General features: G+C 40.2%; 2 protein-coding genes and 1 long non-coding RNA gene across 4 annotated transcripts; 1 reads left to right on the top strand and 2 right to left on the bottom strand.

Moving 5' to 3' along the window:
- Positions 1-3,545: 3,545 nt before the first annotated feature.
- LOC124162209 (glycine-rich protein 1-like) lies at positions 3,546-87,346 on the bottom strand. 2 transcript variants are annotated; one of them, XM_046538656.1, is made up of 7 exons: positions 87,212-87,346; positions 86,166-86,332; positions 26,942-27,046; positions 20,792-21,010; positions 14,864-15,154; positions 6,372-6,635; positions 3,546-4,320 (listed from the first exon to the last, which is right to left on the bottom strand). In XM_046538656.1, the coding sequence occupies exons 2-7, from the start codon at positions 86,274-86,276 to the stop codon at positions 4,255-4,257; spliced, it is 1,056 nt and encodes a 351-aa protein (XP_046394612.1). In that variant the 5' UTR covers positions 86,277-86,332; positions 87,212-87,346; the 3' UTR covers positions 3,546-4,254. The 2 variants fall into 2 exon arrangements, with proteins under 2 accessions (XP_046394612.1, XP_046394613.1); XM_046538657.1 differs by lacking the exon at positions 20,792-21,010.
- A 27,389-nt stretch (positions 87,347-114,735) lies between these two features.
- On the top strand, positions 114,736-116,213 carry LOC124162906. The gene is made up of 3 exons (XR_006865702.1): positions 114,736-114,785; positions 114,873-114,954; positions 115,928-116,213. It is a non-coding gene; the product is annotated as an uncharacterized LOC124162906 (long non-coding RNA).
- A 4,043-nt stretch (positions 116,214-120,256) lies between these two features.
- On the bottom strand, positions 120,257-120,770 carry LOC124163071 (craniofacial development protein 2-like). Its single transcript, XM_046539857.1, has 2 exons — positions 120,372-120,770; positions 120,257-120,274 (listed from the first exon to the last, which is right to left on the bottom strand). The coding sequence occupies exons 1-2, from the start codon at positions 120,768-120,770 to the stop codon at positions 120,257-120,259; spliced, it is 417 nt and encodes a 138-aa protein (XP_046395813.1).
- Positions 120,771-144,179: the final 23,409 nt, after the last annotated feature.

Consider the following 144,179-nt stretch of genomic DNA (forward strand, 5'->3'; position numbering starts at 1 on the left):
GAGTGCCCTCGAAAGCGAAGTTACGAAGGGCGAGGGAGCGGAGCATAGCATGGTCTCCGGTTGGCGACCTGCACTCCGCTGCTGCTGTGCAGAGGGAAAGGGAAGAAACCGCGGATTATATTTCATGAGCGATTTCTGCAACATGAAAGCGCTCTTCTCTCGGGCGACCGACTCGAGGTGCGTGATCGTACTTCTGAGGACGGCGTGCGCGGCCACATCCTCGCGGGGACGAGCACGCCTCCGTCTCTCTTGGTGACGTTTCACTCACGCTTTCCGACTCGTTGGACGTCTCATTGATGATGACAGTTTTTCGAATGCCTTTAGTTCAGAGGTGGGTTTGATGCAAAACGGGCAGTGGTGGTATTTGCGGCTGTATTTTATTCAGGTCTAGTCTTGAAGTAAACTTTTATCGGGTTTTGCACCGGGTCAGGTCCTCCGTGTCGAGCAAACAAGAGGTGCAGCCATGGGTTCGCCCTTATCAACAGCAATTGCAAAGTTTTAAAATGAGAATTTTGAACAAAAAGCTTTCAATTATGAATGGACAGCACCGAAACATACAATTTACGATGGAGAAGGAAAGTGACGGTCAAATTTCATTTCAAGACATATTAATTCACCGGAAACGTGACGGAACCCTGGGCAACAGTGTGTATAGAAAAAGAACCCACACCCACCTTTACCTGAATGAGAAGAGCCACCATCATCCCTCCCAGAAGATGTCAGTGCTTTCAACCCTCATACACACGGCCATCTCTATCGCTGACAAGGATAACCCCTGCAAATAAATAGGACACCTGAAGAAAACGTTTACTCAGAACGGCTTCGGCAGATGTCAGATAGACATGGCCCTAAAAAGGCCCTTAACCCCTAATAAGACTTCTCCAAAGGAAGAGTCGACTTCGACGACCAAGGCCTATCTCCCATATATATCCACCATATCAGGGGAGATCTCTAGAATCCTGAAGAGGTTTGATATCCACGTCATCCTCCTGTCCTCACCATTATTACGAGATCAACTTGTGAAGGCAAAGGACCCAAGCAGGTTAAAAACTGCTGGAGTGTACGCAATACCATGTGAATGCGGAAAAACGTACATTGGAAAGACTGGCCGCACAATAGAGACCAGAGTAAAAGAACATCGCAGACACCTACGATTAGGAAAACAGGAAAAATCGGCATTGGCAGAGCACTGCATCTTTGAAAACCACATGGTTTACTGGGGAGAAACGAAGCCCCTGCGTCGATCCCATGGATGCTGGGACCGCTTATTAAAGGAATTCATTCAGATTCAACAGTGCGATCACTGTGGCTACGACATAATCTATGTATGGGAGGAGCACTTCCTGAAAGTGCGAGGCAGCCAATTAGGAGACGATGAACCGCTCTCAACCACGGATTTTTGTATACTCTACACCCGGAGGCAAGGACGGAACGCTATTGGATTCCTGAATCCCTGAAGGCGATGGACGTGTTGCTCATCGAAACATTGGAAGGAGGACCTTACCCGGTGTGAAACCCGAGAAATATTTACTTCGGGAAAGAAGCGAACATTATTTCAGGTGCGCTCTCATTGGCCGAAGTGGTGCTTGGGTGCGGCCTCCGTGAAAAACTCTATTCCAAGCGTTGGGGTAACTACCATCCTCATCGACATACCTAGGACCGCTTCGATGAGTTCTCTAGCCTAGCATTCGGACAAGCCTAGGGGTATCTTTATCTTGGCTACCATTCTCGGGTCTTCAAATTCGATCTCATATCCCGGCATGCTCAGCGGTTGTCGAGAGAGAAATACTTTTTTTCCGGTGGCCGTATCGTCGTCATCAGACGTGAGACAAGCGGAATCTATGAGAGCATTCACGACTCCTCGCGGAAGCCATCGCAAGACCATTTTACCCAAAGCAACTCACGGAGATAATTGGTTAAATAAAAATCTGTGGTAATTTTCCACGAATGGTTTAATTCACGATCGACTTTCATGCATTTTTGCATTATCTGAAAATAATGGAATAAGTATTAAATGTGGTCGTGAAGGGTAATCGGGTTGGTGTGGTGGCTTTCAACGCCGTGGGCCCGGGTTCACATCTAGGGGGAAAATTTTCAGGCACATCCCGAACGCTCCCTACTAGATGTTTTATTCGAGGGCATATAAAGTGCCGTCCGTTTTATGGGACGATAAGCCATGGCCCGTTCCGTTCAGATCAGGCGAATGAGTTCCCCTCCACCTTTCTTACTCACCCCTGTGGCGAAAATGGCCTTCCCTCATGAGCCAACCAAACAACTGATCGTGAAATTAAACAAAATGCCATCGATATTTTAAATTTGGTAATATGTTACATTTCCATGAGATTTAATCCGAAAACGCTCTCAAAAGTACGGTATTATCTTGGAGTTTTCAAATTGAATGGAGTAGAATTTGACCAGCATTTGTCTGATTCCAAAGCTCAAAATTTTACCTGCCATAGTTTTGAGGTAAAATATTGAAATTGGATTCACATGTCAAATTTGAGCAGGGTCTACTTTATATGCCATGAATATTTCAAGTTGATGCGTTTCAAATAAATAATACGTAACGAGGAGTGAGAGGGATAGATAGAGAGAGAGAATGAGATAGTGATGAGGACGGTGAGCCTCGTGATGCTTCTGTTTCATATCATGTTTTATTTCCTATTTTCAGATCAATTTCCTCTCTTATTGAGCCCCGTGTACTTGACCATCCTTACGTAATTCCATTTGTGCCAAGCGCCTTCTTCACTGCTTCCGATGTCTCATCCTGCACTATCTCCTCTTTTTAACGGAATGGGGATATTTTTATTTCCTAGTCGGTAGAGGGTCTGGCTTTTGATCTGAGGGTCGCGGATAGATATCCAGGTTCTTTCGTTGAATTCTTTTCGCCGATGGCCAATTCATTTTTATGCCAAAACCGTTGTCACTCACTAATATACTTTTCCTTAACATTATGGGGAGTCAAAAAAACCAGTTTCATTCCGTTCCAAACGATTAATTGTTCCCTCGTGAATCTCAACTCTTATAGTGACATAACTCAAATATTCTATCTTGGGGACACATGAAATGGTTGATGACGTTCCCTTGAGCTGACTGACTTGGTCTCCACTGGTAATATGAATACTTAAATGGGTTTATCTCTCTGAATTCCTTTGTACGCCCTTCGCTCTGTAATCCTGAAAATTCTCCGCTCGGACACGAAAAATAAAATATATTAATAAAATTCGTGAAAATCGGTCCCTGCATTAATTTCTTAAGGGCAGGTAGCTCTTATGATGCTCTCGCTTTGGCTAATATCTCACTGAAAAGTCTTTGATTTGTATTTAAAAACATTAAGTTACCAGTTTTTTTTAAAACTATTGCTTCATTTGAAAAGATTAAAAATTTTGGATTATTAACTTATTGTGAAACTTAAGGGGTTAATATAAATGAATGAGGTACTTACGTGGTGTTATTCAATTCTAAGCCTGTTTATCCTATGTTAGATTTAGCTCTTATTTCACGCTGCAGCCTGTGTTCAGTACTAGGAGTAATAAAGACTCAGGTTTTTAGGGAAATATTTATTTTGGAGCTTATTTTACAACATATAAAACAATAGGTGAAGTTTTAGTCGTGGGTAGTGACCCTTCCACGTGAGCGGCACTGGGGTTTATAATTACAAAAGGGAATTTCATTGAAGAATGGTGGTCTCATAAATACAACATTGTTGACTATAAGGAATAAGTTAGAGCTCCCAAAGAATGAATGTTTACGAAGTTCCGTATTCCTCTCAGGAATAGCACTACATTTTGGGAAGGCCGAAAATCATTGAGTTGAAATTTGACTTTCAGGTCACCAACGGCGGTCTTGAACATCTTGTCTCGAACCTCCGAAGTGATGACGCACAATTGTGGTCACGAAACAGCCACGCATCCACGCGTGAATTTCGCCTCTTCTTTGTTATTTTCCGAAAAAAAATTACTCTCTTCGATCATGGCCCGATCGATATTGTTCCCTGATTGGCCACACCTAGGTGATGGCGTTGGCATCTCCGTCTTCTTCTATTTTCTTCTTGTCAAGCACGCTACTGCCGATTCCAGCAAACAAAACACTCGTGATTGTATGTTTAATGCGCCTTCGCTTTCCTGCTCTTTTCCTTCTGCTTCGACTTCCGCCAAAAAAATGATGAGATGGGATGTTGAATTTCACGCAGTTGAAAGCGATATACGAGCTGTGCCACGTTGAATGGAAGTTATGTTGGGTCGAAACGTTTTCTTAGATGAGAGCGGTGATGAGGCGAGCCTTGAAGTTCACTATCCTCTCGCTGGTCTGGGATAGACGCTGTATAAATAGAAAGAAACAAGGCATATTAGCAACGCTACGTTGAGTGCATTGGCGCGCATACATCCTCTTTACATTTAAGCGGAGTGTAGAAGCGGGTGCTTGCACCCATTCCTGGATATCCATTCCCTCGTGGGAACTCTACCGCGAGCAATTCAAAAGTATTGTTTCTTCCGCAACGCAGATCCTCGTTGACTGGAGGCGATCTTGCTTATCAGGAAGCTTCAGAAATGTTTTTTTTTAATCCGAGGTGAATGATGCCATTCAGGATCGGAGGACCTGGGAGGCATTTTTATTTTGTGAATTTTTATAATATTATTTTTTGTGCGTAGGCGCAAAAGCAGGGCCATCAATTTTTATTACTTTGCATGGAAATATTATCAAATTTACCTTAAAGGGGTTGATCCCAAGATTGTAAGAAAGTTTGTTTTTTGAAGAATGTAAGGTTGTAATATCACGTGATTTCTGTTACAGATTACTGTGTGGGGATAATAATAAATGCGGATTCAGGTAAATTTATTACGTACAAGGACACCCCATGATAGTTTTTGCTAAAAGATGCACGGCGAAGTGCGGCCCGGTTCAATGTCAATGGATTCAAGTTAAATCTAGCGAAAGGCGCCCCTCTATCAAAACATACGTAAGCACTTTTGCTCTGATGTGGAACGCACAGAACCTGTTAAATGTCCCGATGTACATGGAAGGGTTATATTTCCCACTTACGGTGCTGGGGATATATTCCTTACAGGTAATGATGACTTTATGAGTTACGACGCCGAGGTTTATAAATGTTTGAGGTAATAAGCTTCAAGTGATTGAATCGTTCAATAATTAGCATATGCTGTTTTATTTCAACTTGGTAATTTCACTGTAGTTGTTTATTTCGGGTTATAATTCTTGCATTTAAGGTGCATTTTTTCGGCTATGTTCCCATCAAATAGACATTAATTTGCATTGTGGGCCTGTAGTCGTCCGATGCGTTCTGGATTCGTGATGGACCGATTCCATCTTCCGGGTTTTCGCTTTCGATTCCGTTTGGCATTGGGGATCCTTATTGCAGTTAAATTGTAATAATTACGCAACAGGTTTTGTCTAACAATAAGTTGAAAAAATAAATGAACGAAAATATGCATGCATAATACGACTAAAATGCAGTAATTTCATTCGTAGCTGCCAATTATGTCCTTGCAAAAGCATCCGTTGTTTCCAATTTTGTGACTCTTTACAGTCCTTTTTTTGCAAATTTTACTCCACATGGCGGCATGAAATGCATTGAAAAATATAATATATTATTTCGGAAAATTGAATATTTATTTTCCTCAGCTTTTGCTCTTCATGCTTGTTACCTGTTGCGTCAAACAGCAATTACCTTGCGAAGTTAAATCAGCGATCTTTTGTAATAAATTTAATTTTGATGGTAGAATTGTGCGTGAATGCATTTGCTTTAGTGAAAGGGGAGGCAGCTGCTCTTTTCCAGAATCATTTAACGTGCATGACGCGTTTCGTATTATCAACTGGTACAATACTTCATTTTGGTCTTGTGCCAAATGATTGCTCTCTGAGCCGAAAAGTTACGAACCAATTACCTTTCATTTCTGTACGTCTAAAGTCCACCATGTCACGCGTGATTCAATTTAGCACATTTGCTTTAATTCTGCCAATACTTTCTAATTTTTTCTTTCAATACTATTTGTAAATTATGCTCATGTAAATGAAGAAAATCGGCAGTATACATTGCTTAGGATGACGAATCAATTCTGCTCATTTTCCAGGCGTGTTCCTTGTTGAAACCTGTTTTTATATAGAAAATGTCAGTGTGTTTCAATAAGAACCTTTTCAGAAGTTACCTCTAGCTCAAGTACTCTAAAATTTCCTCTACACTTCCTTTGAGACAAAATTTTCGGCGAAGTGCAATTTGGCGAGACTGCGCCCGGCCATGGAATAGACACCTTTTCCTTCTCTGGAATTCCGAGCATAAAAATAACACATGTTTAAGGGGACGGGGCGTGAAGGAGAGGATTCAGCCAGTCCCGCGATGAGAGCGTGCTTACCAAGATGAGGTCCTGCAGCAGATTGGAAATTCCTCGGTTGGCGATTATGAAGAGACGAGTGAGGGGACCTGGGATGCCGGACGTGTAGCCGTCGTTGGGGTCGGAGGGGGAGGGGGCGCTCGCTCCTGCACCCGCTGCCGCTCCTGCCGCGCCGCCGTCCGCACCCACCGAGGCCGTGAAACCGGCGTACGCACCCCCGTCACCGCCGGAAGAGGACGACGAGTCGGAGGAGCCTCCCTCAGCGGATCCGCTGCCCGTGATCAGCTGCATTGTTTTAAGGGATAAGAAAGAGAGAGGGGGGGAGAGTGTGGGGGTGGAGGGGAAGGGAGCGGAGGGGACAGTGAGAGAGAGAGAGAGAAAGTAGAGAGAGAAAGAGAGAGTGAGAGAGAAAGAGTTTGAGGAATTGTGAGTTGGAGGGTGTTGGTTAGGGGAGGATGTTGAGGTTGCACAAAGGAGGAGAGGTGGGTGGGAGGACAAAGCAGGAATTTTAACATCTTTTGAGTGCTCGATTCTTTATATCCTTGATAATTTTTGATTTCGTGCAATTCTCAGTTTGGTGCATTCGAAAAGTGCGAACTCGATTTGATGCGAGTCCTTGCATGAATGTCGTGGAGAAAACAGATGGTAATGAATATTGGAGAGAGATATCATGATTAAATTTGGAAAATATATCATACTCTTTGTACCCTTCGCTTTTTTATGGGATTTACCTTGCTTGAATTTTTCTGAAGTTGAAATCATTATTCACGCACGCTTCATTTAACTTGCCGAAAGTAAGCATGCACTTCAGTGAGGCTAGCATAAACATTCTAACCTGCACTTGTTATGTATTCTTATTTGAATAAAAAATTGAACTTGTCACACCTTAGCCAAAAACCCCGTTGAATAATGTAGAATAAAATGTTTATGCCCCTTTAATATATCTTAGTCTCAGGTTTTATGACAGCAATGAATGCCTTTTGGAAATAAAAACATTTTCAAAGCAACCTTTTTTTTAAAGTTGACATGTTTTGTATAGATTTGCATAGCAGTTAATAGTTAACGCTAACATGCAAAAGAAATTACTACATGATACTAAAAGACTACTCACTCCACTCTATGATTTATAAGCCTATAATATTTAGGCGTGCAATTACTCAAGTCAGTACCAAATGTGCAAATATTACTCTAATTACCTATTTAAAATTAATACGCTAATGTATCCAAATTTACCTACCACAAACTGTTTACCAAATGACTACCATTTTTGCAGCAGTTGGGTTTTGTGCTATTGTCGTTCAATGATGGAATCAGCGAATTAGAAAAGAAAAGAGGAAAACTGAAAGAAGTTTGCAAGCTGTGATTGCATTGATTAATGCGTAGCGATGACGAAGGATGACCAATGATCGGTGAATAATTGAATATAGTATGTGTGAAAGGCCTTCTGAAAAGTAGTGGTGGCGCCATGTGTTTCTCATGGTTATCGCGATTTCGCATTGTGCAGAAAGTAATTAGCACGACAGGTATATTGCGTATTAGAGCTTGCCAATTCTGCTGTTTTTGGCCCACTTGCATTTGATGGAGCAACTGCTCCTATTTGACTCCTCAATTTGCTTGTTCATAAACTAATTTATTCGGTGAGCAGTTTCGGGCAGTGTATTAGCAAGATGACTTTCTTCTGTCTCTTCCGCGGTAGAAGGAATATTTTTGAGCACGAGGAAATCGGTGGCTAACAGTGGGACTAATTGAGTTGTTTGGAGGGGTATTGATATCAATTGTAGCTGCATGATGCTGGGTCATACCACTCAGCTGCGTGAGGTGATCGGATCAAACAATTGAGGATCACCGAAACGTAATCTATTAGAGAATATGGCTGCTGGCCATCTTGGTTCGGAGATGTCGTTCGCGAAACAACATGTAAAATTAATTTAAGATTCTTCAAATATGCTACAAAAAGTTCAAACGAATGGCACTTGATTTATTACAAATTGAGCGGTGAAAGGTTGGCGTTCAAATTGAGGACCATTCACCGCATCGCCCCTCTCAGTTAAACAAGCGACTTGTGTCGCACAGAAGGATGAGCTGGCTGTTTTTCAACGTGCCACAGATGAGCCACAAATTTTCTAGCATAGTCTTGCGACAAAATGATGTCGCTGGTAGCAATGTAAGTATCTAAAACAGTTGCTTTTGACGATACAATGTGGATGGTTGAGGGTAGAGAAGATGACCGCCATCATCAAGCCGTGATGGGGATGGAATTTGGTCGCTTTTCAGGGGCCTTTCTTTGGAGAAGAGAGGATGATGATGGAGTGTGTTGGGAGTGGTTAGAGAAGCGAGCAAGCAGGAGGGAGGAAGGAAGGAATACCGTTGCTGCGCTCGTCTGGGCACCTGACCTGACCACGATCGTCGAGTTGCTCGGCGTGAGATCGGTGCCTGCAATCACCCGATACAGCCGGCCCACCGTCCGCGCCGACGTTGTGGCGGCGCTCTTAACGAGTCGTCGGACGAGAGAATAGTCGGGAAGAAGAAGTGCGGGAAGGAGAGAAAGAGAGAGAGAGAGAGAGAAAAGGCATGGCGTGAGCCGTGGAAACGTCAGAATGGATAGAGACATACACAAGAGACATATCGTATGAACAAACACAGAGGGAGGGGTGGACGTATGTTGTGTGGTGAAGGGGAGGGGGTGAGGGGGTGGAATGGGGAGAGGGAGTATCGAACACGGCGATTAGTCAAATGGGGCGAAGCCATATTGCGAATTTTAAATGGGAAGAAGGTGAAGGAGTATCGTCTTAATTGGACTTTAGAACGCTAGAATTGATTAATCGCCGTGATGGCTTTTATTCGATTGTGAGATGATAAAATATAAGTAATCGTTATGTTTTCATGAGGTGATGTTACAATGGACTTTAGGGCATTAATTGATGTGTTACTTGTAGGTATTTGCACCTGCGAATGATGTGTGGTAGGTTTTTTGCAAATTGATTTCGATGTTAAAGAGTATTAAAAGGATCCCGTTTGGTTCATGCTTCCTTTTTCGCATTTTTTGTTGCCAATGTGATTATGCTTCATGAATAGTGGAAAAAAGAAACTCTTTTGTGCAATAGATCGATAAGAAAAGTGAAAGTAATTGCAGACAGATTTTGAAAAAGAGGAGAGCTATTGTATCTCACAATGCAATGTAGATTTTGATTCCGGAGTCTCTAAGGCCTCAACTTGTTCTCCTTCATCAACTCGAAATTTGCACCCTGAAGTTTTATATCGCCGCGTCACATTGCGCTTTGGAATTGGAAAATGATGTCTGCGTTTCGGTCTCTTTTATTTCTTTTCTTGCACAATTGGCTTAAATTTCTTTCCTTCTGAACGTGGTAATCAATCAGTCATCGCTGCAAAAAGTGCTTATTTCACACTGTTAAGCTTAGTGTGCTCATACGTAATATGGGAGCAGTAACACTGTTCCTGACCCCACTGCTCTAATCTGATTTGCTGTAAGCTATCTGCAATCGCGAAGATATATGTATGTGCGCTGCCACTACCTTCGCTCTTGATTCAAATTCTATTATTACTTGTTTTACTATCTGGCACATGTTCGCTTTTTTTGCAGAACTCATAGGTTGATTGCTTAGTGGCCTAAATTGTAGGAATTGCCGGACGCTCTTATGAAATATGAAAATGAGTTATACTTTCAGTTTAAAGCATGCGTATCCTATTATTCGCGTGAACGTTTAATTAAAATTTTATTCGTGTTAATTTACCTTTCAGTAATTCCTCTCAGCTTTACAGATTGACATATTTATAAAGTTGATTCATCATTCGCGGTGTTTCACTTTCTGTAGAGGAATGTTGAATACTACGAATGCCGAGGAATGTCTAGCACCTGGCGGAGAATTAGCGCAGAAAGGAGGAAAAGCATTCGATTGCCGTGTTGAGAAAGCGAAAGTTGTGCCACTTAGAGGAAAGAAAGGCCAACGTAAATATCTAGCGAGAACCCGTTTTACATTCGCTCGGAAAGGAACGAGCGCACTTGAGATTGACGCCCACCGAGCTCAGCTGAGGAGCGATCGCTAACGCATCCCAAATCACTTTCTCCGTCGCTCGGCGTTCTCGCCACTTGTCCCCTGAGTTGCAGCTCACTGCACAGAATGTTCTGAGGTCTGATCTCGTTACGCAACTCGTGCGGTGTCCAATTCGGTCCACTGTCTTTGAAACGGGCAGCTGCCGGTTTCTTACGACTATCATGCTCTATGCGTAATCACTTTAAGAATACCGACTGCCGAAAATGCTTCTGCAGAATCATGGAATCAGTCATGTTGCTGGAGTGGCGTCATGCTACGAACGAAAATCAATCTTGATCAGATACGATAATTTCAGCCAGGGAAACCGTTTAGACTTCATTTGTGGATTTCACCAGTAGCTTATGTGAGAATAACTTAGAGGCGACCGCCCGTAAACCCACGGTACATTTTAATCTCCTTAATAGTTTCTTCAAGGAAAGCCTTCAAAATCGGGACCTATGCCATAATTAAGCGATGACGACAATTTTAGAGAACCCGATCGTATATTGTGAGAAAAATAGTGATCATTTAAGTTGAAGATCAGACATAAATTAGACATTATACGTCTCTGTAGAATAAGCAATGCGTAATTCTGAAAAAAGTTTCAATGTTTGAATGATATATATATATTCTTGTTTTTATGATACAGTAGTCTTAATTTTATCGCTATTTTATGTCGCCCATTATTTAAATCTTAAGAGTTTTTTGTTTTAATTTCTGCATTGTTCTTTATATTACTTTAATTTTTATTGCTTGCAAAATTTATGTTTACTCGACAGTATCAACGTGAAATTCAATAACAGTTAAAAAATATAAAAAAACAAGGTAAATATCATCAATTTTTCTTCGGAGATTGAGAATAAAATTGAATATTAACATCTGATTAAACTGAAATACTTAACAAACTGATTGATGAAACTGAATATTGAAGAGCTGATGATATTAATTTTCTTTCTGGTTACAACATATCGTGTAGTGAAAGATGATAATTATTTTGGTTCTTGGATACATTATATCTTGATTTAAATTGGCAATGGAGGTGTATTTCCGGAAAGTATTGTGTGTGAAGAACAATGGAGCTGTATATTTGCCAGACGTAAGCTCAATGTTTACATTGACTTTTATACCAATCATAAAAAATATATAGCTTTTCGGTGAGTTTTTGTGTGATTAGCTTCACGGGTTGTAAATCGGATTTCGGTGTTCATTGTACTTAACGTTTTAATGTTAAATCGAGCCTCTTCTTTAGGCCTCCCCTCAGCATTGAAGGCAATGACGTGTTAATGACATTATGCTAATTTCCTCTGTCCACTGTTTGAGAAGCTCCTGATTCACCCATTTAGACGGACTTACGCAGAGGATGGTCATAACAATTATGATTACCTACTCAGTATTAGTGATTGCGACAGTCCTAATCAAATCTCTCCTCATAAATAGCTATGGGTTGAGCGGTGGATAGTGTGTATGGCTTTCGTGAAAGGTAGAAAAAATTTTTCGATCGACCATTCAAATCCATACATTTTATGCTTACTTCCCAGCCTCGAAGACGGTGTAAAATATCGATTATATCATAAAATAGTTGCCCTGGTTTTTCAATGTTTGAACCCACATTATGGTTCAGGATTATGTTGCGTTGTAAAAACCCTCTTTAAATTTTCATCTAGTTGAGAAATGAACTCCCGCCACTGGGCTGTCCTCTAATTATCATATCCTTCAAAGTCGCAGAAGGCGCGTGGGGGCTGGCTTTCATACGGACAGCATTAAACTCTTGGTTGCTGTTGACTATTCCACTGGTCAAGGTTGGTTTCCATGGAGGAGGATTTGGTCGATCACTCTGGCTTGCCTCCCCTCCCAAACTGTGGGTACTCTTTTCAATTCATTATTTGGCCCACTCCCTTTCATCCTATCTAAAGGCCTGGTTACACGGTACATTAGAATGTACAAGAAAATGTGAGAATGTCTGAATCTCAGAATGAACGCGAAAATGCACCGTGTAACTACGCAAAATGTAAGAGTGTATGAATTTCTGAACGCCTGTTCTAATTTCGTTCAGACAGTCGTACAAGTTGGACTCATAACAGAGTCACCTGGTGGCAGACTACGAAAATGACACATTCAGCTCATCTGGCTTGTATTGGCGACTTCTTTGTTTACGCACGGCCCCGATAGTTATTTGGATTTTGACATCTTGCTTGACTTGTATATTTCACTGATCGGATATGGGTAGCGAAAGGATGGAACAGAAGAAAAGGGGATGGGTAGAAGGAAGGATCAGATGGAAAGGCGCTGAATGTGTGAACCGCGAGAATTGTCCAAGATTGAGATCCAATTGATCGTTAAAAGGTCATAAAAAAACATTTGATAGACAAAGAAATAAGTTTCAAGTACTATTTACGCTGTATTTACTCGAGTTCCTGTTTTTGAATCGAGACCGACTGCAAAATGAGTCGAAATTTTAGGTACTGCATTGACATACAGCAAACGTATTGGGCATCGCAGTAATAAGTATTGAATTTACCTTGCCAAAAGCCTCATATTTCTCGTATATTCCTGTAGCGTGAGCCAATTAACAGGAGAAGGATGGAAAGAAATCACGACGCACTCGCTTTCAGGTCCAAAATTCAACTGCCTTTATTATGTCCTGTTTATTATATCACAAGGCTTCAGGGCACGAGAAGTTTTGAAAATGTGCTTTTATTATGAAACACTACTATACAACAAAATTTGAACGTTATCGGCGAAAGACACTTCGTGAATATTCCTTGTTAGGGGCTCCTTGCGACGAGAGGCCGGCCGCCTTCCTTTCCTTTTACATTCCTTATTACATTCCTACATTACATTCCTTATTTTTCTCCGTGGTTTAATCATAATCAGTATTTAATCTCGTGAACAGCCACTCTCCTTATAATTTGATCCTTCAATGGGTAGAATGATAGGTACATTAATAGAGTTGTTTACAAAGTGAAATAAGTAACTTGATAAAATCCTGCGGTAACCCTGATTTAAGAGTGTACTTACGTTGAGAATATCCCGTTGACAATATAGATAAAGTATTTGACTCCATTCTGTGGATCATCAACCACTTATTCCTGTTATTTTTGTCCTTTCGAACACAAGCAAAAAACTTCTGCGGCGAGTAAATAGAGGTACTAGACGACGGGGCACTTTATATGGTTTTATGGGATACACGATTTTATGGTTTTCACAGGTTTTTCTATTGAAGGTCCATGCTGCAATACACTTACGGTATTAATCAAATGATGTAGGTGCGTAACGTAGATCACAATCTGCAGTCAACTTATTTTAATTTAATCTTTCCAAAGCTCCCCAAACAATCGCCTTTATTTATTTCAACAACGCCTTGGCAACCCAATATATTCACAATCCGAAGTTTGACGTTAAAACAGCAATTATATTCGCCAAATTTGCGTTTGAGTCCCTACATCGACACTTTTTCTATCCACTTCCTCAGTCTGTCATCAGTGGATACCGTGCCGTGATGTAACGCGCGCACGCTCCGTCACGCGTTTTCAAACAGTCGATGAAGATTATTTTTAAAGACTCATATCTCAGCTATAAAACATTATTCATCCGCGAAATTTTCGGCAAGTACATTTGAGGTAAGGGTCTTATTATTTTAGTACTCTTAAAAAGTTTGCATATTCCCCATTGGTTTATATTTGAAGCTGAAATAATTTGTTGCGCATTTAAAAATGTACGAAAAAATGTACCGTGTGACCACCTATTCGTGGATCTTGTCCATGTGAATGTACAAGAATCTGTTCAGAAAACCATTCATAAAAATGTACAGAATCTTGTACATTCTAATTTACCGTGTAACCAGGCCTTAACAATCGTATCATCTTTCTTCCTCTCCCTCGTTAACCCCAACATTCTACCCTCCAACACTGTTTTCAACATACTCTCACTACTCAGAAATCGCTCATTCCATACTTTCCATCTCCTCCGTATCTCATCAAGAAACCACCATGTCCAGCACATCGTCGTTCCTCTTCCCATTCGTCTACTCCATTCTTTATTACAGCCTCATCTCAATGGCCTCCAACCTCCCATGGCGATGTGCCCACACTGGGGTATTTTTTCTTTACCTTAAAAATGGAGAGTAAATTCAGGCGTAGTGCGGCGGAACTCTAACATATTGTAAATTAAAGCAAACTAGCGAATTTACACAAAATATTTTATTTATCCGACCGGTTTCCATGCATTTCGTGTTATCGTCGCCGACCATTCGAAGTGTATTCGAACCGGTTGGGTGAATACAATCGTTTGTGGAAGATAGCTAGTTTGCTTTCATTTACAATGATTTGCCTTTAGATTGTCGCTGCTGTTTAGCAGACGTTTTTTTTGTAAGTTTTGTGGGGGCGATCGTCGCTCCATTGTATTTCGGCGATAGACACTGACTGATTATACTGAACGCATGGAGTTCCCAGCGTGGCTCACCCGGATGATGTCGAAGAGGAAGTTGCCGGAGCCGCCGGCGCTGCCTCCGGACCCCCCGGACCCGTCTCCGTTGCCTCCGAAGAACAGGAACCTCTTGTCGCGGTCGGCGTTGTCGTCGCTCGCGGCTGCCGCGCTGTCCTCGGCCGCTGCGTTCTCGCTCTGCTCGTCGTCTCCGGTCGCGGCCGCCGCCTGATCCTCCTCCTCCTCCGTCTCGTACCTGCTCGACTCGAACGGCACGCGGACCTCGTTGACTCGCGACTCGGAGCCCGCGAAGTTTTCCTCGTCGCTCGGCTGTTGGTCGTAAAAAAAAGTCATCGCCAACATTAGCTGCTATTTTGCACTAATAAGCAGGATTTAGAAGAACATTTGCATTGCACGTGTTGTGCGCTAGGCGGGAACGAATTGTTTTGCTATAAATATAAATGAATGCAAGGCACCAAAGTCGGTCGTATTCAGCGCTAATTATTTTCAGAGTCATAGACGAGGAATGAGAGGATTCTTTGATTTTTCAGTGCGCTGTCACGCATTATACAGGCTTACAAAACTCGCCACTCAAGTTACTGACCGTTGAGTGATCCGAACCTCACGCGGAATAAGCAATCGTTTGAATTAAATAAGTAAATATTTTAGCAAAATCAATGACTGGTATCGCTATTCACGATACCTATTTGGGTTTTATGTTGAAATGTATGAATTAATGTACGTGTGAAATGGGAACAGAGCATACATTTGAGTTAGTTGCTGTGTGTGCCTTTCATTTATTTATCTTGATAACACGTGTAGTCGTATTAAGTACGGAATGAGGGTTACATGCAAATTGCATGCTGAGTGAGAGGAACGGTTTTAATGGCTCCAATTTGCCAATGATATCATCATCAGGTTTTTTATTATTATTTAACCGTATTCTTTTTGTTCAATTTTCAATATTTTATTTAAATTTTCTTTTGCCACAGTGTCTTAATACCTTTAAATTTTGACCGGAATACTAAGGCGCCATGGTAAGCTTTGGACGAACCCTAGTGATAGTTGCTGTCTATTTGGATTTTTTGAGATGAAATGATAAGGTTTAATAAGTTTACATTATAAATTCTCATGTGCTTATTACGACAAGAAAAAAGAATGAGAGCTTAAAACTTGAAAAAAAAGATCTGTTAACTTGATATTGCCATCAAAAATAGTTAATTCTCAGATGTTAATGATTTTGATGCCAAGCGTTACTCTGGGATGTATGGTTACATTTGACAGTTTAATATTTCATAACCTATTATGCCATAAAAATAAAATTTTTAAGTTATTATTTTCAAGCCGATAAATTAGTTTTACCTTTAAACCAGAACATCAAAATCATTGTTCATATTAACCAAAAACTTAAAGCCCCCCGCATAACAATTTTTAAGCGTAAGCTTTTCTGTAGAGTATTAAAAAAGATTATTTAAACGGGCTTTCGTTACAAGACTGAAACCATTCCTCTCAGCAAAGCAAAGCCATGAAGTCACCAAGGATACTCTTTGTAGGATAATGAAGTAAACACCTCATTCTGAGAAAATTGGCATGGTAAAAACCCCTTGTTCTCTGGGATCAATTCAAGTATTATAAAAGCAGGGAATTGACAAGTCATAAAATCTTCGTCTCAGCAATATTACTGAAAAAACAATTATTAGATTTTTACGTAAAGGTGATTGAAATTAATAAAGAATTAGTCCATTCTATCATGGCTGAGGTCTATGATTTTTTTTTTTGAAAAACTTTTCGTGCTGATGATGATAACAGGTTAAAGAAATGTGCATAAACCAAGAAGAATACAAGGAATCAAAACTTCTATTACTTCGGGCTGATTATTATGCTTTGAAATAATTTTTGTACTAAAAATTATATTCTTTTGTGAATGACGGCTATCAAATACATGAGATTGTGGCTAATCTTCAAATTTCAATCACATTAACGCATTCACTTCACTGGTAAAACAATACATGTAACGAGATGTGCCATGTGGAATATGGAAGTGGTTAAAACACATAAATGAAGATAAAATGAGATTAGTAGCTACACAATTATTTTCAGAACCAATTCACTTAGCATGCAAATAGCTAATGCATACACGTTTGCTTAAATAAATAAAACATAACAAACACTAAGAAAAGAAAAAGGGTTGCGATTTAAAAAAAAAACTTCGTGAGATAGACACATTTTGGTGTAAACATTTAAACACAGCTACAATGAACAGTACATGAAAGGGCACATTTAATCATGATTGACATGCATGCTGAGAAAGAAGTGGCCAGATTATGCTCGTTGAGTCTTCGAGTATCTCGGTCGTGGCGAGCAGCATCATTCTCTTGTGAAAAAAGCATTGCTGTTCTAACTCATCCGTATTGCTCAAAGAGGATCTTACTGCGGTCATGTATAGGCTCGACATTCGTATCATTGCGATTGCCGTTAGCTCATATTTTCCCCAAAATTAATGTCGAGTAACATTCTATCGCTTATGCTGATATTCCACGTCTGTAATTTACCGTTTTTGTCGTTCTTAAGCCATTTGGAATGCTAGAAGAAAATTAGCTTCCTGAGTTTTGAACTCGAACTTTGCTTTTATATATTCCTCTTTAAGTAACTCTCTCCTGAATTTAATTTGTTTTGATTTGACTTCACACTGAAATCCTTGTAACAGAAAATTTCTTCAATTTTAGTAAATGAAGCCGAGAGTATTATTACATAAGTAATTGACTTTTATTTAGAAATATTATTTAAAGTCGAGTCTTTTTAGGATCAGTGAGAATATTTTCAAAATTATGAACAATATAAAGGTCCGAAGAAATCGGTTGGTATTTTTCAAATACATCAGCCTATGAAAATAATTACCAATTGTAATACATGTTCCGTTTATTTCCAAATTGAAGGTCCCGCGCGATTCGACTCGTTTTCCTGCAAATGGAACTTAGGAATTTGGATGCAGAAGCGAGTGATAATCACATCTATTTCTGAAATCTTTTCTTTAAAATTTCATACCTAAGTGTGGGCATTGCGAAATATATACCGTGTTATGAGGTATAATCATTATTTTTTATATATTTTGCTCGTGTCGTTGTGTCAGTTTGCGCTTGTGTTCTTGAATGTATCGTGTTTTGAATTCAAGAAAAATGGGATCGTCAAATATGGAAAACAACAAAATATCATTCTCACAGGTAGTAATAGGAGAAAAATGGGTAGTAAACATCATAAAATTTACAAGTATACAAACTAAAAAAGAAACCATCGTGCATACACTAAATTCTGTTAATGAAGAGAAATGATCCACTGGAAAGGAAGGGTATTTAAGACATTGCATGGCTGGAATGCCAGAAGTTACATTGGAAGCTTCTTGTGAGTGCATCTCGTGCAGGAGATTGTTATTAGCACAAAGGTGAGAAGGGAGAGAGAAGCGGGGGAGGAGGAGGGCGGTGGCAAAAGACTAGGAGGAAGGGAATGGTGTCTGGGCAGATTTCAAGTCATTCGTGTCCACATTGCCCCTCTATTCCCACAAAGAATCCTCATGTCTTCGGATATTGTGCGGCTTTTGTGGTAAAACATATGCATCGGAGACCAATTGCTGGCTACAATAGTTTTAAAAAATTTATAAGAGCATTATAATTACATTGACGTCCTTGGTTAAAAAACGGATAGGCTATCATTTCTACTACGGATCCGCCTGGGAATCTGTTTGCATCTTGGTTTAAATGCAGCAGTATTTATTTTTTTGCCATGTTATAGTATTATGATCTCCTCCTAAGTGTATAAATGTGATAACTGCTAAGGAATTTAGTGTCTACTTTTTATTTTCATCATGACTAATTCCGTATCCTACCTGGGCGCCACAGAAATATAAACGGTTTTGGTCAGCATGATTTGCACACAATGGAAACCAGCTCTTCAGAAGGTCAACGATAAATGCCAATCTCATTTCATAGCTATCTTTCAACACTCATCATGAAAAACAGGATTGTTTTGCCTCAGGGTTTAGCACGGTTTCGGAAGGCCAACCAGTTCTACACAAGCTTCGAACTTGGATATTAATTTGTGTCCAACGTAAGACAAGAAGTTGCTTCTGAAGCTAGAAAAAAACTGGAGCCATTATCGCGACCGCAAGGATGTTGAGGATAGTTAACGTTCGGCTATGAAATACCAATGCTTGTAGAAAGCTTATTATTTGGGACGAAATGATGAAACTATAAAAGCCGTGAAGGATCGATACGCCTTTCATTCGTCATGACTTTGGTCAATGGTCCTACTAGGTGATTCCCATTGTTATCACCCTCCTCTACCGGTCGAAATGCTTCAAATAAAGAGGTAAAATACCCATTAGAGGGGAAAATTCAAGTGTTAAAAAATTAATACTACATCGGCTGTTGCAAACTTTTAGACTGCGAACTATCCTTCTCTGTTTCCATAACGTATATCAAATCGCGGATTTCTGAAACAAAATTTAAGTCTATAGAAAAATTGTTCAGGCCCCAGATGTTTGTTTCGATACAGCTCCATCCCTCTATAACCTCAGCTATACCGCTCACGACCACAACCATCGGCATCTCTCGAGTGCTCACTTACAGTACCCCAAACGGACGATTGGGATGAGGTGTTGTCCAATGTTGACTAGTTTTATAAACGCGATGACATGCACATGGTATAGGTATTTAGCATGCACAATCATGGTATTGAGGCAAGGTCACCAGGCCATTGAAATAGAATTCACCAGTTATTCACAATGAGAGATCCATGCGGAGCGAAGTTTGGCCCGTGCAGGCAATCCAATTTTATGGTAACAACAAAGAAGCAGCATTCCAAAACTGTGGAGTGTAGTGAGCGAAGTAGGAGGAACACATGAGGAAGCCAAGGCAAAACGTCGAACAAGGAGGAAGATAATAGAGATAGCAGATGCATTAGCCCTCGCATCACTTAGTATTTCGTGCTTGGATTAATCAATATGCAAGGACATAAATAATGAAAAGGTTTGAGTGAGTATGAATCGGGGAAGTTCAATGCATCCGATTAAGTTGTGAAAAGGAAATTCCTGACGGCGACGGGTCAGTCCCGAGTGAATTGTCTCTTCTCCGGATCTTTAAATTGCTTTGGACCCCCGCTACCATCTTCAAGTTTTAATGATGTGTAGGATAGACTCTTATGAACATTTAATCGTGCCTCGGGAGGAAAATGTTTTAAAGACGTCCCCGTGGCTAAAATTTTCAAACAAATGCAGGTAATTATTGACAAAGGTCTCTTTCATAAACTCTGAAAACTTCAACACTGTAGTGTGAGTTTGAAACGAGGAATATGTAAGGATAAAGAACACAATATGGCTGGCGTGATGTCTTTTCTCATGATCAACCGTCAGCCCCACTTCCGTGACCTGATTACCCCTTTTAAACCTACGCCATCGTGCTGAAGTTTTCAATGTATACAGAACAGACCTTTTTCAACATTTATTTTATCTAAAAAGATACAAATTCAATTTATGAAAAATATAGGGATATATTTTGATATTATCGATGCAGAGTATCTCCCGATCATGTAAAAGTATTTCTCTCATTATAAGAGAATGAGAATAAGCTCATCATTGACAAGGGTAAACACTATCAGTATAGAGAGTGTGTGTTGTTTTAGGTTCAATCTGGGGGATTCATAACATATAAATGAATTAAAAGTTACTGGCAACTCTCCACGCATAGTTTGATTTCTCTTCACTTCCGGTTTCAAGGTCCAGAAGAAGTATTTTGTGTCATTATTTGGGCCTGAATTTTATGCGTGATGGGCTTAAATCCATCGTTGAGCGAAGTTGACAGTAGCTTTTAATCGACCGACAGCAGTGTCAACCCCGAAGATGGCAGGGGGGGGGGGCTGGAGAAGTGAGTGATTTTGGGGGGGGGCGCGGGTGCTGCAGGGGGGGTGTTGAAGTACCGAGGTAGTGTCGGCCGGGGTGTCTGTCTGCTGCTGCTCGTCTTCCGCCTCGTCCTCGAGGTCTGGGGGGAAAGTCGGGAGCGTGATGCTGATTCTGCGGGAGCCGTCATCCCCCGTTGTGGAGGAGGAGGCGCGGGACCCCCCTCCCCCCCCAAGCACCAGGCGACCCACCAGCTGGAAGATCACCCTCGTCAGGCTCTGTATTTTCCTATCGATTATCTAGAATGGAGAGATCCCGGCTTCAGGCTCAAGAGGCTTCCGCAGCTACCTATGTACTCCCACATCCCCTCCAACGCATCGAAAAGAGGGGACGCGACCCGTCTTCCTGCATGACCGATTCCTAGATTGGTCGCTGACAAGTGTTTTCAGAAAATATTGAAAGGCTAAAATTCCACAGAGTCACTTTCCCTGACAAGGATTCGAAGGCTGAACTTGCTCTCGCATCTTCTTCCAGTGCCAGAACGAGATGACCCGGTTGTCCAATTGATAGAACAAGTGACGCGCATTCGGGTGATCCGGCTTCGAATCCCGGCCAAGGGAAATGATAATCCCTCTTTGGAATTTTCGCCCTATTCCATTGCACTTGGGTGTGACTACGTACCTAGCGGTAAAGAACACTGGCTAGTCCTAAAACTGATATTCCTTGATGTGTACAGTGTGGCAACATTTCTATGAACCCTAAGTGGATTGGCTGGAGAGAATTCGGTGAGACCGAATTTTTCAGGGGCCTTCCGATTCTTATGGTTCCGACCCTTACGAGCCAATCAACAACTCGCCGGACGGTCTCCAAAGAGCAGAGAAGCTGCCACCCCTTACCCCATCACCCTGCACTTTGCGGCCTCACCAAATTCCCTCCTCCCTAAAACACCTTAGGGAACATGCTGGGATATCATTTTCGATCTTTCCCTGGACCGCTGGGTATGATTTTTCCTTGACCACTCATTTGCTTGGGATGATATAACTTTTAATTTTGCTCGGGAAATAAACTTGATGAGCAAATCATTCCTAAGAATTTTATTGCCTATCGAGCGTACCTCTAGAAATGTAAGTATTGAAATCTAGCCATTATCTTTGGGAATGTTATGTTCATTGGTGCTGTTCTCCAGCATTACTCCTGAAATCGTCAGGTCATTCTGATGAGCCACCTAGGTTAACTCTTGTTCTTACTTATGCTTTGTTTTCCAAATTGAAAAATCCATTTCACGTAATTCAATCGCGACTGCAATCGTCCTCTAAGCTGATGATGGAACGTCTTTTGGCCTCTTTCGTCGCCTCATTCCAAGTCATCTCAGAAAAAACACCTTGAGTAACCTATGATATTAATGTTTCGTATTCAACGTTTAACTCACAATTTATTTGACGCCATTCGTAACTTGACCTTTGATGAAACAAATTCAATATCAAAAGATATCTGAAGTGTCCCGTGGTTAATAGGGAAATTGTGAACACACCGCTCAACGAAAATGAGGTAACAGTTGTAACGGTTGATTTGTAAGGATAATGTCAAACGAATTCATCATATTCAAATACCCATGGCTATGATAATAAAAATAAAAACAAAATTAAAATAAAGGATACACTTCAGATAACATGATAAACGCAATAATTTAGCCGAAAAGTTAGAACAATACTCAGAGTGATACCCGTAAATGGAACTTGGGTCCACCTTTGAATGATATTGCCTCTCCGACAAAAAAGGATAATTTTATTCTAAACGGCCAATGTTTATTTCTTTTCTTGCTTGAGAGTTGATTGTTTTTAATAATTATTTCTGGATTGTTTATTCTCAGTTCTACGCTCCTGATTATTCTTCAGATATTTTTTGGCTAGTCTCGCAACGTACGCATAGATCTAATTTTGGAGAAATGAGGAAAGTTCCAAAAGAAGAGGCAACAATTTTTTATCTCAAGCAATGTAAGAGAAAGCTTTTTTGATATCATTTAATATCTCTCGTAAAACATTGCTAAAGAACTGAGAGAAATGAGCAAATTGCACAAAAAAAAGAGTGCAGTGACGATAGTGATCATTTCATTGTACTTAGAAAGAGACTAATTGCGATTGCGTGTAAGTGGAATAAATAATTTAGATGCACCGCTTGATCCGGCTTAGCACTCATTCAATTTCCAAATTACCTTCTCGTATTTTCATTTGTGATACTCTCATATTATTTTATCTTCACAGTCTATTTTATCAAGGAAAATATCTACATTTTAGCTTTCTTATCTCTAATCCTGCATATGATGCGTGTCACTACTTGGGTTTAATACAAAGCAATTAAAAAAGATGAGGAAATTAGAGCCTCTGCTCATTGACTTCTTTATTCATTTATAGCAAAAAATCGTTTTTTCGGACTTGTTCAAAGTGTTATCCAATACACATGAAAAATGAATTGATGAATACCTGGCGCTTTTATTGCTTCTAGCCATTGGATATAAGTAACGGTTTTGAAATGCAGTAAAATGGGATAGACCATTTTGCATAGTACTTAAAATCATCAAAGCGAGGTTGAAAATTAATGAAAATACTGCCCCTGTCTACTTATTTTTTTCTGCAAGAGCTGAATATCATAATTGTTACTTTAAATTGCAGCAGTATCAGAGCACTAGGCAGGCAGGCACTACTCATTAATCGGTTTCCTTCGACGTGCCGTCTTGCAGTGTATGTGATTAAAATGGTAGCGAAAAATCTCTTAAACTTGTGCGTAATTGACATGAAAAGTAAATTATAGCTCTAGTGTCGTATTCTGCTTGTGTTTAGTTCTTAATATTGCGTTCGATTTTTTCCTGCTATTATTTAATAGCCCATTGACAACAGAAGTGGCTATATGGTGTATTCTTTCAGATTTATATTGGTCAGATTTCCTTTTGAAAACCAAAGCCTCTTTGGCGACTTCAGAATTTCATAATAAAATTCACTTCGCCAATCTTTCCCTCTCTAGTTCTTTTCGCGACTCGTCATCTTTCTATCTCCGAGCGATGCATCTTCCGCTCCTACGACGCTCAATTCTTCCCGAGGCAGCCGTGCCCCATTCGTCGTCTCCCGACCCGCTTTCGTGGCTGACCTTGCTCGCTCGCCCAAAACGGACACCGGCGCCGAGGAAAAACATTCGTTCGCTAGGGACCGCCCCTCTCCATTCACTTGTCTCCTTGACGCGAGCGGCCTTCCCTACTCGCGACCTTGCCACCCATCTCAGTCCACCTTTCTTCGAAGACGAAAAGTACCCGCTCCGTCCGCCGGAGGACACTCTCGTCAATGACGGGTGCACGTTTGATGGATTCATTCTTCACAGTCCCTTTGCGAGCTAGACTCACTGCTCCGCATACTTCCAGATACGAGAAATAGCCATCAAAGCATTCAAGACATCCTCAGTGGATCCTGCCAGCTTCGTGGTATCCTAAAACAGTCAATTATTAACTGCCTTAATTAATTATTTAACTTCCTTAAAGAGTGAGTGCGAGTTTGCGCAATCATTCCCTTCATACTGCTTCTCTTTTCGATTATTTCCTACTCCTGCCTACTCTCCTCCCCACCAACCCAAACCCACGGTGTACACACAAACACCCACCAAGAAAATGGGCATTCTCCTGGTGCTTCGCATCGACGAGCCGACCCGACAAATAGCGAACGTCACTGTTTCTGTTTATGCGTATAGTATTCACCTCTCTGTGTCTCAGAGTTGTAATTATCGCAGTTATCGCCAACAAACCTCTATGAAATCGGAGGCTGAGAATGGAAAGCCTATCTCCGTCGATGGGGCGCCATTAGGAGAGTTTTTTTCTAATTCTCGTGGAAACGGCATAAACGTAATCTATCGAGGCGTCCTCCTTCAGGAGGTTATTCCTGATTGCCTTTCTCTTCTGAGCCCACTGGAGGAAGCCCTTGGAGCACACTGCGCTGAAATCGGTCGAAGTTTTGATTGCTGTCTCAATTACGACATCTTTTTTTTTTTTTAGCTATAACGTGTGTTGGGCTTCGGATGACCGTAGAAAATAAAGAGAAGAAGAGTGGACGGGGGTGAGATCTATCCCGGTTATTACCGACCTTCGTAAGATCCGGGAGCAGTAGTTTGTAGAATATCGCCTCCCTTTTGAGAACATTGCCCTTAATTCTACGCGACATTCTTTAAGACCCCGAATGATGGGAGAAGGGTACCCCCTTTTATATGGCCAAGAGAATCCACATATCCAGCTATTGCGACCAAACTTCCGCTTTAATTGAAGCGTTATTATACATGGTTCACTCACTAACGTATCACTCAGGCAAGGAATGATTGAGAACCAAATTACGGTACATACCGTAAATATGCATGAATATCTTTTGGAATTCGGATTCAATTAGCAAAAATCCAGAGCTAAGCAGATACAATTACAGATAGATTCTAACATATAATTATGAAAATGAAATCTTTTTTATTCCACATATGTTCTATTCTATAAATCTCCAGCAATTCTGCGGTGTTCAATTTTTCTATCAAATGAAAATTTTCTATGTTTCGAATGACTTTGGTTGCCATACTAGCCGGCCACCCGGCGTTCCTCAGTGAGAAAGAGAAGAGGGAATCCTCCCCCAAAGTGTCCCACCATTGACTCCAAATTGAAGGAAGACGGCGAATAGAGGATGCAGAATAGTAAACAACGGAACAAACGATTCCCGTCTACCACGCATGGGACGAATGATCAGCTCCACAGCATTGACCCTTGTGTACACACGTGCGTAGTCCAGAAATGTCGTTTGCACCCCCATACCACAGTGGAAAGGTTTGCACCGAGAGGAGCAATAGTCAAGAGTAGAATGCTTTTGAGTATACCTTCTATTTAATCGTGTCAAGTGGTGTTAGGATCTCCAAAAGCATAAGTTGTATGACGTGACGTAACGAATGGTAATGAGAAAAAGATTCAAAGGACGCAATCGGAAGTAGCACTACGGGAGTATGAAATACACATATGTATTAACTTTGGTTGCAATCAGTTCAGCCGAATGGCATAGCGAACAGCTAAACAGACATCCTCTATTATATATGTATAGTTTCAAATCGGCCCCACAGGAATATCATGCTAAGCACTCTTGTGTTTCTTTCACAGGCAGGAAATTTCACAGCATATCCTGAGGAAGGAGACTGAAGTTCCTGGCGGGAGGCATGCATGCCCATGGCGACCGTGACCGTGAGTGAAAGTCCATTGTTTCATCCAATGCGTGCTTTTAATTGTGACACGGTTTTTCGAGAATGAGGCTTGCATTTCTATTCGAATAGAATTTATTTATTTTTTATGAAAAATGATTTATTTCATTTGTTTGTGTAATTTTACTTTATTAATCATAAAATTTCCTTTTTGATTTTACTTTGTGGTTATGGGCCATGCAATATCGCAATTTTGATGGATATTTATTGTATTTATTTTTTTCGTATGGGTAATAGTCTTCTTGAAAGAGGGTTATGTATTTCACAGGATATAATCAATATTGGCGCGAAACTCGTGTTATTTAGTTAGTCATTCTGTCACTGGAGTCAGTATTGTTACCAGAAACCTAGGAAAGTGCAGAAAATTATTATTATTATTACTATGCAAAGAATGTTAACCCACGTTTATTCATTTCCAACGCATCCATATTAAGCTGATTGATGTTCACAAGTAGAAGCCAATATTTACAGCTTAGCTTGGCTAGAGCGTATTGTAAACGCGATCATTATGCTAATTGCGTCGCTATCGCATGAATATTGAGGGTAAAATCGATATCATGTACGAAAAAATACAATTAAATAATAAGGTGAGTCATATTCCTTAATTGGAGCTGCGTTGAATGGAAGTTTTAACTTGAAGTTACATTTCTATAAAGAATGTTTAAGTTTTCCGTGGTTTTTTCTTCAGCTAACCAATATAATCCCAAGGAACAATAAATATCATACTATTCTGAAGATTTGATTGCTTTATACAATGTCTATGATAAAAAAATTCACAAATAAAAAGTACCCTGCTGTTCGGCAACTTTTCGGATATCGATTACCTAGCCACAAGGTACTTTTCGGGACAAATCGCGTCCTATCTTTTCGAGAGCCTTTCCCGAAGCCCGGCGCCTGCACGTCGCGCGAGTTGGTTGATTGAATGATAGGGGATTGATAGAGCCTCCTCCTCCCGCCTAGCCCTCCTATACCTCCGATATGCCCGGGAAGAGCGTCCTCAGGAAGCCGATCGTCCTCTTGTCCCGCTCGCCTCGGTCATGTGACGGCGTGTCCCACGCCAGCGTCTCCACGGTGTCCTAGAAAAAGTGTAACAAAGAAAGAAAACAGTTGAATGGAGGGAGGCGCCGTGATGGCTGCAGCAAAGGGCTCGATCGCTGAAAGGAAAGCACTCGTTAGATTCCGCCCGAGTCAGTTGGCCGTGGAGTCGCCATGGGGACAGACCTCCTGTGAAGACAAGCAGCGTCGTTTCCTTGCGTGGTCTTGTGTCACTCTACGGGGAGGAAATTAACGTCGATTGGGAAAAGTAGTGTTCGTAGTGTGACGGAATTAACCTTTATCTGTAACAATTGAAAATCGTGGCTAATGATGTGTGTTTCTCGCATTAGTGGTGGAAAATTATTTCTGTAAAATTAAACTATAGACTTATGAATCAGTAGGACGCGTATTTTAAATAATAACTTATACAGGGAGAAATATTTGGTGAGATAATAATTTGCTTGTAATCTTCATCTTCACCTTAGTAAACCTTTGTATGCCAAAACATTAAGTATTAAATAAGTGAAATGGTAACGAAATTGTAGTTGAGTAGGGAATAAATTATTTGAAATTCGTATGATTTAACCGTTTGTTTAATACGTTGATTTGATATGTATGCACAAATTCTGAATTTCGTATTAATATAATTTTTAATCGGTTAGCAGATATTATTCATTGACTCAGCAGAATGAAGTCAATGAATAATATGGATTAATTTAACTATAATAAATATAGATTATTCATTGACTTCATTCTTCAATCCGAATAATAAAGTAAGTTACAGCTGTATTGTTATTTTTGCCTAGGTCAGCATATTTCACCCGGTACTAAATACCTATTCAATAGTAATCATGAATTTGCCATATCGAAATATTCCATCAGTCATCCTGCTCTTACAGAGTGGGCCATAATAAGCCAGAAATCATATTCCAAGGTGGCTCGTTTGAAGTAAATGCCATGAATTTTGTCTTGAAAGGAGTCACCTTGCGGTTTTATCCGGTGCAAGATAATATCTCTCTAAACGCGAGCAAAAACGCTTTCCTTTCGTGTACCTTTGACGTGAAAGCTTCAGTTTGCGAAATGGAAGAGCGTGTGACCTCAAGTATTCGGCATTGAAATTATTTGGAAAAGAAATAATGAAGGCAATCATAATCTCCTGATGGTGGAGAAATATTGACTCTCAAGATCCCGTTAAAATACGCATTATCCGTTCAATAACACAGGAAATATTGGTAAAACTCTCTTTGGTCAGACTTTGATGTGATTTCAGAGTAATTTTCATAGCTTGTTCTATAAAATTGATTTTCTTCCCATGAGCCTTCTTTCAAGATGCAGCCACCTTTTTTCCGCTACAGCTGCAACCATCGGCCATATTCAATTGCTGGCACTGGAAAACATACACTCAAAACTATTGAAAAGATCGTATACGCAAAATAAATTGCGGAATGCTCAGTCATTGATATTTTTCCATCTTTTCGTTGGTATAAAATGGTTGATTGTGTTGACCTGTGACAGCGAGTCTTTGACAAGAACCCCTCTTTTAGAAAGCCCAGGAGAATCAAATGATCCATGTTGAATGTGGTCGAGGCGTTTTCATTATCGTCTAATTAACGCCTTGAAATGCCAGAAGAGTCAGTGATGTGGTTCCGGCAGCCGCAACATGCACATAAAATGCATTGACCTATCCTGAGTATGGATCACACAATTCTTTCTGGGGGGTTCTGATTTTTTGTTCATCCCTCGCCTCATTTTTTATTTAAGGCCGTTTATTATAGAGGTGTGATTTGAATGGGACAGGTCAAAATTTGTATGGACAGATTAGATAAAATTGTACCCTAAGTTCGTGCAAGCAAACCCGAAAATCAATCTGTCATGAATCATACAATAATTTCGTTGGCCTTCATCGTTTCGAAAGTTGAAAGTTTTTAGGCAAATTTTGAATGAATCATTGAATTACCTGTCAAAAAAGCAGCTATCAAATACGATCGGAAACTCTGCGGCTTAACTTAAATGAGGGACTGCTTTCTGAATTTAAAATGAGTTTTTATCAAACGTAAGGTGATAGCTGTCATAGTTACCGCAAAATCCATCTTTTAGTCCTTTTATCTTGCCCTGCAACTCTTATATTATCGATTTAAACTCCGATATTCGCAAGTGTAACTTTTCTTTTAATCTATATATACCTATAGTTGTACATCCGACTGGTAAATCTCTTTTTATCCATCTCTTCTCTCGGAACTAGAAATATAATGAGGTTCGAAAATGACGTTCTTGTCCGTGTCACTGTGAAAAATAATTGCTCAATAAATCTTTTCTTAGCTCGTAGCATCCGTGTGGCTGCAAAATTAATTAATGTAAAACCTGATTAGCGTTTTCTACCTATTCGTAACAGATTTCGACGAATATCGCAGTTTTCCTTTAAATTTCATCAATTTCATGGATTGAGTCATTCTGCGCTGGATCCCATCTTCTCTCTATAATGCTAATTCATCGTTCGGACGAGTGCGAGAATCTCTGTTACTTTCTCATCCGAAAACCTTCCCATAATGCCCTTGACGTCCCTTAACTTCTTCACGGATCTGCCAAAAACATTTTTTCTTACCTGTGTCTCCCAAGTTTCGTCTCTCCCTCATATTCATCACAATTCGTCTTCATCCATCGCCTTTCTATTAACGCTGCCCTCAATGCGTTCATGGGTTAGTTTAACGACCTGCGCTGCAAATGTACTTCTAGTGCCCTCTCTTGGCTTGCGCGTTGTTTAAGATCCGATTAATTGGATTTCAAAGTCAGTGTTTTCGCTATTTTCGCGATATGTGACAGCTTTATCTGAAAATATACGTCGTTTAATTCTTATTTTGGAGGGAAAGGAGAGATAAACTAAAGTGAGCCAATTGCGTTTCCCTGTAGGATAACGGATATTACTTAAAGCATCAATCAGAGCTAATTTAGTCGAGAATTACATTTTGCTTATGATCACTCAGAGATTCATGTATCAGGCTAACTGCCTTCCCGCCTGACTCTCATGACTTCAAATTGAATAAAAACTTTTTTGTATACTTTTTCAAATTCATTCTTAAAGTCTAAAAATTTGGGGTCATATTGTCTTTTCGAATAACCGGAATTGAGAACTTGGAGAAGAAAGATCGCGAGCTGTTTTTCGCAAGATATACTCTTTTGGAAGCTCTGCTGACAGCCATGTACAAGGCTTACATTGCCTAGGGAAGACAATATTGCTAACAACAATATGCTCGAGAATCTCGCCAATAATCGACGTTAACGATATTAGTCGATACTTCCCTTAGTCATGTCTGTTTCCCTTTTTTTACTATCGGGGCACTGTGTGCAATTTTTCAGTCCCAATTGTTTTTCCCTCAGAAGACGATTTCTTAAGTATTACATATCTCTGATTTACAATTTGATGTATAACGTGTCATATATGTTTGAAGGCAATGCCTTTCCAGTTCACTCTCTGCTACTCTTTCAGAAAACCTATGGATTCACCGAAAAAACTGTTTACTTTTGAAAAATCACATTTTAAAAATGGTTAAAAGTAATTGAATTTAAGGGAATGACAAAATAATTTCTATATTTTTAGACTTTTAACTTAATGTTTCTTGATACAATAATGTAAGGTGAGTATATTAATAATAATTTTCATTATTGATTAAATCCTTGTAAACGTCCGGGAAATTGATGTAAAAAATAATTCAAAACAATATTTCGTGTTGAATTAATGTTTAGAATCTAAAAATTTCTCATACGAAGGTAGCATTATTTAAAATAATGCGCAGCAAAATGGGAACACATCGCGAAAAAAGACTTGAAATCACGAAGTGGATCTTTCGAAATGGCGGTGGCACCGTGGATCCAGGCGCCGATGCATTGAAAGCGATCCATTTTTTCGTCTCGATCGTTTGGGAAATGGGTCGTGCCGATATCTTTGCCCGCGTGGCGGCGCTCGGCGCAGGGCGCGTAATTTTTCGGCGGTGAAAGTCCATCGGAATCACTCGAGCATGTCGCTCCGCCATTCCTCATTCCTGGAAACCTAGTCGTCGCGGATGCGTGTGTGTGTGTGTCTCCAATGAGAGCAACTCAATACAAATGTGTAGGTGGAAATGGCCTCAGATGTACAAAAAGCCTGAATCTTGCCAGCGGTTGGAACGTTGGTTGGAAAGTGAAAGGGAGTCAAACGTCTGAAGCAACGAGAAATTATTTGCGCGCGAGTAAAAAAAACAAAAGAACGTATTCGGAGGGAGGGGTTAATGAATGGCCACAGTGGACTTGATTGCGCCCTCTAAGTGATTTGAGATTTGACGGATGTCCAGAGAATGGGTTACTCTGTATTTCGGAGGGAAAATGACCACCCCACTCGGAGGGCTGTTGGTATATAATTAATTTTTATAATTATGCTGAATTCATACTTAATTTTAACTAATTATATTTGGCGGCAACCAGTGGGCGATCCAGGATATGGGAAAGGGGGGTGGCTGAGTGGGGGTGAAAATTCCAGCAGTAGTGGGGGTCGGAAAAAAATTCCATTTTGTCTAGTGTAAATTGGAAACCCAAGGGGGGGGACTATTGCCCCCTAGCCCCCTCCCCCATAGATCCGCCAATGGTGGCAACTCTATTCTCTGTGATGCAGGCGAAGAATAATGGATTTTAACTTGTGAAAGACATGCTCTCGAGTATTACGTTTGAAAGATAGTTGAACCCCCTAGCCTTTAACCCAATTTTATAATAATTATGCATCTATGAATGGCTCTAATGCCATGAAATAGTCAAATTTTATGTTGATACGTGAGATTGAAGCAGTTTTGGGGCGAAAGGCACGCTGTGTAGGCTTTTGCTGTCTGTTTTTTACTTGGTTGACGCGAGTGTGGACGGACGCCTCTTCTGTGGATGATTGTCGCGCGGGACATCGCCGTGGAAATATGCGACACGCACGTCATCCGTGCGATGCGCGTCAGTGACTGCAGGCGCATCGCCAAGTCGACGACTGCCTTTCGCAAGAGGTTGCACTCCTCGCCCTCTTCTTCTTCACCATGCTGTCACGCTGCATCTTCCAACTAACCGGACTGTGAAAGTGTCCTGGGGACTGCAATGGCCTTAAAATGAGCCACGCAATCTGTCTCATTAAGAGTGAGGTGTTACGACACCATCTCTTATCGTGAAGAGTTAGGAAGTAATTGCTGCGGTCGGTCCGGTATATTTGTATAAACGCGCGCGAAAAACTACACCTATTGATTGAAAATATATGGAGAATTATCTATGAAAAAAGATCGAATGCTTTCCCGGCGTATGCTGGTAGTGAAGGCTATTCGAGTTCTCCACCGGATAATCTCCTTCATGGCTGCCGACGTTTCGGGGTACGAGTCGTACTCAATCTTCAGGGCTGAGTGAGTCCTATTTCACTCAGCCCTGAAGATGGAGTACGACTCGTACCCCGAAACGTCGGCAGCCATGAAGGAGATTATCCGGTGGAGATCTTGAATAGCCTTCACAACGAGAATTATCTATGTTTCCATGTTTCAAGTTTTCTTGAGTCGATGTGAATGCTTCAGTGAAAAACGTTTGTTTGTCTCATAGTCCAGCCATATAGTCATGAATGCAATATTTTACACTATTTGTATGCATTGATAAGTGATCTTAACTTTTATTACGTGAAAAATTCCTTACTGAGCTGGAAAGATGTCTACAATAAAATCTGTTGGAAAATATAGGATGTCATTACAAATTCTGATGTTCCTTAACAACATTAGTGAAATGAATATGCCTCGTATTAATTGCACATATTCATTCACTATAAACTTCAACTGTGTTAAAGCGATATTTAACCTTATAGAATAAAAGTTTTGTTCCTGCGATGCGTGCGAATAGACCGAAAATTGCCAGTCCAGGCAGCGCTCATACCATTCACGCAAACCTTGAATCATATTTGTGGCTGCCCTGTGGTCCTCGCTTAGTCTGTCGATGTCAGAGCAAAGAAGGCGGTGAGCATGGAATTATTCTCTGTTGCTTGGCTCCAGTGATTCGAGGTGATCGCCCTATATGAGGGGGGACATACACTTTGTGTGCATTCTTATAATTCAGCGAGGCGTCGTCGGGTTTGCTTCTCTGTCTATCAGAACATTGTGAGCGAAGGCACGCCCTAGTTTGTGTTCAGATGTAGGTATATAGAGAGTGAGAGTGTGGTAAGCTAAGTGCCACTTCAGTCCCATCTCGACAACCCGGAATCGACTTTCATAAGGAACGGAGATTTGAAATGGAATGCGTGGTTTAATACTGTTTGACGGAGGAGAACGTACTTGATATACAAATTAACAAAATTAGATTTTTTTTTAAATTTCCTCCGTGATGGGTATGCTTCGAAGTTATGTTACGTAATGCTGTAATAAACACGTCGGTAAAACATGTTTTTCATAGCAAAAATAGTCAATTGAGTATTTTTTTAGATAATTTTTGTTTAATTAATACATATTATTACTTGCTATCCGCGCTTCCAGTTTTAATGTCATATTCTAAAAATGGGTTTGGTAAAAATGATTTCTACAACGGGAAAATGGGTCTATTAGTCTGTTGTGCCCATCCATCTGTTGTCAATGACTACAGTGCAAAACAATCCGTATTTTTGGACCTCAAGTCAAATTATCTATTTCTACTTTTTGATGTCTTTGAGGTGGCACAATTAAAGTGTGACAGTACGAAAATAAACTTAATTAATATGCATACGGGAAAATTCTCGTCCTTGAAGCATACAATTAAAATGTATTTGGAAGGTGGAGCATGATTGTTTCCATTTTTGAGGGCACGGGAATCATTGGAATCACCTATTGATTTTTTACGATGAATTACGTGTAAGGAATACAGTACAGTACTAAAACTTAATGAAAATGGTGAAAGCATTTATGTCAATAATTGAGTGAGGATATCTGTTGCATGGTTTAATAAACGTTTTCCAGATCTACCACGGAAGACCTTTATGCATAGTGTTACCTTTTACGTGTAGCCATTTTAGTTTGTGAATCTTGCGTCATTTAATTATCTTTCTTCTATTTGTATAATCCTACGCTAATGATATGTTATGACTTCGGCTTGTGCACGTATTTGAGAATTGTGCATATGAATAGCCATACTGTACTTGTTTCGGAATATCTTAATTTTTGATGTCACTGTGGACACTCAGAATAGGCAAGAATGTATATCGGACCCTCCCGAGTGCAAATACTGGAAGTAGGTCAGGGAAAAGATGTCGTCAGCCAAACGAAAAATTATGCATGCTGTGTGATTAAAGTTTCTGGAATTCAACCGCATTATTTTTGTGCTGTCTGATGTCGACAGTCTGTTTACGTCTAACGTTGTCATCTCAGGCATAAAAAAGGGCTTAGATACCGGAAAAATGATCACATCCACTTCACTTCACATCACGAAGCCTTCGCAAGAAAGGTGTTGGTCATCTGTCTATGGCTTTGTTCGATGTGACTCGTGCCCTAACCCAAACCTGAGCGAGTCACTGATATAATTTGAATAAATGTTTTAAATTATGCATGTTCGTAGTTGCATTATGGTACTGGTGAAAGCTCAAAGTGTTAAATATCTTTTTTCCCATGCATTGAAAATGAAAGTGCCTTGAAGGAAAGCTTGACTCTTAATAGAGGCGGAAGGGGAAGAGCGAATAAACTTTCTCGCCTTTATTATCCTCGATCGGCATTTGCATTGCTTTCAACGACTGGTTTTTGCCCGGATGAGTTCGAGTGAATTGCTGTCTCAGTGCGATGGGGCGCCGGTCATGCATTGCGGCGATTCATCGGTGAAGCAATTGAGGTTCTGTACTCATCAATGGAAGTGGGCAATCTTCGGAGGAGCGTCTGATGCTTAATAGAGAGGGACATCTTGAAGGAAGGAATGATGTCGTCTGCGCAACCTAAGATTGTCTATACGTGTCATAACGCAAAGACGACGACTTTTTGGCGAGGAAAAACACAGGTCCTGGTACACGTGTTGATGCACAAAACACTTGCATCTTCCCTCATGAGCATGCTACAATGTTACATCAAGTAATGGTGAGAGGGAAAAGTTGGTGTAGACATGGCATAGAGACGTCAAACTTCAGTATACGGAAATGTATTCCAGGAGATGAGTAAAATAATCGTCTATGCAATATTTTAAACACTAGGCAATTTTGGTAGTTTGTGAGAAATTCAAGGAAAGGGGTATAGTGACCAATACCTTACAAATAAGGTTGACGTAATTTTAGCAAAAAACACAGTTTTTGAATGTCATGGAAGAAGATACAACATTTTTCTGGTAATTGCTTAAGCTTTTCCTGACTTGCTTGATTTTTAAATGTTTCCCGTACTTTTCATCCGGCTGTGGGGTCTGTATTCGGCAAATTTTCGGAAATCGACTTACTCGTGGTTCTCATTTACAGCCTTCGATGGTGGAAAATAAGTCATTTTCCCGGCCTTCGGTGTGCATGGAACATATAAAATTGGGAATGTCCGATGGAGAAACATTGGGCTCCTCATTCAGGAGAAGGGAATCATTTTGGAGTGTGACGTCGACACTCCGTCTCAATCCGACAGATGGGGTGATTGCGCTTCTCTTTTCGCTTCGTTCAGCGGTGGGGTGTAGTGGATCGGAGCTTTCGCTTTCCCCGGGGAATTCGTATCGCCCCGCGCAAAAGGCCACTGACCGGCAAATTGCCGCGAAACCAGAGCAAGCGAGTGAATGAAAAACCAGTCATGCGGAGCAATCAAGTTTGCGAAGGAACGCTATATACTGGTCTCACCGCCAACCATTAGGAAAGGTCAAAAATGCGAGTTGGATTTTTTGTCCCTGTGGCCGGGCACAAGTATATCACAATGTTTTGATTGGTTCTCCAGGTGACTGGATTAATGAGAGCATGCTTTCACTGATGCATTTATCTGGAAACGACTCAGTTCAGATGATACAGTTCACATTCGAAATTGAATGGTATTCGCATGACAATAAAAAAGCTATGAGGATATACTTCGAAGAGAATCACGATTGATCATTTATATTCGTCATTAGCATTGTATTTGACAATAATCTTTTTAATTGATGAAAAAAATCTTATCGAAAAAAATTCCCAGCGTCTGATTGGCCTCAGCTGTACTGCTTTCTCCTTTGTGTTTATTAATGGAAATGCATTGGCCACAACCGGCCATTTTGAACTTTCATTACTTGAAGTGGATCGAGAAAAGATATCGTCAAAGGCTTGACTTAAATTTGGTTTCCATTCGCCGTCTCTCATTCGTGCATCGGTAATGTGTCAGATGACAGTCGAGGAAGGCTCGTGGTTGGATAAAATTCACACGTTATGTTTTCCTTTGCGAATTCAAAATTGATTACTAAAACTTAAATGATATTTCATGTTCCATCTGCTTTTTCATCTTCATATGTTTAGCTTGATTTGACTTCCGGTATTAGCTGTGCCGATTTTCCAATCGCAATATATCGAATATAAATAACAAAAGAGGATCAGTCTCAAGTCGGACTCTGAATGTGCTGTCAACCACCGTGCATTTCAAAGGGTTTACTTAAGTCGCCAAATGCGTTGATGACGGACAAATTGATCCTACTTTCGCGGGGAAATAAGGCATAATTCGGAGTTTAAACTGAGATTTACATTTTAAAATTCATTACTCATCAATGCTATCCCTCATATTTGCAAAGACCATACCGCAAAGCACTAGGAAAAAAAGTGGATGGCATTGCACTCATCACCGCGCCGCGGACATTTTTGAAAGCAGATTAAAATGCGACCCAAGCGGCGAGAACTGAAATCAGCCTCATCCTATGGGATGGGATTGGGTGCTCTTCCATGCAGTTGGATGCATGCAGCGGAATGCATTGAACGTTTGTGCTCATGTTTTCTTCGATAAAATTTTCATAACAGTCCACGGCCCATTTTTACATAGATATGCAGTGTTAACTTACGCTAAGAAATTATATTCCTCGCCAGGCGTTGAGGTAAGCTGTGTGAGAAATATAAAATTCATATTACCAAGGTAAATTTTCTACCTACGTACGTCTGCACAGATGAACAATATAGAAAACCATCGATGTACGTGATGGCCTTTGCCTAAGAGTGACGTATAGCGTAATTACTACATTACTATAAAATCAACCATAAGCAATGTGACCTTTGTTTTGATTTCTCAATTATGTGAACTTGTTGATAATACAAGGCCTAGAATTGATTTTGCTTGGATGACTTGTTTCTATAGGCATATGCTTATACATAAATTATACATTGTCGTTTTAATGGGCCGTCAAGGAAGTTACCAAATCTATTCCTGTTTTAATCACCCTGATGCCCTGTTTCTACGTCTGTCAGGGATATTCCTTTCTTGTACACAGATCCATCGTTAACTGTCCTGTCCGGTGTTTCCATCAACTGTTTCAGAAAAAAATGAAAGTCTCTCATAGCGGGTAGAGCGGAAAATGATGAATTCGTGGCTGTCAAAGGTGTGCCGCGTTAAGAAATCATAATTTTCAAAGCATCCTTCTCCATTGACGGGGAAAATAGATTAGCCACAGTTTTAAAAGGAAGTATATCCGATACTTTTTTATTTAGTGTGTTGACATCTAAAGTGCCTCATTGTTTTTTATAGTAATTCAGGCTAATGATCATATTTGTAACAATAAATAATCATAGTCAGAGTTTCCGTGGGTATGAAGGTGACTCATGTCTTCAGATAAAACTAGAAAGTGAACGTGGAGAAAGTAGAAGTCGGCGGCTACCGTGATGTACGCTCAGAATCACCATGGAGTTTTAGGAGACCGGTTCCAGTCGAGAGGCAATATAATGAAAATACAGTGATGGTGACATTGGAGGGAAAATTTTTGGGTCAACAACTCAGGCTATGCAAATGTTTGATGAACAAAGGAAAGGCTTACCATGGTCATAAAGAAAAATATTTAGGGAAGAAATCACTCGCATGGGAATAATTTTTTAACCTTTCGAAGACAATAGCTTCTGTCTCAACATCTGAGGAAGAGCTATTACTTGTATACTAACAATAATACGTACGTAATGAACTCATCGCGTGTGTGCTTTGCGAATATTGTCACGTCAACCTATGTAATTTTGAGTTAGTGACTGGAAAATAAATGCCGTAATTGAATAAAAGCCAAGCAAATTGGTTCCACGCAATAAAACGTGATCGCCTTGTGCATTCCGCTCTCTGGATTCCACTTAAATGAGTTGCCCTCGAAGAATAGACAGAATTATAACTATTTCTAACATTGCATTTTAAATCAATGGAATTGAGCGAGCGAATCGGACTCCTCACTGCAGCAGTGTCGACGCGTCCTCATTTCGCCCCACTTTGGCCTGCAACGGGGGAGGGGAGGGGAGGGTAGGCGTCTCCGGTTACCCCCCGCCACCCCCCTCCTCCCTCCCCCCCCTTTGACCTAATCTCTGTCGCCTCCGCAACTACACGCACCGAGAATGCGTTAAGCGATAAGGGGAAAGGGAATGCCCGAAGGTAGCGTGTTACGACACCACTGAGCTCTCCGATGGAACTAGATCTGAACGAGACGTCCGCCTTTGGCTGAATGGTGGGTAATGTACCAAATTAAGTCCACCGTTTCAGGATATCAAAATGATCTTCCTACCAAATGGCGGTATTATTATCAATTGCATATATCTCTTTTGATGCTTTAGTAGCATTATCATGGTGACGGTAATGATATGACTCTTTGATTAAAGAGCAGTCGTTTTGAATGGTGTACGACTCACTACGATAACGATTTCTGCCCCTGTAAATACACTTTATTTCCCCCGTAAGAAGAAGGGTTGAAACTGGTGCTTCGGGAAGCGTCAGTGTACGACTACCCAGCTACCCTTGTAGCTAAAGTTCTTTTTATTTGAACGAAGTGATGGTATTACAAGGCAATGGTTCGCGAGATCACTTCGTGGTATGGTGACATGATATGTTCGAAAATAAAATTTGTTCGATTCCACGCAGTAATGACTCTACCGGTTTCTACCTTTTCAGGTCGTTATCAAGAAGTAATGTAACCATAAATAAATAAATGACACATAAATTATAATAAATATTGTGTGAAATATAGCGAAGTTTACTTTTGAATCTATAAAAGTGATTGTGTTATTTACACTGATTTGTATTATGTTATCCTCCGCAGTTACGCCGTAGTCAAAATTGATCAGCTGAAGCCAGTTAGAAGGCTGGATGAAATGTAGAACTTTGGGATCTAAAGGCCTCGTTACACAATACACAAAGCCATGCGGGTTAATAAAATCCGAATATTCAAGCGTGATGGAGTGAAATGTCTTGATGATGATGTAGTGATGCTGAAACCTAATTGGTAATCAATTTCACAATCGTTGAAAATTGCATGTGTTTATTTTCAATATAGGAGTTGATGTATAATCGCATGAACGATATTGAAGGACCGGAATGTAACTTGCACAAACGCATGAACCAATTTAGAACAGGGTCTGTTTTCTTTTCATGCATACGCCCAAGTTAGGTAATTATATACGGTGCATTCTGGCGTTCGATGACGCATGTAAACAGGCCTTCAGAGGTGAAAAACTAAACAAAAATGTATTTTGTTTACCCGGAGCAAATACTGATCTTTAGTAAATTGGAATGGAATATATATAAAAGAATCGTCTCTGTTATTTTCCCTCCACAATCCGCCATTTCTCTTCATCGGAGGATAGCACTTAATTTGTTTTCGTACACAAGGATAACATACGAATGGGACGCCTCTACGTACTATCGTTTGCAATGATGTGTAGACACCCACGGGCCCCCTTTTAACGTATGGGGACGGGTGAAACCTCGGAAGGTTGGCACATGAAGCAGCCTGCATCCCATGCCTTTGCGTTACCAAGAGCCGACGAGGACGGACGCGGACGCGACTGAGTTACCGAAGCTGGAGTCAAACTGCAGGGGAAACGACACAAGCGGATTAGCGGATGGAGTGCACAGACGTAACTCACGTCCACGATCACGTTGGGCCACCGGAGTGTTTCCTTTCGGGCTCTGCGGCGAGGTCTTTCCTATCTTTAGATTCATATTTGGACTCATCCCACCAGTGGCTACGTAGCCGAGTAAGTCTGTTCTGTGCACGGTTGATGCGTTGAAGTTCTGGGAGGGTTCGAGTCCGTAGTAATCATACTTTTTCATTTTTTGAAAGAGGCGTTCTTAGCATCAACAGAATCTATGTAGATGGCTCCAATGGGATTCCACCAATCGTTGAGGCCCAAAAAACTAAACATTATTTTTCTCTAATTAAATGTTCAAAGTGCTTACTAAAAGTTTGCGTATCTTAAATTTTCAATATGTTTGTGCGATAAATTCCCCTATTGTATTATTTGCGTGCTTCATAGTCAGGGCAATTGGATGCGGAAGCACCCCTTCTGCTCCTAAACACTCAATCCCTCGAATCGCGCGTCTCACGATATTCTCACCTCGCTCTCTCTCTCTCTCTCTCTCTCTCTCTCTCCTCATTTGTTTGTTGGCGCAGCTCAAATACTTTTCGACTCGTGTAGTTGACGCCTTCGTCGGTCTCTGATCTTGCTTTTCTTGTCGACAAGAGTGCGTGGCCTCCCCCACTAACCCTGGTCTTCTTCTCCGTCGGGTACGTTGCGTGCTCCGAAAGTGGATTGCTCGAGTTTCGATCGTCATTCCTGGAGAAAATGAGCACCACTCGTTGTTCATTGCCGAAACTACATTTGCCAACAGTTGACGCTCGGTGGTCAACAGAATGCGTCGCAATTTAGGGATACTGAACCTTGTTTCCGTTGAATTCTGAATAAAGACTCCTACAGGCAGCCAATGCAGTGGCAGCCAATCCCTGCAGACATTGTCTCGACGTGAGATGCTCAATGATGTTTAGAACATGATGGGAATCCGTGGTGTGGCTATTACGGTGGAAAGACCTTTCCTTCGTTTCATGGTCTATATTCACAGATCATGGGCAAATTTACTTGCCATCTCGATTGCATATCAAAGGTACTCGTAAAACTCCGTAAAACCCTGTTTATTAACGAAAGATAAGTTATCAAGATTCACAGTCAGGGATCCCACTCATTACGAAGCTCATTATTGTGGAATGTGGAACTGCCAGTATTTTAAATTGGACACGCAAATCGATTGAAATGAATTAAGTGTACGATGGATTCCAATCATACATCAAAATCCCAAAGGACGGCGGGGAGATTAAGAATTTCGTGCAGATATAAAAACATCGACTTTTATACACAGGTATGCCACTCATCAACTTAAAAGTATTACATGAATTGCCCAATGGGAAATGTGGATGGTCGTTAAACTTTTTATTGACATTTTACAGCGTACTGCGTATTCATTTAATTCCATGTTTAGGGAATAATGTACCTCCGTTTATTTAAAATCTGACAAAATAGTCTTTACCATTTGACATTGCAGAATTTTATTTGGCATCTCCATCATTTATCTGAAGTACGAGATTTCACGGTTCACTCAGAGGGGACATATAAAGGGGTGCCATTGGCATGCCATTCCGCCCTCTAAGGTTCGTTCGTAAGGAAGGCGTGCTTTTGCAGCGTGGCAACATTTTTCCAAGGACCCAGGGCAATACTTTGGGCTGGTTCACCCCACCTTCAGAGCAGGGATCCCACCGCAGACTTGGACCGCTTCTTTCAAGGGCTCCTTGCGGCAAACCTGATTTTCTTTCGTTGCGATCAGTTTGAGCGTCCTTGTCACTCCGACCTCAAAGGCGCTGTCGCTGATCGCTCGGGCCGAATTTCCGGTTTTTCGGGACCAGTGGGCGTGGCTCAAAGTGGACGGACTCACACGACCCTCATAGAGCCTGAGGAGCACTCGCTCTACTCATGGACTCCTTCCCTCACCACAGGCAGCGAACTTTCGCCTAAGGCAACGGCGAATTCTATTCACTTCGACGATAATGCCCTTCACAGTCTCAACCCTTTGTAATCCAACTTTTTTTTTCTGGAAAAATAAAAGTCGTCATTACAAAAGTGATAATAATTTTATTTCAGTCATGGCAACATCATGTAGTAGACCATTTTATTTTTCTGCCTCAAATGGGTGTAAACAGCAGTAGTTTCCTTATTCTTGAATAAAGGTGATAATGCACACATTTTTCAAACGATCGATCTCCAATTGTCATGTTGATTATTAGCATCACTGAGTTATAAAGGGCGAATGAAAACCACGAAATATGTCTGCAGGCGATGCATGATGTTACATTCCACATGGCAAAAAAAGGAAGGCGCTCGCTTTCGTATTTTTCCAACGTGAATTTGATTGAGCTGTTCTAGCCGTCGAGGTGTATCAAAAAGTTGTTTAAATCGTCCCTCCCGTGTTGCCAGATCACAAATGTATAATCGTAGCATCTCAGAAAGAGTTTCGGCTTCTCTTTGGCGGAATGCAATGTCGCTTCTTCAAATTGTTCCTTATACAAATCAGCGAGGACTGGTGATAGTGGAGGTCCCATGGCTGTGGCCTGCGTATGCTCATTGAATCTCCCATATTTTGACCACAAACGGTGAACGCAAACTGGCCATTCGATTTTTAATCTCGATATTTTGTCTCGTATGTCACACGCAATGGGTCGAAACTATTCTCTCTTATCCTCCTGCACTCAACTTCTGGAATCGAAACTTTACTATGAGCAGCGGATTTTCGAATAATTTAGCTTGTTTCCCGGGAGTAAAGTTTCGTCCCGGGTCGAAACTAAACTCGTGATTTTAATTTCGTGCGAGAATGAAACTAAACCCAGGATTCGTATTTTCGTTTCCCTCCGGGTCTAAACGAAACGTTTCCGTTTCGTTTCAATTGCCATCCCTGCTTTTGTTAATGTTTCCCTTGAGGATTGGTTCAAGTAAGAGGCGCTCTACTTCTCCTGAACCGCCTCCGTCCGTCTTCCTCTTTCCCCGGCGATCGAACGGCATTTTCCATTCCTGTGATTATGTCCTCTTGTGGAATTCAACTTAGTGCAATGTCTTAGTAAAATCCTTTAAGCAGTGTGCAGCTTTATTTTCGGCTTGGTAACTGAGGATGACAATGGCAAGGCCCTCAGCAGGGCCATCAATACCAAGGCTAGTATACTGCCTTTGTTCGAGCCGAGCAAGTTTCTTCATTTGCTTCTACTTTTTCAGGTTGTTCGTGGGGATAGAATATTTTGAAGTTATTTCATTTAGCTGTCCTCAGTTGTTCGGTTCGAGGGCTGCACCTAGCTTTCGGTGTATGTGATGGATATGGGGTCGTGTGCTACCACACACGTGCACGGCTGGTCCTCTTCCATATTCTCCTCGCCCTTCCGCACTCGATGTGAAGCTTGACAAAAACACATCAACGAAACTGTTGTTTTCAAAGGTGGACACGCGCGGTGCATAACCCGCGAACAGTTTATCCCAAGGATTTGCATCTTTTATCTCAGCATTGATAGTCCACATCACGCCGTATTGGCATATGACGTATTGATTCGTCAAGACTTTCGTTGCCTGTTTTGAACTAACCAAGGTTGCGAGGGGTCGTAGGGGTCAGAACCAATCTGCTGACCCTCGGTGAGTGTGGCCCTAAACCACGCGGTGCAGTGTTCGCGACGATATTGGATAAGAAAACATTTCATTCCCCGGAAAAGGTTCCTCGGATGGAAAAGGGAGTTAATGTTGGATCTGAAGGGCTGTAAGTTTTCATATTAGAAATTATATCACCTGAAGAATTTGAGAAAATGAACTATTATACCATTTAGAGCTATTTTGAGCGTCCTCTAAGCAGTATGCAATCGACGTAATGTCACATCTTTATAGGTTGTAATCAAGAATCTGTAAGGGAAAAATCTCCGTCCCGCGCTACCGTGGGGTAGTACAAGATGCTCTCTACTCTTCGCGAGATGCTCCCTTCGCAATGAGTGAGTTTGAGCGGGTTTCTCGTTGTGAATAGACGCCGCACCTCAGTGTGTGTCACTCAATCCGCTGTCAAGCCTCGGAGGAGTGAATTTTCCAGGCTCGCTCTCCTCTCTGAACGTGAGCTTTTTTCATCATCATCATTATGAGTCAACAATCCTAAGATTGGTTAGACGCAGCTCTCCATTCCTCTCTCCTATCCGCTAGTCTTTCCATAGCGATGTATTTCTTCTCTTTTACACCCTTCATAACCTACCCTATGAAATTAATTCGGGGCCATCCCTTGCCCTTCCTTCCTTCCACCTCTCCTTTTACGATTGTTTTCATCAGGCCATTATGTTTCATGATGTGGCTAACTAAGTTGTCCCGTCTTCTGCTTAAGGTTTTTAGAAGACTTCTCTTTTCTTCCACTCTTTTTAGCACTTCCTCGTTACTTCGATAACGGTCAATCCATTTTATCTCTTCATCATCATGCTATCTACGTCCAATCTTCGCTTCCATAGAAAAACATGATCCATATGTAGCATGTCCATGTGTCTACTATGCATCTATGATCCATATGTCTGATGAATTGCTTCCTTTCCTCTATGCTTGTATTCTCAGCTGTAAGAAGATTTTTCTTTTTGTAGAAATCCCTCTCCACCTGCACCATTCTACTGACTGTTTCTTTCTTGCTTCGTCCATCATCGGTAATTCGGCTTCCCAGGTAAGAAAACTCGTTCACCTCTTCAAGATTATACTTTCCTAGCTTAATGTTTGTCTTAGTCTCCTTTCTTTTGCTCCATACTAATATCATAGTCTTCTTTTTGCTTAACTCAAACGTTATCTTAACATCAATAACTGAAGTCTGCATTAATAATAAAGCACTGATGAAGGAAAGATGCTCTTTAACTTTGTCGCAATGAAGATTTATTCATTGCTTAAAATATAATGCCCTCGCTAGCATCAATCTCATGTCTTTCATTTTTCGTATTTGTCTTTGCGAATGTGATGCAATTTTTCAACTTCTGCAACTCAATGCAATTAACGAAAATTAATTGAATACTAATTCTTCATTTCAGTTCCTTCCTAATAATCTATTTTTAACTATAGCATGAAAATTTGGCATTCCTTCTTCCACTGTATTTGATGTAAATACAAACTTGGGCACCACTCATGACGTGGAAATACATTTGAGGTGGATTGTGCATCGCATTCCGGAAGTTAGACCTGAGGTGGAGGGAGGCTTATCGAGCCGTGAATACTTTCGTTTTCCCCGCATTGGGTTCTAGGCGGCTGAACGAAGTGAAACGCTCGCGCATTGCGTAAAGATTTTCAGATTTCTGTTTTTAAATTCCTCCCATTTTTCGCGACTCCGATGGAGAAATACTAGTTACCCTTGTCATCAACATGTTGGTCCATCGGGTTGGGTAAGTATTGGGTCCATGATGGATCATTTAGCGCGGGCATTGGTTGTGCACCAGTAATTTTATTAAGAGTCACAATGAGGTTACTTATTTGGCATGTCCATCTCTTTTGGATAAATGTTTCATTGATCGAAAAAGTATTTCAGAATACAACATGAAAGTAAGTTGTCAGAAAATCAAGATTCGGGTGAGTAGAGACCAGCATTCACCTCAGAGCGGAGAGAACCAGTGGAAGAAGAGAGGAGGCGGATATTACTCGAAAACGTTCATTTAACATATAATTTGTCAATAAAATTTTCATTTCTGTTAATTATTGATCCAGACAATTATAATTGTTTTATTTTACCGTCCTGGTCAATCATAATTCTATTTACTTGTGTCGTTGATGTTTTCAGAATCCATAATGTGGTGGTGGAAACGAAGATATTTCCGATGATAATCACCAGGGAAGTTATTCTTACTCATTGATCGTCGAAAATCGCGAATCAACTGTTGCAAAATGAAGCTTCTTGTTTTTGATTTTAGCCTTGATGCGTTATTGAAAGAAAGGTTGATCTGCATCGCAAATAATGGTGTGAGTGAGAAATTATAGCAATTAGTATTTCTTTTAAAAAACAGCGTGAAAATGGCACAAGAATCACTGTGATGTTATGGAAGGAAAGTTTTCAGAGGGCAATGAAATTCTAATTTTGACCCATTTATGACGGACGGGGAAGGCTCAAATACAGCATTTTTAATAAATAATTTTTACTTATTTAATATTATATATTTACTTATATTATTAAAATATTTACTTATACTATTGAGATAGAGGTTATTCATGCACTGAGAATGTGGCTGAGTTGAAAGTAATAATCATTCGAACCAAGTTTGTGATGTGCGGCCTTGTCATAAGAGTTTGATCAAACGTGGAATCGCTTTTTCATTCTACAGAAGGTGAACCATCAAATGAAGCGAGAATGATTATATAAGCGTAATCAGGGTCACAACTGTGATTCAGCGAGCGCGTGGATTAATTTCATTTTTAATACTCCAGAAATTTCGCACATTTAAATGTATTTTGACCGACATACTAAATCACTTTTCCATAATATTCAGGCGTGAGTGAGATTTGCAATGGCAACGCACCGCAAACTGCAAACGTTATTGCTCTTCTGCGATTTTCACTTGCACAATTTATGATCTTATTGAGCGTTTGCTAATTACGGAAAATCATAGGGTTTCTCTGTCTCACAGGGAAACATTTCCTTTCTGTAGAAACATTCAATTATGGTTTCGCTAGTACGTATATAGTGCCCCACGCGTGTCTATTGATAGCGTTAGTATTCCCTCCCTTCCATCCTCTCGCTGGAGGCGTCGTCGGCGTCTTCTCCTTCCTCTCTGTCCCTCCCCTCCCGATCGGTGCAAGGGTGAAAAGTACTTAGGGTGAGACGCGGCCCTCGGCAGTGGACCCGCCAAGGAAATCGCTTCCGTACCTGTGAATTGTATCAATTATGTTGTCATTATAAAAGGTAGAAGAAATAATGTGGTAAGGCTTCTATTTGACCTTTTCATCAAAAAACGACAAAGGTAAGAATATATTTAGAGGTTTTGAAAGTGGCTGACGGAAGAATACAGCGTGAAGCTGGGGTGAAATAACCTTAAAGTAATGACCCGTGAAGATGATGAAATTCCCCGTGAACGGCCTTGTTCTTTGCTAAAGAAAGAATGCTAAAAGGTAATTTTTTTGAATATACATTTAATGAAGATTGACACTTGGTGCGATTGACAGGTTCTTATTACGAAAACGCATCTCTCCCGATTGGCTGGTCGTACTTTGTATGGTATCGGAACACATTGCTCGTTTAAAACTTTTGCCATGATGTTGAAATGTATATTAAGCGAAACATCATTAACATTTATAAACATCCGAAGTATAAGAACTTCACTGTCAAAAATGAGGTGACGCAAAATTTTCATGTGAAGGATTCAGGAAAATGATGACAAGGATCCACAGCAGAAATATATTTTAAAGTGGGATACATCACGATGAAGTTGTGAGCGAGTAATATGTCAAACACGGAAAAATACCGATGAAGCGAAGGTCTTCCTGAAAGCTTCCAACGAGGGCTTTTTCATTTTCCTGAAAATTTCAAATTCTGTCCATTTTGTGATCTCCTGATTTCTGTTCAAATAGCCTAAGGATTTTCACCCAGGCCCAGAACATATTGCCCCGGGTGGCAGATTTCAGGATGCGGCCAAATTCTAAAAGTTTCTTAAAAGATATTTAATTTTTCTCATGATTATATTCAGTAATAATTATTAATTTAAAAAGAATTATACAATCACATTAATATAACTTCTTAATAGCAAACGGTAAGTTCAACTACCCCACCTCAAGAGAATGTATTATATGTTAGTGTTGGGGGAACGCGTGGGGATGTGGGCGGCAAACTAATCTTGACCAAACTCTGGCCCCGTTTCAACGGTGATAGTCTAAGCGTAATGAAATGGAGGCCACAGCCAAAATATTTTTGTGGTTTTGGCAAGAACTAATAGAAGATGCAGCTTAAACTAATTTTAATAATGAAAATAAAATTAAGGTATCTATCACTACACCACATTTATCGAAGTTAATTCGGAAACAGATACGATAGCTTATGTAAGGATACGTTCATTAAGTCAAAATTTCGCCACAATTGAATCAATCAACTGGGAAAAAGCGTAAATCGGAAAATTTATTCATTGAATTTTCTGTGGTCAATTAATGCTAATTTTGGTTTAAGGGCTTAAATTATGGCAGACGTACTTTCGTGTCAATATATGCGATCAGTTGGCATTTCGTTTTTGTGTTATTTTGAATCGCTCTGATGTAATCTCCTCACTCAATGCTTTGCAATTTTCTGTCATCATCATTTCCGTATGAATTGGGAAATGACAGTTGGATATAAGTTGGCTACGAGTATCAGCTAATTCTACGTATTCCTCTATTGCAACAGTGCTTTGAGCCGCCGAAGGAGAATATTCGGTCAACCCAATAATGCCAAATATGTTTACGCCTTCATTCATTCACACAACGCCATACGTGAAAACACACAAATAAATTAATTGGACACAGAAAGACAGGTATAGGAACACAGAGCAGAAAAAAAGCGAGGACAACGATGCTGCGGTAGACGGAAAAAGCCAGAAATGAGAGGGTAAGAATGCGGGCTGATTGGGACTGAGGTTATGTAAAAATATAAACGAACATGATGTGGAAGGGATTACATTACCAGAGAGGAGCTATCATTTATGCTACTTCTACGATATTACTTCCTCGATATTACTTCTGTTACTCCTACGAAATTGACTAACGCGCTCTCATCTTATATATGGCTGTTTTATCTTAATCGAACCGGTTCCTTCTTGATGACATAGCAAACTGAAAGTAAACCACATTTCTATTTCCCTGTTAAGACAGGAATTACGTTGAGCTCTCTTTTGTAAGTGGGTTTACCTCTAAGGAGGAATCAAAATATACGAAATGTTACCTTTTTAGAGGAAAATTTACATTGTACAATGAACACTTTGAATTCCAGTGCAAACCTTTTTCTATAAACCAATCATATATTACCATATTGCATAATTCTCCAGTGTTTCTGGTAAGTTTGTTTTTGTAAAATGAGAATTGTATGCCGATTTATCACTTCGTTGCGTTGAAATCTGTGCCAAACAAGGTTTTAACATTTTCTCGTTTGACATTTTGGACGATCATGACTTCAATGATGAAACTCCTCTTTGTTGTTTAATCCGATGGTAAACCGGCGTTTTCCTTGATTTGAAGGAAATCGAAAGACATTTTTCTCTCATTTTATTATTCTAAATAAAATTTCCACGAAAATTAAATGACATTTAGGGGAAAAACCAGTAGAAGAGAAATGTGTCGAAATCAGTCGTGATGTGAAATACAAGGCTTTCTAAAAATTTCCCGTGACGTGAAGTTAAAATAATTGTGAAATATTGGCCATAGCTTTTAATTAACGAAACGAAAATGGCATCCATTGACTTTGCCCGCCTTTGCTGCCTGCGACACTTAGCTTTTGAAGAATAGTCCAATGCATTATTCCAAAAGCCGTGTTCTGCTCTCGTTGGGAATGTTGAAGCGACGCACGTGCGTGCGAGGGTCGCCACGGGTGAAGAGCCCTGCGGTCGACCGGGAATGTCGCCATCGAAAATGCAAATGGGAGGAGAGATACGGGGATGAGTCAGCCCAGACAATTGAAAGGCACCACCCGCACGCGGGGAAGAGATGGACGCCTTATGCCCCGTTTAGACTCCGCACGTACCGACTACAGTCCCCACCATCGCAGCTTCAAAATGACGCGTAAACGCGCAGAGTCACCGCCGTAGGTCTTAGTACCTAACGCTGCCAACTTACTATGGTTAGCGCTAGTGCGCCGAGAAGGAAGGGTAAGGAAATGAAGAACGATGGATGCACAATTCTTTCGCGCCTTCACAACCTTGAAACTATCATCGATATTTCATAAATAAATCTAGTATATCAAAGACCTGATGTTACCTGACCAAAGTTGTTATATTTAACAAACGATAGCGGATGTACTATCCAAATCCAGTTTTATATATTTCTTTACTAGGGCTGTTTCGTCTGCATTATGAAAATCGCAGTTTTTGGTAATTGGTTAGCGCTAGAGAATTTATTTTCCCTATTTTAGAAAGAAATGACTTAAGCCACAGATTTGGGAGAAATGGAGCGTTGCAGTATTCCACTCTTTGCAGTGATGTTCATTTTAACAACATAAATTAATTCCAGGAAAGTATACTTCAGTTATGAAATTTCCATCCTTGCGTGATTGCTAATCCAAGAAAATTTTTTTGCCAAGATATATAGTACTTTCTACTGCATAGAATGAATTTTAAAAATAGAATGTTCTATAAACTCAGGGAGAGTAATTTCTGGCCCCGTTAATAGCATAAATTGCCTGTCAATTATTATTGGCGCATGGTATATTACAACGAAACGCTCTAGAATTAACTGTAAAAAATACGTTATTAATATATTCCACATTGGAACTATTGTTGACGTTGGGTTCGAGTCTTGACTGAAAAGTTTAGGTATACTGCCAATTTCGATACTGCGATTATTATTATCTGTTTACCATGAATCATTGAATTCCCTTTACCGTCTCGTGGGAGATCATTACAAATGTATCACAAAATCAAATTTTCATGCTCTACTTTGGTTTTAATATGATATAAGAAGTAAACCAATCACCTGGTTTGAATTTCCAGGCGAGGGAATTATTTTATTTTATGCCACTTTTCTAAGATCTCCTTTTACGTCCTCGCGACTGTCGAGATTATCTGATGGTCGCGTCGACTCGCACGCATTAAAAAACGAAGATCGGAGTTGTGTCTCCCTCCAGTCGAGTGTTGTGTCCCGCGTGCTCCCTGCTTGTGTTGCGCAACGCGAGAGCCAAGGTCTCCTTGCCCAATCATCTCTTCCCGGAGGTGCCTTTCCTCCGCTTGAGTCTTGCGAGAAATCCCCAACGTCCCCTGCCGACAATGTCCGTCCATGCTGATGGCTCTCGTCTGCTGAGAATTACGACGTGGATGCATCGCGTGCATCGAGGAAAACGCACTGAAGGAGAAGCGGTCGTGGCCAATTGAATGCAGCCCAACGAGCGTATCATACGACCTCTTGCGAGACGCAAATGGTTAGACTAGTCTAATGGTAACCATAATTTTTACCTAATCATTCTGAGGATAAATTTTGCGTGTGATTTCGCTGAAACTTATTTTTTTTAATGCTTTCAGAGTCGTTATTTTACTCGGGGCAGAAGATAGATATAACTCCATTGCCAGATCTTAAGCCTTGCATGAAGAATTATCTCTAAGAATAGGTTACCTTATACTGGAAATTATAGCTGCAGCATTTAGATACAGGGCTTTGGTTTCATTGGTTTACGTGAAATTAACTCGCTACCTAGTCTTACTTACTTCTCCTGGAGAATTATAGTCTCCTGAAAGTCAGTTCATGATGAGTACGATTGTAATTTTTGGCGGGTGCGAGAGAGCCATCCTTACATTAGAGGAGAAATGGAAGGAAAGAGGGGGAAAAATCACGCGCTCGTATTTACAGATATGAAATGTCACCCGAATTTCAATGGCAAAAATATCCGAAAACCAATAATTGTGTATGGGTTCCGAGGAGCAGCAACTTTCATTGGAGTTGTGACCTCTTTAGTGACTCATCCCGAAGGTTAATTTGGATTTGCGAGAGTCCCCTCACGCTTAGACAAAGGCGTGTTTATGTCCAATGGGATGCCATCAAAGCATATTATGACACCAAAGAGATATCATTTGGGGAACTCACCCGGGACTTGAATTTGACGCCTTTTGTTATGAATTGTCAAAATTTATAAGAGAAAAATAACATTTTCATTCCGTAAGAAACATACAGTATATTGAAGCATGCTTCTCTACGGAAGTGAGGCAAAGACAATGACAGCAGCAGAGAAATAAAGAGTGAACTCCCTTCAAAATGTGGTTCTACAGGAAAATGATGAGTGTCCAATAGATCAGCCTAGTAAGTAATGAGAATGTCCTTAAAAGAGTAAGATAGAAGTGTATCAAGGTGAAATCCTTGACAATAAGACGGTAAAACCTTAGAGATTATATGTCGGGACACGAAGGCAGTCTGACGAAGGCAGTCGCCGATGGGCAAGTGGGTTGTAGGAACGGAAAAAGGAACACCTCAAATAAAATATACGTGACAGGTAAAGAAGGATGTGAAGGAGAAGAAATACGTTTGTGTGAAAAGATTATCCGACAGGACAGTTGAGTGGATAGATGCGTCAAATCAATCGTAGAATTGTTGCCCTGTGATGATAATGATGATAGCTGAATCAAGGCAAAGGACGAGGGCAAGACATGTAGTTGGACATTTGATATTACTTGTCGCGAATGAACACAAATTTCATCGCATCTGAACTCTCTCTTGCTATCCCGAAGTAAAACACCGAGATGAGACGGTGCAACGTTGCCACTTCCATGCACCCCTTCTCATCCTATTTATCACGCGCACGCACGTGCCTATTGCTGCACAAATCTTTAATCCGAATGCACCAGTCGACCCTCTTTAAGTGCGCGGTGATTTTGAAATGTGTTTACACTGGCCGGGGAGAGCGGCAGTGGAAGATTGAAGAGGAAAGAGTCAAGTGAGGATCGAAGCTTCGCAATTGAAAGATCACTATCTCTCGCGCGATCGTATTTTGTCTTTTTTCTCAAAATGCTCCTCCTTTAAAACTTATATTTTTACTTTGAAATTTTAAGGGTAAATAAAGTGTACCTTAGGAAAAATTTTATTTTCTCAATTAAAAAAATATACTCATGAAATTTTCAAAGTTGTGGTACAGGCAACTGTCGGAAAGAGCGTACTTCATGCAATCTTGATTGGCAATATTCACGCTTAGAATTTCAATGGTTAGTGAGGGCTAAATAATGGTTTAGCATTTACCAAAGCAGTAGTTAACTGATTACAGGATGCTTCTGTGGAAGTAATTTCGCTTTTTTACACGATTTGAATGTACATTGACGCCTGATTTCTACTTTTATTTTTAAACTGAAAGAAAACTGAATAAATTTGGAGATAAAAATTCATTAATGAGAAGGAAATGATATAAATTGAAGATATGAACAGACTAATTTTTAGATTTATTTTTCCGCGCTATGATAAAACTTTCTAGCAATATTTTGAGTGAAAAGTATATCAAAAAGCAAGAGTAAAAAGGTATGCGTGGAATTCAATGCTATTCTAATGGGAGTCATAAATTTGATACTATTGGGGTACAAGCAACCCCAAAAATTGTTTCTGGCAAAAATACTTTCTCATTGCTTCTATGCATCACCAAGTATTGTACCCTGAAATTCTCTTTCTTGAGTAGTTTGGGCTTTGCGTAAATGAGAGATTTGATCTGTGAGGACACCTGGCTAGATATAAAAGATGATTTCAATAAAATCCCTCGAGTTTTAAACGATTTTTGCATCACGACAGAAATACAGGACAAGTTGGGGCTCTTGAGATCTCTTGGATGAAGAGAAAGCGGCAATCCCTCCTTAAGAAACGACTCATTTTTTGACGACTGTTTGCATTTAAAATGATTTTTTATATCTTTGACCTTTTATTTTTACAATGTCGGTGCATAAATTATATGCTTTCAAGTTCAGTTACAAATTGCTAAATGCGACACAGTTTGCATTTTACTGCACCATATTTTTTCCAGTTCAAATCTGCGTTGTTTTAGATTATAAATTTAGACTTTTAAAGCATTTTCATAGTATTTATCACGGATCAACGAAAAAGTGCCCGTGCGTGAGTGGTTGCTTGACGCCAAGTTTCGTAACCCAAGTACAGCGAGGACAACAATCGCAGACAAATGAGTCTCGTCATTCAAACTTTTGGAAAAATGAAAACCTTAGAATTTCTTTATCTTTCCTCCCTTCCTCGGAGTCACGTGATTTTACAAGGCGAAATATTTTCACTGTGTTCACCAATTTTGTTTCATTGACGGTTGTGATTAAGTTTGAAAAATGTGAAAGAGACAGAGTATTTTTCTGTTCTTCGATCCGTCACCTTCTTCTCCACCTGCATCGTCGTGAACAATTAAAAACCTTCTGCTTCCGCAGATAGGTTGCTGACATCACTAACTCTTGTTTAGCGTATCACCTTCTTCTTGCCTTTGTTCATGTGGACCTCGTGAGATTGGTCGTTTTTGATCACACTTTTGATAACAATTCCTTCCTTTCAGCGAAAGTTTCTTCCTGGCCGAGTAAAAGAACCAAAACACCAGTGACGTCACCAACTCATGAGAATAGGGTAGTTTATTTCATCAAAGAAAACGAAAGGCATTGATTGCGATTCGTTACCCACCATTAGTATATTCATAACATCAAAATTATTTGGTCTTAGAAATCCCAGTTTAAACGAATGTTAATGGTCAATTTTAACTTGATTTGAAAAAGGCCAGATTGGCGCCCATGCGATGCCACTCCACGTGACGTCACAGGTACCTAGATGCTATACGAGTAGTCAGGAGTTTTACATCGTCTGAGATTACCAATGCATGCATGAGGCACAGAGCTCAGGGAAGCATTTCTTAATAATCGCCTACTTATTAAAATTTCCTATAGTTGTCAAGTTTCCTTCGTTTGATAAGGTATTAATAATCCTTTTTTAAGCTAAGCGCTACCTGCTAGCAGGGTACTCTACGCTACCGCCATGCTCGGCAGCAAACAGCCTGCATCGTAGCAGCGTTCATAGCTTCGCACCCAGGTGGCCTCACACAGCAGCAGCCAGACGTCACACGGGCTTTTCCCAGCATTTATACCCAGCCGTTGCGTTTTCGCGCACTTGAAAATTTTAACTTTTCATTTAATCGCCAATTAAAAATATAAAAGCGTGAAATATATTCTCCAGGAGTAATAATCTTTCTACTTAGGCAATTTAAAAAAATAATAGGAAACCACCCTTTTGGGTGGCGCTGAGCTACATATTTTGAAGTAATTTATGAATTAGGATCACTTTATATTCGTCGCACTCACCACATGCATTGGATACATTCGATTGAATTGAGTTTTCAGATCTTGATCCCTTTAGTTTTGCCAACAATCGCAGTGGCGAAGGGATTTCAAATTTTAGAACTTTCTTTTGTACTTTGTCTTCAACCTGACGCGAGGAATGGATTGGCATTGAACGTATATTTACTATGTTTATGAGCATCACCATGAAGGAAAACCAATGACTAGGAAGAACAGCTTCGTTCAGTAAAAAGAGCAATAAACGAAAACGTAGACATAGCATCTATGATGCAGAAACAAAAGATCTTGTAAAAAGATACAAAGAAAGTATGTTTAAAGTTTTATATTCGAAATATGCATGTTGTGATTTATTGAGCACGGTATGTTTAATTTTGCTTTGTATTTAGTAGAATTATGAATAACTATTTTTTAAATGCATGCATGAAGCCCTTATATTGTGAGGTTTCAGCGAGAGGCTTCCAGAATTTAGTTTCCGTAATTAGAAATGATTTTCGGTTGGCAGTTGTACGGGTACGGTGGTGTGTGTCTATTCGTTCATTTCGCGGCCTGCACTTCATTTTTTCTTCGCCGTGAGCGGGAGAAATTTCCTGTCGCAAGAGCCTTTCCTCCGCCTCACGCCACTTTCACTTCGGATGAGCACTTTGCTCTGCCCGTGGTGTGACTTCTGAAATGCTCAACAAACGCCACCAAATTTAGAAACTTTAACTCGTTCCTTGAAGACCGTTTCGCAAGTTTCATTGGCGGATTCATTTCGCCGTGAATTGGGATAATCAAATTGTAATTAATCGCGTTTCGTAACAAAATTCATGTTTTTCCGACCACGAAGAAGGCTCCTTGACACCTTCAAGTTGTTCCTCCCATTGCTTCCTACGCATAAGTCAAAGTTTTCCACGCATTATGGGGTTTTAATTACCCGTTACCAGAACCGGTAAAGGCCATTACTTAATATGAATTAAAGTCACCGCCGCCTACCTCGTCGAGGAACAATATTTTGGCCATGTAATCATTCGACACCAAATTTAAAAAAAAATGCAATGAGTCTACTTATGTCTTATTTCCTCTGCACTCGTATACATTGCGATGTTCATACTATACTCTGGGTGCATTTCATGGTTGGAAAAGAATGCTAGCACAGACTACGGTAATAGTTTTAGTTGTAGTTTTCCTATTGGGTTAGTAAGTAATGCTGTGTACAAATTGCTGCGAAGGTGCAAACTATGTAACTACTGCTGTTCCGTTAGTATCGTAGATTATCTCTAAACACTGAACTCAAGTAAGTGGATCACTTATCGCTTTAAACTTCTCTCAATAACAGTTCAAGCTACGCTGAAGCCCAAAAAGTGATGACCACCGTATATTATAGGAAATGAATAATACGCCAAAGCGTAGGGCGAGAATAGCGCTTTATGGATGGCTTGTACCATCGCATGCGTAACCTTAATCACGTCCGAATTATTTGATTCAAATTTGCGTCCATTTCCATGTGTATATGTAAAGGCACCAATGCTCCTTCCAAGACGCCTAGATACGCAAATGTTTGGCCTCACTCCGGGAATTGTTTAAAATTCAGTGCCTCTACAAAGACTTCATTTCTATGTCCTCGTCCATTTTAGCATCCACCATGTGGCGTGGTGTCACGGGAAATCAACGAGGGTCATATTGTATCGAGTGGGATGACCGGTCGTCCCGTGAATACTTCAGGTTAAGATGGTCCGAAAAATGACTTATCATCGGGATCACATTGGCCTCGTAGCGTATGACCTATTCCCCGCCGTCATTATAGGAATTATTCCCTTCTAAAGAATCAGTGAGACATTAACAAAGCAGCAATAATTTTTTAAATGCACATAATTTACCACAAATTCTGCTTTCAAGAGAGCAAAACGTGAAGAGATGCCTCACGCAGCCAGAATTTGTTTCGGATGACGTGCGGGTTCTTTACACTCGGAATTTGTCGATCGCTCTCGCGCATGGCGAAATGAGAGATCTTTAGATGCGCTTTTAAATTCGTACACATAGTGCTGAAAACTATGCTCATGACTAGCGTAGTCACAGTAACTTTTTCTCCGTAGACGTTTGTCTCTAAATTCAGCCTTAATTTTCCTCAAATTTAATTCTAAGGAAATAAATAAAGGACTCGCGCCTCAGTGGTTAATATTATCCCATTTTGAAAAAAAGAGTCAGACTAGAGACCCGGATGTATGTTGATGACCCAACTGCTCATGGCAAATGCCGCCGCCATTCGGTGTGAGGCTGCGTGCGAGTGAGTGAGTAGTCGCTGGACCAGTCGTCGAGTGAGCGGGTTACGTGAGAGCGTCTTTTCCTGGCACCGATGAAAGTGAGCGCCGAATTGTGTCTTATGGAATGTCCGTCACTTTCCATTCCCCCGCCCACCCCCAGATATTCTACCCCCCCCCCCCTCCTCCACTTTCACCCACGGCAGCGATCAACCACTCATTACACACACCGAGCGAGCGAGACCAGAGGATCTTTCATCTCTTCCTTTGAGGACGGTCAGGGATCTCCACTGTGCGTCTACCACATGCGTGTCGCCACTCACTCGGCCCTTTATACCCTCGGGGCGCTCTTTCTAGCCTTGCCCACGACCTCTCATGACAGCGATTCCTTGGGATATTCTATGAATTAATAGTTGGCGCGTAACATCATACCTTCCGATTGTTTTATCATTTGCTTAATTCTACATATACATGCTACCCCGCAAGCCGCCTCAAAGCCGTTGGGGCTCCTGCTTTTAGAAAATGGAAGACTGAATTCGTGCGTTCACCAATGGAATTTATTATACTTTTCTACTGTTCGGGGGAAACGAATTCCTCTGTCTGTCCGTTTGTAAAAATATCTTTCGTAATTTATCACTTCCGTCGGCACGTCACCTTCGAGTCTCATGTCACGTAAGGGAAACGTTTCTCTATTTTCCATACAAGTTTATGTCTCTTGCGTGTATTACTGTTTTACGGCATTTTCAGAAAAAAATTGAATTAAATTGGTCCATTCATCTTCAGTTCAATGTTATTGAAAAATACTTATACCTTCCTGGAGTTGTATTTTAAATTTGTTTTTCAAGACTGATACGTGTTGCGTATACACAAGTTGTATTGTAAGAAAGTCGGCATCTATTGCACTATGGGTGTAAGAATATTCACGTAATGAAGGTTAAAATGGTATTATAAATTGACATTATCAACAATTATGCGTACTGTATGGAATTGCAACGGGCTTTCCATGTAACGTGCTTCCACGAAAAGAGAGGTTTGATCATATCGAGGAGAAGTCAAGAATAATTCAGCTGATAGAACTAAATCAGTATATTGTAGTGATATTTTAATAATTGCAATTCATCGAGAGGGTTTCTGCGTGAAGAAAAGTGATGGGGTTCGAATAAGTGATTCGTATTGTTCTCTCGTATGAACCCTTATTGATAGTGGGAACGAAACCCTTAGGACGGGCTCGCGGGATACACTCCTGAGGCAGGGACTATAAGCGATCAGCTTTTCTCCTCTGCCACCAGAAGGGGAAGGACGGGAAGGAACAAGGAAAGGAGGCGCCGCCGCGATGAGAGCCCGACGACGCCTCCAGGGGAAGGACGGGGAAGGAAGGGAGGGGACGAGGAATCCTGCACCGTCACAAGGCGGGCAGGTCCTACCATCAGCGAAACCAAGCTTACGCAATTAATATGCCACCAATTTTAGTAGATTTTCCTATGAGGAAGAAAAATCTATCGATCAAATCGGTAGATGACCCTTATTGATAGTTGGGATAATAACATTTCGCTGAATACTGTTTCACCTCAAAAAAAAAATTAGTGCACAGTGGAATATATATTTTGACGGAACGCCATTACGAAAAACTTTTTAAAGCCGTCAATAGAAGTGAATTACATTTTACGAAAAGATATAGGACATTTATGCGGTGAAAGAAAAATTATGCTATGAATTGGAATGAGCTCTCTTCAAGGTATGATATTTTATCACACTGCTCTGATGGTTATCGGATATTTTCCAATTGCGTTTTGACCAATAGCCGTTACCGATTATTACATTCTACGCTTTACTGCATCTCAATCACATTGTTAAGTATTTTCATTTATTTTATCATGACCAGTGTTTTTAGTGATTTATTAAATTCTGTATATCATGCGTTTGTGTAATATCTGAAGTAAAAGGCTCAGAGAGATAAATGAGGCTATCATAAATATCTAAGAAAACGCCTACTTAATAAAGTATCCCCTGGATTTATTAATAATTTCGAAAAAGTTGTTTGCGGTGAGCATTGACCTGATTAGCGGCGTGAGCAAGAGGAGAGGTGTGCGAGGGAGAGGCCTCGATTGCTGTGCTGTGCGAAGGCGCTCGCGGTGCACTAATGAAGCATCGGCACTTCAACTTTGAAAGGTTTCATTCAGCAGATCCAAGTGCGACTCGGCTCGTGATTGCAAAAAAATTTAATGTTTAACTGAAAATAGCAGTATCGATTGATGAGCTATGATAGAATATGCTGGTTGTTTGTAAATCTGGCACAGGTAAGTATCTCGAATCAGAGATCTGGAACGCTTTCTTAAAATCTATTGATTTTAAAGCTCAAATACGTTTATCATGAGGCTAAAACTATAGTGATCTTAAATGGGAAATAGATAAAAAAGATGAATTTGATAGGATTGGGTGAAGTGAGATGGGAGGGCCAAGGGGAAGTAACCGGTGGTGAAAATACCTTTTTTTATTCAGGGAATCAATTAGGGAGAAACGGAGTGGGAATAACTATGAAGAATAGGATAGGAAAGTGTCTACAAAAGGTTTCATAGATGATGGGCTAATAGTGTTAAGGACTGGAATGCTACCAAAAGATTTAGTCATAGCCCAAGTGTATGTGCCTACATCAGCTTACAGCGTTGAAGGCATTGAAAGGGTATATGAGAATATAGAGGGAGCAATTGAAGATGAGGTGAACTGCTGCAAGATAATAACGGGAGATCGAAACGATGTAGCCGGAGAAGGCAGAGAGAATTGGGAAACTTTGGATTGGGGAGAAGGAACGAAAGAGGGGGAAAATCAATAGAGTTTAGCAGGGAGAAGGAGTTAGTCATAGCAAATGCCGTTTTGAAAATCATATTAGAAAAAGATATACATGGGTATCGCCAGTAAATAAAACGCATTAGCAAATTGACTGTATGGTAGTGGAGGAAAGATAAAAGAATGCGGTCAAGAAAGTAAAAGGCCTGCCAGGAGCAGATATTAATAGCGATCATATACTTCTAATGATGGAAGTAAGAGTAATATAAAAGGAATTGGAGGAAGCAGAAAGAGTTAAGAAGTGGAATATAAAAAATATGATAAAAATGCAGGAAACTATAGGTAGTAAGTTTGCACAGCAATAACAGAAGGAAAGGTGCAGGATGAAAACAGCGGCGTGGTATGGGATTGAATGAAGGAACAATGTGTTTAAAACAGCAATAGAAGGACAAGGATATTATGGAGGAAGAAGATCAAAGAAACCATGGGTGGAAGGAAGAATGTTAGCGAAAATGAATGGGAGGAATAGGAGAAAGTGCTTGGGCCATGTGCGGGAAATTCAACAATGAGCTGAGAAGGGAAACACGGAAGGAGAAGAAGGAGAAAGGGTTATCTCAATCGAATGTGAAGTTTTGAAAGAATTAATGAGAAAAGACCACTATGACTTATTGCATAAGAAGGTAAAGGATATTAAATGGAAGGGAAAAAGAGGAAGAGCAAGAATGTGATAGGTTGAAGAAAAGGAATGCGAAATGAAATGCGAACGAGTGGAAGTAAGAGAAAGATGGAAAGGAGAGATATGCAACAGATGAAAAATCTGAAGCATTGGATGTAGAAAATGAATGGGGAAGAGAGGATGGATATAAAGAGTCATCATTACTACTTGCTAGTGTTACTAATAGTAATACTGCAATACTAATAAAATAATGACCAGATATATTTGTTTGTTCGACAGGAAGAATCTCCATGCCACTATCTGGGCTGCGACAATATCACCAGATGATGGTATCGCTCTATCCCGTGATGGTATTGATATTCAAGAAAAGTAAAATTATACTGTGATCTTTATTCCACTCAGGAGAAATTCCACCAAGTAAATACGGTCACAGTGCTCTAAATTAATCAAAATTAGGTGAAGCTGCAAATTGGCTGAAATGACATTTACAAGTGTGACTCCCAAAGCCAATTAAAATAGGAATTAATGTCTCCGAAACCGGGTTTTCGGTTGCATTGGCATCATAATTAGGGAGATGAATGTATCTTTGCTTGTGCGGCGTCGTGTCAAGTTAATCTTGCTATGTCTTCAGGCAGATTGAGACACTCTTCCTGATGGTGGTTGCCAAGCCAACAGAAAAACTGTTTCGGAGATATAGATACCTATTTTAATTGGCTTTAGGAAATACACTTTTAAATTTCACAGAATTCACGAGCTCCATAAACTAAATACAGAGGCGAGGTCGATATTTTTTCTGTTGAATTTGTTTTTAATTAATTTATGAGCTTCATTATTATAAAAATGAATAGGTTTGATGATTGAGATGAGAAATATTTCTAGTTGGGTGTGTTTTATATTATATCTACTCAATTGTTCATTTACGAAAAAATGATGCCTTACTTTGAGCGTTACAAAAAAATCTTAATTATTATTTTTACATTAGATTTCATTCCCATGTTTGGTGGTTAAGTAAGATTTTTATTAGCTACCTTTATAGTAAAATTATCAAAAGTTATTGATTTTTTAAAAAATGTTAAAAAATCAAAATGGAAACCATCCTCGTGGACAGTAATCACCCTCCAATTACAGTCATTAATCCTTTATATTAACCCCAAAGCTCTTGGAGAAATTAAATTTCAAGACATTATTTTAAAAACGTAGAAATTTTCTACCTGATCATAATTATGGAGGCTGCTACATATTTTGCCGTTGAACTTTACAGCACAAAAGAGCGCGTAGTTTAAATCTTTACCAAATAGAGCTGAAAGTGTATACATTTTTGATGTTACTTAAAAGCAACATTGGGTTAATTGCCGATGGCCTCGCACTCAGATGCAAAGGACGGTGATGAACAGATTACTCAAACTTGCAGTGAATTAAACACGTAAATGAGTCTTCTAATTATTGCTTATGCAAGCGGTTTCATAAGCAATGCAGCGCACAGGTGCAACCATGAGAAAAATCCGCAGTGAAAAAATCGCGACCTCACCGGGATTTGAACCCGGCTATCCCAAAAGTCGATCGAATGGGCTATCAGCTTCATGATCTAGTCGTTCTGAGAACCGATTTGCTTCAAATTACCATCACTAGGCGGTGCATCTCACGTGCGGCATGTGCACATTGACCCCAGTGAATTCTAATGACATCACCATATTATTTTTAAGAGTGAACTTTAACCTTTGTTTGCTCTATCGGCATACATACCGATACTTTCCGCGGGTCTTCATAGTATATTTGGCCGATCGCATCGTTCTAGCCAGTGATTTTCGCGGATGATTGAGTAAATAGTTCCTCGCCTCGAGTTATCCTTGAGAAAGGAGAAGAGACTTCGGAGCTAAGCGTCGACACAGAACATTCCACAGCTTCTCTGGATATAGGAGAACACCGCTTGAGTGCACGCATATTATTAAACTACTTTCCACAATTCACATACGGGCCTGATTGTATATCATATAAATGTTGCGGCTGTTCATGGCTACGAATAAAAATTAAATTCAATAAGATTTTACTGCAAGAGTGCCATCCTTACCCATTGCTATCCGACAAGATGGGCCAATTAGCGCTAGAAATTTTATCGATTAGCAAGCCCATATTAAATACGACTGAAAATCTTTCGAAAAAGTGACCGATACCGTGACCATAGTAAAGTTCAGAGTCCTTGTTTTTAACAGAACAGCTTACTTAATAATTCATTCAGGATCAGGGGTTTCGGTCAGTATAATGAAAATACCTCATCTCAGAGTAATAGAGTTATTTCGCAAAATAGTATATTCCCTCATTAGGGCTACAAACTAAGGATTATTGAGGACAAAATAACTCTCATAGAATTTACAACACACACACAACAAGCATACATGCCAAGCACAGTTACCTCATTAATAATTAATAACTTTCATAATAATTCAGTTACTTTGATAACTTTTTTAAAATGCCGGCTTCAAAGACCACCACTTAAGGGTACAGCTAGTTAGTGCATTCCTCGTGAGTTTGACGGTTGAATCTCCCTGAACTTGGCCTCATCCTTTCCGTTTGCTCCTTATTCGAACAATGCACGATTCCTCTGCTCTCAAACGCGTCTTTCGGGCAGCACCGACCGTCTTCTGTATTTATTCCACGCATGTTCTGACGAGGGCTTCTTCGTAGCGCCCGCTGTCGCAACGAGCAGATGGAAACTTTTCCCACGTCTTTGAAAAGGAAACAATGATTGCTTTGGCTCGAATTGATTAGAATTGCTTGGTTAAACATGAATGCGTGGAAACCAGGATTTTTAATTGCCGAAACTTGAGAGGTAAGCTGTTATTAAAATGATTAAATTACACATTAACTACATTCCAATGTGCCCAATTTCACTATTTTCTAAGTGTTTATTTCACAATGATGTTATTATTTCCCGTATTGGCAATGTTTACAATACGCTAGTCATTGGTTGTTATGAAATTCCATACGAGATTGATTTATGACAGGAATTTGAGATTTTTTCCCGCCTTCCTTTGTCTCTATGCACTCAAAATTTACGTTAAAAATGCCATTGCAAGTTTTTTTGTATATATAGATACATTTTTTATGTATATTTTTGTACATCTCCAGAAAATGGACACTGCAATAGTGATAAAAATTGATGACGTGTTTAAAAACCTTGGTCAGCGTTTGAATAAAATGAAAAACGTCTACCAGTAATCTAATTTCAATTTGGACACACACCATTAAATGAGAGCCACAACTGATCTGAATGCTCGGGAATAAATACGTAGGTAAGAAGTTGTGCAAAACAGTTTTGTTGCAATCAGTAAATCATCGTCCGATTTATTTTGAAGTGAATTGATCAGGCAATACATCAAATGTGGCGTTAATCTTGATTTTATCCAAGCGTTTTTGGCTCGGCGTCAAGTCAGTTAGTTAGTAAAATAATTGATTCATTGGTTGTTGTCAAAAATCGCTCTTTGAAGTATACATACCAATGAAAAAATATTTAGCTTAACTGGGATTTAAGCGCGGATCTCACAATCGCCGGTCAATCGAAAGATCCATGTTCGAAACCCGGCTAAGCCAAGTATTTTTTCATGGCGATTTTAATCCTTGGTGTATATAAATTTTTACCCGTGCCCGTGAATGCGTGCGAAGTCTCTTGCTCACGTAGTCATTTAAAGGCTCAGGTAAAATGAAGGAGCCCTTGGAACGAAAAATGTGAAGTCCATGCTTTTAAGATACCAGAGTAATCCGAAAACATTAGTTGAGCCAAAGAATAATTTTGTCTTTTCAATAATTTTAGTCTCAAATGCTGTGTGTTACTGAGATTCACTGTTCCATAAATAGACAGAAAGTTATTGTTTTTTTCTGAATAAGTAGCTCTTATATTAGAATTTTCATTTCAATAAGAGTTCAACGTACCTATAATATTTGAGGGCAAATATCTATTCCCCTCTCTTTGCGTAATCAATTTACCCGATGCACGTGTGTCATGGATGAATAGGGATGCAATCTATTCGCATTTATCTCAATTGGCGTCTTCTCTATCGGAGGCAACCCCCTTAATTGCTTCTCCGAGAATTTCATTTGGAATCTGGGGCTCGTGATGCGATCGCCGTTTCCAGCTTTCACTCTCAGCCGTATTTACAAGCACATATTGCCCTCAGAAGTTCACCTCAGACGTTCTCGAAAGCAGGAAGCAACGCGAGGAGACGGCCTTTATAAGGCTCTATCGAGTTATTTGGGACGGGCGCGACAGAAGAGCGTCCCTCCGCGTTTGTTGTGAGGGTCGTAAGATAAGCACGTGGTTATAATGCAATCAAAGGTTGGTAACATGGTCAAAATACAATTAAAGAAATCAAATATATAGCCATGATAACCACACAACTCATAATATCACCATGAGCTTTGGGAGCTGACTGTCTTGGTTCAAATCGCATGTGAATAAGATATGATCACATTCCAGCCAGTCCACATTTTTTACCGTTCCATCGAACGATTTCAACCCAGCAGACCACTTTGAGATGTAGATGGTGCTACATAGAGGATTCCAACTCACGATACGAGTCTTTTTTTAACCTAAAGATGCTTCAATTAGACCATATGCTTCTAGGTATGTAGTCTTGGAGTAAAATGATACATCAGAGAAAGCAAAAGTTGAGTAACCAGGCATTAAAAGTGAAGAAACAATTTTTGCATACAATAAGCATATTGTAAATTTGCTTTACAACGATAAACAGATCGATCGAAGTATCGATTTCAATCCAGGTCGCAAGCGCAGAAATCAAAAACTGCTCCTGTTTACACTTGCTATGTGGGCTGAGCTGAGGGTGAGGGGAAGGGGTGCCATTTCCCCCGAGCTGTCCAACATTATCTCTGACGCCTAGTTACTCAACTGGAGGATAGAGGGCGATGCCATTCTCGACAGCAGCAACCGGGAAGCGAGTAAATGATACATATTCCTCCCTCCCTCCAACCATTTTATAAGGACTTCACGATGACACGTTTCGACGTCACCGGTTTTACACAATGATGAAAACTGGCAAATGTCCATAAATGCTTCGTATACTCAATGGGGAATGAGAAATTAATTTTTTATTTATATCCACCTTGCTGAAAACAGAGCATGTAAGGCCTATGTAAATCATGGAATTTCAACAATCAATAACGATGGACTATCACAAACTCCCATGCCCTGAATAGAGGCAATCTAACCATGCGGGACTAGAACCCGCGACCCTTGGGTTGGCAGGCACGGATATGATGTTGTCGAAACAATGGTCGGGAGTATAGTGTTTGTGTGAAATGCACAAGTGGAATCTTGCTTCCCATTTAGAAACGGCATTTTACCTATAATTACAATGATGGCATCCACCTCGAAGAACCTGCTAACTTCAAATCAAAGCACTGCTCCATCTAGTTATGTAGTTCTTTCCCGTTATGAATCACCTAAGTTCCCACAGGTGATTGATTCGACCATCGCCTCACCTTGATGGAGATTGGCGAGTCGTCCGTAGAAACATGGTTGAAGCCCCGAGAAGACTTCACGCGTGCTTTCTTTTCCGTTCGCAAACAATCACGCGCTCCCCGCCCACCACCTCACCCCCCCCCCCCCACCATCTCACCCACCCCTGCATCACTTTTTTATTCCGTTCGTTCCGCCGCCGTTTGGCCCTGCTCGCCATAGCGGGTGACCCCAAAAAAAGAATTCCTTAGGAAAAAACGCCTCACCCAGGTGGGTGCGGCGGTTCAAGAGAAGGTATAAGGCACGGCCACTTGAGAAAGCCAGCCTCTGCTCATGCCCAGGCTCAGCATTTTGGCTCAGTGCAGATGTGAGCCACCGCATTCCGCCATTCCATCATCGACTGCTCAGCAGCAGGTCATGCAAGCACTAAAATACAAAGCTGGAAATAACTCGTGACGGCGATGATACAAGTGGTCGTCATCAGGTGATCCACCAATCGGAAGGTCACCAACGGTGTGCAGTGAGACGACCTGAGTATCACGTTTCCGGCGAATCCGGGTGTGCCAACAGATAGCGCGAGTGAAGGAAGAGAGCGGCGAGCAGATTTGAGTCCGCGATTTTGCGCGAAAGTGTTTCTACGCCCTCCTCACCCCCCCTCTAATGCCACCTTACATGACGGCCCTTGAAGAAGTCCTCCTCACCATGGCAATGAATCAACAGCTCAAATTACTAACCGCTCCACGGCGTCTCCTCTGCGCTGTGACCCCCTCGTCTTGAGAGACCGCACTGAAAATCTGCAGGTTGATGCGATCGATAATTGTTTTCCCGGCCGATGTGCGAATGTCTCGTCGTGCAATATTTACCAAAGGGTTTGTCATCACTGGGTGGCTAGACCCTTCATACATGAAATTATAATGGAGTAATAGGACCCTCAGTATGAAATCAGAAACAGAATATTGCCATTGGATTATGACGTAAACAAGGTCGTTATTGGCAGTGGATCACTCCATGGCTTCTGAACATTTATTATGGATTTGGCAGCTCAATTGGAATCCAGGGGCTGGAGGGTCTTTCATAGTCACCCGGATCGGGGCACTTGACATGGATTCTACGACAGGTACTACCAGCAAGACAATCCGTGCGTTTCAGAGTGCTTCCTATCGATTCAAGAAAGGCTTTCCGACCGGATACAAGTCGATCGGGCTAGAGGTCTCGGAAAGTCATTCCGGTTGCGTAGGCTGATCTTAAGTTGGTCTGTTTTGATGCTGTTGATGTTAATTATTTGGGTATAATAAAATTAAACCACTTCATTTCATGAGTGCTGATATATGAGGATGTTCTGGTAGAGTAATAGGTTTGAGTGAATATAATTATCGTGTAAATTAGACAATATGTGCGCAGACTGTATCACTGTCGGCGCGAGTTTGTTTACATGTTATTTGGACGATTAATTTGGCAAAAAGAAGGTGAAAGAAGTTGGAATGCCAATGTTGTTGCGTCAGCTTCTCCTTCCCCTCGCCATCATGGGGGCCCACCAACTATTTTGAGCAAGCTCACGGTGCTCACACAGAATAGGTATCTACGTTCACCGCTCTCTGCTGGAAGGACACTCTGGTCGCAATTTAAAACTTTATATAACAAACTTACAATAACCTCATGCAGAAAAACTAATAAACTTGATATATTTCAACGATGATATTTAAAAAACACGTGAGTAGATTTATTGATCATTTTTTTATCTAGCAATTTTCCAAAAGATGCATCTACTGTAAAAATTGAAGTACTATAAAACTTATTACCAAGATATATCGTTTTGGAATATTTTAGTCTATCCCATCTCTACCACTGTGCAAAATGAGTTTGATTTCAAAAGACAATTTTCTATAATATTTCGCGACTATATAATTTTCTATAATATTTTAGTTCTTGTGATACAATCGGCTGTGCATATGGGGCGATGAAATGCAATGATATATTGAAAATCCTTATCTTGGTTCTATGATGTATTTCCGTAAACAATTGCAGAGAACAGGTTTTGAAGATTCTCTCCAATGCACTTGCTTATGTACCATTGTTTTGAAGTGTAGAAAATTCCGAGTGGGAAGAACTCTTAGGAGGGGTTGTGGGGCAGCTCTGGCGACAATTGGTCTAAAGACTGTACACACCAGTGGCGCAGCGAGAAAGGAGGGGTTTGGGGGGTAAAACCCACCCCAGAGCTCAGAAATTTTTTTAAGTTCAATCCATTTTACTTAATTGGATTAATATTACCTTTATACTAGAGTAAGGATTAATAAAATATCCCTCAGAAAGCCGTAAAACTCACCATTTTGAACTAATTGCCTTAATTTTTTTTTCTGGAGGAAAAGGGCCACCCGCTTACCCTGGCCGGTGTTCCATACCCCTCAATCCTCCAGTATTAGTGGCGTCTAAACCCCCCCCTCCCTCCCTAGCCTTAATTCTCAGCTGCGCCCCTGGCACACACTGACACGTAATTAACTCTCGCGAGAGTGCTATCGACGTCCTCCTCCATTTTCAACATTTCTGCGATCTCCTTCAATGGTTTTGCTATTTTGCGCCTATTCCGAAATTCCTTACTCGCGCTATTCCAAAGTTCTGAATGATATGCTCTCGGGTCTTCCACCGGGTGAGTTTCTCCTTTACTACATACGTTTCGACGAGCGACTCGAAGTATTCCTAATGAAGGCCAACTAGTCGCTGGTGGAAACGTCTACAGTAAACAAGCAACTCACGCGGTCAGAGCGATTCGAGAGCATTTCTTTCAACTGAGACTCCGGAAAGCACCAGGTAAACGATATGATGTGTACAACGGCGGTTCCTATTTCCTCCGCAGGGTCGACAGTGTACTTCATGCACGCTACGAATGCGCAATCACGTTTGAGGTGTGTTCTAATCGCTTTCAAACATCCCGATCTCCGTCGGATTCTTTGCATGTGTACTGTCTGAGCAGTCACCAGTGCACGTCGCTCACCACCTCCTCAGCTGTGCATCCCAAAATGCTGGGAGTGGGCCAATGCGATAGGTCAGTCAGCTCCCGTTGGCTCGAAACCGGATGGCGTTTTTTGAAGGTTCCCTCGGAGGCGAACGGACTCCGTTGCGCCACAATTACCCGTTGGCCGCTCCTTGTCTTACTGGATTGACGAGCTCTGCTGTCAGATATCTCCACTTTGCCTTGACCTTAATTGTTTCGAGACGAACAGGAGCTGCTACTTCAACTTTAACTCTCTTAATGTTTTCAACTTAAGGAAAACGGATATGTGTGGAGGTACTTTAAATACTGACAAATCGGACAAGCAATCAACTATGGACAAATTTTTGAAAAATGTGTTCACATAATAAAAATTGACGATCTGTGTATAATGAGGAGATAATGACCAATTTATGCAAAAATTCATTTTTATCTTGCACGCAGAGGCTTTTTGCCCTTTACCGGCAGAAATAGACCGTTTCGACGCTAATATTAATTCCCGTGGTGATAAATACTTTGCTGTAAAATATGCAGGGATTAAGCGCAAATGTCTTCGTGTAAGAAATCTCATTCCCAGTGAAAATCTCAGATCTTCGATGTTCTGCCAAAATGGTCAAAATGAAATCTAAAATATTATTGCTACTACATTTTTCCTTCGTAAACTTTGCCAGATGGAGCTGCTGGATTCTAACTTTTCGATCACGAGGTGTAAAATGTAAATGAGACATCCCAATTCGTGGTCTGGCCTAATATATTCTATTGCCAGAATGCTAAACGAGCAAATCATTTTCAAGTGGAGAGAGGCGAGCCGCCGCCGCTGGTTTCTATCCTCCTTTTCCATCTCCATGAATCGCACCATCTGATGCGTAAACCCTTCTCTTTTTTACCGACCTCCATCACCTTTCGTGCTCGCGTCGATCTACAACTCCACCGCTTTCATAAATCTCTTCCTCACTCTTTGCCGAATAATCGCACATCTTTTATTGTCTTCCTTCCCTCGGACCAAGGTTTTGCCCCAATGATGCGCTAATGCTTTTCGCACTTTCAATTACTCCATGTTTTTTATTAATATTGTTTATATCCTTAATTTTATGAAATAAAATTGACAAATTCTACTCCATTTCTCAAAAAAATTATTTATTCAATACTCTCATTCCCTTGGAAATTGTAGCAATTTTTTCTGGAATTTTTCTATTACCTCTTAAATTAAGGCACCGATTGGTGGGGGCGAAAGATCCGATCGGTATGAAGACACCAGGGGTTTATCAGATTCCTTGTGAATGTGGTAAAATATATGTGGGGGAGATGGATCGAACGACTGAGACGAGGCTGAAAGAACACCGAAGATTTTTCAGATTAGCGCAACCAGAAAAGTCGTCTGTGGTGGAACACAGCATTAATGAAGACGGGGATATGCAAGAATCCTCAAAGAAACAACGTTACTGGGACCGCATAATTAAGGAAGCAATAGAGATCCGCCCCAATCCCCAAAATTTCAATTAGGACACCGGCTTTCATCTTAGCAATGCATGGAGACCTGTAATCAGCTGTATGAAAAGCATGAGGGGAGAACGTGAAGAATTTCAAAAGACCTACAGCCAATCGGACGGCACCTGAGCCGTATTGTTGTCCTCGGTAAACGGTCGTATCGGTTCAGTGTGAAATTGGACTTCGTAACTTAGAGTAACACGCCTTGAAAATGGAAGATATGTCGTCTTCGGAAACGTCGGCCTATACGACTGAGTTTACCTGGTGGAAAGCTCGAGAAGAGTTCCTCAATGTACTCGTAATTCACCAGGAGAAATTAAAATCGTTCAACAAATATAGTTTTCGACGTTTAATCCTATGATTAGTTTCGTCATACGCGATTCAAAATTCCATTAGTGCGAATGCATGGAATGTACCAGGTTCTCTGAATCCTTATTCAAAGTTTCCGTGATCGTTACTCATTGCTCCTGAGCCTCTCTTCCAAAAAATTTATCTCCGATTTAAATGCTGACTCTCCCTCATATTTTAGTTGTTTAGAATTTCCGAAAAGATTTCGAAGGAATTTGGTGCACACTGGCATTAGATATCATCGAAATATTTTTATAGCACCTCTTTATAATAGTAATTTTTTTTATTTTAACTTGAAATCTTTCATTTGCCTTTGCCTGGTAGTGAGTAAAAATTTTGAATAATATAATTTATTTATTATGATTTAGAATAGACGGGGAATATACGGTTTTATTCATCCTTCGGCCTTAATTGATGCTTGTTTTTCAAGCTGGTTTTGTAAATATATATTCCTTAAAGTGTTAGGTAGCTCAGATGATTTATCAGGTGTTTTGGTGCAAATGTTCCAAGTTTAGCGAGATGCTGTTAGCATCAAACTTGAGATATTAACGAAGAGTTTCTAAAGTCACACATTTGTTGGGAGACTACCAACGACAATATCTTTTTCACTAACTCTGAGCTTTCCGCGGTGGAGCGAGATTACATTTGCTGCTTCGCCTCTTATTCATTAATAGCGCTTTCCATTCAAAGTGGGCCGAATCCATCGTAAAATGATTGGATTTATTCTTCGTCTTTAGGAGAGGTTTTTCCTGCCAGCTCTGCAATCAATTGCGACACATGGCGATGACGGACCGTTGAGAGAGATGAAATGGCCAGTAGGTGCTTTCGATGAAGAAACGCAAGTGGCGACGGGCCAGCTATTTCAACAATTGCTAAACATCCGTCAAATGGCTGAATGGAAGTCATCTTAGGCTCCAGGACTGACGAAATATTGTTATCGGTTGGCATAATATAATGGCATCAGGTGAAAATGGCCGACTATGCTAGGCTGTTAGTAGGCTATTGAATAGAGGATATTGAACGTCGCTTGCAAACTTCATACCAATTCTCCGCAAAAAGTTTTATTTATACGACCGTTTCAATGCATTTCATATTTTCATAAAGTGTAAATGTATTTTAATATAAATGAATATGTTATTGGTAAATTGCTATCACGCGTAATTTAAAATATGTTTGAATTCCACCAGACCAAGTTTAAATCGACTTCATTTATATTTTTTCTGGTTTTCGCATCGATTGGAAGCACTAGATAGGTTAGTCCATTTTCGGGTGTCCTACTGCGTGTAGAGAGCTTTGCTTTGCTCTACGTTTCGTTCCTACTGCTGGCAACATAGTCAGGAGATTTAATGACGTTTATTCATTCTCATCGGGACGGACCGTTGGAATACAGATCATGGTTGTCTTGGATTCAAAAAATGAAGGAATACATAATGGAACCCAGTGCATGAAAATCGAAGGTAAGAAAAAAGAAGACATAAAATGCGTAAAACTCTTTATTTGCGAAACATGAAAGTGTAGGGGAGGAGGTTGGAGAGAAACCCGGCGTTTTCAGTATCCTACTCCTAAGCAAAGGCGCCATAGGCATTACAACTTTACAGCTCATCCGACGGACAGATGTAGTGCAAAGCACATGAGTTCGTCACTGAAAAATTTCCTTCACCCCCAGGATTGAAAGTAAGACCCCTCAGTGGGTGGTCATCTCTTGCCACCACACCATTCCGGTTCACGGCTAACCGTATATCCGACTCGGTAGGTTTCAAATGATATTCTCGCCACAGTCATTATAATGGAGGTCAAGGGTACGCGGTTATCCAGATGCGGATCGATTTATTGGATTAGCAGAAAAATTATTTTCAACCTATTTCTTCGCTATCGAGACATATTTTTAGAATTTAAATATCAAGGCTGACATATCGTCGCTGAAAACTGGAACGGTTTGTGAAAACCCCGACGTTCAAAGGGACGGGTTTCATAACGAGGGATCGCTTGCTTTCTTTTCCATTGCCACATTATCATCTGGTAACTGGTAAAAATACCTGATATCTCCGGACACCTGAACAAGTTCAAATTAAGGGTGGCTGACGATATTTAGTGGAACTGTATATAACAGGTAATATAATCACAAATATTGTATGTTCCACAAATATTTAAATGGCCAGGTTTCGACTCTGTCATTTCCAAAAGGTCATCAATCACTTTGAGAATGAAATAGTGTTAATAAAATTTGAGTATTCGTGAAACAGACACTAATAGTGTATCTGTGATTATGTTTCCAAGAACCGATGATAGTTTCACCGGAAAGTTTCTTGAAGGAATTATCTTAAACCTTTCACTGTTTTGACTTTTGTTCTGACATTCGGCACTTTTCGTTCACTTTACGTGCTATCATCGCTTGCTTGGTAAAAAACCTCTCTTCAATGAAATGGAAGGTTTGTGAATAAATTATCTATCTGTAATTTTCCCTTATCCACGGTGTAACCTCACTATTTGTCGTACAGCGAGTGTTGATGAGCTTCAGTGTCTTGATTAGGTGCCAAAAAACCTTATACCCCAGGTTAAAGCACTCTATATTATCTCCATAATGCCGTAAAATGTATCTTATACTATAAAATGCTATGTAAATATCCATTTACACTGGCAGCGTTGGAAATAAACTTATTATTGAATTGAATGGAAAGGAAAGTGACATGGGGAGAGGTGGTGAGCGCTGCTGATCCAAGGGTCTCGAGTTCACATCCCGGATCGGACACCTCCGAAGAAAAATCCTCCAATTGCGAGCCGGCCCAGGGAAGGGAACTGACTTTGTGAAATCCTGTGGCTTGGCATGGGGTGAGCTCTACCCTCCGTGCATTACGTGGCTTCTTTGACCGCCACCTTCGCCACGCTCCCTTTGATGACCTCTCTCTCTCTCTCTCTCTCTCTCTCTACGCCAGTGTCTTCCCACCATCAAGTCTCGTGAGTAATGTGCAGCTGATCAATGCAAGAGGTCAACCTATGCTCGTGGCTTCCAATGGCTCTCAACGGGACCGTCGCTTAACTTTTTTCTTCGCGGGTATGATGTTTGTGCGTTGGTGCATGCCCTCTCGATTATTTCACCACCACGTGTTTTCCCATCTATCAGTACTTGCGAAATGCACCCAATCCACCTTAATACTTTCTCTTTCATCCCAAGAAAAACAGTCATTATCACCGCTTTTTAGGCGATTAAAAACTCTAAGATTACGAGCTGTGAGCTGAGCTATTGCATAACCAAATAATTGCACAAATACCACTCTAACTCCAAATGAAAGTGGGACTTGCGTGATATGATCGTACTACTTCAATATCAAGTTTTACATAGGGATAGGTTTTATCGCAGTTATACTTTATCAGCATGAACTGTTCTGAGGTCTAATAGCTGACGGCGTATTAACTTATTTAAGAGTAGAAACTACCCTAGGACATATCATTACCGTGTTAGGCTTACGAGAAAGGAGCTATTAATTATACAATGATGGATTATATGTCGTAATTTTTTTCTAATGGAGGCGGTTTTAGACTTCAAACAGTGCAACACGTAATTGAATACCTATTCTACGCTGTGGTGCGACAGTTGATTCGAAATTACACTCTGCTCAATTTGGCTTATCTGAAAGTTATCACATACACCATCCAGGGGCGGATCCAGGATTTATTTCTGGGGGGGGGGGCAAAAGGGTCTGAGTGGCAAGCGGTCCTCTTGTACTTAAATATTATAAGCGGTCTTCTTATACAAAACAAAATCAACGTAATAATGATAACAGCACAAAAAATTTTGTTTATTTTTTAAGCGTTAGGGGGGGTTACGTACCCCATGCCCCGTCCATAAATCCGCCTATGACGCCATTCGTCCATGAGGCATCACTGAGTCTCTTCCCACCAAATTAATCGAGGCTTGTATGGCATGTTGGTCGTAAAAGATGGTTATTTTTCGTGTTCTAAGGTATCAGTGGATAATTGCAAAATTTAATGAGATTCTTGGGAAGATTTTGTACCCCCTCATGGTTTGTAGTAATATTTCAATGTAAAAGGTTTGGGGACGATAATTAATAGCGATAATAGAATTCAATATTTAGACTTATTGATTTAAAAAATATCTTTTAGGCTGGGTAAAATTCACCTCATATGTTTCCAAACTCCTGCGAAATTCGACGTGAGTTAATAAAAGAAGAGATGGTCGTTGTTTTCTATTTTATCAAGAAAATTTGGCGAGTCACGTGAGGAAAGGACGAGGCGCGATGAGGGAATTATCCTTGAGCCTTGCTGTGCGGGAGACATTAATTCCGTGGCGAACTTTATCAGTTTAGGGAGTAGGGACTCGCGATAGCATCCTTAACAGTGAATCTTAAGCTTCAACCTCAGCTTAGATATCCGTGCTGTACGATTAGCATCCAACTGCCCCTTCAAAAACTGATCCTTGTCGTCCGGACTAGATCTGCACTTATGGTTTTACCCTCCTCTTTGCATTCCATTACAATTTTAACAAAGCTTTCGTGTCGGAGAATTTTGCTAATCTGAGTGTTCCCTCTCTTATTTTATATTCTTCGAAGACGTCGCGCCGTCTTTCCCATGTCACTTTCCCTCTCGTTCTCCTCTCGTCCTCTCTCACCCCTCTAAACCGTTCTCTTAAAAACCCTCTCGTTCGTGACTCGTTGTAGGATTGTAAACAGACATGGAAGTGAAAGAAATCTTCATTCGACTAATCGTGCGGTGCTCGAATAAATGGGAATATGCGTCTAATTATGAATCACCCTCGTTCGCGCCCCACTTTTCACTCTGTCTTTCCGATCATTTTGCCGCAAACTGTGCTCTCCCTCCCCACAGGCGGAGGTCCGTTGCAGAGTGTGACCCAGATCTGGACTCGGCAGTTGGGCAACGACTAGGGGGGCTGCCTGCTCTGCTCATGTGCAGACCGGTTTGCGAATACAAGTGAGAATGCGCGCGCCGCGGTCAGCCTCTCCCGTTAAGTGTGCGTCGCCAGAGCCGTGAAGGATAAGGAGCCTTCTCTTGTGGTTGGGGTGGGCGGGCCTCTTAGGCGTGGTGCACAATACGACCATGCGCGACGCACTCATTTCTCCTCTTCGGTGTGTGCACTTCACGGGGGGGGGGAGCGGGTTTCTGTGTTGGCCAGGGTGTGGCATCTCACCCAGGGCGTCCTCGTTCAAATCCCGGCCGTCGCAGGGATTTCTCAGGGACTACCAGGGCAGCATGTCTGGCTGTTTGAGTATTTCGTGGAGGGCAAAAAGGATGCATTCGCCGGATGTAACGCTCTGCCCTCGCAGCCTTTCGTTTGCCATTGGCTAATTCCGACGCCGGGCTTCTCTCAACCCTTTGAACCTTCCCTCACTGACCCCGGCCGTTGGCCACCCAATTCAAATGCCATACCTCACATTAACCTATTTTTGTTAAATTCTCTTCGTGTACAATATATATTGTGTTCAATAAGGAATTTCACCGCATTTTTCTTGTTCTCCGAGTGGCACTTTACCAAACCTTTTCTTTTGACTCGGAAACACACATAATATACATATTTGAACGGGCTCGAGGCTTTTTACTCTACCATACGAACAAAAGAAGTTGTTAATTAGGTGAAGAATTATCGATTTATTAACTGTTTAAGGCGTCTTGGCTTAAAAATTTATATCTAATTATACTTCGGGGTGGTTACAAAAAAAATTCAAGAAATACATTTTAGTTGATCCTAATAGATGGATTTTTCCGCAGCGTATTTTAGATGGTCTATTCTCAGGATTTGAAAGTTATTGATGCGTTCCACACATTATACCAAATATTTAATATTCATATGAATTCAGTATACTGCATCTAGATCGTTACATTTTAAAATGAACATCAGTGACATTCAATGAAAATGCAAAGCCATTGTTTGGTAAAAAGTCAATAGAAAATGTAATATGGGGCAAATTTTGTATTTTTTAGGTAAGAGCACAAGTGCACAAACAACGTGTAAGACATTGATTAATAATAATTTTCGGTATCAGTGGATACTTTTTTATATATAACCGTATTAAATATAGAGAAGTGCGATTATATTTGGAGATGAGCGTGGAATTTTGGAAGACTCGGTATCAAGTGACTAAACTAAGCACCCTGCTCATTCCCAGATCCCAAAAGAACATTGTTTTCCTTGAGGTGATGAGATTTTCTATTTCTTGTGGGCACTTTACTTCATTTAACCTTAGGAATAAAGAGTTGGAGGGGATTTTTCAATTTTGAATTGAATACACTTTGCTTTTGCTTTCTTCAAAGCGACGGAGTTGGTAAAATTCGAGTCGGTGTGGTCAAATTGGAGTGTGTGCTTATGCAAAGTATATTTATTTCACATAAAATTGACTTTAAGCTATAATTATGGCTTAATTTAGCATTTTTTCCTATTTCTATGATAAAGTTGTCATTTCTCTAGTCGCGCCATGTAGTCATGTAGTTTCATAGCTGCCATAGTTTTTTTTTGCAGCAGTATTCACTGCTTTTAATACGTCAACACAAGAAATCAGACGCCGTTTTTTCATAATTGTTTGGGCAGCAGTATGCGTCCGTAATGAGTGCTCATTGAGCCGGAAGTTCATTAAATCGTGAATTCACTCGTGAGCCCGTTCATTCACTTATTGATATCCGTTGCATCTCTAATATCCATCTTTGTCATCAGTATATTCGTGAATAACTTCGAGAACTTAATTTCCTAGTGCAGCATTGGATCCATGGTCATTAAACTTCAAATGAACTATCAAAATTTTCATTCAGTTTGTTCATGATTATTTCTGTGTGTTTCGGTTACCTAAGTTATAAACTCTGTTGCCACGGGCTCTACCGTGGTACTTGCCGCAAACTCGTCGCTAGGTGCTCGGCCAGTGCTGCAATCACGATGGAAGCGATCGTATTGAATCTGGTAGGGATGCGAGGATTTTTTACCATATTTGGCTCATTCCTGAAGTTAGAGCGTGATTTCAGGGGCCCTTAATCATGACAACCAACAACTGAGATCACATTTATGAAGCAGGTTTTTTGATGATGACTGACCTCTTTCAATTTCCAGTTCCTTTAATTTTTTTCGCGTCGATTACAACTTGAGTACTTTTTTACGTGCGCAGGTATTAACGTTGCCTAGCGGGTTTGGGTGTAATACACGCTAAGTTTGAAATACCATGTGATTGCTTGTTTCGATTCCCAAGTGTTAAGCGGAAAATCGCAATGCAGAAGACTTTGGAGCTTCGACTAGTAACTATTATAACTAATGGCGTAATTATTTTATTTTCAGCAAGTTCATGAAATGCTTAATTTCTACCTGAAATGATGAGAGTTGGCCAGTTTTCCTCACTTTCTTGAAAATATGACTCTTGGTCCATCTACTGCAGTACCAATGTTGATTCGGCTATGCTGATGAGTGTGCACGTTAGTGCATGTTTCAGAAACTTGTGCAAATGTCAAAACCATTTTTTTGTCCTTTCCCTTCACTGATTATACGTACTATAAGTGACAACTAAAAGTATTTTCGGGAGATTCTTGCTTTAGTTTCGTTAAATGTCTTGAACATGAAATAGAGGTATAGATTTGATAATTTTAAGGCAATTCAAGGCATTCGGGCGCCTGGGAATCCTCATTAGGCAGGAAATACTTCTTGTTCCTGAATCATTTTGCACCCATGGCTACACTCATTCTTTCGTTCAATACAATTTCAATATATGCTTCACTAGCTGACCCGGCGAACTTACAACCGCCTAATAATCAATGTTAATGCATAGTTACACCATTTGTAAATAAAGAGATGCTGTACTGTTTTTATAAATTTTGAATTATTATAATGAATTAAGAAAAATTCATTAAAGCTACAATGTTAGAGAGACATTTCTTTGTTCAGTCTACATAGGATAGTCCGGGTTACGTATACGCGGTTTTATTTCAATGAATTTTCTTATTTTTATATCTTAACTTGGGAAATTTTAGACATTGTGGTCTTATAAAGTAGTTAATCAAGTCCATTCATCAAGTCTATTTGTGTTGTTAACCGTAAAAAAAATCGTTTAAGGTCCTAAACTGTTGCGTAAACTTGTCTCGTTCTTGCGGCGAGTTTACACAACGCTAGACCGATTCTTCACTAACCCTTAAAATATCTTGAGAATAATCCCTAAGCAGCAGCATCAATATACCATGCCTTGTAGCGCGCTGGTTATAACTCAGTTCGGTAAAGTGCACTGCGTAAACGTGCTCCGGTGTACCCTACACATTTGGATTTATTCTCTATCAATCAAGCACCTTGTGGTATACAGCATTTTTTAAATAAACAAGAACAAGTAAAGCGGATGGTTAACCATTCAAGTGGATAGTTGGTGACTACGTCTTCGCTTGTTACGCAATATTTTTGCATGAATGCGAGTACCAACGACTTGATTCAGAACTAATAAGTTTAAGTTATCCACATCTTCGTTCTAAGCCACCAAAACTGCTCGCTTACTCACCAATTCGTGATTTTTGTAGCTATCAATCATGTTTGGGTAGGCTTTGTCGATGAGCTAATCTTACGATGAAACGAAATTGCAAAAATTCCGAGGAAATGAAAGCAATTCGCTCGATTCGTCGACAGGAACACGGCCATTACCGATAGTCAACAATTGCTTGGAGATTAGTTTTCGCACACGGCAGTGACGTATTTGTTGACCTCTAAACTCGAGCAGGGATTAGGTAGAATTAGAATATTTTTAGGCATTTGTAATATTTAAAATATTTTTAGCTATTTTCAAGTATATCGGGACTAGTCACGGTGATATCTTTTACGGGTGTCACCCACAATGCACAAATTGTGCAAAGCATCCACAGAGAAAAAATCATTCGCATTGACGAGGATTCGAACCCGGATCCCTCCGATTTCTGGTCGAGTGCTTTAGCCAGTTAATCTACCGAGGCTCATTCTCCCCTGTGGATGTTTTGTGGACGCAACCGGACATGGTGTCATGGACTGCTGAGCATATGATGCCACGAGCATTCTAAATTGTGGATTGCGAATCTTTGTGACTCTGTGGATTTTTCGCGAATTTTTTTAGCTATTATTATATTTTTAACATTGCTACGAAACTTATTACGAGGTCATTAAATGGGTAAAAACAAAACAAATCATCTATTTTTGACCGGCATGACAGCTTTTGCTGTGTTACTTAAACATATTCCTATAAACATAACTCTAAGATCAAGATTACTTTTTTTTGTAAGCTTTAACTTTTTCAAATGCTTTTTCTGTTATCCGGGGCTGAACCAAATCCAAAAAACCAAATATCATTCAAATTGGTACAGCTGTTCTGTAGTTATAAAAGTGTAACTAACACGAGTTTCGACTTTCTTTTGTATAAAGTTGATGGTATGAGGTGTTACTTTACGGAATTTATCCATATTAAATGAAAATTAAACTATGTTTTTCCACAAAAAATATTAATTAGATCACTACGGTGGTTTCGTTTCATCCTAAGGCCCCTGAGGATCATGACACGGACTGTCGAAACCATGGTAGCGATGTAATAAATATTTTACGTGGAAAAACATAGTTTAATTTTCAGTCAATTCTTATAAATACATGCTAGTTGACTCGATTATTTTCTGTGATATTTGTGGAGCGTTGGTCTTCAGCGGAGTGAGTGTTGGACAATTATATGAAGAGCTTTCCAGGAGCATTAATTTGCTTTTTATAAGAGGGCTGAAATTTGCTGCTTATAAGTTTAATTATGCTTATCGAAAGATAGCGCGATATTCTTTCATGAGTTGTGAATGAAAGTGAAAATGGAGTGCTCATGTTCAAATATCTGCTCATTTGTGATGGCTGGATATCGTTTGTTGAAGGTCAAAAGTTGTCGTGTAGCTTACGTCTTGCCTACGTTTAGCTTTTGCCCTTTCGCTGTCCTATCCCTTTTAGCTTAGACTTTGTCGTTTAATTTTCGTTCCGCAAATTTAACTCCTCTTGCCATTTCATCCACCGTTTTTTAATCTATGTCTTCGTCCATTAGTTATTTTTTGGCGGTCGCACGGTTCTTTCTATCCACCGATGTCTGATTGAAAAACTTAAGATTATTTTTTATCGGTCCCACAGCTTTCCCTTCGAAATACTTTCTCGTCTCTTGAGAATCTGCTCGAACGCCTCTCAAGTTGTTGACCTTCAGAGGAGCCTGATGGGTTGGTTATATCACACTTTATCATTCACAGAAAAAACTACACTTTGGACTAACATTTATTTAAAAATACACCCGCGAAATATGCTGTTAACTCTCTACATTCTTATTTGTTATTCTATTTCTATTTTATATTTATATTTGTTATTCTCCATCTATATTAACTGTGTGAGCCTTCTCTTATTGATGTCTCTTAAAGCGGTTGATTATATCATGCCGATATGTTATTTTATGTGTATTTGAAGCGGAAACGGTTAAACATATTAATATTTATCCTAGATATTAATGTGAATGAAGGGCTTCTATATATGACTGCAATGTTAGGTTGGCTTAGCTTTATGTATATCCTACTTGGCATTTTGTATGGTAATTATCCTGCTGCGTTTAACTTGTGGTACATTGATAAGTTTGTAATGTAGCTTAGAGATGAGATCTTTTTAAGTTGTATTCAATGCTCTAAAATATAAACACTTGTGGTTTGTTATTTGTGAGCATCAAGTTTGGTGTTTTTTCCTTTTAATAGACTGCATAGATGAGAACCATAGAATTGTGCGGTCAATTTGAAGAAAAAAGCTAACATTCAATGGAGTTCTTTATGTGCGTTGTGATTTACTTCAAGGGAGAAATGTAGTTCACTGAGCTGTCAGAAGTTGGAAACATTATTATTGCTCCAATCCCTATCTGTATGCTAATCTGCTTCCTTCCTCTCAAACTGTCTCAGTGACGGGGGTGTCAGCGCACAGCCGTTTCTTGTGTTAGAGAACACCAACAAAGAAAGCGGTGCTCGTTCATTGAGAGAGAGAGAGAGAGAGAGAGAGACGAGGCCGCCTCAGTCCAATCGCGCTTTGCTCAATTGTTGATCGGGGGTTGGAGGGAACGAACCCTCCAAAGTATCTCCATCATGTTAACTCTATTTTGTCAGCTCTGGGAATGTGTAGCGTGTCTAAGAGCGTGTGTAATTCTTATTATCGCTCTCATATCTATCAGGTCGTAATTTCCCGAGCATTCTAACGAGCGTAGCAGGAAGCCTTCGAGTCTTCTCTAGCAGTTCATAGCTTAATCAATGTTAAAGTATTGCTAAAGTGTCGAAGTGTTTTCAAGTAATGCCGTCGGTAAATACGTTATGAATGAGATATTTTATTGTCACATGATCCCAGAATTCGAATATAAAACAAAACATGTTGCAAGAAATGTTATCCACATAACATTTTCCAGGTCTCTGTGAGATTTTGGTCTTTTCGACTGCGTTTCACTAATATCCTATAAATGAATGTATGTTATAGCCATTAAAATATTTACACTAATTACATTAGGAGCCGCAAGACACGACTCTGAGGTTACGATCTATGCTTAGAATGCTTGCGAAAATTGAATCATCTACCAACTAGCCGCACCATGTTTTAGTAACTACTTTACGAGCTCTGTGGGATTATCCTCCGATGACGCTCTTCATAATTTGTTCCGGAGAAGGGAATCTCCCGACTTCGGAATTCCTTTCTTCCGGTTTAAAAATCCTTCCGAAGGCACGTTCTGCCTTTAGTATTCTATCGCTGGCTTTCTGTTTCCCTCCAGAATATATTCCACAGGGCGTTACCTAAGCGAGTCGTGTAGCGGTGAAATCGCAACTCATTTTCCGAGATGACTAAGACTAGGTGATGAAAGCCAAATGGGTGGACATGTCCCCGTCGGACTCCTACGAATTATAAAGCTGCAAATTTTTCACTAAAAATATAATCATGAGAGATGATTCTTGAATACTGATTGGTTAATTTTTAACAGTTACTATATATTCTTAAAAAATTAGGAAAATGTAGTGATATCTAAATGGAATATATCTGTTTCCCATTACTTTTTCAAAGAAGATATAGTCATGGTTCGTACGCTTTAGAGATATGAAACAGATGTTTCAATAAATATCTACATTTTTAATTCAGATATATTTGCTGTGAAATAGTTTACTTGTGAATATCATGACATTTTCGGCAAATAATGAGAATACTGATAGACGTACTTTGAAGTGTACTCGTATACTTCAGGTTATGCTTTGGCTCATTTTTTTCGCTCTAAAGCCCTTTAAATTTCATTTCTTAAAATATTTTCACCGAATCGTTCCCATTGGCGTTATAATTATGTTAATATACTCAATGTTTTAACTCGAAAAATGATGAACGAACTGCTTTTTTAAATGTCAAATTCTCAACCGTACCCTTCCCAGTTGTAGAAAAGTTCCATCTTTGAATAAATGAGCTTCCCGCTTAAAAAATATCTTTCATTCAATAAAAATGGGCAAGCTGTTTGAATTGCACTTCATTTTGAAGCTGACCGCGTAGCCGTTCCGGCTGCGAAATGCCTCGCGGTTTCATCCGGAAACGGGAAAATGAAAAACGCCAGAGATCTTCAACCCCTTCGAGTATATTGTTTACACTGCGTTTGAAAGTGAGCGCGCGGCGAGGTCGTGAGCTGAGGCGACAGCGCTCTATGTGTGCCGCCGCTTCGGAGAAAGGAGGCCGACCGCGCTCGAAAGGGAAAGCTCCAGTTGTCCATCCATCGGAGGGGAGGGGAAGGGAGAAGGGGGGGACGGAGTGGCTGTTAAAGCCAGCCGAGAGGGGAAGCGACTCTTGTGAACGCCAACGCTCCTTCTCAACGCAATGCAACTGGTAGGCATTGACGGCGTTTGAATCTTTTCCCAAACAGCGCAATTTGGTTCCAGGGAGTGAAAATTTCTTACATTAACAAAGGATATGTCAGTCAGATGACCATTATAGCTTAATTATACCATAATTTATACAACAGCGACAGGTAACCTTCGTTTACATAGGAAGTTCACGCGGTCGATGTTAGATCGTTGTCTGGCACATGGAGCGACTACTTGCCTTCGGCTACTAGCGGAATATCTCTGGATTAATATTTGAATGTTAACTTGGGAAAATCAAGAAAATTTCCTCTAAATGATACTTTGCTCTGGAAAAGAAACTGGCCAGCATACCTCGAATATATGAAATGCAGCAATCCGTGTGGATTACTAGGCGGTGAGCTCGACCCTTATTCAAACCAATCCAAAATTATATTTGTTACGCGGAGGGAGTATATATTTTCCCCCTCACCCTGCTCTCCCTACATCTCTTCTAGATCGTTATCTATTTCCAAAAATGAAAACGGAAATAATCCAAAAACGGAGGCATGCACGCAAGAATTGTTTTTCGAAGGTGGTGAGGTGCGTTGGTTCGGAGACGTCAACGCGAGCCATACGCGCCGCTCTTTCCGATTCGTTTCGTAACGCCTCTCACGCAGCCAGCGCATAACTGCGGATCGGGAAGCGGCCTGAGAATCCGCAGAGAAATTTCCTCTGCTCCGTAAGTGAGGAAGTGACCGTGACGGACGCAGAGTGCGTCGAAGGAAGCGCGCGATTTCTTTCGTTCGGAGGGAAGACACGTCGATGCGAGGTAAGCTCCACTCGAGAGCGAATTGAAAATGAAAGTTATGAAAGCGCTCGCGTGATGGCCCGCCGAGGAGGCAGTCGCGACGGATTTTCGCGGGAGGGGAGATGATGATAATGTCACTTGAGCGGTCACTGCTGATCTTACGAGTTCGCTCTCAGTTCAGGTCAGCATCAAAAAATGGGTCGACCCGGATAATTTTTTGTTGGCATCGTAATTGGAGGTATCACATTCATCTGTAGTTTCATGACTTAAGCAGGTGTTTTAATTTTCTGTAAATTAATCATCTTGCACTCTATGTTTTTATATAAAATTGAATAGTTGTATCCTTCAGCTGAGATGCAAGCCAGAAATCGAGAGTCTAATGATGGGTCTCTTTTGACGCAACACTAGAGCGATCACGTTGCATTGTAACTCTAGAGCTTGATAAAAGCGTGTTAACTTTCCGTAAATCAATCCTGTGAATATTTATGTTTCAATTTTAATTAGCTGGAATACCTGGAAACAATTTAGAATTAACGCATATAGATGGTATGAATTGATAAATTTTTTGGCAACGTTCTCGTCACTGTGCATGTTTCTTCGTGGGAATTGGCTTATGTTCCAAAGCTGAAGCAAGATCTAGTTCTTTTCCAGCCTACAGCATCGAAGAAGGCTATTCTGGCTCTTGATCGGGTCAACCTTCCAGTACTGAATATGTTTCCATGGTTGAGTCATCTTCTGTCCCGAGGGCTTATCTGGCCGCTCGTTTTATCGAGTTGGCCATTGATACTTCGTCATTAACCCATCCTAACATAATATTGCTTTTGAGTTGCATAAATAATATGTACATTTTCATCTCTATAGAGGAAAGATATTGTGTTATTTTGTGCTGTGAAGTTTAATGGCGAAATGTAAATGAATTTAATTTCTCCCAGAAACAGCTCTGAGTTAGAAAGGGTTAAATGAAAGGGATTGGATATGTTGGGAACTTGGATTTCCTTCCAATTGTTAGCTACCCGGCATTCTATGTTTCATGAAGAATTTCGGTAGTTATCCTGTGATAAATATAATGCTTGTTTTGATTTTGGAAGCCTGAAGCCTGCTGTTGATGATATTATAATATTACCAGAGTTTTATCTCTCTGCATGTTTGTATCCTGCCTGCTCTAACAAGTTAGCTTATGATAATGGCATACAGGTTACATGTCAAGAATAGATAAACCTGTTTTGCGATTTATTCGGAGTTAGGTATCATTTTATGTTTTATACTAACTTCCATCGCATTAATCTGATTTAATTTCCAGTTGTTTAGAAATTTATTCATAATATTTTTTAAATTATTGAAGTACATAACAGTTTGATCTGGCATTATTTGCCAGTGCGTTTATTCCTACAAATTATAAAGAGTTTGCTTTCAATGGTGACACCAGCAAAGGAATGATTGATCTTTTTTGCATAACGATCGGAAATATTGCGCTAAACAACAGATCCTTGGCTTGTGAATCGAATTAAATGTACTCGTACCTATTCAATTTCTTTTCACCTTTTGGTAAAGAAACTCTGCAGTTGTCCACTATTCGTCGTCGTGTTATGTCGGTCGTTGAAGTCTCCAGTTGGCTGTGTGTATATACATGCTTTAAGTCGATGCGAGTGTGGAATATGGACTCACCCTCACAGCATCAGGAGCACCTCCCTCGTGTGGGACGGGGGAAGAGAGTGCGGCGGCCACGAAGCATGCCAAAGCCAACAGCAGTGGAGCGCGGCTCCGTAAGGACCCCATATCCCTCTACTCTTCTCTGTTTGTCTTCACTCCTTTTATATTCGCGCTCAGTACACCTGCAAAGGGAAATGGATTGGGGCAGTCGTGAGAAAAAGCTCTGGCTCAGCATGTTCAAGCGAATTTGCAATTATGAATACATTCACTGCAGCCAGAAATTGCTGTGAAAAACTACTTGAAATGGATTCAAGCCTAGATCACTGAAGTCGCAGTTAGGTATCCAATCAGTCACCGTCACAAATTTGCGTCGTTTTCCAAATCTTATTTCTGGGGAATTTTTGTAAGAACGTTAAGTTACAGGGAAGTAATAAATGCTAAACACCAGAAATCTTCAGTTTTCACGGAAATTCTTGAAGTAGATATACATTTTTCCTTAAATTATGTATGAATGTTTTGAGTCTGAGAAATTTTCAATTAGTTTCCTACACAAAAGTCGTATTAATAGAGGAGCTATCTTTGAAGATGAAAGGTTAAGTTTAGCAATATTTTCAGTAAGTTGAAATAATTGTATTCAGTTTATTAAATCCGCTATTAACTTTTCCAGAAGAAAGCAATCTTCAAAACAATATATCATGTATATTTTTCCGATTTGAGACTCACGAACGAAACGTTTAGCGAGAACTCTCAAAAAGATCTGCAGGTGTACGAGCAGTTGATGATTGGAAAATTTCTCCTCGTGCGAAACGACATGAGCTAGTAAGCGGAAGAAAATCCACCGAGAATCACTGATTGAATCATCCGAATGAACGATCCGCGTCCCGCCAGCCACCACGATCACGTATCCATCACCATAGAAATGGCACCCGCGTGAACACTCCATCACCAAAACATTGTCGCACCACATGAGACTAATAATCCACCCCAGTCACACCACTTCTTCTTGAAGCACACACTTGATCGCCACGTTCCTAGCATTCTCCCGAAAACGTAATCCTTACCTCGATGGGCGGGAGACGCAGCGGGCGATTCCTCTCGTCTCTTAAATAGAAAGCCTTCCCTCGTGGAGGACGCTGGGCGGGCGAGAGGTAGGTGCGGTATTTGGAGAGCTGCCGGAGAGTAAGAGACGTCGGCCGTGGCTCTCGCTTTTATTCCACCGAAGAGAGGGGAGGCCGTGGGAGGGGGTGGAAGGAAAGTGCTCGCCACGGGACGACGGGAGGAGGCGGTCAATCAGAGGTGAATGAAGATGCAGTAACGGCAATCGGCCGATCCTTTCCTATGGAATAAAGGCTTCGTCTAAATCTACGCACCACTCCACATGCAAGCGAACTCAATAGGAATGTGGCGGGAGGTGCAAACGAATGAATGCGAGGGGCGTAAGAAGGACTGCCTTGTATTTGCTGAAGCCCTCTATTGGTCGGGGGAAAAACGAATTCCTATATCTATCCGTTAGGCAAAATATCTTCAGTAATTTATCGTTTCTGCTGGACCCCGACGTGAAGTGAGGTCCGGATGTGATGCTCCCCGTGTCGCTCTGAAAGGTATTCATTCTTCTTTGCTGAAGCAATCTCAGTCTAGCGCGTTTTTTTCTGCAGCTCCCACCTCAATTCGTTTATAACCTGTGTAACGCTGTTTGTACTTGTTTGCACATTTGTCAATGGTATTAATTTTTATTATTACTCTTCAATGACCAAAATCTCGGGTTTAAAAGACTCAATAGCAATTTTCAATCATCACATACTTTATGAAAAGCTACTATTTAGCTTAAACATTGTTAAAAATAGGAGAAATTCTGTTTTTCCATTGATACTCCCGGGTCAATAAATTCGACTTGCCACTAGTAACTATGGTTCGTGCTTTTATAACTTTTCACTATTTTTAAATTTTATTGCCCTCCTAAACAATGTTCTGGACTAAATCATCCCAAATAAGTTTCATCGTGTCCATACAGTACCGTATTCGCAAAAGGTTTCATTCATTAAGCAATATTTAAGACTACAGCGATTTTTGGCCAGCTTTTTTCGATTTCAGCCCACTGTGCGTCGTTGCCTTCAAAGTGAAGCCGGGAGAGTTACGTGATATTGGCAGTTAGCGTTTCCAGTCCGTCTCCACTTGTTTGAGGGGACTAAAGATACGCTTGTTTCTTTGAAAAGTGTGCTTTTTGGACAATGTTGAATATTGGTGTAGTCTAGTTGTAACTAGAAAACTTACTTAGTGGCAATCAATTAGAACTGAAAAAAAACTAAAATATCGACATAAATGCGTCGCGTTTGGTCTCATTCTTTTTGAATCTTGTGCATGTCATCCAATTGCCGAAGTTATCGAGACATCTTCGGGTCCAGAAAGTCAGTCACCTAGCATTTGTCGTCCAGAAACGGAGAATTGAAGCAGGTAAGATTAAAAAGGTCATGTCAGTTGGTGAGATGGGGTAGGGCGGAAACACGCTTCCTTTGTTCTCGTGTAACTTAATATTTTCGAAGGCAATGATTTATGGTCTGTGTGATCTCAGAAAAGAAAAGAAAACATCAAAGGCAAGGTCTGATGAAGGGCTGAAGGTGGTTTTCTAAAATTTACGACGTAGTAAACTTTGACGTGGTTATTATCCTACGATGCTGAGATTCCCCCGAGGATTATTCAATATCTTGGGAAGAGTCAATCTATGTGCCTATCGTATTTTGCCTTAAAATATTCCACGGCTGAAATTCTGTTGCATAACCCCTTAAACAAAATGGAAAAGATGGAATAAGTAGGACAAGCGTCATAGTGCGACGGCGCATGCGAAGATAATATCAGAACTCTTTCCTCTCTGTCTTATGGAATTTTCTGAAGCATTTATTTAAAACCTCGGATCCAGACCCGATGTCTTCCATGAATTTGGATCTGAAGTGTCCGGTGAAGGACAATCCGCGGATATTTGGATCCGAAGTATGCGATCCAATCATCCCTACTTATTATGCTACTATCTTAGTAGCCGGCTCTTAAAAACCCTCCTGAGTTGATTAAGGGCGCTACTAAAAATGGCGGACCTTCGTGGATGATCGCGGTTCTCTTTGAATTCTTATAGTTTTTTACGCATTTCTACCAATATGGAACACGAAAATCCATTCTTCAAGTGAGGCAGTCAACGTGCGTGGTGTTTACTTGAATTGAAATGCATGTAAAGCTGCAAGAAAACTATGACGCATAGTGAACGTTCATTGTGAGTAAGTGAAGGCAATTTGTGCCTTTAGTGTACCACTTAGCGAATTGATTGCGTATAGACGATGAAGTAAAGAGTGAAGCGACAAGTGAAGTGATTTCTGAGTGCATGAGATTTGGAAAAAAATATTAATTTCTTCCACAGTGATTAAATCTACTGTGTACACACCCATCGAAGGCGTCTAACTGTTGAGAATTGTGTATGTTTCATATTTGATGTAGTTATTTATTTAGCGGCATATCGAACGCGTATTAATTTTCATTCGTTTTTACGCTCATAAGTTCTGTTTGGTAACATTACCTATTCTGGTCTCTTCATTGTGAGCTTTGGCTGGTGTTAACATTCACACATTTCGTTGCGCTGTTGTTTTTGTTTTGATTCTTAGACCATATAAAATACAGTGTGTACCGTAGTTGTATGGTTTAAGTTTTTGTTATGGTACGAGTGATAATTAGATTCGGAGTTTGTTGGTGTAACAGTAACTGGTGTGTAAATTTGTTTCAGCCTCTTAATTTGACTGTACGTGATGGTAATGTGAAATAACATAAACTGACTCTAAATCGTAAGTGATAAGTGGGAAGTGTTATGTGAAGAATCTTTTCGAACTCCAACGATTCCAAATTCTTTTGATATGTTCAGAGCCATAGGCGGTTTAGGGGGGTTCGGGAGCAGGTGCGTAAAAAATATACGGGATTTTTAATACAAATATCAATAAATTTTATATTTTAATATAAAAGTTATAAATATTTACACATTAAAAACTTATATATTAAAATTAAGAGTATTTTTCGTAGAGTAATTGTCACATGTAGTTTTTATTCCCAAATATGAAAATACCATTTGCAGTCAGACCTGGGCGTCTCCCCAGAAAAAATCCTGGATTTGCCTCTGTGCACAGTGATTGGAAAAATGATTATCATGTTTTATTAGTGCTATGTATTTAAGTTAATTGTGAGCCAAGTTTTTCATCGAATAAGTTGATTCGGAATATACTGATTATAAATATCATAAAGACAGCTCGTGTAATGTAGTGTGAAAGCCGTTGTAGTGTTATTTGTGATGTGATCAGTAATAAACAAGTACAAAAAGTTAGGCAAATGATTATTTGTTTTTTATATTAACCACCTCAGGTGAACAATATTCCCTATGTTTCCGCACTTATAAGCTCACAATATTTGAAAAATTAAATGCAGCCAGGTAGTTTGTTGTTTTTCCTTAACTATAACGTTTTAGGAGTTGCAAACACATGTTACTAAAATCTTCGCTCGTAGGTAATTGTAAAATAATAAATTTGTACCATTCACAAATTTACCTGACGTTATTTTCTTTACGATTCTTTTCTGTATTGTAAAAGTTTCATAATTTTTCGTTTCTACTCGTGCAATGATGCGTATTTACTGCTTTTGCGAGCATAAATGCATATTATACTGACGTTTCTAATAATGTTTTTTTTTTCATAATCATCACGCGTACACCAATGAATATAAATATCCGAAATGCAAAAAATATGCTCAGCAACGTATGTACATTAATAACTGCATCTCAAACATAGAAATGCTTTGGTAGTACGCACTAATCTCTCTTTTCTCAATGGAATATAATTTTTGTGTACAATAATCAATAAATATATCTTCGATGTGATTGAAGCAATTTATTCATTTTATAAAGTAAAAATTAAGATGCATTTTGCTGAATCAATTTCTTTTGTTTGATAGTTTTACGAATTTTCCGCGCCGCGGAGTCCTCTTATTAGCCGACTAAGTTAGTCGCCCCACTAGCGTGTATTGGTGGATGCGACCGCAAGGAACTGTCAATTCGGCAATCTCATTTAAATCACACTCTGGAAACTCACTCTGGCGTTTCTCAGGATGAAGTTAATACAACAGGTATCTTCAGGAATCTAAAAACACCATTGAAGGGGTTATGTGTTATAAAAGCCATTTTTGACAAAATTGCCACGAAGGAATTGAGTTTGCCGATCTCGCAAGATTATACTCCTGAAGTCTGACATCGAACATAGACATCGCACTATTTTTTTCTGAGTTATTTAAAGTTTCCCGAAATCACACTAATTTGATGTCTGACGTCAGGCATCCTGTAGATCATGGCTATCGGAAGGCTTTTGAATCTTATTGAAAAGTTAAAGGAGGGTTTGGGTTTTTGAAGAGGGCAACAGGGAGGGAAGAGATATATAAATTAAAAATTGAAGCACCAAGAACACTCCCCTGGGGAATCCCAGATGTCAGAGAAGGCCCAGGAGAAGGGAAACCAGTAAGAATGAGGAACCCGTTTAGTTCGGTTGCTGAGTAAGCTAGACGGAAGACCTTTCAAATTACCAGAAATATTATATCGTTCACTGAGTTTGTGGAGGGGGGGGAGGCTGTGATTGATGGAGTCAAAGGCTTTGGAAAAATCCAGGAAAATGGTGTCTGTGCTTTACTATTAATCGAGTTTATGGCATTATGTTGAAAAACGGGTGAGTTGGTCATGCACGATCGGCCCGGAAGGAAACCATGTTGATATTCAGAGAGATGAGGGGATGTAAAGTAACAAAGCCGGTTTAGGATTATAAACAATTATCTTCCTCAAACATAAAAGAGAACTAGGAGTGAAAAGATGAGTCGATAGTGAGATGAGCAACCTTTTTTGAGCTGCACTAGTGTATGGAGATAGCGTTAGCTGTTTTGCATCGCGATTGCCGAGGGAAAAACAACGATTTAGAAGTAAATATAAAGGAATCGAGAGGGATTAAGCGTATTAATGAACTAATATCGCACTCAGGACACCAGGACCTTCGGGCTAATAAGATAAAAAGAGTAAAATTGCATTGCATTCACGAGTAGGCTACATGAAATTTCCCCCGTATTTATGTTTTTAAGAGCGCGCGACAGTCAAATAGATTTTTGAACTTTCGTCATGAGTTCATTTTGTCGCTATTAAAAATACGTTTGGTATGAGAAAACTTTCCTTTTCAGAGACACACGTGCTTTTTTACGGAGTCAGGTATACTTCATCCCGGTTCAATTATTCACCTGTTATCGACTGATTACCATTTCTCTTGAACTCTCCTTCACCGCACAATCGGGTCAAGCTCTGAGGTTAGTGGGACTACCATTTTGAAAAAAAATCACCTGAGCTATGTAGATGTGTGAAAGTGAAAGCGATTTACTAGCCAGCGAATCAATTAGAACACGGCAATGCTGTAGTTTTTAGTTGCTTGTGCAAGCGCTGTCGTCATCAATTTCTTTTGGTGCGGGAAGGAAAATGTGACACGAGGTGATATGTGCTGATGTGTGCCGCATCCTGAAGGCTACAACTTTTCTTCATTCAACCTCCATATTAAAACCAATTGCGACATCATCATGGCGGCCTAAACCTAGGGCGAAGTATGTGAAGTGATTTTACTGAATATCTCACTTGATTTTCTGAAACTAACACTCAGTTGTGACTGATCATATTTTACTTTGAGTGGTAATCAATCTTTAAGAAGGTAAATGCTAATGAGAGGTCAAGGTCAGTAGATTGCCATTATCCACGTTCTCTATTACGTATAGGCCAATTTTTCTCCTATATATCTAATCTTCTTTCCTTACGAACTTAATTTGCCTTAATGGACTTAACTGGTTTAATCTCATCTTTATTATTTTTTGAGCACCAGAAAGACGTACTCTTCGGGAGCATTATATCCAAGACACTTGTTTGTTGTTAGTTGTATTGGAATGACAACTTTTGGTTCAGTACGGAAAGGCAGCAGATGGTAATGGTATTATTTAGAAGGGGAAAACTATTTGAAACAATGCGATCTTAAGTGCCTTATCCAAGTTCAATTTACAGATTTGCGAGGCCTTACGTATGGTAGTTAACTACGAAAACTAAACTTACGAAATTTAGTTTTTTTCTAATTCGGTGGAGGCTATTTTTTACTAGGAGCTAATGTGCTACAACTGTTTGTAATTAAGAGTTTGGTAATTAAGAGTAAGAGAGTAAGAAAATGAAGTGCAAATTGTATGCAGACGTTGCTGTTGCTAGGACATTAAAAAATTTAACTGGCAGATCATGGCATTGGGATAGCGGTCCCTGCGGCTACTAGCGCCTTTTATGTCCAAAGAAAAGAAAGGAACTTTTTTAATGGGTATGCCATGCTTCTTTGTCATTTCCCAGTCAAAATTACGTAATTATGGCAAAGTATTAATGGTAAATTATCAAACGCGCATGAATTAAATTTGCCTATGAGTGAATTTGAGCTGTTGAGGTTTCCAATGCTTTATTGAATTTTTTGACATTCTGCTATTATAGTCTGTGTGAAAAAGCTTCCCCGGCAGGAAAGTGTCGAGGGAGTCGTAGGGGGGAGAGGGGGGGCAGGAGTCTGCTGACCCTCCGTGAGTGTGTCTCGCGAGCACAGTGTCAGTTGCGAGGGCGCAGGCGCATTGGACGCTGCGAGAGACTGTGTCGCCATTCCTCTGCTACGGTTCCTCGGACGTCAAAGGGGGTGGTTGTGGGATCTGTAAATCAGTAATAATTCAAACACCTGTAGTAATTTTCTACACTTATTAAATTGCTCAACCGCGTTCAATGATTTCATATCATTATCGAGAGCTGTCTCTGCATACTATTACCACGGCTGTTTTAATTGTTGCCATCCATGAGTTTCCACCAAGTGAACTCGTCGACACCATCTGGGTTGTATATTTTCATTTTACCTTTAAAAATTATATCACTTGGTTTATTTGAGAAAATCAATTGCTATTCCATTTATTCCCATTCTGAGCACTATCTCAAGGTGTTAAACAATCGACCAGATTTATTTAGCATATTGATTCTACTCCCCAAAGCATGTTTTAATGGGTTGAAATCGGGAACCCGAGAAAAATAAGAAAATCAGCCGCACTCCAGTGTTATTCAGGTTCCGTTTTTCGCTTACCCTTTGCAAAACCTCTCCATTCGCCTTCTTACCAGCCCATCCGATTCTTAGCGTGCGATTCCAGCTCCAGGGGTCGGATTAACCCGCCCATAATCCATGCCACGCCCCCCTTGAGTGCTATAATCCATATGCATGACTCCCTTTCGCGCTTGTAAGCTGGCATCATTGACTGGGTGCAAACTGGGCGGCGCACAGTGGGCCCAAATCTATAAAACGTGGTCATAATAAGAAAAATAAAAGTTCGGGGTTTTGATTTCTCATATCATGGTTGGGAAGACACTTATTTGGGCCGTTGACAAATTAATTTGAAAAGTAATGAAGTATGCACCTCATCGTATAAATCACTGGAAAAGTGACAGGTGCGCCGCTGAGATGCATAGACTCCCTCTCACTTCGAAATATTCCGATCTTCAAGACTGCGCTACAGCTACCCAATTGACTCAATTTTAAATTTAAAAAGTACAATCGATGCAGCAATGTCAATAGATTTGAAATTCTTTTTTACTTTAACATAGAAACAGCCTTAAAATTACTGTTAACATAATATTAACCACTAAATTACACCTTTATTGTTAAAAAACAAAAATACGAAAAATCACTAAGTTATACAGCAGTGCCCAGCAGCGCTTTTGTTTACATATATTATTGTAGCCACAACTCTTGGCTATGAAAACAAAAAAAATGACCGCCCCAATCCGCCCCTTCGTGAATTATTGAAGAAATACGTAAGTAACCTCCAACCGTATGGACGCCGAAGCGCGCAGCTTGTCGACACGTTGCATACATGAGGGAGCACTTACTTTATAATTAGCGTAACAAAATTAGTTCCTTCACAATAAATTGGTGCAATAAAGCCTCAAGACAAAGTATATACAAAGTTGATGCTATTATATCTCGTCCAGTAAAGGATGATATCCCTAATGTGGTTTAAGCACGTTGCATGCATGGATTCCAATTTTTGAATGCTGCTTGCAAGTGGCTTTCAGAATGGAAGTTAAAACCTGGCAGATCTGCAATACAAAATCTAAAGAATTGGTGGAGGAGCCTAAGTAGAGGATACGGGAAGGACTGAAAAGGAATATTACTTTAATAGTTGACTGGCCAAAGAAGGTGTATGGTAGTAGTAATGACGGCTCCACAGCTCGAGAACTCTGAAATTTCCGCCAATATAACAGGCGTCAATTTGGAGCTTCTTCAGAGATTTCATACTGTTTTACAAGTCTTCTGGCTATAGAATAAATAAAGATATCTGCGAAGAATATTCCATCTGAACAGCACGGCTATTGTTGAATTATATCAATGGTTCTGTATGCCAACAATTTTTACCCTAAATATTGTTGCACGAAAGGAATGTCATACAAAATTCATTGTTACCAATCGTACAAATGTCAGAGGAAGCGCAAAAAGCGTACAACAAATTTTTGAGGAAATTCAAGGAAGATTTTACCCGAAAGTGCCCGAGGAAAAAAACTGTAGTGGACTTGTTCGTGAGAATGATGTTACAATTCGACTCGATTATTGTCAGTCAGATTGTGATGCGGTCCAAATCATCGAAAGTTTTATCTTCCGAGGCCATGAATATTTTGTGTGAATCCTACCTGACAGAATCAGTATCTTCATCGGAATCGGAAGATGATTCTTTGGATGGATCGGAGTCTGATTGAAATTAGTGTTTACGTTTCCAAGTCTGTGTGCGCAGCTCAGTTCATATTAAACGTAGAAAACCTACTATGTAATAATGTGATATGTAAATGTGTTTTTAACTTTTTATACTTTCATTTAAAGATTTTTAAGTTAATTTTTTAGTTTTCGTGCAAGATTTAAAACATCATAATCTAGTGCTTGCGTTGGTCTATGTGAGTGGTCGCGGACCTGTTTATATTCTACGCAGATTGACTGGTATGCAATATTGTTTTATGTAAAATTCTTGGCTACCTTATCATGTTCCACTATATATTTTTAAGTCATAAGCATGTACATGCGTGTAACGTGTGCTTTAAAATACATGTTACAATATCAGAAATTAATTCGTTTAGAATGTTTGAAAATTAAAAATAGAAATATAATTATGCTATTTATTTAAAATAATTCATAAAATAATTAATCGATTGCCTTAAAGCATTGCAATATAATTCTGGAAAGAATCATTTAAAAAAATCAGTTTCATATTCATAATCTATTATCATCAAAAATATTCCCCCCTTTTTAATGGACATAATTAACAATTACTGCCTTATTTTAGCGAAAATTCCAATTTTTTGCCAAAATTTTTCTTTATATTTCAATATCATATTCGGAATAAGCGTCCTCGAAAACTGTTATATTACAAATTTCAAACAGATTAAATGGTATTTAATAATTATGACCACCTTTTAAGCATTTGGCACCACTGTGCGGCGTGAACCACAGCCGCATAATTTTCTTTGCGACGGCCTATGCAGTGTTTTTCTTTATTTTGCGGCCATTTAGCGAAGAGTTAGATAGATAAAACTTTGTTTGTGCCTATACTACATGTGGTGTGACCGAAAGTTGGGCGTGACACTCTCTCCAGGTTGGGTGGCGCCGCGCAAGGTGGCGCAACACGTCTGATCCGCGCCATGGCACGCGCACGCATCCTCTCTGAGTGCTACACTATCCCACTCCCTGACCACACCTCAGAATACAGCTTAATTTCAAAGAAGATTATTGGCGCTGCAAACTGGGTGGTGTTTCCTAGGGTGCCCGTCGAACACTGAACAAAATCCAACTCCCAGTTTGCGGAGGCCCAGGAATTAGCAGCCCCAAGTCGCATGAGGCCTTACCGCATTCCTGGGAACCCAGAGGGCCTCACAGTTAAGGGCGTGTATCGTGGTGCCAAGCAGTAAGAGGGCCAGACGGCGGCCGACCTCCACTTGCCCCTTACTCACTGCGCTGCATTGGCCCTTGAGTGCGGTCTACTAAAAAAAGTAGGTAGTAGTATTACATACTATCTACTAGTAGGCAGAGGCTAGTAGATGAGCGTGTCCACCGGTTGGTCACACAGTCGGGAGAATGAAGTAAGTGTACTCATCCCTCTGCAGTCGAAAGGAAGATACTGTTCCGTCTTGATGAAAATTAGTGGAAAGGAAAGACGAATCATTTTAGCGACACATTCGGACAATAAAGAAGAAAGAATTGAAGGAAGCTCTCGCATCAGTTGTATGCAATTGAGACGGTCATCTAGGCACTTGAGGTGATCATACGGAGGAGTTATTACTGACCTAGATGCGGGCTACAGCCGACAACGATTAGAAATTTCAGCCACGGTGTTGCAAGAAACTAAATCATCGCAAAGTGGAGACGCGCTATTGAGAGAGGTTGTCTTGAGCCGAGAGGGCGCGCGCGATCCCTGGCAAAAAAACTGTTTTATGCTATCGTTTATTTTGCGTTTCTTTCCACCAGTTTGAGCTCACGTGTTGAGCAACCATGTCTTTGTCTTCTGACAGCTTCATTCCTTACCTGCGTCCTCTCCGTTGCATTTTATACGCTCGAAATACGACGCAACAACCACACGCGTCGTCTGCATCGTATATGTTTTGTGTTGATTTCATTACTTGTTTAAGATCTGAGATCGCACAGTCCCTCAGTGAGCCATGCTGTTGGTTGGCTTAAATGGGTGAGGGTAGAACTCATTCCGGAATAACCCACATGCTGGTGAATTGCTCAGGTACATATCAGTGGAGTCAGTTCCTTTTCCAGTGCAAACACGCACTTCGAGACTTTGCATTTGCCGTTGTTTCGACACTTCACCTTATCGGTCAGAAATCCATCCACAACACTGCCGCGATTCCCGCTCCCTGTTTACCCTTTCCTTTTGAAATTTTAAATGTGCATATGTAGTTGGCCTGTTTCCAAAAACTTAAAAATTTTATCTTAGAAAAAATGCTGAGGTTAATTTTATGTACTTAAGACAGGAGTGTCAGTTGAAAAGTTGTCTCTTAAAGCTGAGAAGAACAGGAAAAGAAGAAGAAAAGAAAGCGGTATTTGAAAATATTTTCATGTTGGATGAATTTCAAAATGAAAAATCCACTGAAGAATAACTTCATTGCCATTACCAGGACTCCCTGGTTCCGCGCGGTGCCACTAACGTAAGTCACAGAGTCATCAGTCAACATACGACCTATTACAGTGTCTGCATAGAGGTAACTAGCATATGGTAATAATGCTGCGATGCGCTGAAAAATTCCTAAGTCACACAATGAAAAATGAAGCATTCAATTTGAAATTAAATTTATTCAAAGGCTGATTTCGTTCAGATTCATCAATTAGCATACTATCAATTTCCTCATCTAGGTAAGCACATCCAGCCGATCGCACTGCACTGTATTGAAAATACTCTGACGAGGCAATAAAAAATTAAGCATTGAATTTCAACTAAAATGTGTTCAAAGGAGTGGTGTCACCACAGTAAGCGCACGGCCCATTTCCTCGTCTGTGCAAACATTTCTTCCAGCCGCCTTCTATCCGCCTCCAATCTTCATGTCCTTCAGGGCACGAGTCCCACTCAGTTTTAGCTGCGTTGAAAGTTGATGGGTGCTTGCCTTTATTCAACCTGATGATAGAAATGTGCAGAGGAAGTTCTTCGAAATATTTCACGTAGAATACAGGGTGGAGTTTTTATGATCAGAACATGGGGCAGGAAGTTAAATACTCGGAATGGTTTAAGTCTCTTTATATGCTGAAGCAATATTGCACATAATTTTAGTGTGTAAATTGTGCTCTCTCAATACCATTCTAAGAACTGTTTTAGTTAAATTGTGTCTTGCAATCACAATCAACCGCTGGAATATGACCGCAGTTTCCATAAAATATTTTGGAATTCTTGGAAATACCTTATTGTATTGGTGGTGTAGTCAAGCATGAGCGCAAAAAATTGAAATGTTAGAAGCAAGAAAAACTCCAATAAATTTCTTTTAGAAAAAGCCGAGTTCGTATAATCCAATAAATTATCAACCAAGTGAGAAAGTAAGCAGAGAGATATCGATTGCTGACAATTTGAATTTTTTATGTTCATAAAAAATTTAAAAACAGTCTTAAATGTGGCTGATGATGAGGCTGTATCCTTGATAGCCGCAGTATTTGATGCAATAGAATACAAACAGAAGGCTGCACTGCCTCTGTTGCTTGTGTAAGCGATGATATATATGTTTATGCATGAATGTGAAATCATTCAGCCATTCGCATTTACTATTAACGTACAAATATCTCACAGTTAATGACTCAGAAATTAACTTGAAATCCGAGGTCTTTTTTTATTGGTGCAATGAAGAATGGCTTACATTTTTTTACAAAAAATACCGCTCACAAAGAGTTAAAATCTCCAAAGCGCGCAATATTCTCTACTGGCATTTATGCGGAAGTGTCCATGCTCCGCGGGTTCCCTTTCTAATGTTTATTGGCGGGGTGGGGAGGCGTTACCTCGGCGGGGCGCGGCGAGCGCAGGACTCGGTTGAAGGGTGAGGGAAGGGGATTCTTTTGCATCTACGCGATATGCGCAATTTGCACCTGCGTGGGAATAGAACGCGATCATCACGATTAGCATCTATCAAAGTTAAACATACGCTGTTCGATTCTTCATAAAGGCCAACGAAAATTATTCGATACATCTTAAACATGTATAATGAGTTTCTGATTTGTGTCAGGTTTGATGAAAACATTTCAGAGTAACTTTGAGGTATTTTTCGTTCACATAAATAAAATTTGAGTAGCGAGGTAATCTTACAGTTAATGGTTTGGGTGAATACTGGTGGCTAGTACAAATTCATAATTGGTGGATGAAGAATTCCTAAATTTCTGACTTGACTCGCCTGCGCCTCCAGTATAGAGTCTTGAATTAGTATTATCAGTTTTTAAGCTTATACTTCAGCATTTTTAAATAACCAAATGCATATAAAGTCATTTCATTATAATTTACGCTAAGGTTTTTCGAATTTCCGACGCCGTACTCGCAAAAATGCTTCATAAAAGTAGCTTCAGTTACCCTGTTCAATCTTCTATAAAATGTGTCTCGTTTGGCAGACGAATACATTTCCTAATATAATGCAACCTACTCAGTGCAAGTACAGAACTTAATGAATGGCTCATAGCAATGACCCTAATTCTAATTGAAGTCCCTAAATCACCCGACTAATTTTCAACCGAACCATTAAGGACTTTAATAAACGCTAGTCCCAACTTCGTTAGAGCACTTCATTTTTTTTTTGCTGTAAACGGCTGGTGTCCTAACACCCCCTGCCACACGCCTTCTAGGCGGCTTGCGGGGTATTGTGTAGATGTAGAAAAGCTTACAGGTAAAAATGAGTACTCAATCGTGAACAACATTAACTTAGGAAATAGGTATATTCAATCAATTCAAAAATCTTTTTATTTTAAATTAGATTTATATGTATGATTGATTTTTTCTCATCACTACTTTAAGTTCCTAAAACGGGACATCTTCACCGATTGGTGATGGCGACTTTCTAACGTTCCGTTGTTATTTACGCCGCGATTGCTACAGACCAGTTCCACCAATTTTACAATTTACGCGTTAAATGAGATGTTTATATTATGAAAATAATAGTATACAAGACATGCTTCGTCTCCAAAGTAAAGTTTATATTATTGAAATCGTCATCTCGTGCCGTCAAATCATGAAGAAAAGTCCGCTATGATGGCATTGACTCATGATTTCCTGCTCTAAGGATCATTATTTTAGAGCCACGTTAACATCTTTTATATCGCTCTGAGGGACTACCCTCATACTTTCCTCTTCAATGAAATGCTTTATGTTATTTGGCAAAATATCATGAAAAATTATAGTCTGTATAACGTAGAGTGGCGCACTTGCCCGCGAACGACCCGAGCGAAGGCGGGAGGAAAGGACCGACGAATAAAAACCGTCTTGGACCGACTGAGGTAACTTGCGGGCCCGGCGAAGGCAACTGGCGCTTCTAATGCAATTTTCAACTTTTTTATTTTCTCATTATATCTCAATCTAAATCACATATTTGCAAAGTACTAAAAAAACTAAGAAGAACGATATAAAATACGAAGTGCTCCGATTATAAATAACGAAATGGTCGAAAGTCATTTTTTAGCCTTTATACTCTACGATTTGTTAATGTTTTATATTCCTCATGATAGCCTAATATTGATACAAAATTATTTTAAGAGTGCTTTCAAATAAGGTTGAATAATATAAAACGATGTTATCGCATACTATTTAATCATCCAATCATGAAATAGTTATAATAATATCTACATTCTTTAATTTTCTCCCAGTACACATCTTCAAGCCAAGGTATAGTTTCTAGACGGTGAGCATTTTGCATTTATCTGCTATTTTGTCGTGCGACTCTGCAATAAAACAAAATCGCGGTAAAACAAATCTAAAATATTTCAGTTAATTCTAGCACGCGTTATATTTAATCAATAATTCTAATGTTATTAGAATGCGACGGCGACGACGGTCTGATGATGAGGTAAAATAAGAAACCATTATATAATTTCAATTACAATCAACCATTTCATTCAACGTAATTTGATTTAATAAAAGGGTATAATGTGATAATAGTCAATACTCAGGTGGTTCGCGGGCCCGTGCGCCACCCTACGGTATACACAGTGGAAACGAGACTCCAGGACGGGCTCGCAAGGATAGACCCATGGGGCAGGGGCTATAAGCGCGAGCTTTTCTCCTCTGCACCTGGAAGGGGAAGGACGGGAAGGAACAAGGAAGGAGGCGCCGCCGCGATGAGAGCCCGACGACGCCTCCTGGGAGGGGATAGGGAAGGAAGGGAAGGGACGAGGAATCCCGCACCGTCACAAAGGCGGGCGGGCGGGCCCTAATAACAGCGAAACCAAGCTTACGCAATTAATGTTCTAACAATCTTGGAGGACCATTCTATGAGAATGAATGAATCAACGATCAAATCGTTTGATAGCTACGGTATACACACTATAATTTTAGTATAATAGTGGCACTCAAATGTCGAGGTTGAGAAGGCTGTCAGAATATGTCAGCCACCTAAAGGTCCGTTCTCGCCATCACGAGCCATCAAGACTCTTGTTGGATTTCTTCTAACATCACGGAGCGGCCAGACATCGAGTGAAAGTGGCGCCATTCCATTTATTGCAAACTTTTTCACACGGTAATGCATACAAGTTTGTTTTCCTCGTAATACGTGTACTTGCGTGTATGTGTGTACGTTCCCCGCAGCTGAAGGAATAAGTTGAAAGAAAATGTTTACAACGGTCTCCCTCTATAGTATTGAGTATGTAACAAATAAAGACAGTTCACGCGGGAGTGATGCATCCTCTTAAGAGAACGTTAGCCTAGCTGTCAATTCTTTTTCTATTTGGATGAATAAAACTTCAAATATATCCTACGCTCCAGAAATTTCCAGATTGTATGTAAAGTAGAATGCTTTAAGAACTTGCCTTTTCTAAAACTTGATTTTTAATCATATTCTGAGATGCAGTTAAAAAAATTTATGTGTACGCAATTGTTGGAAAGTGTCCACTCTGCTTACCCTGACAATATCACGATAATGGCATTATGAACGCGAGCGACCCGTCGATCGCCATAATAGACCGGTTGAGATGGAATGCCCTCAATCCACACACGTCGCTCTCAGAAGGAAGGACTCTCAGCTTATGCTTTCTCATTCATTTCTTCTGCGGCGAATCTTTGCGTATTGGAGTTATTTGCTTTAAATCGCGCAGTTGTGGAATTACCTCCTTTTGTAACATTGCATGTACCTACCTGAAAATGCCAGACAGCGACGGAAGTGACCGTATCACCGGTTAAAATTTTATGGAGAAGTACAAAATAACTTCATGAGTGCAAGAGACCTCCATGAAATCACATCCAATCTATTGGTACGAATACACATTGTGTAATAATCAAGGTGACAGATGTAACTCACTATTGATCAACTTCGAGGCATGCATCCCTGTCATTCCAAAGGGTCGGCTGTCGCGTGGCGGCACGGGCATGGCTCAGGCGTCGCTCTTCTCGAACAAACCCGCCGAAGCACAGCGCAATTATGGAGACGGCGAATGGTGGATCTTTCTTCAACCGCGCACCAAATGAATGGCAAAACTCGATCCTCTCTCAGCAGGCGACGGAGACGCGTCTTGACCGCACCCGTGCGGCACCAAATTCAAAGACAAGAGCAGAGAGAGCGCTTCAATGTGGCGGTCTTGGCGCATTGATATGTTGGTGAGTTCTGTTGGAGTTCACGGGGCGGACGTAGAAAAAGCGACGTACCCATGGCTAAGCTCAGTGAACGAATGCAGAATTGAACTAGCTATCTAGGACTTTAGCCTGTATTTGGTCATTGCATTGTCTTCCTCTTTGATTTTTAAGCATGTAACACATCATAGCCCGTACATCCATGCCCAGTTAGCCTTAGAGGGGTGGTTTACTTTCATCAGGTGGACTTGTTTCAGGCTTGCAGTCGAATGCATGTCACCCATTCTTTTTGCAACCTAAGCACTCATTGTCTCGTGATCCCGTCTCGGCGTTGTTGTTTTTTTTACCTGCGTCATCACGTTTGTTCCCACTCCTTTCTTTGAGATAGTATCACTGTTTAGCGTGATACCTACCTAGCGTAATACCTAATGCGCCTAGAAACGTGTGGCGTTCATGAAGACATAGAATGCGTAACTGATTATTGCATTCCACATGTTTATGCTTATCTTATGTGCCCGGATCCCGGCCAAAGAAAATTACTACTCTTTTGTGGATTTTAGCGCTATCATCAGTGTCTACAGTTCTTTGCTGATTTAATCAAATTCACCAATTGTTTGATTTAAAAAGTAACTTACCGACTTTTTCTCTTTTAGATCAGGGCAATCCGTTACAGCTGGGAAGGAGTTTTTCGATTCCAATGAAATTTTGAGTCAAAGAATGAAATAGTATTCCAATAATAACTCACTTGTGAGTATTTGCCATTACTTCATACAACTTTTCTTGAGACTTATAAAACTACTCGACTATCTCATTCACCCTTAGCTCTCCTAGCTATCCATCATTACTATTTTTTCTGTGACAAAACTTGTTAGATCCACTGTCTCTGTCGGTGACAACAGAAATGTAGGTCGATTATTTTATAAAATAAAAAATCAAAGTTGTTAAAAATGTCATATTTACTGATCCGTTGAAAGTGATCAGGAGTATAAATTGAATCCAATTTACGCTTTGGGGACATAATTAAGTCACGTGGGGCTTGCGGCTCCGTTGTTATTCTCACTTCCGGTTAAGGTCGTAAAATTTTCCCGGCACTGTCATTGTAAAGGGAGGATCCTTGCAGAGTAATTTGTGAGGCGAAATTATAAACCTAATCCCAATTTTGACAGAAAACGTCTGACAGAAGATTTCTGCGCGATGAGGTACAGAGATAATTGGAGACAAAGCGTTATTAAACCGTGAGCCCTGAAGGAATAGCCTTTCCTTCTGAAATTGTGTCCTTCATCGTGACCATATGGGAGGATTTAGGAAGTCGCGTCACTCCAATCGTCCGTTTGTCATAATTAGTCATTATCTATCGGTGACGCATTGAAATGTTCCGCGTGTAGCGAGAAGACCTTTATAAACGTATTGTGACTGAATCGCAATTAATAAGCATTATATAGGCATCAGAAAACACTGTTAATTTTTCAACACATTTTTATCATGACACTTGCTTGCTTTTTGTTTGCTCTTCTGGACATAATCTTGAAATTATTATCATAACCCTCTCCCCGATTAATGGAGTTATGGAGTTGATATTTCCTACACAGAGCATGAACAGTTGATAATGTATTTTGACGTTATTCTTGTTCTTCAGAGGCAGCACGAGCCACCAGTTTCGACTATTAGCATTTGTATTAATCGTCGGGTAATAATAAGGAATAAATTTGAGCAATTAATGAAAATACAAAACTGGTTCCTCCTATTCGGCGCTTAGCGTATGTAAACAATCGGGTAAAGATGTAACAATAGAGTAACGTAAATATGAAAATTGCATTTTTATTGAAACTATAGAGAAGAACACATTGCAATCAATCCAAAAAATGATCAGAATACCCACACTATAATTCAAACTAAAAAAAAATGAGCCACCCTTCCTTGGCCCAAAGTCCCACTTTGCCCTTCCTTGGCATCTTGACCTTGAAATTATACAATTTGTTCGTCACGAAAAAGGTGCGCATCAATTTTAACATCTTAAATCTAATTCTCACTCTGCAAATATTCATACCCCGTGGATTTTGCCGACCTCGCTGCCGTGACCGACACCCGCCCTTTGCGGACGGTTCCGGTCGATGAGATTCCGAGGCTCATTTGGTTGTGCTCCATGTTTTCAGGGAAGAGATAGCTGGTAGGGTTAGTTCAATGGCATCAGGCCCAACTATGTGGAAGTTGATATTCACAAATGAAAAGAGGACTTCGTTGACTTCCACTGATTTATTTTCTTGGTTCGACATGTTTCGATCCATAGAGGTCATTTTCAAGAACAGCAAATTTGAATTTCATGCAAGCATATATACTCCTTGAAGGGGATAGGGTAAACTGGGTACAACTTTAATTACAACAGTGTTTTTTACGTGACACCATTACGTGGACTACCTTTCGTCTGGCTCCTACCCTTCGACCTATCTGGTATGGTGGCCCTACCGTGAATAATTTAGAATTAATCCCGCTAGTGCACCTCTGGGGGTCATAGTACCTCGCAAGCCATTCCACCGCGACAAGGTTGTAGCCCAGGGGAAAGGGGAATCATAATACATTATAAAATTTTATAAACTGTAAAATTTCCTGCTTTTCATAGTTTTTTTCGAGCTAAATTGCTAATTATTTATGACTTTTATCTAGCTGTTGTGGGCTAGAATAGCGTCAAAATCCATTTCTGTGCTTAAATTTTTTAAACATTTTCCGGAATACCCGGCATAATTTTTATTATTTAAGAACCAGTCAAATTTTTGACGAGGGTGTACTCTAAATACCAATAAAATACCAAGATTGTACTGAAAGTTGTAAGCATGCCACCAGAAAAGGCCCTTCGAGTGACGTGTTCTCTGCAGTATTACCCCCCGTGGAGATTGTGCAGACTTTTCCTCCAGAGCGTGGTCGCCTCTTATCTCGCCGCGTCTTGGGAAACAAGTCCCGTGTCTCTCCGGGATGTGAAAGCAGCCGAACTTTGATCGTCATTTGTTTTAAATTGGTAGGCGTGTTTTTTAGCATGTTCTTATGGGGATGTTCTGTGAAAATTTCGTTAAACAGCTTTTTCGGCTTCTAATATTAGTTAATATTCTATGTAATTATTATGATGTATATCAAATAGTTTTTTTTGGTATCTCCTGAAGCGTTAATGTGACTTTAGTACCAATGGCTAAATAATTCATGCCATTTTAATGCATTGGTGTTTGAAATGAACGAGAAGTGGCCACTGTCTTAGAAAAAGAGAAGGTCTGGAAATTGTTCGTTTCCGTTTACGTTATGACCGCATAAATACTGCAGCGAATCATGAAATAATCTGTGTGAATGAGAAATATCTGTAGAGCTAACTCAAGTGACTGGATATGTGTTGATTGAGAAACCTTAGACTTATTCGGATTTTTATTTCATCTCATATTTGTTTTTGTCACCCAATAATGTCATATTTCGTACGCGAAACCAGCTTTTTTCTGAATGCTTGTTTTAAATACGAGTATGTTAAGTCGGGTAACTATGGTGAAACCACCGTGAACTTGTTGACCTTTTAATCCTTGTAAAGCTGTGAGAATCAGAAGCATGCTCAATACAGACGGCTTTTTTTCCTTCGATGTCAGATGCAGTTCCTTTTTTCATCCGAAAGAGAGCAGTTATGTTAGGGATGAGCTGGACCTGTAGTTGCAGTCTTCATTCCTTAACTATGATTAAACTGAGAAATCGATTTCCGTTAATGGCGGGTAAAATACTATAATTTAAAACACAAAGCATCGGAGTATTACAACATAGGAAGATACGTACATATATATACATATACTAGGTGTATACTGCGAATGATGGCAGTGAAGATTCCTTGGGTTTCTCACCAGATTCTTCCAATCTCCTTGGATGATTTAGGAAAAACTTGGTCCATTGATCGTTCTGCAGCCATAAGCCTGGTCTCCTGCAATGCCCTGTCTTAATTGGCTGTTTCTTAAGTTCCCTGGTGATCTCTTCCCTGCCTCGTGTCCATTTTAATTTGCCCCAAAACCCTATTCCCTTCCGCATCGATTCTCGCGTGAGTCGCAGTGCGTGTCCGCCTGATCCCTTTCTTTGTATCTCTTCTCATTCCATCCTCCATTTTATCTCTCGTCCCAATTTTATGGCACTGCACTGTGACATGGGTACCACTACCTAAATACAATCATAGTTGGCGAAGTCATTCCAAAATTACGATATTTTAGTGAAGATTTCTCGTAGAACCTAACGCGCAGTGTAACCCGAGAAATCTTAACTGCAATTTTTCGCCGGGTCAAAAAAATACACTATCATACGTTGCGTGTAGACCGTAATGGAACTTTTTTTATATATAATTTTTTAATTTTTCGCTTCCATTTTATTTACAACTATATTACTTGGATTTCCCCCCAAAGAAGGGTGGGTGTACTTTAGTTGCGTGCATCAAAGGGTTTATATGTGTCATTTCCTTTGAATTTAACTTAAGTTTATTTGAATTTACTACCCTCTTTTCGTTTATTTTTCTTAAATCTTCTAATCAGCCACCGCTGTAATTGAAGTGTTTTTTCATGCGTTCTTAAAATTTCTATTACGTCTCGTCCTTTCCTTAATATTTTTTCCTTTATTTAGGTGTTGTCGAACTTCAATCATACTACTCATGATCTCTTTCAAATTCTGGTTCACTATAGTTTTGGATGGAAAAAAATGATGAAGCTACTGCCACCGACAATTATGCATTATTTTGAAATTTTCATGAAACTAACTGTGGGGTCAAAGCCGTGATCGCAGTACAGTAAAAATATTCGGATGATTGACGGGCATAAAAGGTAAGAACAGCGAGAAACATCAGAACTCAGTCCTTCTCTTATAATTAAAGAAAACGCAAAAGTTGCCTCTGTCGACTTTTGACGAGTCAGTGACGTCGTTGGAGATGGGTCCATTCAGTTGATGAGGAAGAACCTTTCAACGAAAGAAGACATCGCTAACTAGAGAGTAAAAGACATAGAACCACAAGAAGCCATTGCACAAGGCAATGACTTCGGAGAAGGTAGCTGATACGGTATTACCTGCTTGGCATCAGTCCATGGCGCCAACAATTCTGCGCGCAAGGCCGTGGGTTTTTCGCGGCGAATAGCTAGAGTTGGTCGTCGGATCGAATAAAGAAAACTAAGGGGATCTTTATTACTATTTTATAACTCAATCACAATCGATATTTCCGTAAAGTTGGTGATCGAGTCCATTACTTGGTTGTTAGCCCGATCGGTAGGCTCTCCCTGTTATAGCACCCATTGGACTAAGATCAAATACAGCAGGCAGAAATCGATTGAAAGGACTAAAAAGCAACGTATAAAGACACTCCAAGATTATGAGAACGTCTTTCGACAAAAATCAGCAGAGAGCGACAAACCACGACCTATTTCACGTATCGTTTCTCAAGTTTAACCGATTCAAGCGTGATATAATGGAAGCTCGATACATTGAAATGAAAGTTAGTGGCACTCTTCCACAATAATTTTATGCCGACGACGCGTTTCGGCTCATAGAGCCATCATCTGGTACAAGAATTGTAGTACTAATACTGGATCCGCTGATTCATTTTCCTCGGAGGATTACAAATCAGATGAAGATTATGAGTTTTAAACTCTTTCGTGTTGCTAAAAGTGCTAAGAGGGACAGATTTTATATTAAACTTAAAACTAAATTCTCACAGGTATCAATAAATGCTTTTAATTTCTTGAAACCTTGCCATACTACGATAAAATTTGCAGTTCTTACGTTTCATCAGCACTTTTATCAATTTATTTCTAAAAAAATGTTCAAAATTTCTAAATCATAGAGCCAATCATAGATATTCCACTACATAATTCGTAAACGTAAATATTTCCGTAAATTCCAGCGCTTCTTACTTCGACATTGGAGAGCACGCTGACGCGGTAACTACGCTATTTTGTTCATGGAGCCTTAAATTATGGAAGTGAGGTTTCAAAAACACGAATATTGGATATCTCGGGTAAGTACCTCTAACAATAGCATTCATTTCGCTTTTATTTAGCACAAAGATCCTCTACCAGATCGTTTTGACCAGCTTTTTTTCTATTATCACCCACTGTGCTGCAGACATTTGTTCAGACTTTCATAAAGTTGAGGAGAATTCGCTAAAAGTGACACAACGTTAGAGTTTTCCACACTATTATACATTATACAATCTATTAAATCCTCGTCATTCCAATTTTTTCTATGAGAACTAAACTACTTTTTCGCAAGGTATGCATGCATAATGTACTCGCCGCGGGTCATCCGGGACACGGCATTCCAGTCGGCGATCCACGTTCTGGCCTGCGGATCCCGGGGAGTGCGCGTGTCGGAAAGCAGTGGAATGTGGAGGCGCGCGGAGGAGCGAATACCCTGATTTCGAGACGAGTGCACTTGTAGAGGAGTCGGGGCAAACGGGAAAAGCAAAAGATTTATGTGAAGCGAGCGCGTGAAAGCCAAATGGGCAAAGGGCAATGGGCTAAGTGAGTAAAAGGCTCCTTCTCCGAGCCCTTCTCCTGTTCTTCGGTTTAACACATCGCTCCTCAGACGACCAATTTGAAACGATAAAAATTAATGGAATATGATACGCCAATATTAAACACACAATCAAATATTCAAGTAATTTTTAGCAAAGGCATATTTCATCGTCTTTTAAAATAAAAAGGGAAATAATCGTGTAAAGGCTGCATAATAAACATACTAATTTAGAATTTTTTCCGGTGAAAATATTTTTTCTTTTTTTAATGAACTCCGTACTTGCAACCAACAACTAAGCAAACATTTTTGAAACTTGAAAGATTCCGAAAGATTTATTTATGACTAAGAAACAAATTAATTGTTTTATTATAGGTTTCGAAATACATGTCCCAAGTACTTGGAGGTTCCGGGCTTGCACGATGTAATCCGACTGCTAATAAGTTCTATCAGCTGCGTAAACGAAACAAAATAGTGCAGGAAAATCAACTTTCCAACCTCTGGTTTAAATTACCGAGCACTTGTCGTGAATCGGCTTGCATTGCTCGGCAATGGGGTGAGCCAAGGGCAATAGTGCGTTGTTACTCATTGTCCGTCCTAGATTGAATCCGCAAAGGGGGAATTGAGTATTTACGTGAATCACCTGAATGATTCATCAAGTGTGCAAATGATTTTGTGAGCAGTATTGTGAATGGAATGAGTATCCAAACGAACGCCATTGCCACCAAGTTATCGACTGCCATCTTGAATGTGGAATCTGCCATTTATATAGAAATCATCATCAAGCCATTATATTCGTTTGACACCCATTCTCCGCTCAATTATCTCAAAACCTAGATAATTATGAAAAATGAAAAAGAAGAAAATTTGTGCTTTATCATTTGTTCTCTTCTTATCTATTCTCTGTTCTTTTTCATCTTTCATAATGAATCGCTTTCACAAAGTTACGCCTCAAATTCACCTGCATAATTCCTCTGCTCTGCATCGCCCGCCCTTTGATGTCTCGCCCCTGCCGTTCTTCCGCCCTTCCACCTCTCTTTCCACGATGCTTTTCATTGCACCATCTCTTCCCATGATCTATCTGGTCGATTAAATTGTCCCCCCTCCTACCCAACGCCTTCATTTAAAATACCCGCCTGAAATAAATACACATGTTCACCTAGTAACTCGAGTTCGCAATTCTAGACCGAGGGCCATTATGATATACGCCCGGATATCCTATTTTGTCATCTTAAAAATTATGAGTTGTCAGTGTTCATTAAAGTATACATAGACTCATTTGATTCCGGGTTTTGGAATTCCCTTTACCAATTAAGCGTCGAATTACTAGGTGCAAAAGAACCTGCTCCGTAGTCATGGTTGTGGCAATACCGTGTTCCTGAGGCCTCGTCCGGTGTGATGCTACACCTTCATCTATCGAAACATTACGCGCCCGATTGAATTGTTTGAAATCGTGTGAGTATGCGGGAGACTGTCGCTTATCCAATCACGGCAATGATTGAGTGTGGCCGGATGTTGTGTTTGCTCCGCGGGTTTCACTCGATGACGTGCGGCCATCCGCGCATATTTCAGCTGCCACTTCCATTAATTGTAATCGGAAAGACTACAGATAAGCATAGATGTGAGACTTAAAGAAAAATTGAAACCAAAATGACTAAATTGTGACGTTAATCCTCCAAACCCCTCAGCGATTAATTCACTTGCCAAAGAGCACTATTTCACAAAATCATTTTATCTCAATCCCACTTCCTTAAATTATTTATCAGGGAGAGTAAGCCTGCCATATTCCTTAGATTTCATGGTTTTTTTGTGTAACTTATTTTACGGAAGCATTATTTTTAGTGGGTTTGCAAGTGGTGGGTCTACATACTTCTAATAACGATAGTACATCATATCTATCATTTTGACACGTTTTTGTGGCGAATAACATTATTTGACGCTGTTATCTATCCTGAATGTCCCTTCTTTTGAGGTGAACTAATCTGTTTAGCAGGGGAAAATAATGTTGGTACTTACTGAGCTAATTCATTTTCAGTGAAGGTAGTTTCGCATTATAAATTGCTGATAAACGTTAGGGAAAATAACAACAATTTGAAACGTGATTTCAAACGATAGACCAGTGGGACTCTGCACTAAGCATTTCTTTTATTTCGATGAACAAAGTCTAATAGAGTTATTTTGAATTGCCCATTATGTTCTTAGCTGTGGCTGTTAAGCTAATCGCTAGCCTGATCGCCCCCGCGTCTGTCCTCGTCGGCTCTTGGTGGCGTAACGGTTGAGGGATACAGGTTACCTCATGTGCCAAGTTTTTACCGACCCGACCACATCGGTTAAATGGGGCTCGTGGGTGTCTTCATAATATTGGAAACGATAGTACATACATGGGTAGTGGCTAGAAACCGCTGGACGCGTACCCCAGTCAGAGGTGGCCCAATTACTTAATCTCCGCTCGTGTTGAATATCCGGAGTGATTGGAGCGGGCGGTGCTCTTCACCTGCTCCCGCCATTCCGCAACCCGCACCTGCCCCACCTCCCCCTTAACCTTTTCCATTTGCAGCTCATTCTGGGGGTATTAAAACATGGACCAATTCGCATCGTGGTTTATTTTTCCTCCCGCGTCGAATGGATACCGTGGTACACGCGTGCCATTCTCCGCTCCTACCCTTCCAACTTGACCTGATTTTTTAGAAGGACGTTCTACAAGTGAAATTTTGAAAGCTGGCCATTGTTTTATGACCAATTGACCATCCTCATGTCTGCCGGTAATTACGGTTTAGTTTCCATATGCCGCACATTTGATGTTATTGTCAGCGTTTAAGGCAAGCGGATGGGTCTGAAGGTCGGTTGAAACCCATGGTGGTTGCAAAAGGTCGCACCAAAGTCGCAAATTACATTTTTGAGATGATGATGATGATAAGAAAATGCGAAATCACTTGAATATCCAATCGGCTTTGATCTGTTCTCACCATGGATAAATAAAAATAACACAGATCACTCATAGATTCAATGTGAGGGCTGGTTCAGATGGGTGAGGTAGAGCTCACTTCGGACTAGACCATTGGAGCGTGAAATTCTCACATTCTGAGGATTTGCATTCGTTCATCATGTCAGCGTTTGACAAGGACTCCGCTCTGAGTGGACTTTGTTTTGGCTCTCCGAGGCCTCACTCACCCAGGCGACAGAGATGAGACTCAAAAATGGACCTGTTTGCTCACAAATAGTTTACATTTTTGGAAACGTCAGTTTCCTCAAATTGATTTCATTTTAATAATGATTTTTACTTACACGTAGCCTCAATTGAATGTCTTGTACTAAATTTGGAATTATATAAATATGTAAATATATGTAACTTATGTTACTCATTTTAGGGAGGATGTATGCTTGTTTTGTATGTGTATTTTGTATGTTCTCCAATAAGATACAAACATTTTATTTTGAGGGACACAAGAGATTCAAAGAAAAAGTCAGTATATTTATGATATTCTAAAATGTTTATAATTTTATGCATTTTATGTGCACGGTCACTTACACGAACATCCGTCCGACCAAATAGGCATCAGAGCAATGGGTCCTCATCGGAGGGGCATTCCTATTAATTTAGCCGAGTAGATGGGCTGAAATTCACGACGCCCATAGTTCGTTTGCGCAAGAAAAGCACCTGAGACTCTACTTCCGCCTATGTGCGGGGATTTTCGTTCACTTTTGATGAGTGACTGTGCTACCAATACGACCGGTGAGGTGTTACTTCTTTGAAACAGACGCTATTACTTACGAATTCTGGGAGAGTATAGATCACTCTATCATTCGACTGTATCTCAATTGTAAAGAAATTGCATCGAAGAAAATGCACTCCAAAGTAAAATGTTCAAATGTGAGACGCAAGTAAATGATTTTCAATAAATGTCGCGAACATTTCAAAGTGAGCATAACATGCGATCGTCGCCGAAAGATAGCGCTCCCGGAGTGGAATGCATGAGTGGAGCGGCTGATGGAGTCATCTCACGGAATGAAGAGAGGCGCGCTAATGAATGTGAGATCTTCCCAAGGACCAAACCCAAAGCGCTCCACAACGTCCTTATTCACTCGATCACCTTACGATTCATGGACATGCTCAAGGTTTCTTGGGCTTGCTGTTTTGTATCTATGGAAAACCTTTTCTCTCACACCGGAATGGAATCTTTGATAAAACTAGCATAGATGAAATAAAGTAAAAATCCCTATTCAAAGTCTTAAAAATCTCAGTAGGTGTACAAGTATCTACTATATAAATTTTACGGTCGCAATGCATTCACTGGAGTGATCAAACTTGTTGCATCATTGTTAGCGATATATTAAATAAACTCGCGTCACAGATTTCAAATATATGTAGTAAGAATTTTTGCACCACTGCTGCAGATTTCCTCAGTTAATTAGTTACATTTTTAAGGGGTTGTTGCTGCGGGAGAGAACGGTGGTTAGTTTGGGGTATTTTCAAATATTCTTTCTCCTCCCGATAATAGTGGCAGACGCGATGAACTTCTGGCATTTCCTTCTATATATCTAATTAAATTGGACAATCATAACTTTGCTTTAGTTTCCAAGTGTTGGTCCCCACACCAATCTCGAACATATCCCTCATCCAATAGTTGGATCCCACAGCCAACTCGATGGATAAGGCGACTATTATCGCTTCTGCGTCAGTCATCACTATAGCGACGGGCTCCCAAACAGTTCTTACAATAAACAACTCGTAAGTGAACATGTTTGGCGTGCTTTGTGGTAAGTAAATAGCTTTTAAGTATGCTCTTGCAAATGACAAAATATTGCCATTCAATGCCAATTTTAATACTTTTTTTTATATCTTAGAGCACTTTAATACGAGAAGATGACCGAGCTAAGGATTTTCTTGATGCTTTGGGCCTGATCCTTCTCGAGGAAAAATTTACCGGTAAGCTTGCCTATAGTGTTTCGTTATTATGCGTAACTCTTATTTTATTTCACCGTTCAAGATTTTATCTTGTGGGTTAATATTATCCTTAGGTTGGATATTGTATTTTTCAACCCATACGTTTTCTTGAAAATACTTCCGGTAAATTTTGATGTCTACCATATGAATTATACATTTCGTTACTAAATAGATGAATGCATTTGAACTTAATACATGTGTATTAAAATATTACTTTTCTTGAATGACATGTTTGTATTCTCATTTCATCCATTGATGAAAAGTTTCAAGTAGTTTTCCATTATATTTCAATTTCAATTGGATTGGATTGCAATTTCATGCACACCGGATAACCTGAGTTCCACTGTACAAGTAGAAATGCAGACACTTATGCACTAATTATGCGAAGGACTCTACCCTAAATGTATATAATATCAAAGTGTAATATCAGACCCTAGCTTCTTCCAGAGACCTCTTTATTCATTTCATATCACAATTTCTCTCTCTCCTCTCCTTCCTTCCAGCTGCTATTTAAATGGCTTCCCTCTCCACAATTCCCTCTCTCTTTTCAACATCTCATTGGCAACAATCCAAACATCAACATCAAATAAATAATAGAAATCAAAACATAAACAATATCAAACGTTACAATGCGTATGAACTGCAATATAGAGCTGTGTATCACGAACTTTAGAACTCAAATCGAGGATATATAGACCTATATACTATAGTATCCATATTGCAAGGTGTAACATACCACAGAATTTTTAAAATCGTTTTTCTCCTGATCTAGCTATTCTTGATGTTTACATGTCAAGAACTTACGGCTGATCTGTGTACTGTATAATAAGCTTAAGTTATGAGTAGGAAGTAGCTTCCTTTTCATGTAAAACGTTGGTAACTAATTGCAAAATAGTGTAACCAATAATCATAAAGGCAAGTTTAATTATGTTAATTTATTATATGGTTATTCCAGTTCCTTAGCGGAAGATTGTGAGGTTTTGATGGACACCGTGAACTTATAGGAAAATTCCCCGTGAGTTTGTGTCAGCTTGCCCTGAGGTGACTTGGGTGAAGAGGAAGTTCACTCGTTACCGAAGTGGAAAATGTGTTGCAGTTGGTTTCGACGATTTCAGCCTTCCTGAATTTGGAAAAGTGGACGGAATAATATCCAACGAAAATGATTGGGTGTTTCGTCTACAAAGCTCTGTAAACCTTGGATTTCGACAAATTTTTGATTTTTACGAAGCTCTTGAAACCAGCATAGTAAACTCCATCAATGGTGAAAACTTAATATCTTTTCAGCCTGTAATTTATGTGAGAATGCCGGACTATAGCAGCAGAATTGTATGCAGCCTTCAGATATTGTGTAACAAAATTTTTCAACTGAAAGTTTGTTTCTTCTTAAAAAGTTGCTTCATTTTTTTAATAAATACGTTTTATAAAAGACCACTGCTTTCTTATATCATTTAACCTATTTGCATTATTTATGGCATTAAATTCCACATGATAGTGATCCGAGGTGAGTAAGTCTTCAAGGTAACAAGTTGCAGTGAGTGTAAATGAACATTTTATTAAAAAAAATGCATTTCCTAACCCTAATGTTCGTCGGAAGTGGCGGAAATAGTACCACGAAAGGATATTATAATGTTACTTTCAAATGGTGACACTATTAATAATAATATCGGTTGCAATATTACCCATTCATTAAACGCTACGGCAACAATTTCGCAAGGTTGTGGCATCCAATATATTTGGACGTGGGACCCAACGACGCTGGCTACGGTATCCAACGAGTTGGTTGTCACAGCCATTTCTCACCCAGCCATTTAAAATGGCTCCCTCATCCAACTAACTGGATGGGGCCATAGCAACCATTTAAATTGGATGTGGGATCCAACTATTGGATACAACAGCCAATCTTTTCTTTCAGTGCATCTTAGCAATAAATGGAGACCTGTAATCAGCAGTATACAAACATAAGGGAAGAACGTGAAGAATTTCAAAAGACCTACAGCCAATCGGACAACACCTGAGCCGCATTGTTGTCCTTGTAAACGGTCGTATCGGTTCAGTGTGAAATTGAACTTTCAAAGAGTAACGTGGCCTTGAAGATGGGAGACAAGCCGTCTCTCGAAACGCCGGCTTGTATGAAAGAATTAACCTGGCTGAGAACCCGAGAAGAATTCATAAATAGTTTTCTCCTGGAGAAATTAAAATAGTTTACTATACCTAGAATGTCGCTGGAGCCCCGGGTTGAAAAATAAGCGGGAGATGAGGAGGCCAGTATGTCGAAAAGTTTCTCCTGCTGCAGTCAATGGGGCCTGGTGCCAGGTCGGTTAGTGACGTTGCAGCCCCAGTTGGTATTTTTGGCAGTAAGATCTCCGCCAATAACTGCCATTCCTTGCAATAATGAGGGAATTGCGTGGAATGCTTCTTTCTTCGGATTATTATTTGGCGGTCGGTAAATGGACAACGCGTTGATGCCGGCTATTCTTGTTCGAATTGAGACTCCGACGGCTTCGACAGCAGAAGACTAGCTGAACGGGAGCCTGGAAGCTGCGATGGAGTTTTTAACGAGGAGCAATATTCCACGACCAATTTATACGCGATCTTGCCGGAAGCGCTGTTAGCCCGGAATGAATATTTTTTCTGCGGTTTGAGCATATTTTTCTGCATTAGAGCAAATTGACACTGTTGTTCGATGAGAATGTGACGAAGTTGCTTCTGTTTATTTGTTAGTCAGCAGATATTTCACTGCAGAATCCGTAATTGGATAACTTCATCTAAATCACCATACTAACTAACCCATAGCTGCCTAAAAGGCGTGTAGCAGGGGGTGTTAGGGCACCAGCCGTTTGCTCATAAAAAGGAAATTCTCTAACAAAATTACGACTGGCATTATTTAAGTCCTTTATGGTTCGGGGAAAAAGAAATTCGCATATCTAACCATATCTCTCTTGATATATCGCTCCTGTCGGACCTGAATAGTATAGAATATCTTCTTCTTCTTCTTCCTAGCGTTTGTCCCGCGCTATTGCAGGGTCCGCTTTTCTGCAAAGCCTTCTCCACTTGGCTCGATCCAGGGCGTCTACTGACGTGGCGTTGATGGTCTTCATGTCCGCCTTAATTTTGTCGAGCCAGCGCATCTTTGGTCGTCCTCGTGGTCGGCGTCCTTCAGTACTCAGCCGCATTGCTGTTTTGGCCACGGAGTTCTCATCACTACGCACCACATGCCCATACCACCGCAGTCGAGCCTCCCGCATCTTGTCTGTGATCGATGCAACTCCCATTCTTTTCCGAATGTCTTCATTCCTGATGTGATCCAGGCGGGAGATGCCTAGGATCCATCGCAGCATCCTCATTTCCATGACATGCATGGCCTGTTCTTGATTTGCTGTGGCTGGCCAACATTCTGCTCCATATAGGGCCACTGGGTGGACTACGGTCTTGTATACTTTGGCCCTGAATCGTTCAGGCATTCGACGGTCGCACAATACGCCAGTCACTTGGCGCCATTTCAGCCATGTTGCATTGATTCGAGCTCGTGTGTTGGCGGTTGTGCTTCCATCGTTGCTGATGACAGAACCCAAATATTTAAACTTCTCGACCTTTTCAAGGTCGTCGCCGTCGATGCTGATCGTGCCATCGGTTTGAGGCCCACACTCCATGTACTCAGTCTTCTTGATGTTTAATCGCAACCCATAGTTGTCGAGTCGTACCTTCCATAGTAGAGTTCGCTGCTGTAATTCGGGTCTGGTGGTGCTGGCAAGGAAGACATCATCGGCGAACAGTAGTGACCAAGGATGCGATTCTTGGAGACAGGCCGTGATTGTGTCCATGCACAGGATGAAAAGGAGCGGAGAGAGGGCCGATCCTTGGTGGACGCCAACAGTGATTGGGAAAGGCGGTGATATTCCTGATGGGCAACGGACGGAGCTGGTGACGTTGGTGTAGAGAAGCTTCACCCATGACACGTAGACTTCAGGGACGTCGTGAGATCTGAGGGCATGCCAGATAAGGTCGTGTGGCACGCGATCGAAGGCCTTCTCCAGATCAAGGAAAGACATATGCACTGGCTTGTTCTTCTCTCGGTGCCTCTCCAAGAGCAGTCTAGCTGCGTGTATTGCATCTGTTGTGCCAGTCCCCTTTACAAATCCACACTGGTTGGGTGTGATGTGAACAATGTGTCTGAGCCTAGCATCAATCACTCTTTCGAATATTTTCATGGCGTGGCATAAAAGCCGGATCGGGCGGTAGTTAGAGCATTCTGCGACGTCGCCTTTACCCTTCCAGATGGGCACAGTTATGCTGGTCCGCCAGGAGTCGGGAACTTCGTTGTCAACGATGATGTTGTTAAATAACTCGGCGAGGATGACAACGCCGTTGCGGCCAAGTAGCTTCCACACTTCCGCTGGAATGTCGTCAGGGCCCGTTGCCTTTCCATTCTTCATCTCCTTGATAGCGGCGGCTACCTCAGCTTCACTGATGTGTTGCACAGGTCCGGATATAGGGTCCGCGCTAATGATCGGTGGGTGGGGAAATTCTGTGTTACAGATGGCCGAGAAGTGTTCTCTCCAGCGCCGAAGGATGGCAGGTGGGTCTCGTAGTATCTGGTGATCGTCGTTTTTGATGCATTTGACCTGGCTAAAATCCTGAGTTGCTCGATGTCGGGAGTTGACAAGGCGGTAGATCTTATTTTCACCTCCAGGTGTATCTAAGTCGGCGTACAGCTGGTCGTAGTGTGCTGTCTTTGCTTTAGCAACTGCTCGTTTCGCGGCAGATTTCTTTGTGCGGTATTGTTCATAGTCCACAATATGGTTTGTCTCGCGCCACTTCTTGAAGGCCATCTTCTTTTCTTTGACGATGCGTTGCACGTCTTCATTCCACCACCATACCTGCTTATCGATAAAGCGTGTTCCTGGTTTCGTTCGCCCAAGGACCTCACAGGCGGCCTCTTGGATCTGGTTCGCTACACTGCGCCATAGGTCAGCCACCGGCTGGTCGGGATCGACACTCAGATGATCTAGGGCTATCTTCAGTTGATTTTTGTTATCGTTTAATCGCCACCACTTGATATGGGCTGGTCCGGTCGTGCGCACTCGTCGATGTTGCCCAATGTCCAGCCGCAAGTCTATGACGAGGGGACGATGCTGTGGGGCGACGTTGTCGGATGGTAAAACTTTTACATCGACCACGAGCTTAAGGTCTCGCCTGCGTATCATCCAGTAGTCGATTTGGGACGCACGTGTACCGCTGGCGTACGTGAGCAGATGTGATCGCCTCTTCTTGAAGAACGTATTCGCTACGGCAAGATCGTGTGCTTCCGCGAAGTCAAGAATTCTAATCCCATCATTATTGCGGGCTCCGTGCCCGCATCCGCCATGTTGATGTTCATAACCGTCGCGTGATAATCCAACGTGGCCATTCAGATCACCCCCAATCACCAGGTGTTCATCAGGTCCCACCGATCGGATGTGGTCATCCAGCTGATCCCAAAACTCTTCCTGGATGTCATCGGGGCAGCCCGTTTGCGGAGCGTAGCAACTGATGACCCTGAGGGTGGTTTCACTGGCATTGATATTGATGGACATTATACGATCGGAGATGCGGGTGACTTCGACAACGTTGTCACACAGATTGCTCTTGACGATGATACCGACGCCGTTTTGGTTAGTCCGTATGCCGTTGTAGTACAGCTTGTATCCTTCCCCGATCTCCTTGGCCTTGGCTCCTTTCCATTTCGTCTCTTGGACGCATGCTATGTCGACACGGCGTGTTTTCAGGGCGGATGCCAGTTCTCGACTTCTTCCAGTCATTGTGCCGATGTTGATAGTAGCTAGTCGAATTTGGACTCGCTTCTTTAGCCCGCTCCGTCCATTAGCGGGGAGCCTTCGCATATTTCTCACGCCGTTCGGGCGAGGACGACGCGCGTCGCTTGCGGGGGACGCCCTAACCTTACAATCCAAAGTTTGATTCGACATTGCATATTTATGCGACCGAGAATACTTCGACCGACGCGTCGCTCCGTCTGACGTCGAAGACCTTCATCGTTGGTTGGATATCCAGCCGGCACCGCGAGGAGGTGATGATAGGATTTTGCCAGCCAAATCCTATCATCACCTCCTCGAATAGTATAGAATATAGTGGGGCTCTAATGTTATGTTCCCCGTGTCACCCTTAAAGATATCCATTCTCAATTGTTCAAGCAATATAAGCCAAGCGCGCAGCCTCCGAGTCTCCAGCGGCTCCCAGCCTAATTTGCTTAACATCTGAGTAACGCTGTCTGTATGCCCGTAGCATTTCTTGACGAACCGAGAAGCCTTCCTTTGTATATTATTCAAATTTGTAAGGTTCACTATTTTCAATCTGGGCACGACCCAGGTTTCGTAACGTAGTTACATCTTCAGGTGACTGATCTTACATGCATCTTGTATTTATACATACATATTGAATACGACAGTGAGGACATCTATCGGAAGGAAATGGACTGGTTGAGAGGGCAGGGGTGGGGATAAAGCACTGAATGGAATAGGGGCAGCCTTGATTTGGGACGAGGGTTTTTCCTGTGATGATAGGTATCTGAATAGCGAGGGGAGGGCGGGGTCAAAGTGGGTGAGGAGACGAGAGCTAAGGGAGGTAGCGGTGTTGGGGAAGACAGAGAGTATTAGCGGGGTACATTGAGTTACCCAAGTAAAGCCTGGAGTGATCAGTTGTATTTTATTCATTTCGCAGTATAAGTCTTTGTGTGGTAGTATAGTAAAGGTGCAGTCACTAGATGGCGTGATTAAAGATGACAATGGCAGAAGGCCGAGCAATGCACGTACTTTAGGGTCACTAAGCTTTTCCTATGGCGATGAAAAGTGGACGTAGTCGGGCTCACAGTGACTGGGGTCACTAGTGGAAGGGATGGGGTAAGGGGCTGTGCCATGAATTACCTGGGCGCGAACGGGGATGCCGGCTGGCGCTGGTTGGCGGCTGGCGATGGCGGTTCCTCAGGAACGGGCCTGACGGTTGGCTGGTGAATTTGCCGTCGCATTCCCAAACAGCCTCCGGATCCACAGGCAAGGAGGAGAGGTACTCCATGGCGCACTGCTACTGGCGGGCTCCTTGTCGTCAGTTGTAGTGATAAACAAGGAAGCGCAATGGTAACAAAAACAATGGCGTGTCGCACGCAAGTGACTCAGTCGCTAGAGAATACACTGCCTGTAAGCTACAGCTGCTCCATGTCCGGCGGGGCCGGGAATCATTACAGGAGCGTCGAGCCGTATATAAGCATAATTTACTGACTAAATTCGAAGAACAGCTTTACTCAGGTGACGTGAAAAATATCCATTGTTTAACGTCCATAGTAGACGGGATCACAAGAAGTAAGTTAATAAAATAGATTGCAAAACAGAGAGACATTTTGAATGTAATTCTTTCGTCGAACTGTCGGGGATGACAACGGTGTCTTGATAAATAAAATGAATGGTGTCATTCGCTAGGATGACATATTGCACGATCACATTTATCCATTGTTCCAATCCTGCAGGGATATACTACATGAATTACTATACGTTGGTAATTTTTGGCTTTGCAAGAATGCGCACCTATTTTTTCTCAATTTTATGACCTTGTGTGCATCCTTTTGTATGCTAGTTTAATAACCTCATCCTATATAGCTATTACAGCTAAGTTAATAACCTCATGACAAACACTCTAAAAGTGGCTCGTAGGGTATTACGTTGATGTTCTTACATTCTGTTGTGATTGTGATTTGGATAGTAAGGTCCAATGATTCTTTGCGAAAGTATAATTGGTCACTTTCCCCTCTCTACCCGCAGAGTTTAGTCTTTTTTCCTATCGTTCGACAGTTCGTGTTCACGGGAGAGAAAAAGACGGCGAAATCTCAGCTTACGCAAATGGTGGCCAAGTAAATGCTTGGAAAGAGAGGCTGACATTCATCCCACCCGCGTGAAAAAGCGAAATAGCTGCTCGTAAGTTACACCTCAAGCATCTTAACCTCCAAGGCAACATTCAGCTTATCTCCTGCCCCACTGCCCACCCTACACAATTACACTCATAATTCCTTCATCTCCGCAAGCCTCATCCCGGAGACGTCTGTTGATCAATTTCAATTATCGTGACCACTGCCGTGGAGTTAAACGTGGAGGAAAAGCATGAGTTGCGGAAAGATGCAAACAACACAGTTATGGGTTTCGGGCACACATAAATAAACTTCATTATGTACTGTGGGGAAAAAAGTATCCCGACAGACTTTGTGCCGCCACCATCGCTTTGAAGGAGATTGGATTACTTTTCTGACGCTACATAATCCTTGGAACGAGACGAGGGAAATTCATATACGGCCTTCTTTCAGCAACCAAGGTTGTGACGGTGAACTTGCCTGCCTCAAACGCAATTCGTGCTATTCACTAGAATGATGTCACATTCGAAATCCTCAGTAGGGAATGGTTAAGTTAATCCTCGTGCCTTCCGTTTTCCGCGACATTCTTTTCCTTCTCACCTACCCAGGCGCTCGTACTGAAATTCACTTTAAGAGCTCAACCAGTCCATCTGCAACTCTCTGAACATTTCAAGGCAGAGCGAGGAATGATTTTCATTTATTAGGAATGATCAGAGATTACTCTACATACCTAAACAATCATCACTATAACAAATTTTCGTTCTTCAGGAAGGAAAGGGAGGCTCCCAGCTCACTTCTTGAATACTCCATGAAAACCTACCTTAATCGGTAGAATACTAATAATAAGTGTGACTGAAAATATTTGCTCTATGCTCATAAACATGATTGCTACAAAGGCAAATGACGACACACAGTTTACTGAGATACATTCAACAAATAGGAAAAAAATAAACATTTCATATTTTCCTAGCCAGTAGCCGAAAAAAAACTTATTTTGTGCAACTTTGATAATCACTTTCGTATCTATTGTTTTGAAACCCAATTTTGAAAAATTGAGTATTTAAAATTTTATTAGACATATTTATAGTTGTGAAATAACTTGGCATCGTTTAAGTGAAAAATGAAATAGCTGAATTATTATGGGCAAAAAATCAATGCACACCTCATTCAACTTTACTTTGGTTAATATATAGTATCACTCCATCACAATAACTGACTGTTTGAAGTCTTTGCCTCATTGACCCTATTATATTTTGAAATAATAATGGGCGCGTACCCAAATATTCCCTTATTTCTCGAACAGGAGGTTCCAATGTCTTGGGTCCTTTCACCGGCATTCTTCCATTCCTTATCCATTAGTCCCCAAATATTCTCTAGGGTTGAGGTCTGGAAAATTAGATGGCCAGGGCAAGACATTGATGTGCCGGTACGATTCGAAAAATTCCACCCTGGTTTTGCCTCGTTCATATTACGATTGATCCAGCGATCGTTGGAACTATCGTGCATTCACACAACGATGGTTAAAATCTGTGCTGCTCTAGTGCTGACATCTAAAGTGAACGAGAAATTGACGGTTAGCAAAGCTGTTGAGAAATGATTGATCTGTTAGTACTACCCAAGCATTTGTATCTTGCATTTATTCTTGTACAAACGGCCGTGTATTCAATGATGATATATATTGCATATTTTTTGCACTTCCGATATTTGTTTTCATTGGTGTGTGCGTGATGAGTATGGAAAAACAAAGCTAGCAACGACACATTACATTATACATTAATAATAATAATAATTTTATTGGTCCTGAGACTGGTATGTTACAAGTATAGGACAAGTCAAATATAAATCTTAAATCATTTGTTACAATACACATACATACATCACAACATAGTACAATATTATACATCAGAAACCCGTTTAGCAAATGTGAATTTATCTTACAATAACCAATTTCCTAGGAATTCATTTATATCATAATGACACTCGTTTATCAATAATAAATTTACTCTTTTTTTGATTTTTCCAATTTCTCAATTGATTTTATATTTTCGGGTAGTATATTGTAGCATTTCACTGCCATTTTTTATGGGCCCTCAAGAAGTAATTTTGTATGGCTTTGTGTGGTGTGAATATTTGTTTTACACCTTGTGTTGTAACTGTGTATGTCGCAGTAGGGAAGTGCACTAATTTTTTTTTATTGCTGAATTTGAAAGTTTAGCCTAAAAAAGAAACATTAGTATAGTCACTTTTATTTTCTGCATCTGGGGTATGCACTTTAAAACGTTTTGAAAGTCGGAAAATTTCATGTTGCGCTGAAACACAGTGCCTCCATCTTGATTGAGATGTGACGTCACAAGGCAGTAGTCACCAGTGGAGTATCGCTGTATTCCGTCGCCTTCTTTAGCGCGGCGAGAGTTTCCGGGAATCGGTGGAGTTTGCTTCCTAAAAATGTCGTCTAGTACCGAAAACATGAATTCAAAATAGAATTATAAATGATTTTTTGTTCCAAATTTCATCTCGACGTCGAAACAAAAGCCTGGAGAAGATATTCATTCCCGTGCCTTAAGCACAAGCTATACGGAATAAATGGTTCAAGGCTGCTCCTGACTCTTACCTATCGATGATATTCTGTTTTGAAGATCATTTGAAGGTATTGTAAGATCAAATTGATATTCATATTATAATAATTTACTTAATAGGTACCTCAGTCACATCAGAAAGTGTGTTGAGTCAAAATATAGCATCTTCCGCGTAGACCTACGAAATTTATAAACTGAAAGTAGTTTGGTTAAAGAATTATGGCGCGACTGTTTTTTTACACGACCGGGCAAAATGCGTACTTTGCCCATGATATGTGCATATATGATAACAAACGATTTTTGTTAAAGTTAATCTTTATTTGTTGAAATTAGTACATTTATAGGTGATACAGATATAAAGGTACACGGCAGGTCGCGCGGCGTAATTTGTACTCCACTGGTGACGGGTTCATCTTGCTGATCTAAAAAATTAGCTACAATACCTCGAACTTTGAAAACTCGCAATATAGGCAGTCAAAGTACATTGTAAGAATACACGAGACCATTATAGCCCAGAATGTACGTACAATGTCGAAATCCTTGGTTTTCAAAGATTGACGTATTTTATACGCCAGCGCGCCCGGTCCAGGGTTATCAACTTTTATTTCATCCTATTTGTTTGTTGAAATTATATTTCAGAATGGTTCTTTTAGTACTGCTACTGAGGTAAACTGGTAGGTACTGAGTACAAGGTACTGAGGTATGTACTGAGTAAGTAAACTCCCTTTGGAGTAATGTGAATTACAAGTGTTCGAGATATATGGCATTTTATATTCGCTTTGTGTTCTTATTAATTATGCCTGTACGCATATTGTTGCTTGCCGCGAGCCTTTAATGGTATGTGCTCTTGCAAGAGTGGTTTTCATTTTTAATATGGAAGTTGGTCAGTATAAGCAAAGAAAAAATTAACATTTTAGCGCACCTCAACCCTTGTCGTCATCGTATCTCTGCGTTTGTAATGACACTGCTAAAATACCTAAACGCCATAATGATGATTAAAAAATTGTCTCATGTCAATGATTACTGCAATTATAATTAATGATAAACTTGATGTCGTATGATCACAATGAAGACAACAAAAAATAATGCCATGGCATAGTCTTGAACTACGGTCCTTCGGGTGAAATCTTTCCTTTGAATCGTGCACGCTACCACTACCCCAAGCGACCCATCTGAAGATTGAGGATATTTTGGATTTATATATATATCAAGTATATATGTATAAATCATAAATTTGGATTTATATATATATTTACAAGTTATATATATATATATATATATATACAATGTATTGGAAAATCCGAAATGCACGTGGCACGTAATATAAATAATTTAAGTTAATATATATATATACACAATGTATTGGAAAATCCGAAATGCACGTGGCACGTAATATAAATAATTTAAGTTAATGTCAATACACACAGAGACACAAAAAAGAAACACTCACATTGGATAAATAAACTTGAAGCTATCGAAGCACTTCCGGCTTCTTCGTCAGCTGAAGAATGAATGGTGAGGAAAGGAGAGGGTTGGAAAAAGGAAAAAGAGGGGTAAGGGGAGAGGTGTATGGGGAGGGGGGAGTTAGGAATAGGGGTTAGGATGCAACGTTCAAACCCGGGAAACTATTGGCTTGAAAGTGCCAAATGCACGCCAATTCGAGGGTGTGGAGGTTGAGGGCGGAGTCGGTGGGAGGGAGGGAGGCAATAATGGATACTTTGTAGCATTGATTGAAAATGGAATCATGTGAAAGACAATGTGTGGGAACTGGTAGAGAGGAGTGGGGGGAAGATGGACAACAGGAGGCGCGATGAACGCCCTAATTGAAAAAGATGCAGCAAGGTACGCGGTCTCCCCTTGTTATCCTTAACGTCTCGCATTTCTATAGAGCGTTGAACCTGTCCTCCTCATTCAAAAATTCAGTAACCATAAATACATCAAAGTTTGGTATACCATTTATAAATCGTTGGAATTTTCCTTCTCCCAACCAAGATTACCTTTTCTTGAACCCATCCTGGACAGCGAACCATTGCAACAACCAGCCAGCTCGGAAATAAGGCGATTCTAGTTGCGAAGGGCGAACGCTCCGGCCGGCGTGAATACATACGCAACGAATAAGTCTTGCAGCAAACGTCTGAAATAGGTTTATTAGTTTGACTCGGTTCTTACAAAAAAAGTTTTGGCATGATAAACGGCATTGTGCCAAAATATACCCAGCGAAAAATAAATGCCATCATGCATTTATTAAAGATTCAATGTGCTATTCGTACTACTCTTTCCAAACTTGAAGTTGACACGTAAATGAATATTAATATATTACGCAATGATGAAGTCGTTTACTCAAAAGAGAAGCAGCCACATATATATTCTGAAGATATTTTATGACAGCAAAAAACGGATACCCTCAAATTCTGTAATTTTTCTATGCAATAATAGTGGTAGAACTAAACGGTGTAGAAGCTGCCTTCTGATACTGCCTTGTGACGTCACGGCCAATATTCAACATGGACACCCGTTTTCGCGGCCTTTGAATTTTTCCATATTTCAGACGGTCATCTCGAATCAAGTATTCACTATTAGGATTTAAACTGTGGTTTTACGACATTATGTTATTCTGAACTCTAATTTAAAAAATGTATTTGGTGCATTTGAAACACTAGTGCACTTCCCTGTTCTTACAGAAAATATGATTGTGTTTTTTACAAATACAACAAGTTGGAGTATATATAAACATGGCAGTGGTAAGATGCCTACCTTTTCAAAAAGTGGCCTGTAGTGATCCCTACTCTTAGCGCCTGTCATGAACCTTATTGCTCTTTTCTGTCATAGAAGAGCATCGCTGGTATGACTGCTATTGCCCCAGAAAATTTAACCATATGATATTCTGGATTGAAATAAAGCATAGTATCCCGTTTTTAATATATCCACACTAATCTTACTCCTAAGCTGTCTGATAAGGTAGCAGATGGAGGTCAGTTCCTATCAGGATACTAATATGATTATTCCATGTTAGTTGACTGTCTATGAGAAGACCCAAAAATTTAACAGAATTCACCTGTTTCATTGATTTGTTATTTATTCTTACTAGTAGTTACACTTTCTGTTTGGAGCTTTTTGGAGGTTGTGTAATTTATCATAACCGTTTTTTCTACATTTATTTTCAGGGCATTATTTTCACACCATTTGGTGACGTCATTTATAACCTCCTTTGTTAATTCTAGTGAGGCATATTTTGAATTACCTGAAACCACAAATCTTGTGTCATCTGCAAATATCGATGATTGTACATGCTTGGTTTGCTTATTTGCAAGATCATTTATGAATATAATGAAGAGAATAGGGCAAAGAATTGAGCCCTGAGGAATTCCAATATTACTTTCTTTTATGCTAGATTTAGTCTCACCAACTGAAACGTACTGCTTCCTATATGCTAAGTAAGATTTGATCCAGTCTAAGGGAATTCCACGTATACCCAAGGATTCCAATTTATTTTTTAAATCAATAATGGGTTATCTACCTATCTAATGATTCGAATATTTTTGAAAAAGAACTCTGGATTGCAATGGGTCTGTAATTTTCAATCCTATCTTTATTTTCTTTTTTATAGATTATAATACATTTATAATACTCGTGGAAATATACCTTTAGAAAGAGATTCATTGCATGGGAAAATTAGGAGTTCCTTGATAAGGTCAAAACATTTTAATATGAGCCAGCCAGGAATCTCATCAAAACCAAATGATTTCTTCTGCCCTATCTTTTTGACAATGTCACTTACTTCTTTTTCATTTTTAGGGGCAAGGTAAAAGGAGTGTGGAGCTCTGGAAGGGATATTCAGAATGATTTTTTGTAGTATTTTGATTTGCCACTTTGGGGATTGAGTTAATAAAGTGGGAATTGAAAATATTTGCAATTTGTGAAGGATTGGTGATGAGGTTCCCTTGTGTATCAGTGATTTTTTGTGTACCAATCTCTTGTTTGGAGTTTGAATCCTCCCTTATTAATTTCCACGAGTCTTATGCTATATTCTGGCTCTGGTCGATTATGTTATCGTTATAGGACCTCTTTGCAGATTGAATTAACTTTCTATATGCCTTTTTAATGTTTTTATACTCCGCAAATGATTCTGGTGTTTTCTTGTCAATATATTCATGATACTTACAACTCATAATTTCAGCCGTAGAAATAATTTCGTCATTGATACAATTATTATTCTTTACTTCCTTAATCACAGTTTTTAAAAGTGGGAATTGACTATCAAAAAAGTGCGTGAAAGGCAAATAAAATTCATTTATACTATCATCAAAATTATCTTGTGTAAATATCCCTGACCAGTGACCAGTCATATTTTGATAACTCGTATCTAAAGTTTGTAATGTTAGATTCACTATATTCGATTCACTATACACATCTATATTCGAAAAGCAGAAATACACCTCAATGTTGGAGTAGAAACGGAAATTAATAAAAATTTTACAATGCATGGATGCGTCGTAAAGAAAATAACGTTAAGGTGAATGGTACACATTTATTACGTTACAAATACCTACGTACGAGCAATAAGTAACATATTTTTGCAACTCCTAAAATTTTATAGTTAAGGAAACACAACAAACTGCCTGGATACAGTTCATTTTTTTCAAATACTGACAGCGTAGAAGTGCAGACACATAGCACATATGGTTTACTAGAGGTGGTTAATATAAAACAGTATAATTAACCCAATTCGTTGAACTTATTTATCGCTGATCATATTACAAATAGCACTGCAACGCACACAACAATTCAATTTACATTTCACGAGCTGTCTTTATGATACTTATAACCATTACATTCCGAATCAGCTGACTCAAGGACAAACTTGGCCCACAATTAATTCAAAACACTATAACGTAACACTTATGAAACATGATAAACATTTTTCCAATCACCCTGCAGACACTGAAAGAATTTGCACTCGTTGAAGTTCGAAAGGATTCTTCACATCTCACTTCCCACTCATCACTTGCGATTTAGAACCATTTCATGTTATTTCACATTACCATTACGGAGAAAATTAAATAATTAGGCTGAAACAAATTGCTAAACCAGTTATTGTAACATCAACAAACTTCCAATTTCACTGTCACTCGCACCGTAACTAAAAGAAAAAAACAGCGCAACAGAATGCGTGAAATATAAACACTGGCGAAAACTTACGATGAAGTATCAAGAATAAGTTATAAAATCCAACAGAACTCATAGGCTGCGTGAAGAAGGAATTTAAATTAATACTCGTTCGCTTCATCGCTAAATCACAACTACTTCAAATATGAAATACATCACCTTCGCAACTGTTAGATACCTTTGATCGAAATGTATACGGTTGATTAAACCAGTATGGAAGAAATAAATAATTTTGTCGAAGCTCATACACTCACAAATCACTTCACTTGTTGCTTCAATCTTTACTTCATCTTCGATATGCAATTAATTCACTTAGGGGTACACTATACGCACAAATTGTGTACACTTACACTAGAGGCACAAATTCACAGCACGTCGTGGTTTCCTTGCAGCTATAAAAAAACTTTCAATTCCTATCAGCAATTACACTACATACGTTGCCTGCCTCACGTGTTCCATTTTGGCACAAATGCGTTAAAAAATCTATAAGAGTATGCAAATAGAACCGGAGTAAATCATCCATAACGGCCCGCACATATTTAATAGCTCCCTTAGACAAGGCAGGGGGGCGACCAAGAGCCGGCTACTAACATAATAGCATACTTAAGGCTTAATCACACGATCATTTCATTCGTCATTTCCGCGTGATCACATTGTATAGCGATCAACAGAGTGATCACTCGCCAATGATCGCCGCCGGCAATTGTTTTTCGAGATCACTCCAATGACGAGGATTCCCATCACTTTTTTCATCACTCGTCTGAACACTTTTTCCGTCGCTGAACCACCATTTCAACCAATCAGAGCGCATGCCCTTATTGAGCGATTGCAGCGCAACATTCGACAATCGTGGGAACGACATAAGAAAACATAAACACGCTATATATTTTCGTGGTGCGGGTCCTATGACAACGAGAATCGGAAATGATGCGAAAAGCGACGGCGGGAGGGACCGTGTGATTCAGAAAAGTGATCGCTTTTCCGGTCGCGAAAAGCGATCGCTCTTGTGATCACTTTTCGCGACGAAAGAAAATGATCGTGTGATTCAGGCTTAAGCTTATTAGCCCTTAGTGACGATCTTTGCATACCATTTTGGTAGTATGCTACTACTTAGAACGCTACTTAGGCGTTAGTAGCTTATTAAGGAAACTATGAATACGGCCGTATGTCTTCACCCTCAGGCGCAAAATCCTTCATGTATGGAAGCATTGAAGACCGCAGAATTTGTATGTAGTCACCTGGTGCCATTTAGTGTGGTGTTTTTACCAATAATCTAGGCCCAGCAGCGGACATGGCGCTCCAAAATCTATGGCTTAAATTGGCTGATTTATGACTCCTTAAGATATTTTTGGGGTGATACCTGAAATATAAAATAAAAAAGCTTAGCTCTTATTGTTAGATAGGTAAACACTCATAAAATTCAATCAACTTAATTTCATTTACCAAGAATATCTTGTCCTCCCACAGCTGAAGATCATCACTTCTAAATTCCTTCTAAATTCACTGAATATAGGCGCAGCTTGGCTTCCGGGTCGTCCTCCGCTTCTATTCACATTCCTACGACAGTTCCGCCGGCGTTGCAGCAGGCATCTTCAGGCTTGAAATGTCGAAGTTTTTTTTCCGTCTTCTATAGGCCTTGGTTTTGGGCAAATGCGACCTGATTGTTCGGTTTCTTCCTGGCGCTTGAGAGCGAATAGCTGTCCTCCTGGTTGAAGTTGGGTGTTTTGGCTATTTCGATAGCCTCTCGAATGAGTCGTGGTTTGTATTACTTCTCTCTGACGATGAGTTTAGCATTCTCGAAGTCCACATTGTGCGTTGCCCTTCCGATGCGTGCTCGGCGATGGCGAAATTGTCTATTCTTGGTTGCCCTATCCTGACATACTCCGCGGAAGCAAGCCACCATCAACACCACTGACGATGATTAGATCCCGATATGTGGCATCCATGTCATTGCAAGCAAGGGCAAAATCCAGCCTTAACACCTTGTTTGCTTCACTCATTGCTGTCTTTCTTGCCGGCCGGCAATTTCTTGAGCCGGCTTTTCACACTTTGAACTCAGTCGTTTAACTGTCTATGTATTGCGACCGCTCCGCCAACGCCCATCGGATTATCAGGAGCACTTTGATGTACAGTCACTTTCAAAAGTTTTAGAACAAATTTTGTGGCGCCACTTCTGCTTCTCGGGGAATTTTAGTTTCACTTACACTTTTTGTTTCCTTGGCTACTCAACGCAAATATTTCGTTTGTGGGTGAATGTATATGCACTCAAGAGATGTTACTTGTAAATTGATCATTCTGTTTCCATTTACGTCGTATTTTATGATTACTTCGTTTGCATTTACTGCGTACTCTCCCCAGTTTTCACGATTGCTCCATATTTTACGTATTATGAAATATTCGCTGAAAGCAGTTGCGGTGGTCTAGTGGAATAAATGCTCAACTGTGATGGTAATTGTTTTTAGGTCCAATCCATGACGGGGAACCTTTAATTTACTCTTTTTTTCGGTTATTTAACTCATTTTGTATCTTTATATATTTCAAATCATTTTTGATTTGCTGCAACAGCATCATATGTTTTATTCTTTAACTGTTGTGAGCCACATCAAAGTTAAATATAGGGCAAGTGTAGTCTTATCCTTTTTAAGAATGGCTGACGGTTAATTAAGGTGCTAATTAAGGTCTCATAAAAACCCTGCGTTAGCGTTATTGAAAAGTCCAAAGACTGGTGTAAGGAGTCATGCATTTCGAGTTATTATTAGAAACTTACTATTCTTTTTCAATTAATATCGAGCTTAATTATTTTCTATAAGTCATTTACTACGCACCCTCCTCGGTTTTCTCGGCTGAGCTGTCAGATTTTAAAACTTATTTGCACCTTAGAGTGCGCGCATCTTGTGATCTTTGATATTCTTTAGTGTGCATTTTTGTGCGCCATTAAATGATGTCTTAGTTGAGTTAAAAAATAGCCTTCATCATGATCATTCACAATAAGGCGTAAATCATTTTCATAATCGCATACTATTTCACTAGGGTATCGCTTTGAATGTGTTCTCTGGTTCTCAGTTAATGCAAGAATCCAACTAAATCTCAGAACCAATTCGTCCAATCAATTTTTAAAATATTGGTAGGCTGAAATATAAAACTTGTTAGTTTTACACCCTATTGTGAATGCAAAACCTACGGGACCTAAAGATCTCACCACTTATTGTAGTAACACACCTTTCCATCGTCAATGCGTTAGGTCGTGCGCATTTTTATTTTTGCAAGTATTTCAATCCTATGCGGGTCCTACATTGTTTATAATCATTGTTGCAAGCATACATTTTGTAAAGCAGTCTTAATTCTTCTTCTCACTAAGCATATTAATAAGCACAATTCTTATTATTCTTTTTAGTACTAATATAAATTTTTCCTCGCTTGAGGAAATGCTTTTTGATAAAAATTTGCACCCTGCGATTAGAACCTGGGTCCAGGTAGTAAATCAACGTGCATACTATGTCACCACGTAAATTCAATTGAACGCTAGTGAATGATTGGACAATAATTTTCAAATGACATCTTTGAAAATGTGATTCGTGGAACTCTAAACCATTGCAAAGCCGGCTGAAGAAAATCATTTGAAAAGGTACATTAAAGCATTTATTTGCACCGGTCTACCTTTAACTTGCATTCACATGTTGGTACAAAAAGACCTTAAAACTCTTTATAAACCATGCGTAAGTACTGAATAATATGACAGTCAATGCATAGAAGTCATATTTTATATGAAAAATAGCAATAAAAACCCGGGACTTCATTACAGCAATCTAATGCTTTTACACTTTATCCATGTCACGAATTACTAGCATATAGAAAATTGAAGATTGTCATAGTTTAGATGTGGTAATCTGGGGAAAAGGACCTAGGAATCATGAACAATAGAATAGCGAACTAAAGGAAAACATGTGCTTCACAAGAAACTTCATCGATAATTCAGAACCAGCCTTGAACTCCTGATGTGTGGAAAACAAGAGGAGCATGATGTTGAGTCAGCCTTGCGCGGATAGATTAACTAAATTGTGTTTAATTAAAAAAAATCAAGGCTTTACCATTCACGTAATTATTGTAACAAGTTACCAGTTTTATGAAGACCAAAGTTATCATGCAATAGTTCATAAAATGAACTCGAATATCCTCCTTCAACTTGTCTTGTTACCTTTATCCGAATATGAAATCTAATAATTGGCGGTGTGAATTACAGAAAATGATCACGACTTTTACCACCTTTTCTTCTGAGTTTTTGTTGCAAAATGCCCATAAAATGTTTGCTTTTCAATGGGTAGTAATTGAAAGTGGACTTTTTATCTTTGTGGGTAAGTGAATGGATATACATAATTTGTTCACGGTGTGTGGTCTCCGAAATATTATGCATCTTTTTTCTCGGAGAATATATTCATCATAAATGGATATTGTAAGTATTTCTGGGATTGAGTAATAAAATTATTAAAAACTGACTTTTATGACCTTCTATGTTCCTCATAATCCAAGTTACTCCGGAAAAGTCTTCTGTTGATGGATTGGTTTCATTTTTTCTTTCCCTGTTTTTTTTTAATGCTGTATTTTATTATTTTTGAACACGTTCGCTTCGGCGTGACCCACCGGTGAATTGCACTTCAAGATCCCGCGACGGTAAATTTACCGTTTCTCTTCATTTTGAGACTGCCACTATTCAGCGAAATTAGAACTCAAGATTAAAAATTGCTTCGTCTGTACTATACATATATGTTAAATAACCTATGTGGTTCGGCCGGAAGTTATGCGTGACCGACCGGCAGGTCATTTCCGTTTATCAAGTGGTCATACGTGACCCACCAGGCACTGGGTGTCACTTTCGCTATTGCCATTGGGTGGCGCCGCGTAAGATGGCCCACAATCCGCAAATGGGCCCTCCGATCCGAGAAACACCCTAGGCGAACAGTTTCGCATGAAACACACATATTCCTAGTGCTGCACTCCCTGACGTCACGTCGGAGTAGAATTTGACAGCTGAAGTTCTGAAAAACGGTGATTGGCACCACATGGGTGATGCTCCCAAGTGTGTTTCCTTTTGACGCTCAACAAAATGCAACTGCAGGTCTCGAAAAGCCCATAAATACAGTGCAATAGTTCCTGCCGCATTCATGAGGTGCTGTTCTGGGAGGGCCTCACAATGAAGGGCCCCGACGCGGGCGGTGGCTGTGGGAGGCCCAAACGGTGGCCGACCCATAGAGTTATCAAAGCACTATGTTGAACTATATACTCTAAGGCATGGGTTCCCAAACTTTTTTGTACCACGCCCCCCCCCCCCCCCGCTACACATATCAGCTTTCCATTTTGCAATACCCTATTTCCACGGTGCCGTACATACCAACCTCTACTTGTACTCGTACAAGTATGTTCCTACTTGATACGGTGAGTAGGTAGATTTTTTTGTTCACTGTTGAATGCGGTAACGCAGAATGGAAAGATTCAATAATTGTACGTATGATGAAAATTAAAACAAGTATTACATGAAAAACTGACTGACCGTTGCGTCTGATAGTAACTGCTATGGTGGGGGACGGTTTTGAGAACCTTGAACTCTTGTGTGTTTTGTAGTTTTAAAAACTGTAACCTTCTTTGATAAAGTTTACAACTTTATTGAAACTTTACAAAAACAATTATGAAAACTTAGAAAGACTTTATTTCAAAGATCTGAGGAAATTATTTTTGTAATTTTTTTATATTTATTTCATTTGGGTGTCACGCCCCCCTGGACTTTATCCACGCCCCCCCAGGGGGGCGCGCCCCCCAGTTTGGGAACCCCTGCCCTAAGGGCTTACCCTTTCCCTCCAATGGCTGTGGCGCTAGGCCCCGACTGCGACACTACATCTATCTACTGCTTTTCAAGTCGGCCCTATCTACTGGTTTTTCCTATAATATAAAAACTTTTCATAGTAATTAGCTAATTCATGGCTTAAACAATCAAAATCTGCCCATGGTTCAAATACACTTTTCTTCTACTGGCTATCTAAATATCAGATTTTATTTTAAAATGAGCACTTGCCCTATGTGTTACCCTATGTGTTCCAATCTCTCCTGGGTATGTTGAAATCAAGCATTATTCTTAACAACTACCTACTATAATGGGATGTTATGAAAGAAATTGGGGTAATAATTTTCTTTGAGTTCAATAGATCCGCGGAGTACAATTGAAATATTCATTTGAACTAAGTTAACATGCCAAAATTATCAGTATTACGTAATGAATTTTCAAAGAAAAAGCATTTTTTCAAATGGTACCATTTGATATGCTTCACTTATTCATACAACTAAGGCTTATGAAAACGTCGGTAGAAAACCCTTTACAAATCATATCACTTTGCCACACGCTGAAATGTAGCAATTTAATGATAGATTTTGTACAATGAACTATGAACAGCAAACGATTTAGATACACTCAAATTCAGTTGTCTCGCTATCCAACGAAATGTCTATCGAACGAAATGATTTATTCAACGAAATAAACGTCGGATTAATCTCATTATGGAATAACCTTCCAATTTCGTTGGCAAATTAAGTTTCGCAATTAGTGTGCCCTGTTGCCCCTATGGCGGCGAGGGTTTTTCCCCATCCCTACATTCCATCCCTATCCTTTCCCTGGAGGCGTCAAAAGGGGCGGTATTACCTCCTTTCCTCTTTCCCTTCCTCCCTGAGTCCTCCTGCGACGCAGGGGCGCATAAGCCACTCATTCGGTTCCCTCTTCTCGCGTGCGTCGCCTTCGCGGACCCCGTTTTCAACGTCTCGCTGCTGAGGAATGGATCATTCAAACATTATAACTGACTACATCATTTTTACGTCTTCGAAAACAAAACGCGGTATGGAGCAGCAGAAAGAATTAAAATACACAAACATTCCACCACTCTTAAAAAAAATATCGGAAAAAGTAGCGAGCATGTTGCGGTGAATTGCATTTGTGCTAATATAGTTTTCTTTTTTTAATATAATACTTTGCCGATACTTTCAATTCTCTCTTCCAATGATGTGAAATATGCGATCCCTTTGAAATAATTCCTCGCTGAAGAAGGAAATGTTTACCATACTCGTGGTGACATCAGGGTCACGACAAAGGACATCAGGAGAAAAAGTGGTCGATGACATCAAAATTCAGTTTGACTATTTTCATTTCCTATTCTTTTAAAAGAAAGCCAGCCTTGGGTCACTGAAATATCGTCTGCCTAGGCAAATATTGGCACCACCATTTTTTTATTCGTAAATATATTTTGCGATTTCCTGTGATAAATTGGTGAGAAATGTCCTCTATACCCACATTTGTGTTGTATCATGCGATTGTAACTGTAACAACAACAAATGGCCTTTATTTAGGCCCTGCAATAATATGCAGCTTTTTCAATTTGATGTTCTAGGTCACTATTTGAGAGATCGGTGACTATGGTGTTATCATTCCTCTGTACGAAAATGATGATGGTGGAGGAGGAAAGAAACTTGTAGATATTGAAATATAAACTTGCAAAGTATGAAATGAAATTTAGACGTTCATTTACTCGAGGAAAATTGACTAAGTTCTTATTTTTCCATGGACGTTAACTGAAAATTATTACGTGGACTGATTTTAATTCATTCTAATCTTTCTTAAATACCTACTTTTTCTAACAATGATGCGCTCCTAGCCAAAATTTAAGTTTCATCATTTTCAACCAGCAATATCAAATGCAGAAACGAATTCGGCGTATGCATGAGACGTAATCCTGAGATAATCTGGTAGTGCAGTTGAAAAAATAGAGCTCACTCGGTAAGAACCAACGCTTGCCACGTACGTATATGCAGGTGTCATAGTTGAGGAATCTAAAATGCTTTGCTTTCGTCATCTTAATTTGGTACTGCCCTGGCCCGGCATGAACCAATGCATTCGCTTATATCGCAGTTATTATCCATTGACCCGCCATCCGCAACCCGGTGGAATGACTCAACATCATTAAACTTAGCTTCGAGTGAAAATTTAGCTCGTTGTAAAAGTTTCAATCTTTCGGAATTTTGGCACTTACTCACCAATAAAATATTATTACGAGAAAATTTCAAAATAAGGATGAACACAAATTTTAAATTTCCAATGAGTCACTATAATTCACGGTTTAGCTGAATAAACTGCGCTTTCAATAAAATGGTCCACCGCCAGCCCCACTGCTCTGAACTTGCTCAACCGTCCTGCCAACTTCTTTCATGCTGCAACCCGCCATCGAATCCCCACTCTCACATGTTACGCCCGTGACGCTATCCTTTCCTCCTTCAGGCTCTCTATCATAATTAACCACCTTGTCTTATCTGATATCATGTTTCTGCATAGAATCTTTAGCGGTTCTCTCTGGACAAACGAAATTCTCCCTCTATTTCGTTTCCATGTTCCTCCTCGCCCCTCACGAAATAACTCTCTGCTTCACATTCCGATTCCGTCTTTCCATCTCTCAACGCTCTCTGCTCTACCTAATCCCACCCTTATTTAACTCCACGGCATTTAAACTGTAGTCAACCATAAACGACAGACGCGGCTGGAGAACCCGGAAACTAGCAGTCATCGTGAACAACGCCGCGGAAACCTACGCACGAATTCCACGGCTTCAAAAATCCCTTCCCTATGTCTCTTTTACTCTGCCGCTAATCCTCCTTAAAATGCCATCTGAACAATTCATCACTGTCTAATCCATAATGCCCCTTTTGTTTTTTATTTATTGCGTTATCTTTAAGCTGTTATTTCTTTATGGAGAACAACCTATGTAAAAGCCTTTGTGCCGTTTTGGGTGGTGAAATAAATAAATAACTTCCAAGTGGACTAAAGGAGGCAAAAAAAAGTTCTCCGGATAAGAGAAGCTATCAAGAAAAATCTATGAGTCACAGATCAAGTCATGCAACTCATTGGAGAAAGAAGGAAGTACGAGAATTTAAAAACCGTACAACGGCAACTTAACTACAAGAAAATACGGAACGAAATGAGTCTTAAAGCGAGGAAAAATATGGAAATGTGGATGGAGAACATTTGAAAAAAAACCCCTGACGAGGAAAAACAGAAGCTGCCTATGAGATAGTAAGAATCCGCAGAGCACAAGATGCAATGGCAATTGGAGAATGTGCGGACATCTCTTGATTGAAAATGAAAAGATGTAACGGACAGCTGGAAGAGTTATGAAACGCAAATAACCTCGCAGCGCGAATAATTGAAGAAGAAAGTGATGTCGAAAAGAATTATATGGGAGCTTCAAGAAAGGTGCGGTGTTATATGAGGCGTAGATTAAATGGACCTTGAGAGTAACGCGAAAGGCCTAAGTAAAGTAGGGCAGAAGAGAAGTCTTTTTGAAATCTTGGGCGGAAGTTGGGACAATTTAATTGGCTACATGGTGAGATACAGGGGTTTAATGAAATTATCGTCGAAGGAGAGGTGGAGGGGGAAGAGCAGAGGGATGCCCTTTGATGAAGTGCAGATGATGAAGGATGTCACGATGATGAAGAATAGCGGAGGCGTTGAAATATTGGCCGATGGGAGAATAGAGCATAGGATTGACATCAAACCATCAAACTCAGGATTCATGGCTGTTGACCATGGCTATTTCTTCTTCTGTGAATGGGAAATGTGTGGTTATGAGAAAGCGTTGTATTTTTTGGTCGGCCATTCATTCGTTGAAGGCACCGCAATCCTAAGTTTGCTATGCATTTTCAACCCTCTATTTCTTTCCTTCTGAGCTATATTATTTCTTCCCTCATATTCTTCTTCCCATTGCTTTTTCTTTCCTTGTCTGCCTCAAGTTCGCATCCCTTGGACTTCTTCTGCACCTTATCCTTAACATTTTTCCACCATTTCACCATCCCACGTTCTAATTGTGTTTCGTGACATGGCTTGTCCTCCTGGTGCTCCGCAGTTCCTTCTCCGCTCCATTTCTTCCAAACATACACCTCCTCGCTCCATATGCCATCCATCCATCCATTTGACCTTCAAAGTCCACCTGTGACTGTGGGTTAGTCTTTCATCTCAATATAATAACTTTAGAATTATGTCGCCAACGCCGCTTTTATCAACGGAATTCCATGCACTTTAAGGTGGAAATGTTCCTTTTCACAATTTTGAAGCTTTCTATCTATTGTTTAATAATTGGTGAATAAGGATAAAAGGTGCCAGTTTATTTCCTTTTTATTTCATTTATTAATCAACACATTTCCCCACATTTTGCATCAGTGCGTCGAATTTTCTCGTGGTCAAGCGAAATGTTGAAGATGAGAAGAAAAACAATGTTTAGGGAATTGAACTGGGTCGCTCTACTGCGTGACGAATCCATCTTTCGACTACCATTTAATACATGGTGAATATTTTAATTTATGCTTTCGCACATTTTTATATGCGCTAATACCAGGACCTACCTATTTAATAAAATAATTTAATACTATTTAAAAATGCTGAAATTTTATGCGATTTCTAAAACATATAGAACGGAAAACCTACTTTTGTGATAGTTAATTAAATTCAGTACAAGTTCAGTTTAAATTTTCAAAATTGAAATGACCTTGATAAGTTCCTTTCTCAATGAAATTCTCTCGAGAGAAAATTATTTACTGATTGCATTCGAAATGTTGAGTCCATTGCGTCATTCAGATCGGCGCAATGACCACGGAAGGACTTCCCACTCTCCTCCCAACAAGAGGACCTTGATCCAATTGCAATTATCCGTCGGATCTCCGTGAATTTCCCTCGGCTCTCTCTCTATTTGAGTTCTCGGTCACATCTTATTCGTGATCGTATCCGCTGCCTACGGCGATCACTTGCGATAACACGCACATGCAATTACTTGCTCTATGTGAAATTAGCCATCGGATAATAGTTAATTATGAGTCAGAAAGTCCTCGAGTTATTATGTATCTATTCTTTTCGTCGCCAATCACCTTTTCGCTGCCATCTTCACTCCGGCAGGAAACTCTCTATGGAGTAACAAGCTCCGTTGACTGCGAAATTGCTCTTGTCCTTGAGCTCCTCCCCATGAGGAGGAAGTGGTCTGGTCCGATCGGAGTCATCCAAGTGGAAGCCATCATTCCTGGTACGCAGTACGGACCCCGACTTCTCGGGACACAGTGAAAAATTAAAAATATTCTCAAAGGAGAACTTCATGGATAAATTGGAGAAGAAATAAGTTTTAACGGTAGAAATCCGGAAGCTTTTGAAAATCAAGTCACTGAAATATCCATCGCCTGCATTCAGCGTGATGAGCTGAAATTTTGCGAATGTTATTATTTAAAAGGATTTATGAATTCTCGTAGTATCGCACACCAATCATTCCTTATCACTTTCTAGCTGTACACAATGCCACCTCTAACTTAAGAAGTGATAATTCGGCTAATATTCTATACAATTATTGGACATATAGGCCCGGGCGCCTACTTCAATTTCCAACTGCCACTTAATTCCAGTCTTGCGTATAGGGGAGTTAATTTTGAGCTAGTCCTCTCGTCAACTGATGTCACTCGCTCTTGGTAGTAAACATAATATCGGAGAATACTAACAATTAGGTGTCCACATGTATTTCTATCGCCGCAAAAAAAGGTATAACGCTGAACTCAAAGCATTTTTACGAAACGTCTTAGGGTCGTGTTGTATATCGCTCTACTCATTGTTCATTCGAGTACAACAACGAGCCATTAAACATTGTTTAAACGTAAACTTTTAGCTTCTGCGGCCGAAAGAGTGAAGAAGAACTTGCGAATAACTATGAGAACTGCGAATCGGTCGTCTTCTTCGTCTCGTCACGGGCAAAATATTCGAGTGGTGCATTTCATTGTATTTTTATAGAGAGAACAACATCTTCGCATTACAAATAGCTTTTTCAAATTAAAGTTTACCCATTCTTCGATTTCTAAAATGAATAACACCGCCATGAGACTACGAGGCGTTGCGTATTGTATGCCTTTATCTAATTAAAATAAGAATGAAAACTTCATTTTTTTCTACGATTGGCCTGGGATCTACTGTTGAGAGAATTTCGGGGGTTGTGATTGGCGAATTGCTGGGAGAGCGGAGCGGAAGAAAGCGATGCCCCCTGCGGTGACCTCAGCCGAGACCACTTTCACTGGCACGGGATCTACATGGACACCGAGGGCAGTGCTCGTAATCGCGACGCGTCGTTGTGACCTCAAAAGAGGGTCTCCCCGCTGAGCGGGGAATTCCCGATGCATTGACGAGATTGCGATCGAGTTATCTCGTTGGAAATGGAATGACAGTGTCATGATCATATCAAGAGAAATATTAATATAATCGAAAAGAAATGTAGCATTTAAATGCTCTATGAGGGCGGCTATTTAGAGCACATCACCTCCTTTTAGACAACGATGTTTTCGACATTTATGTTAATTATTAGAGGACTACTATTATCATTATGTTGCCATAAACTGTATAAAATTGACCCAGAAGTACCACGTCAACAAGCGCACCATCTGTGGTACACGCAGGACTTGTATTATTGCAGTAACTTAAAAATCCCAACCTTGCTCTCGCAATAATGAAGTAAAATTCAATCCGCTATGGTTTTGCTTACTTGCACTCGCAGACGAAAATAAAATATCGTTAATAAAGTCTGTAGTAAGTAAAATGGCAGCGATTGTCAACTGTTGCGAAATAACCGCTTTGTTTACAGTGGCAGTACCTCAAGTTAATTTCGGAACGCACCGATTACATTTCAATTATTCTGATTGTTTAATGACCAGCATGGAGTGAGATTTTGTTGAGTACTTTTCGGTGAAAATAATTGGTTTCCGTACACTTTTGGTCGCTTCAATATTTTTAAAAAATCAATGGCCTTTCTCTATCCCTCTCGGAAATAGATTTTTCGAAACAAATGACTTGTCTATATTTGAAGCTTCTCTTTCGTTGAGTTTCTGCAACACATAGCTATTCTGAGGGAGCTCTCTATTCTCATTAATTCAATCCAATCCCTGAGTTTAATTCCTTGGTGAGTGGTAACAGGTAATAAGGACAACCGGCTAGCAACTTTCAGTATCTTAGTAGTTACATCGTCAAATTAACGTAACCAGTAGTTAGTATAAGTGGAGTAAGATAATTTATTAAGTTAAAGAGACGCATTGCTGACTGCCGAAAAAAACTTTTTTTCGCAACCAATTCCTCGTTTGAAACTGAATCTATCATTTCACATTTTTTTCATTTCGCTCTCGAGAAGACCCTCGGGAGCATTGCCCTGCATTTAAATTTGAACATTTACCGCATTACTTTCTCAGATGTCCAATACTTTAATATTTATTGTATCGGCAAATGTTGAAAATTTTCTATCCTACTATACAATGTATGTTAATATTTATATTATGTCAACATTAATATGTATTAGGCACGTTGAAAGTTTTCAGCACGTGATATGTTACGAAATGAGACGCAGCACGTCCGATGGAAGGGGTGCTCGCAAGATGGGCCCGATTGACAAGATGCATGGAAGACATGACATTGACCAACGTCATTACTGGTAACAATTGGATCTCGTGAGTGTTGTCTTCCTTAAGGCAGCGCGCGGCAGCTGGAG

This window comes from Ischnura elegans, chromosome 7, assembly GCF_921293095.1.
Source record: "Ischnura elegans chromosome 7, ioIscEleg1.1, whole genome shotgun sequence".
NCBI lineage: Eukaryota > Metazoa > Arthropoda > Insecta > Odonata > Coenagrionidae > Ischnura > Ischnura elegans.

Excerpts from the sequence above, each read along its gene's own strand:
- LOC124162209 (XM_046538656.1), bottom strand. The coding sequence starts at position 86,276 with ATGGGGTCCTTACGGAGCCGCGCTCCACTGCTGTTGGCTTTGGCATGC. Across the intron at positions 15,155-20,791 it reads CCCCGGCCGACACTACCTCG|CCGAGCGACGAGGAAAACTT; the intron begins GTACTTCAACAC and ends TACGACCAACAG. Across the intron at positions 6,636-14,863 it reads TCCTCTTCGACATCATCCGG|CTGATCACGGGCAGCGGATC; the intron begins GTGAGCCACGCT and ends AAAACAATGCAG.
- LOC124163071 (XM_046539857.1), bottom strand. The coding sequence starts at position 120,770 with ATGACTGGAAGAAGTCGAGAACTGGCATCCGCCCTGAAAACACGCCGT.